General features: G+C 42.7%; 1 protein-coding gene across 3 annotated transcripts; it reads right to left on the bottom strand.

Annotated features, from left to right (window-relative positions):
• Positions 1 to 52,335: 52,335 nt before the first annotated feature.
• KCNJ15 (potassium inwardly rectifying channel subfamily J member 15) lies at positions 52,336 to 106,439 on the bottom strand. Of its 3 annotated transcripts, none has more exons than XM_068547083.1 (5): positions 106,396 to 106,439; positions 106,025 to 106,217; positions 70,322 to 70,454; positions 59,817 to 59,917; positions 52,336 to 57,516 (listed from the first exon to the last, which is right to left on the bottom strand). In XM_068547083.1, the coding sequence occupies exon 5, from the start codon at positions 57,495 to 57,497 to the stop codon at positions 56,370 to 56,372; it is 1,128 nt and encodes a 375-aa protein (XP_068403184.1). In that variant the 5' UTR covers positions 57,498 to 57,516; positions 59,817 to 59,917; positions 70,322 to 70,454; positions 106,025 to 106,217; positions 106,396 to 106,439; the 3' UTR covers positions 52,336 to 56,369. The 3 variants fall into 3 exon arrangements, with proteins under 3 accessions (XP_068403184.1, XP_068403185.1, XP_068403187.1); XM_068547084.1 differs by having other exon boundaries at positions 59,829 to 59,917; XM_068547086.1 differs by lacking the exon at positions 106,396 to 106,439 and having other exon boundaries at positions 106,025 to 106,268.
• Positions 106,440 to 126,047: the final 19,608 nt, after the last annotated feature.

Genomic DNA, 126,047 nt, shown 5'->3' with positions numbered 1-126,047 from the left:
CTAGTACCATTTATATTCCACATAATTTTGGAAGTTCTCACCAGAACACTAAGGCAAGAAAAAAAGAAATAAAAATTATAAGTATTGGAAAGAAAAAAAACCAAATATTTCATTAGTCACAAAAAATATGACTGTTATGTAGAAAATCCAAATTAATCCTTAGGTTAGTTTTTTGAATTTATAAGAGTCTTAGCAAAATTGTTGAAATAAAAATTCAATTGCATTTCTATATAACTAGCACACACTTAGAAAAATAAACTTTAAAATATTATTTACAATAACATGAAATATGTAGTACCTAAGAATAAATCTAATACAGATATGCAATATCTCTATGGGAAAATAATAAAACTTCACTGAGAGACATCAGAGAAGATCTAAATAAATAAAGAGGTGAATCATGTTCATGGAGTTGATGATTCAGTATTATAAAGATGTTTATTATTTGCAAAATCTGGAAATTTACTGCAATCCCTATCAAAAACTCCCAAGTCTTTTTCTTTTTCATTGTACAAGCTGACTTCAGAATTTATACAGAAGACACTCTTGAAGAAGACACAGTCTATATTTTGTGGGTTTTATCCTCCCAGATACTAAATCTTACAAAGTTATAGTAATTAAGAATCACAGTGTTAGATGGCTCAAAAAGAGATAAATGGAATAGAAGAAAAGTCCATAAACAAATCCAACATATCTGAATACCTGATATAATCATAAATGATACTGAAGATCAGTGCAGAAAGAATGGATTTTTTAATAAATAGAGCTAAAACAATTAGAAATCTATATTGGGAAAAAATATGATGGAGTGTTACATAATACCACACAAAAATCAGTTACATGTGGTTAAGGACTAAAATTTAAAATGCAAAAGCACAAAGATTTTCAAAGATCTTCCAGAAAAATATCTTCATGAACTTGAGGTGCAAAAGAATTTTTTAAACATGACAAAAAAAATACAAGAAATATTGATAAAATTTTCTGTGTTTAAATTAAGAACTTCTTTTCATTAATAGATATCATTCAAGAGAGCAAAAAGACAAGTTACACTCTGGGAGAAGGTATTTGTAACTCATATAACCTGCAAATTACTAGTATCCAGAATGTATAACTATTATAAATCAGTAAGAAAAAAGCAATAGAAAAATATGTAAAAGGGTTGAATGGCTCACTTCTCAAGAGTGGAAATGTGATAGACAATAAATGTACGGACAGTCATCAAGCTTATGGTAATCAAGGACATGTAAATTAAAACCAAAATGATATCCATTTTATACCCACCATATTGGCAAACATTAAAAAGTCCAATTAAGAATGGTGATGGTGGTGATGTAAAACAAAGGGAGATCTCATGAATTACTGGTAGGAGCAGAGATTGGTACAGTCTCTTTGGAAAACAGTTTGGCATTCATTGTAGAACAGACAAAGTGTATTCCCAAAATCCTGTTAGGGAAATTCCAAAGGAAACCAGGAACCTTCCATAAGTCCACTAGGATACATGAACCACAGTGTCCCTATAAGCATGCTTGTAATAATAACAACTGGAAACAACCCAAGAATCCATCTACATTAGACTAGATAAGCCAGTTTTAGCATATCCACATAATGGAAATATAGACAACGGTGAATGAAACTCACAAATTTAATATTGAGCCAAAGAAATAAATATCAGGAAAACATATACAATATGGTTTCATTTATTTAGATTTCAAAAGCAGGCAAAGACAAATAATATATTGTTCGGAGATTATGCAAAAGTGTTCCAAAATAGGAATAAAAGCAAGGGACTGATGATTTCAAAGCCAAGATAGTGATTACTTCTCAGGGGGAAGAAGAGAGATGGGGTCAAGGAGGGATGCTCAGGTGTTTAAAAAATCTGGCCATGTTCTTTTTTCCATCATGAAAGCTATTTCTTTATTTGCTATGTATATTCATTTTTAAACACTCTCTGTACCTATGGTGTGTCTTCCAATTCAAATGTTTTTTAAATGCTATGACACAAAGAGGATAAACACATATGAAGCCACAGTTTCCCACCCTCCAGCAGTGTGCTGTTGGAGCAATGTTTAGCAGCACTGAGAAACATGCTGCCCTCTGACTCCTCCTTGCAAAGGATGCTTCGTTTCCTCTTGTGAGGTGACTGAGAGTTCACTTTCGGTACAGTGGGTTTCGGTATTCCCCAGGGTTTTCTTCCTGTGCCAAATGCTCTCTGTTGGTTAGTTATTATTGATGAATATCTGTACATCATTCTGTCTCTCTCTAAGATGAGTCTCCTGTGAGTCTTCTCCCTTCAAGAGATAGAGTTTAAGATTCCACCCTTTCAGTGTAGGCTGGACTCAATGACCTGCTAATAAACAGAAAGTTGTAGAGGTGACAGTGTGTGACTTCTGAGATTACATGGTAAAAGGCATGGTGACCTTCTCCTTGCCTTCTCCCTTGGATAACTCATTCTGGGGAAAGCCAGCTGCCATGTCAGGAGGACACTCAAGCAGCCCAGCGGTAGGGCCATGAGGGACTGAGACCTCCTGCTGGTAGCCAATCCTCCAGCCCCAGTCAAGCCTTCAGATGACCTCATTCCTGGTCAACATTTTGACTGAAATCTCATGAGCGACCCTGAGCCAGAACCCCCCAACTAAGCTGCTTCTGAATTCCAGACCCACAGAAACTGTGAGATAATAAATGTTTGTTGTTCTAAGCCACTACGTTTTGGGCAAATTGATTACACTGCAATAGGTAAAGAATACAACTTGCTTTCTCAACCTTGCTGCCTGTGAGCTCTTCCCGACCTACCATATTGCTTTAGACTTTAAGAATGGCTAAGCTGACATAGCCTGGGTTGACCTCAGATCTGGATATCCCTCTGATTCTGAAATATCTTGGGCTGATTCTTCTGTCATTCCGTTAACAAATTATGTGTCAACTCTCAGGTTTTCTGAGGCTGAAGGATATTGCTTAAAGAAATATTTTTCCCACAGATGTAAAAGGGGTATTATAAGCACCTAGGACCCTAAAATTCTGGATTTTGCAGATTGTAGTTGAAATAGTGTGGGTTTCCAAACCCCATGGGCATGCAATGAGTCCTACCATTTGCTGGCTGTTTGAACTTGGTTATAGCATTTCGCTTCTCCGAAGTTCTCTTTCCTTCTCTGTTGGTCAAATAATAGTTACTTAAAATTAAGTTTGGCTATGGAAGAAGAAAAACAATGGTTTTATCAAGGTAGAAGTTTGCTTCTCTTCCATGTCAAAATCCAAAGGTAGATAGATGGTCTAGGGCTGATGTGGCATCCGTGATGTCAGGACATCCAGGATCTTTGTCTCTTGTTGTTCCACTATGTGTGGTTATTCTGATCAAGGGTTGATGCTCTAACTCCAAAATATTCACGGCAAAGCAAAAGTTGGACTTGGGCTATGTATCAGCTAGGGTTCTACCAGAAAAACAGAACTGGTAGAGTATGAATGTCTGTATGCTTGTATGTGTGTAGTAATGTATGTATGTATGTACAAATGTGTGTATGTATTTGTTTCAAGGAATTGGCTTCTGCCATTGTGGCATCTGGCTGGTGAGGCTGAAATCTGGTGGGTGAATCAGCTGGATGGAAACTCTCAGGCCAGAGTGGAACTCTGCAGTCCACAGGCAGAATTTTTTTCTTCCCTAATTTTGCTCCTAAAATCTTTTAACTGGTTGGATGAGACCCACCCAGATTATTAAAAGATAATCTCCTTTACTTAAAGTGAACAGATTATGGATGTTGACCACATCTACAAAACACTTTAGAGTAACACCTAGATTAATGTTTCAATAACTGCCAAGAGCACATGAAACTGCCCATCTCAGGCTACAAGTCCAGTCTAAGACTGATTTCCCACCAGTCGGTCTCCTGCAAAGCTCCATGAAAAACAGCTACAGCTGAATGCTGGAGGTGGCAAATCAGGTCCCTTCTGCCACATCATAGAAACTGCATCTCCAAGGCTTGGACTTTGAGCCCTGGTTCTCCAGAAAAGGAACAGTGCTCCCCAGGCATGAATCTGAAGCTGCTGGGACAGGGCTCGAGAGAAAGTCTGGCCACCCCTACTGCTGTTGGATCCCGGCTCCTCGTCTTGCTGGAAGAGGCAAGCTTAGACCCCTCTAAGGGTAGGGCCCTCTTCTGCAGCCTGATGTCAGGCCCTGCTAGCCCTGTGTGCCCTATCAGCCACAGAATCAACGTGTCCACAGGTGACCCATACGCCCACTTCTGATTCTGACTCCTTGAGTTTTCTCTAATTAATGCTTCCCAGTAGGTCCTGTGTGTGTGTGTGTGTGTGTGTGTGTGTGTGTGTGTGTGTGATCAGGCCATGCCTCTTTGGCTGAGTGCAATCCAGCTCACGCCAGTGAGGGAAGGATAAAGAAGAGGGACAAAAAGCATGTGACGAAGTGTGCTTACTTCCCACTGATAGCACGTAGCAGAAGGGCATCTGAAGAATGCACGCGCTGCTCACTCACATGGAGACTGAGTGAGAGAGGAGATTGGGTAACTATTAGCTTTTCCCAGCAGGGCCGCCACCAGCACACAGGAAAGGTGCATGCTCTGGACCGACAAGCCATGTGGGTGAACGATTCACAGCAATGTGGCCCGGTCTCTAGGCAACACATCCCTGAGCCAGGGCACAGGTCTTGGTGATGGGAGCATGGGCTCCGTGTCAGCCTCCACCTGCCCCTCAGCCGTGTACCTTTCTGCTCAGAACAGTCTGTTCTTTCTGCTGACCTGAGTGGTTTTTTGTTGAATGTAAATGCGTCAAGGTCCTTTCAGAAACTGGGACAGGACAGACATGGGGGTAAGTGCTGGCGATCCTTTGTAACAAGTGTATGCCCTGTGCTCCCAGCTGGGGATAGAATGCCATTTGAAGGCAGAATCCTGCATCTCTTTTTGGAGGTCAGAAGCACTCTGTCCGGTACAGGTGCCTACAATAGCAGTCCTCGAGGGGCTCTGAACTTGAGACCTCGTGAAGATGCTGAGAGGGTCCGATGACCGTGACCGCAGCCACGCTTTATAAGGAGAGCCGAACACTGCGTACTTTATCCTTTACATTTTCCTATCTAGTTGGCCTGTAAGGGATACAAACTGAGATTGTTCAGTTTCCAGTTCCTTCTCACAAGGGAGCTGCAGGGGACTTTCGATTGTGGAAGCTTCCTATCATGCTGAGAATAAAACTAAACTCCTCACCAGATCTGCAGACTCTGCAGGCTTTGCCCCTGCCGCCTTCTCTAGTTTCATGGCTCAGTTCTCCCCTTGCTCTCCTTCTCTCTCAAACCCATGGCCTTTTCCGAGTTCAGGCCTTTGCACTAGCAGCTCCCACCGCATGGGGCGCTCTTTCTCCAGATCTTCACGCGGCAGTCTTCTTGTCCTGTGGGTCTCAGCAAGGCCGTCTCTGACCACATTTAACTCAGCCTTCCGCACAATCCCACATCCCCAGGGCTACTTCCGTCAAGGCCCTTTGCACTGGCCTTCTCCTCTTTTACATATTTGTTTTTCATCATCATTGTTGTCGAAACCTCCATGAAGGAGTGTCCTGGCACCTGGCAGGTTGACGCAGTAAGGATGTTTTTATTTGTTTGGAAAGTTCAGAGCTAGACTTCAAGCAGAGATGCCTCCAGGGGCTTCATGACTTGGTTTTCCTCCATCTCTCAGCTTTATTTTCTCTCTGTAGGCTTTGGTTTTGGGTGGGCTTGTTTTGTGTCATATCAACATAGTCGCCACAACAAAACTCCAGGTAAAGGCTTACAAAAGATCTCTCGACATCAGTACCATTGACATTTGGGGCCAAATGATTGTTGTGAGGCTGCTGTCCTGTGCCTTGTAGGATGTTCAGCAGTATCCTGGGCCTTTACCCACCATTTTGCCAGCATCCTGGACATAACAATATGAAAGGTGTCCAGATATTCCCAAATATCCCATGAGGAGTAAAATCACCACTGGTTGAGAATCACCAGCTACACCATGGCCTTTCAACCACTCCAACAGAAAAGCATTTGTTTTTCCCCAGTAGTTCAAAGAGGAGACCTGGAATTAAGTGTCACTCCTGGACTTTGGTCACATGCCCTTCCCTGAACCCATCACTATAGCCAAAGAAATAAAATGCACTGATTGACCAGCCTGAGTCATGTACTCTAGAGCCAGGGTTGGTTCAATCACAGCCAAACCTTTGATGGTTAAGGAGGAGTTGTCACCCAAAGGGAAATGAGGGAATTGTGATCAAAAGGGAAAGATTTTCCCACTAGTCTGAAGGAAGTCTCTTTGGAAGAGTCCACATTGTTCTTTTCATACATTCAGGGGTCTGTGCGGGGCCCACTTCACGCCAATGTCATGGTAGTCTTCATGCTCTAAGAAAGTGCAGATGATTTCAGTATTTTAACCCATAAAGCAGAGATCCTTAACTGGGGCTGGTAATGCTCTAAATTGCATAGCAAAATTTTTTGCATTGGGGAATTCTTCTGGTGAGATGGCCCATTGCTTTCATCAAATCCCCAAAGTTTACTATCACCCTAAAATATTAAAAACAACTGCTCTAGAGATCGACCTTGTTTCAAGCCTTTTAATGGTGAATCAAGTACAAACCTAGGAAGAGTCATTTGTGCTTTGTTGAATGACCCTAAACACATACCCAAATCTGTTGGTTTGGGCCCAAATAACACTCCTTTTACGTTAAACTGACTATGCATTTGCAGATAATGGAAATACTAGTTTAGATAAATCCAAATGTTCTCTGTGAGTTTATTAATCAAGGTTCCTAAATTTCTCTAATGAAGCCAAGAAATTAAAACTAGATGATATTAACCTTAATGTTTATGACTGTCCTCATCCGGAGAGCCTAAAGATGTGATTTCATGCGGAGAGCACTGGTTAGGAAGGTAATGAGCATTCGGGGTCCTGCTTCTGTTCTGAAAGGCTAGAGAAATCCAGGTAGTGAGTGGTCCCAGCAGTCGCAAGCATCAAGTCAACAAAACTTCCTTTTGAGAAACAGCCTTGTAGCACCTTCCATGAAATGAAGATCATGGTGGGGTCAGATGCCATCATGCTACTGGTTTGCATTATGATTTTGAACTCATGTGGCCACTTGGTCCTGCTCTATGACGTCTTTGATACCATATGGCGAGTGTTTTACACATGGACCTGGTTGGATTCATAGGGTTCCCGGGATACACTGTGAGTGGATTGGGGTAAAATCAATGTCTGCCCTTTGTATGGTCACTAGAAGGACCAGTTCTGTGCCTCCTTCTGTGAGGAAGACCTCTGGCATCTCTTTACTGGTGCTATAATTATCACCATAATCTCTGTGTATATCTGAAGGCTTGAATCAAAGTGAGTTTAAGTAATTTTCCCAAGACAACCATGCCAAAGTCCCTGCCACTGGGTCATATGGCTTTGCTTCTTCTTCCCCAACCTCCCAAGGTATTCCTTTGTCTTCTCTCTCCCCTCTTTCTTTAATCCCCCACTCCATCCATTTCCTTGTTCCTCTCCTATTCCAGAAAAAGTGTCAGGGATAGAGTAAAGATATGTGAACATACAGAGTTCATTTTCTACCCAATAACTCCAAGAATAAGACACACTTTTCCTAATATTTCCTGAACATTCCAGGCATCTTAGCAGGGATGGGACTGTCAAGGGACTTGAGGTCCCAGTGATGATGAGAGCAGCTGTGATGGAGTTACCTGGTGGAGATGCAGAAGGGAAGGAAGTGAAGGGCAACCTTCTCATCTTAGGAGGATTGCTCTGATGGTTTGGCGGAGAAAGGTCAGGGTGGGAGGAGAAACTGGCTGCAGGGTGACTGGAGCAGCTCGTGGTTCTGCAGGCTGATTAACTCTCTTGGAGTGTGGGACAGAAGTGGAGCCAACCGTCCTTAGGGCAGGACCTGCTGATGGGTGCTCTGGCCAGATTGTTGGGAGATAATGATAAACTTGAGGGCAGGGAACGTTGACCCAGAAGAGGAGTCTTGAACAAATTGCATGCCTTTCATGGCAAGAAAAAACCTCTCTGGTGACAAAAGCAATCTAGAGATAGAAGCTGGGTCAAGGCTGGGCCACATTGCCAAATTGTAGCTGGGTGAGATGAAGCCCCGTTTAGGTTGGAATAAGGAAGGAAGACCAGGGCTTGAGCCAGGACAGGGAAAGGCTATTTGTCATTGGTGGTAGAGACTTAAATCTTGGGGTCCATGAACTAGTCCACCATGAGTGAACTCAGTGAAATACTTTCAAGTAGAGGACGGTGACTGGGGATGTGAGTGATGGGAGGGTAAGCCTTTTAGATAAGGAAGGGCAGGGTCCTGGAGTTGAGCCCAGGCAGGCTGGTGAACCGTAGGCTGCCCACCTCCCCAGTGGGCTGTCTCACCCTCCTGGTCTTTACACACATGCTCCCTCTCCCTGATGTGCTTCCCCCACATCACCACCTGCTCGGTGCTCACTCGTTCTTCAAGGACCATCTCAGATCTCCATCTTTCACATTTTTGAGCACCCCAGGTCCAGTCCTCAGAACTCTTCTTTGGTTGATCCCACACAGTCTCATGTCTTTGAGGACTATCTCTGTGTTCTTAGGCTGTAAATGCAAAAAGATGACTCCCAAGTTGTAATTAGTTGACATCTTCCATGGGCTCCAATCTCTACTTGGCCGCCTAATGATCTCAAACTTAACATGTCCCCAAACAAAATCAAACTCTGTCTTGCATGCCATATGTCAAATTGAAATCTGATTGGCTCAACTTCACAGAACATGTACAAAAATCAGCTCACTTCACATTACTTCCACCAATACCTCTGCAATGTCATACCTTAACAAGCCCTGTATCAGTCAGCTCTGCTGATTGACAAACATCCCCAAACCTCAGAAGCTTTTGACAACAATCTATTTCTCATTCCTGCTTCATGTCAGTGCCTGTGTTCAGTTCTTGCAGCTTTGCTCTGTGTTTTCTAGTTCAAGGACCTGGGCTGAAGGACAGTCCCCTATTTCTTCCTATTTGGGATGTCTGTTCTTTTAGAAGAGGGAAAAAAGTAAGAGCCAGTCAGGCAATGGCCCCTTAAACTTCTACTCAGATGTGATTTCTGCCCAAGGCCCCTTGAGCCAAAACAAGTCACACAGTCAAGTGTACAGTCAACAGGGCGGGGGAGTTTATTCTGCCAGGGGGAGGCAGGTAAGCCCAGGATGCAAACTCCTGGGAGAGTAAAGGGACAGTAAGACAATCTACCATCTCTCCTAACTTGTCTCCCTATTTCTATTCTCCCCACCTACTCTGCAATTCCATTCTTAATTTGGCAGTTAGAAAATTCCTTTTAAAACCTTAATCCAATCATATCGCTCTTCTGTTCAAATCTTCCAATGGTGCCTGGCCCACTGGGAGTAAAAGTAAAAACCAGCATCCTCATAGTGACCAACAATGCCCTGTAGAATCTGACTGCCAGTCTCTGACCACCTATGAGACTTCATCACCCACTACCCCCTTCATTCACTCCACTCCAGTGATACTGACCACCTTGCTGGTCCTCAAAACCCATCCTGGCCTCAGGGCCTCTGCACTTGCTGTTCTCTCTGCCGGAATATCTTCAAGGCTCACATCCCTCACTTCCTTCAGGGCCCTGCTCAAATACCACCGCCTTCAGGTCCACCCTGCTGAAACCTGGACCCCCCCCACCCCCCGGGGGGGCACCTCTCCTCATATCCTGCTTCATTATGTCCTCCATTGCACCTGTCACCTCCACTACATTTACTTGTTTGCATGTTTACTGTGTCTTCCTCACCAGAAGGGAAGCTGTCTAAGGAAGGGACTTGGTCTTGCTTTCAATTCACACCTGATGGGATAGTCAGAGCAAGTTTTAGACACGCCCCCTCCCTTGATTTATTCTTGTGTTTAATTCATTTTATCTTAACTTTTGCATAAGTAACATGATCTCATGACTCAAATGTTTGAAAATATAAAATAGCACACAGTGAAAAGCCTTATTTCTCACCCTATCCTCCCCCCTCCCAGGCTCCCCTCAACATATAACAACTGTTGTTCAATTGTGTATCTTTTATAGTTTTTAAAATGCATATGCAAGACAACATGAATATAAATTCCTGCCTGGGACTTCCCTAGTGGTCCAGTGGTTAAGACTCCGTGCTTCCGACGCAGGGAGTGCAGGTTCGATGCCTGGTCGGGGAACTAGGATCCCACATGCCTCGTGGCCAAAAAACCAACAAAAAAAAACAACAAATAAACCTCCTGCCTTCTTCACTTTCTATTTGAAAGATGGCAGGATAGGTACCTGCTGGGTATCTTGCTTTTTCCACTTAAAAATGTACCCCGGAGACTTTCCCCATCCATTCAGAGAAAGCTTCCTGGTTCATTTTTCATAGCTGCCTGGTTTTCTGTTGCTTAGAGGTGCCATTTTTATTTGACTTGTCCCCTGTCGAAGGGATTTGGGGTTGTTTTCAACCCACTGGTTATGCAAATAACACTGAAGGGAGTGATCACGGACACACGGAGGAGAATTGACAGAAGCCAGAGGTGGTCAACTGATTCATTTGAAAGGAACAGTTTTAAAAATATTAAGAACAGCGATTTCTGCCCTAGATGCAAATAAAATCACCCCAGAGCATCTAAAAATTACTGATGTCAAGACCTAACTTCCAAAAATTCAGATTTCATTCATCCGCAGTGGGGCCCAGGGGTTGGCCCTTTAAAAAGGTTTTCCTTTTGAATTTTATTGAACTATAGTTGATTTACAATGTTGTGTTACTTTCTGCTGTACAGCAAAATGACTCAGTTATACATATATATTAGAATATATATATTTATCCTATATGAATAAGAATTTTAAAAATGCAGCCAGGGCTGAGAACCATGAGTGTGGGGTGGGAGAATGCTTGGAAAGGGTGATAATATTTTCAGGGGAGAGAGAGGAGAGGTTTGGGACAGCTGCCCGCTGCCAGGGACTTCGGCGAGGTAAGTTGGTAAAACTTGGTTGGTGGGTTTGTTTCAGTAAATTTAGCTTCTGTGTATTCTGTGGCTCTGCCTCCCCACCTACTTTCAAATGACAATCAGTAAAGGCCCACATTACTTTTCAAAGAGTACGGATTCAACTCCAGGTCTTTTGGACAGATTACAATGTAGGGTGGCCCTAAAAGAAGCCACTTTTATTCAGATAAACACATATTGTTGACTCATCTGGTCTCCATCATGAGGCACACGCTATCCAAATCTTCATTTTGTGGATGAGGCAGCTGCGGCTCAGAGAAGTTAATGGCCTGCCCAAGGTCACACAGCTCAGAAGTAGGATATTCACACCCACGTCGGAGAGCCGAGGTTTCCTGCCAGAAGGGAGCCGATTTCTTTTCCTGCAGCTGTCAGGACTTGCAGACTTTTGTCACTTTCTGTTTGTTTGTTCGTTTTCCTTCATCTTTTCTAAATCCTCTTTCCCTGGCCGCTTGTAACTTATTTCACATCGGCTCCAGCAGGGTAAACCTTGCGTCTTGTGAAGCGCAGATCATCACTCACTTTCTTTTTTCTTTCTGGGGAAGAGGCCGTGAGCCTCTAAGTCACGTTATCAGCCCCCGATTCACCAACCCTCACCAGGAAGGTCTCCACAGCCTGGTGGGCTAGCAGTCCCTGATAGAGGGCAGGGGGTGGTGGTGTGTGACCCAACCCCCGGACCTTCCGTCGCCCCGAGGAGGGCCAGCCTGTGAGTGTAAACCATTGGCCATCTCTCCCCCACCGGAAGATTCCCAGCTTGTTCCATTGTTCCCTCTCCTGGGACGCCCAGACCTGCATCCTTATCTGGGGTTGGCAGAAAAGGAGACTTAAAAAAAAAACAAAAACAAACAAAACAGGGGCAGGACCTTGATAAGGCAGCTTTGGCCACCAGGGGTCACGGGTTTAATATTTCTTCCCCACTCTGGAATCTGGCAAGATCTGGGGAAGCCAGTCTGCTGAGGCTGCCCCCATGAGCCGGGCAGGGCCTGGAGGGAGATTGTGGCATTGAAGCTGTGGGCATACACTTCTTTTGAATGTCCATGTCTGTGTGTGTGTCCCTGTATGTGTGTGTCTGTGTGTGTCCCTGTGGGTGTATCTGTGGGTGTGCCCCTGTGTCTGTGTGTTCCTGTATGTGTGTGACTATGTGTGTGTCTGTGTGTATGTCTGTGTGTCTGCATGTATCCCTGTGTGCATCTTTGTGTGTGTATCTGTGTGTGTGTCTCTGTGTGTGTCCCTGTGTGTACATGTCTGTGCGTCTGCATGTGTCTCTGTGTGTGTATCTGTGTCTGTGTGTGTATCTGTTCTGTGTGTATGTGTGTGTGTTTTGCGAGCTGCCGTCTCAGAGCTTTAATTCCTTTGAAACATCTTTTCAGTTCATAGCAATGGGGAGAAGATTGCAGTTGTTCCCCTCTTTACTGGAGGAGCCCCCCAAAGAAGACCCAAGGTTAGAAGTACTTCTAGAACACACTGTGCTGTCACCAAGCGTAGGGACCTCTGGGCCAGGCAGGAGGTGGCGGCATGTCTTGGTAGATTGATGTGAAAGCGCGGGGACGACTCCCATCCATCCACTAGGTGGCGCTGGAGCTGCACGCATGGCCACTGCGGTCGGGGACCCGAGACCCAGTTCCTACTTCACCATTTGCCTTTTTAACTTTGATCATTTTCTTTTTCAGGCATCACTCATCTCTCCAGAATAAGTTAGAGATCAGTTGCGAGGTTACCTCCAGCGTGCTGCGGGCTGGCTCCCCCGTGAGCCTGGGCAGGGCTTGGAGAGAGATCTTGGGACTGAATCTGTGGGCACACACTTCTCTTTTTAAAACTCTGTGTGTGTGTGTGTGTGTGTGTGTGTGTGTGTCTAGATTTTGTGAGCTGCAACCTCAGAGCTCTTCAAATGTCCTTTCAGTTCATCAGTTCATACTGATGGGGAGAACATTTAAGTAGGTCCCGCAGAGAAGAGCCAGCGTTGGAAGATTTGGGTCAGCAGAGCTACTGATGGCCCTTGGGGTGTGAGGACATTCCAGTCAATGAACCCCGGAGCCTCCTGCAGATTCTTCCCTGGCCGTGACTTTCAGGACCCAGGCGTGGTCCTCTTGGGCGCATCTGAATCCCTTCAGGCACGAGGGCTGTGCGTCCCACGGCATCACAGGGCGGTGTCAGCTGCCAAAAACAGGGCCAGCATGGCCAGGGGTGACCGCTGAGGGCTGCGGCCATGTTTCTGAATAAAAACAGAGAAAACTTCTCTGGCTCTTTGGTAAGAGCACAGAACTTGATCCCCGTTCCCCATTGTAACTGCTTGCGAGTCCTTCACAAAAGGCGGTGCGTTTGTAACTCAGCAACACACATCTGGGAGGGATGGTTTTGCTTTTTTCTTCTCTCCATCCGATGTCCTTAAGTTTAAAGATGTGTTTGGTGGTTGACGCACCAGGGAAACGGCATCCCTTTATAGTAAAACATCATTAAATTCAGAGCCAGAATCCCTGCCATTTTCACCAATAACCTGTTTCTGTATATTTGTGTCATGAGAGACTCATTTATTATTTCATCTCCTTTTCGGATAACGTTCATAAAAACGGCTCAGATCTAACAGGGAAAGTGTGTTCATGTGTATCCTTCATGGAGAAAACAACCGGCAGGACTCAGACTCTAAGTTGCCCTGAGATGTCCTGTTATTTTAACTTAATATCCAGTCAGTCTGTCATTTGTTCATTCAAAAACCCTGTAGCAGAAGAGATGGAGAAGGAAACCAACATGAGCAGAGCAGTTCCGAGGGGCCAGGTGCTCACTCTACACAGGTAGGGGGCAGACGATGGGGGGCAGCCACTGCCCGGGGTGGGGCTCACAGGTGAGTGTGCACCTGAATCCCTGTGCCTGCGTGTTAACGATGTCCGTTCCCGATTGTGGCCCAGACCTATTCTGCTTATACCGCACACACTGCAGAAAACACTTGCCTGGTGGGTGAAATCAGAGCCGGTTAGGTAAGTGCTGCGAGGTGGGAGAATCGCCCTGAAACCAAGGATGGCAAACACCTAGCTCCCGATCCGTCATGGACCTGTCCTAAGTGCTTTAGGTATTAACTCATCTAATTCTACACCAGGCATTCTAGGTGGTTTCTGCAGTCAGCCTCGTCTTCCAGATGAGGGACTGAGCCACAGAGAGGTTAAGTAAGTTGCCCAAGGTCACACGACGGACGTCTGAGGGGAGGTGCGACCCTAACGCCAGCAGCAGAGTCCAGGATCTTAGCTGCTATGCCCACTGCCTCTGCTAAGATGTAAGAAGGAAGGCCTTTTGTGTTAAGAGGATAAACATAATCCTCTTAGAGAATTAGAAGGTTTGGACTGATTTATAAATTTAGGAACTAGGGTGGCAGCTTGGAAGAGTCTGGTCAAAGAGCCAGTGAAACGAGAGAAATAGAAATGTTTAGATGGAAGAGAGGAAAAAACCAGAAATATGCAAGATTCTTAAAAAGAAATAATGAAGAACGTGTCTCAGGGAAGAAACCCTGCGGTTCTAATTAGAAAGTACAGTTGAGGGAATGAAAAGACCCGCGAAACCCACGACGGACTCGAGTCAATACCGCTCTCGGCCAGCAGATGGCGCTCGAGCTTCCCAAAAGAGACCCAGCGCAACTCGTCCCTGCTTCTCACAGCAAGGCTCCCCCTCAAGTCTCCAGGCTCTTATTTTGTTTGCGCTGTTGCTTCAAAACAGAGGAAACCTTGACTGGGATTCCCCAGAGTGGGAAACATCCGGCTCTGCTGGTGTTAGCGAGACCACAGTCGGCTGGCCATAATCAAGGCCTTCTCAGCTTTGTGCAGGTCTGTGAGACCTTGGGGCCAGCTTAGGGCTCCCCTTTGAGTTGGACAAGGGCAATTTGATACAGGAATTAAGACAGAGAACTTGATCCTGGGGGGATTAGGAGATGTGAAGAATAGACATTCACTTTTAAATTATTGACAATATGTGCCATGTTCTATATAACAGCAAATATTAGTTGGGGTAATTTTCATGATTTCGTGGTTCAGCTTTAATTTGAACTGCGGCTTATTTTACACATGTTGTTGACGTACATTGTTTCTAATTATATTTTTTTTAAAAAGGAGAATTTATTCCTATTGAGAAGCTATCAGGTGAGCAGTTCCACAAAGTCCTAATCCTCTCCACAGTGACTCTTCTGAATAGGTTATTGGTTTTCTTAGTCCCCAATGCACAGGCCACGAAATCAAGCCTCGGGGAGGTGAGATAACTTGCCAACCTGTGCCCGGTGGCTCTGGGATGGAAGCCCTGCTGCCACTGCCAGCTCCCTTTCCACCGCGCCACCCTGCCTCGGAGGATGGCGGGGGGTGCCTGCCCGTGCACGGAGCCACTGGCTCTGAGTAGATAAATGCCAGGTGCTACTTTGTTTTCTTAGTATTTGCTTTTCTCTTAAAGGTGGAAGCTAATCCGATTAATTGAGGGTTTCAATTAGATGCGTGCAGACTAACTCCAGGGTTTAAGGTACTTCCTGCTCCAAGTGGCTGTGTGACCAATCAGCCGTAATCTAGGTGGCTTAATATCTCTTACAGGAACGGGGACCAAGGCCTCCCCTTTTAGGAAGTGGGAAGCAAACATAAGAGGTCTTTGATTTCGGGGTTCTTAAATTCCCCACCCTTTGGTCCTACTTGACATCAACAAAGCTTACATGTGAAAAAAAGAAAAAAAAAAAAAAAAAGAAAAGATGTGTCCTGTGTCTGGACTGACCTTAAGAGGCCAGCTCTAGCTATTCTCAATCTCTCTCTCCCTTCCTTCCTTCCCCTCTTCCTCCCTCCCTCCTCCCTCTCTTCCCTCCCTCCTTCCTTCTTTCCTTCCTTCCTTCCTTCCCTCCTTCCCTCCCTCCTTCCCTTCCCTCCCTCCTTCCTTCCTTCCCTCCCTCTCTTCCCTCCATCCCTCCCTCTCTTCCCTCCCTCCCTCCTTCCTTTCCTTCCTTCCCTCCTTCCCTGCCCTCCCTCCCTCCCACTCTTCCCTCCCTCCTTCTTTCCTTCCTTCCTTCCATCCCTCCCTCTCTTCCCTCCTTCCCTCCTTCCTTTCCTTCCTTCCTTCCTTCCTTCCTTCTTTCCTTCCTTCCTTCCTTCCTCCCTCCCTCCCTTCCTTCCTTCCCTCCTCCCCTCTTCTCCCTCCCCTCCCCTCCCATTTTCTTCTTTCCTTACCTTGGTGGGGGGGGGGGGGTGCTGGGGGAGAACAATGTACAGAAGGCAGAGGAGGCAGAAACCAGAGCTTCTCAAATTCTAATGTGCACACAACACAAATCACTTCAGGATCTTGTAAAACTCCAGATAGTGGGTCTCGGGTGAGCCTGAGATTCTGCATTTCCAATAAGCTTCCAGAAGCCGCTGCTGGGTGATGGTCTGCACAGCAAGGCATGAAGAGGTGCCAAGGGATAAAGTGAGTGTGCCGGCCGAGCCTCCTCGCTCTGACGACTGATGGTGATGAGGCCTGGCCAGCGCAGAGCAGCTGGCAGCACAGGGACAGCCCCGGGGCCACCTCAAGCTGCTCTGAAATCCGCAGCCGTGTGTCTCGGCTCTTGGGGATCTTCTGAGCTCAGCAAGCTCTCCTTGTGTCCTGGCGAGATGGACCAGGTGGAAAGGGAGAGCCAGCCGTAGAAGTGGCAGCATCTTGGTGGGGGGGTCCCCTGGCTAGATGGTGAGGGAGGCGGGAGGTGCCCCTTTCGGGCTGGGCACCAACTGAGCCGCCCCTGGGCTTCAAATTCCTCCAGTCTGAGAGAGTCGGACAACACTCCAGTTGTGAGATTAGCGTTTCACAAAATGTTGTGCAGTGGGAAAGGCAACCTCAGACTACATCTGAATTTTCAGGGGTGGGTCCTGGGCTGACCGGCCTCTTGACACACCGTCCAGGTGATTCTGACCTGCACTAAAGTTTGGGAACCAGCATCACCAAGGTCGCCTCCGGCTCTGAAAGTTTCTCTTTTCCCAACCAGTCAAGCTCTCCTCCCTATGATGTCTCCAGAGGCTCACAGGAGGGGCTGCTGTACAGGAGGCTGGGCCAGCCTCTTGCCTTCACTTTGGAGGAACTGAAGTCTGGAAGCATTAACTCTTGGTGGCCCAGCTGCCGAGCGTAGAGCCAGGACTAAGCCCAGGGCTGAGGGTCCCTAGTCTAAAGCTCCTCCCTCAGCCACCCCCTCTTTCCCTTCCCTCCGCAATGCCCCACTTAGCTCCTCACTCCTTCTCTCTTGGGCTCTTGCTCTGGCCTGTCTCTTGTCCCTGCATTTCTCATCCAACTCTTTAATCCATTCTTCACGCTGACAGCAGTCTACGCTTTCTCCCCAGATCCTTTATTTTTTCTGCTCCTACTCACACATTTTCTGTGCTTCCAGCCGCTCCCAAAGAAAAAAAAAAAAAGGCCCAAACTCCTATCTTCTGAAGATGCTCTATGTTTTGCCATCCACTTGTTGCCGTCATAGCCACCTGACACTCCATCCTGCATCTTCCAGGTGTGGAAGAAGAATGTCACCGTCCATATCAGTAAACAAAGGATGTTGCAACCATCACGCTACCACCGCCACCCCATCGGTGAGCCCTGAGGGAACTCAGGATGAGACAAAAGGGCTGCCCCCTGTCAAGACCTCAGCCACTGCAGCCGCCCCCAACTGTACACTGTGAACGGATTCAGGGTGGAGAAAAGCAGGATACCGGCCCTAGATAGTTAAGGTGCATATCAAAGGAGTGATTTCAATGAGCCCAGACTCTTGCATCTCCCCACACATAGAAAAGCGCTAAAGTCATTAACTTGAGATGTCTGGTTTTCTTTAATTAACAGTGATCTTTTGATGTTCTCACTACCTGGTTTTTGTTGCAAAAACTCCTGTATATCCTGGATCCTTCCTGACCTCTTCAGAGCAGTCCTTCAGAGCCATCTGAGAGGCTGTTTCCCGGGCTTAAGTCCTTAGCAAGTCTGCTGAATAAAACATAATTCTCAACTTTTAGGTTGTACCTTTTTTTTCAGTCGACACAGGCAACCGCCATTTTAATCACTCAATTTTTCTCATTTCTTGCTTCCTCGGTTTGCTCAGACTTGGAAAATCATCTACCTACATCCTCTTAAAAGCCCTTTATTTCTTCCTGTCAAAGTCCTTCCCATCCTTGTAGGCCAACAGCAATATTCTCCCTCTCTGGGGACATCCCTGAAAAGTAACCACGCCCTCCCCTGACCTCCCATGGTGTTACAGATGTTGCTGTGTCCCTGGAAAGCTCTTTGCATTCAGGGTGGGGTCAGACTTCTGCAGGTATGGACCACATGTTGATAGGCTGAGGGAATGAACGAATTCTTGAACAAATGACCACGTATAAATAACTGATCTGATATGTGAGTTTCATGATCTAGAAATTTAAGATTTTACACTGATTACTGAAGGTAGTTAGGTAGAATTTTTGAGTCCTTAACCCAAAATGCAAAATCAAGTGTAACACAACTTCAGTTTATCCTTCCCCAAATAGATAGAGGGTAACAGACACACGATACTGCAAAGGGTAACCACAAAGATACACCGGAGAGAAAGAACTAATTCTGATGGTCAAACAACGAAAATTATCTGCTTTTTAGAATTGTTATTATTATTTATTGGGTTGATTCAGAGCTATGGAAACTGTTCATGTAAACAGACAGGGTAGGGGGTCCCCAAAGAAAGAGAATCAGGCATGGCTTTCTTGACAGAAGAGAACCCATTTTTGGCCTAAGCCATTTTGTGATCTAAGCCTGGCCACAATGCTTGCCCTTGAACAGGTTTCAGTAATCAGTGATCTTAAGGGAATAAAGGAATGCAGGAACAGAGAAAAGGCAGTCAAACAATAGTACAATGACAAAACAGGGTCCTATTCCCCTCAAGGGATATACATAATAATACGTCTTTGAGTTCTGCAGGAACTAAGGCCCCCATCCAGGTAGAGAATGGAAGGATGTTGACCCTCCTGATTTCAATCAACTAAAGCTTGGACTCTATCAACTTTTGCTCCAAGTCAACTTGAATTCTCCTCTGCTCAAGCCCGTTCATGAATATGCATGTACCCTTAGCTTAAAACTTCCCCAATTTTGCTGTTTGGGCAGACACCGCTTTGGAGAAGATCCCTGATGGCTCCTTATTTGCTGCAAGTAATAATAAATCCTTCTCCCGATCTTTGGCTTGGTTGTGTCTATTGGCTTGATACCCACCAAAATAACCCCACTTTTGAGTTACATTTATGCAGTTATACTATGGGCTGTAACTGTCTAAAATCATCTTCAAAGTCAAGTCAAAGAGTTTAGACTTCGGCTAACATGTAATAGACTTACATTAAAAGGGCATGAAGATTGGTCCTTTGAGGTTCACAATGGGTAGATGTCAGAGACCTGAGCTACATTTTCTCTGGGGAGTGTGGAACACAAATCAGGTGAAGTAGATTCTCTTATTCCATTCCAAAGTCTAGCCAGGGTCCAGATATCAGAACCTTCCCTCCTTCCACTTCAGTAACTAAACGCATGCTCCAGCTATGGAATTTCCCTGATAGCTGACACAGAAGATGTTTTCCCGCCTTCCACCTTCTCAATCAGTTGTACATCCTGCCCACATCCCCAGGTAATTTGTAAACACTGCTCCACTTTGCTTCCTGTAACTACAGCCAGCGACGTGCAGGACAGTGGAGAGAGTCATAATTTCTGAAACTGTCCATTAGCAATCTTCTTACTTAAACCATGTCTCTCTGACTCTCCTCTCAGAAAACCACCCAAACTGAGATGTGTGTTCTTAACAAACCTCAGTCAAATATCTTGGCTGGTTTGCCATTTTCTTTCAGCAGTTTCCAGGAAACAGGGATGCAGGGGTGCCTTGCGAAGCCCCAGTTTGTGAGATTCCAGACGCAATCCTCCCATCCTGAAAAAGGGTACCTGGGGGTCAGGTGCCTTTTGTTGTTGTTGTTTCCTCTTCCTAGTACACACAAAAGTATGAGTTTACTTTTTTGTGTGTTTGTTTTTCTCTTTTCTCTTAAGAAAACTATTGTTTTTTTTAAAAAAACGTGCTAAAAAAAACAAAAAAAAAACGTGCTAACTTGAGTTTTTCTTCTCTCAGTGCAGATGGTGATAATTACTGGGAAGATTAGCTACTTATTTCTAATGCAAACAGTAATAGAATCTCAAGGCATCTTAGCAAAGACACCGCATTATTCCCTGTGGGTTGCTGGTGCCATGGGCTGCAGAGAAGGGGGTGAGACCTGTCTGTAAAAGTCTCCCTCCCCCATGAAGTCCTGCCCCTAAATCAGGCATGATTGTGCCCCACAAAGATTCATAAGCAGAGAACTTTCCCTCCCAGGATCTGGGGTATCTAGGAATCCTCTTACCTCCAAACCATCAGACTGTGAAATCAGAGTCTAAGGGATTCAACCGCCCCATTTCCTGTCCTACCCTTGGGGTGAGAGGTCGCCAGTGTCCTGAGTGGCTATAAAGTGTATGACTCAGTTGCCTGCTTTGTAATCACCCCATGAGGGGCCACAGCACATGGGACCCACTGCCTTCCAAGACAGATTGTATTTTGGGAGGACTCAGTGAAGAAAGCTCCTAAGTGGAGACGAGACACCACTCCTGCCTCCATCTCAAGAAAAGACTCCTCCAGGGTCACAGGAAGTGATGACATTTTTTCCTTGGAACCAACCTTGAGGAAAGAGAAGGATTCATTACAAAGAGTATTGCTCCATCCATTATTCACATTAAAAAACTATCTTTCAGTTTCCAAGACTGTCTTCAGATAAACTCCTTTCCCTCTGCCCTCCCCACTTGCTCTCACTAAGCAAACTTCATATGTGGGACTTCCTTTTCATGCAAGGAAGCAAATGGCTGAACAGGGACAAAACATTTTTGAGATGATGAGGATCCCTGTCTGAGAAGACATCTCAGCACTGTCTGCATGGCTCATGACCACTATCCTTGCAAGACAGGGCACAGGATGAAAAGACTAAAGACAGGAGGCAATTGGAGGGGATTCCTATGGTTCTAGGGATTCAAGCTCTGAAACGAGCAACAATTCGAGGGTTCATCTACTACGATCACCACCAGAGATAATAATTGCTACCATTGCTCGGCCACTGCATGTCAGGCTCTGGGTGCTCTACATCTTACATATATATTATCTCATTGCATTCTCCCAGTAACCATATTTCACAGATAGAAAAACTGAGCTTTAGAAAGATTAATGAATTGTGCAAAGGCATAATCTCAACACTCACAAATGATAGGGCTTGGAATATATGCTGAAGCCCTAACCCAGCAATGTGACTGTCTGCAGAGATATGGCCTTTGAGAAGGTAATTAAGGTTAAATGAGGTCTAAGTGTAGAGCCATAATCTGATAGGACTTGTGTCCTCACAAGAAGAGGAAAAGACAACAGAGATCTTTTTCTTTCCTTGATGCACACAGAGAATAGTCCACATGAAGACACATGGAGAAGGCAGCCATCTACAAGCCAGAAAGAGAGACCTCACCAGAAACCAAACCATCAAGGCACCTTGATCTTGGCTTTTGGCCTCCAGCACTGTAAGAAAATAAATATTTATTTTTTAAGCCATCCGGTCTTTGGTGTTTTGTCTTGGCTGGCTGAGCAGACTAATACAGCATCTGACTTAAAAATCTATGCTCTTAACCATCCCCCATACTCACCTGTCCTCATGGTAGATGCTTTCATGCTTGATAGGATGATTTGGTGCTAATTTCCAGGGTTGAGGAGGGATGGGGGACTTGCTGGCCTCTGCAAAGAGACTTTAAGGGAGGTAGTGGCCCTCTCCCCTGTGTGTGTAGTAGGTAAACCATGTTAACAAATGAGTGTGCCAGATGGATCAGAACCAAGCAGAAGGAGCTGCAGTCCTGTGGGAGGATAGAACCATTTCTCCTTCCAAGAATTCAATACAACCAAATATGTCACCAAGGTGCCTCAGTGCTCTGTAGGTCCAAGTGGACTCATGCTGTTCTCAGCCTCTTGCCCCAGCCCTGAAACACCACGACCCTGGTTCTCTTCCAGTGCCCCACATCTCAGTGACTGGTACCCCCTTTCTCACTTCCACCCCAGCACTATCCCTGAGACTGTCTCCCTCACGTCCTTATGACCAATTTACAACTGAATTCTGTCTTGCCTTTTAATCTCCCACACTTCTGCAAAATGCATCCACTTCTCCCCAGCTTCATTGCTACCACCTAACTTAGATTACTGAAATAACCGTCCATCTGGTCTACCTCTCGTATAGTATTGTGTCATTTTTAAGTGTGTGGCTTTGCAGCTAGACAGCATGGTTGGAATCCTGGTTATTTATTCTGTCTGTGTTTTCATTCCTTCATGGTTAAAACGAGGATCACAAGAGTACCTGTTTTATTGGGTGCCTGTACTTCATTTAAACTTACAAGTGTGCCAGGCACATAGTAAATTAATCAGTGCAAGCTGTCATTAATATTATCCACTCTGTCCTCCCTCCTACCTGTCCTTCCCTCTGCAGCCAGAATAATCATCTGACTGCTCTACTTAGAGCCCATCCATGGCTCCTCATTGCACTTAAGATAAAGATGATGGCCTTTAACTGATCTGCCAGGAATTGATCGCCGTGGCCCTCACCCACCTCTGCAGACCTGTCTCACCCCTCACTCCCCAGACTCTCCAGGCTTCACCCTCATGCTTCCAGGCCTTGTGCTCACTGATCTCCTTACAACGGGGGCTAGTTTGCACTTGCACTTTCTCAGATTTAGGAATCACCTTCCCTTCCTTTATATTGACATAACTCCTACCCATCATATATTTCTCAGTTCAAGCATCACTTCCTTGGGGAGGCTTTCGCTGACTGTTCTTACTTGACTTATATCCTGTGGGAGGTTTTATTTGTTTGTGGGATGTTTTTAGTTAATGTTCACGACCCCCCATGTGAGTACCTTGAAGACAGGGACTAATGTGGTGCTTGGTATATAACAGGTACTCAATTACCTGCTGCACGAAGGTTTACTGAGACATGTTCCCCCCTCCCATCACTTCTGGCCCCTAACTCTTCCCTGCAATCTCTCCACCAGCTGGGGGATTGAAGAGCAGAGTAGAAACTCTTCCTTTCAGGCTGTTGTTTTCAAGCTGCCACTGGCTTTCCAAGTTTTGGTTGGAGGGAAGAGAAGTGGTCACCAGCTGATGGAGTTTTATGGTTCCCCATACATGTTCACATTCATTACCTTAATAGACGCTCACGATGAATCAACTCTCATGTAGGATCATTAGTCTCCCCATTTGCCAGTGTGCAAACAGGGTCTCTGTGAAATTGATTTATCCAAGATCACACAGCTAGTGACTGACAGAGCTCAGATGAGAATGTGGCCCTAGGAAGCTAACTCCTGTATCCTTTCCACTGTGCCCCAGAGTCTGACTGCTGCAGAAACCCAGACAAGGAAAGGTGATGACAGTACAAAAGAAAGCAGATTTGTCTTTTGCCCTTTCATTCTCCTCTTTGTCTTGGGGAATTTCATCTGTTCTATTTCCTAGTTGTCACAAGTTGGGTTCCCTGGGAACAGACTCTGAAATGGAGTTTAAAGTACAGGATGTTTATTAAAGAATGCCCTTGAGATTGACACCCGTGGAAGGGAGGAGAAGGAAAGCATGAGTGGGATGAGGAGAGACGGTCTCAGCGGACCCTATGGGGACCTTGGGGGTTAAAATGGCCAAAATGCTAGGCCTTTATACTCTCTCCTTGATCTGTCATTCGGCCACCTTGGTCAAGCAACTCTCCGCAACTGGGGCCATCCAAGTAGGAGCTGATAGCCCTCCTGGCAGCTGGGGCAGGATGTCCTTCACTGGGGGAGTATGGGCAAGCATCCCACACTCTACTAAGCTTGTCTAAGGTTCCTGCTTTCTATGCCTAACTTATGGCTCCTCCCTTGCTCCTACTCCTACTCCTCCTGAATCACTGAGCAGTCTGGAAAGAATTTTCCCAAATGAGTCTCTAGAGGTATATGACCAAATGATCTGGGGGTGGCTGTGTGTCTGAATGTGTGGGATTCTTCATCTGTGATATCTGATACTAGAGTGATCGTGGGGCCTAAGTAATCAAAAATAAAAAGTAAAGGTCAAAGGAACTTACTTGGCCTTTTCCACTAGAGTTCTTTTCCAACCTACAGTTCCTATTCCAGTAAGTTTAATTTCTACAAAACTGAATGATTACATAATGCATATCCTTGCAAAAGGCCCAGCAGTGATAGGATCTACATCCCACGGACCTTGCTTCTGTTCTGCACTTTGCCCTACTCAGAGGGCTTCCCCACCTGCTTGAGTTCTATCAGGGCAGGCACAGCAGGTAGCAACACTGTCCTGGACCTGAGAGGACACACAGAGGTCAGTACCATGCTCAAAGCCATGGTTCCAATTCACTGCAGAGCCAGGAGGAAGACACGGGTCTCTCAACACACAGATCTTTTCACTCTTCTGGTTTTTAATAAGATCAGTCACAAGGAGAATATCCTTTTGTATGATGGTTTAATTTTGTTGCAAATATCTAGATTCTCTTTATTTTTCAATTAGATTATTCAGGCTGTAAAACTTGAGATAATTTGCTTTCCTTTTGGGGTCAGAAGGGCAAGAGTCTATTTTTTGCCACATTGCTCCTGTGAACCTCAAGGTAGCCTGAAAGCGTCAACACCAGCAGAAGTTAGCAAACAGCTCAGTGGATGTTTATGTAATGTACTATCATTATAATAATATAAATAATTATAATAATAATTACCTTTATCATCAGTATTTGCCCCTCTGGAAAGATGGGCTCTAGTCTCAACTGAGTGAAATTTTAAGTTGGCTCTGGTTTTTATTCCACTCCTCTCTGCTCTCCTGGGCTCCCAATCTGAAATGCTGCCTATAAATCCATGCCACGATCCATGGTTTTCAGACAGTTGGAAGATTATGTTGACTAGACTCGAGACTGATTTTCATTTTCCGCAAGTAGACACAAGTTCCCATCAGCTCAGCAACCTGGCAGCCTCTGTGACTTGGGGCTGTTCTCTGTGTCCTTTCCTTTCATGTCAGCAGTTTCCTAATCTCTCCTGGAATCAGGGCTCAGTCTGTTGCTGTGGGACCCGCACCAGTGGACACCATTCAACCAAAGTGACCCTGAGGCGGACTCAGCATAAACACTGTCCCTCTTGAGTCAAGCGTCCAGGATTAGGGAGCCAACGCTGGGCTGAAAACCGCAAGTAGGTATTGTTTAAGTGGTATCACCTGCTCCTCAGCTCTTTCTGTAGCCTGGGGCTGGCAGGGCTGTGGAGTGCATGCCTGGTCCAGAACCACACAGAGGCCAACATCTTATCAACACTCAGCAGCCAAGTAAACACTTGATTCACTTACTTTTTCCTGGCTTTGCTCTACTTGATAACAGAGGAAGTGTTCTGGGGAGAGAGGTATACAGCAGTGTCAGCAGAAATAACTGCACCAGTGTCAGTTGTGGTAGGTTTCTTGCTCCCTCCCGGGCTGTTTTCATGGATAGGAAAGGGCATTTCCCACTCAAGTCAATGGTGGCCTTTTGCATTGTGTGAAGCTGTTGCATTTGGCTTCATTGAGGTTGAGGACTATTTGATTGTTATGAAGTGGGAAAGACTGAACAAAACGATTGTCTCACATTCCAAGTTATTGAGACTGGCAGAAGAAAGGGGCTGGTTCTTTAATCTTCACACAATCCCTGCCATTCTCAGAAGACCTACTTCACTCTAGTCTGCTGTAATGCTTTTGGGGCATTTGAGGTCAGCATCTCTGGAGCAAATGCAAGACCAAAACTCTGTAGTTGTAAATATGATTATAAATATGTTGATGACAATGTATTATAGTAGACAGCCTGGGTGCTTCAGAGACCTTTTAATCCTAAATTGTGGTTCTATTTTATGACTGTTTTGGGGAAGTGAGGAGGTTGAGGTGCAGAAGATGAAGAGGAATTTGCGAAGATGGTTGTGGAGGGGATGTTCCCTCCCTGCCAGCTTAGGAATTCCTGGGCTGAACCTTTCCCTATATTCCTGATCACAATTGGAGATCAACTGCCGAAGTAAGATAATAGAAGAGCTCCAATCCATGTCCTACAAGTGGGTGAGAGAGAGTGAGGCAGTTAATGAATAACATACTTAGAGACAGAACCTTGGTAATAAGGAGCTGAAGTTTTCTCCCTGGGCAAAGACCTGACAACATTTGCTCTTGGAGATATTCCGAGGCTGGCCTATCAAAAAGTGGGGGGCAAGACAGGGAGAAAAAATTCAGATGAGTACAACTTCATCCTTTCATGAACCTAGTAGAAATGGGCTCACCTAGTAGAGTGTGGGATTTTCTAATCCTAGTCTACCTCACTATGATTAGAAAAGGGCCTTCATTTAGAAGCACTGGAGAGCATGAGTGCCTGGGATGAAAAGTAGTACAGGTGAGCTGGATAAAGCTGACCCCTTATCCTGTTGGGGTGGTGATGAAGTCCTGCAAAGAAATCTTTACAAACTCAGAAAAGTTAGAGCAAAAGGGGTCATCATCAATGACTTCCTGTGTTTGACGGAGTAAAAATCTTGATAAATGCCCTTTCCAATCAGAGTGAGTGTTCATTCCATCAATATTTGTTTAGCACTTACTAGGTGTCAGCACTATGATCTGTGCATCACAGATAAAATGAATAAGACAGGGTTGTCCCTGCCCTCACTGAGCTAAAGTGTCATTCCCTGGAACAGAAGTTAATTGAAGACACGGCTACCACAGACGATGGTGCACATTTTTCTGGATCTACAGGCTTTATACCTTTTGGTGGAGAACATATGAGATCTGAGTGTGAGACTTTTCATGCTTAATTATTTGTATAACCTCAAGGATCAAGATACAGGAGTGAAGGCTCAACATAGAAAATATCCATTTAAGCCTCCTGACCTCTCCAAGGCTGAGACACTTGACTTTGCTATATCAAGGAAATGAGGACTCTTGGTCACCCCAGGGACACCTCAGCCTCTACCAGAGTTATGTTTGGAGCCTCAGCAGTCACTGGAGATGACTTCACATCTGTTTTCACCTGGGGTTTGTTGCCTTTGGCCCTTGGTCTAAGCTCTGCCCACATGTGTCCTCTGGCTGAAATTCTGATGATCACACTAAGGATGTCTTCTTGGAGGGAAAAACAGCGTTGTTGGTTAGCTAACAGAGTGAGCTGGCGGCCCACTGGCAAAGATGCTGGCTGTGACTCAGAGGCACCAGGAGTGGGCAAGGAAAACCCTCCTTTATGAAAACCGATAGGGTCCTTGGGGAAAAGGAATGGAGACTTGTGGTGGGGAGTCTGCAACTTTGGGCACAAATAGACCTGGAAGGAAAGCGAAGGCATAACTGCCAGGAACCAGGTCTGCTGGGAACTGCTGGGGAAAGGGCCAGCCAGGAGCACCTGGCCAGGAAGCCAAGGACACTGCAGCCTCTGTGCTTCAAGGCTCTGTAGGTTGGGCAAGGTGTGTAGTCACAGGGACTATGTGTTCCATATTCCTCCCTCAAAGAAGACAAGCTGTCTGACAGCCCTACATGCTCTCCAAGGAAAACAGATCAAAGTATTGGAGTCTGGGGTCTACCCCGAAAATCTAAATTATGTGGCTGTTATTTCTGGGGGGAGGTAATGCTTCTTCCCTACCCCATGTGGAGGGATACCCATTACGTACTTTGGCCTCCTATTTGTCTTACTCGTTTCTTTATTTACTGAATTCTTGAGAATATGGGAATGTATGAGTGGTACCCTTTTCTTCTGGTGATAGTTACACTTTATATTGTTCACACACATCTTAAGAGAAGGTTGAAAAATCTATCTACCCCTGTGTGTATTTATAAGTTAGTATCTAAATGTTTTCATCATAAACTTGAAAAAGTCTACTTCTTGGTAATAAATAAGACAAACATACAATACTCTATAAGATGAAATAAGAAGATGATGATGGATGGTGATTAGAATAAATATGATGTGACTTGATAAAATAGCGTTAACTATTTTGTTGAATAAAACACACCAACTTTAGAAGGAATCTCATAAAATTTTTATCTGCACATTTTATATAATGTATCATGAAGAATTCGATAAGCTCACATTCTGTTTACATTTATAAGAACAAGTGACAATGACCTAAACTGCTTTGACTGTTCTATATTCAAAATATCACAATATAGGTCCAAATACACTATTCCTAATACCAAGCTTCACCAATTAACAGACATATCTTTCAGGCAGGGAAAGACAGGAAGCCATATGGTTCGATGGCCTTTATTTAATCAAAGAAATAAATACCTTTTTGTATGGTGCCATGGAGGTATTTCAGTTGAGGACAAAGAGCCACAGTATATTAGAAGTGGGTGAGACACATGTTTTCTAAGGTGGGAAAAGGGCTATTCTGAATGCAGGCTCACTCTCAGACTGATCAGTTTTAGGAAAGGGTACTGTCATAGGTACCTTGAAAATAGACTCAGAGAGCTGGATGGCAAAGTTCATCGGGGAGTGCTCTTGGGATATGCACATCTAAGGAGGTGAGGGAGGCAGAGTGAGCAGAGCGAGGAGCTGGCCTACAGCACAGCCACAGGTGGAGCCTCAGTTGATCTCTAGGAGCTCTGCAGCTGGGATGATCCTTCATAGTTGTCCCAAACTGAGGAAGAGAGGTTGAGTGTATGTGTCCCTGCAGAAGCCAGTCATTGATGACAGTTGTCCCCTGGGAGGAGGTATAAGATTAGGCAACGCAGGTCCCTGTGGCTGATGGAAGTTCCCATCAATGGATGCAGCTGTGAGCCATCAGCAGCCAAACCATCTCCTGGGAGATGAGTAAATCTGCTCCACCCAGGGTCTGGATGAAACCCTATAGTATCTGCTATGGACTTAGTGTGTGTGTCTCCTCGAAACTCTTATTTTGAAAATCCTACCTCCCAAATCCGGTAGACTCACAGATTTAGAGAACGAACTTAAGTTACCAGGGGGAAAGGGTAGGGGGAAGGGATAGTTAGGGAGTTTGGGTTTGACATGTACACACTACTATATTTAAAATGGATAACCAACAAGGACCTACTGTCTAGCACAGGGAACTCTGCTCAATCTTATGTAACAACCTAAATGGGAAAAAAATTTGACAAAGAATAGATACATGTATATGTATAATTGAATCACTTTGCTGTACACCTGAAACTAACACAACATTTTTAATCAACTATACCCCAATATAAAATAAAAAGTTTAAAAAAATCCTACCCCCCCAAGTTGACAGTATTAGGAGGTGGGGCCTTTAGGAGGTAATTAGGTCATGAGGGTGGAGCCCTTATAAGGCTTTGTGCCCTTATAACAGCAACCTCAGATTTCTCTCTAGCCCGTTTTCCACCATGTGGAAGCACAGCAAGAAGTCGTTGGCCGTCTGCAACCTGGAAGAGGTTCCTTATCAGAACCTGACCATCTGGCACACGGATCTTGTACTTTCAACTTCCATAATGTGAGAAATTAATGTCTATTGTTTATAGACCACTTAGTCTGTGGTCTTCTGTTACAGCAGCTGAAACGGACTAAGACCGTCATTACCCCTTGCACTGTCCAGATCTACTTGCTTCTTACAGTAGGTTTGCCCTGTGTGGAAAGAACTTCTGTAGGATTTTGTTTGGTCTCATTTCCCTGACAATTGTATGAGAAGCACTATTAGAACAACTGCCACTTCCACTGCTTCAGTGGGTCTTAAACTGGTACTTACCATCCCCCTTATCAACTGTCCAGCCTCGATTCTCTCGGTTACATCTCTGCAGGTGTAGGCAGACTGCCTGATGGGATGATCCAAACTCTCACCTCTGAGGAATCTGAGTCCCTGTCTCCCATGTCCTTTTTAAGCCATGGCTACTTTCATTGTTTAATTTGGGCATGAGGGCATAAAGAGATGTCCTAGTCTTTTCCCCAAGGGCCAAACATACTTTATTCTATGCTGTTTATGTAACAGCAGCAGGACCACCTTCTGAAGATCAGGTCCCTCACCACTGACAGCATGGCAACGCCCTTCCTCACCCATAGGTCCCTTGGGCATAAGGAGCCTGAAGTTACTGGAAGGCAGCCATTGCTTAAATTTCAATGAGACTCTTGATGTGCCCCCTCTGGGGGAAGCATTTCCCCACTCTGGGAACTAGGACCTCTAGACCCAGAAATCCTAAAACTGTAGGGACATGAAACACAAATTCCGTAAGTCATTAGTAGTGATGATCAGCAAGACAAATTCTACTCTCAACCTTTGGTTCCTAGACCCTCATCAATTATCTATTTTGGACACAGAACCATATGATGATCATTCTTTAGAGTGTGTCACATTCTGTATGATGGCACCCTATCCCCACAGAATGTCATCCCTAACCCCAAGCCTCAGGTGTATCTTTAGGAGACCGTTCCACTGTCTTTCAGACCAGTGGCTCCTGGGAGGAGGCTGTATAGCACTGGGTTTGGGGGTAGCACTGCCTTTTCTTGAGAGTCCCTGTTGATGGATCAAACCTTCAGAAATACTCAGACAGTGAGTCTGGTTTGGGCACTGTGGGCAGGAGAGACCAACCCATATTTTCAATATATGTCTTTTCCTGAAAAAGACGCATATTGCCTCTCCCTGATGGAAATGGGCCAATGTAATCAGTTGCCAACAAGTGGCTTGTTGGTCACTTCTTGGACCAATATGTCAGGTTGAACATTCAGTAGAAGTAGGAGTTAGATCAGCCTTGGTGAGTAGGAAGCCCTGCTGTTGGGTCTATGGGTACCCTCCTTCCCTGCCACCATGGCTACTCTGCCCATGAGCCCATTGTGTCAGAACTGAAGTGGTTGATGATCTGCTGGGTGAGTCACTCTATTTGTGCCTTAGTACTTGTTATGGATTGAATTGTTCCTTCCATAAATTCATATGTTGAAGCTGTAAACCTCGTTGTGACTGTATTTGAAGATACAGTCTTTAAGGAGGTAATTAAGGTTAAATGAGGTCATAAGGGTGGGGCCGAATCCAATAGGACTGGTGTCCTTATAAGAAGAGGAAAAGACACCAGAGACGCATGTGCACAGAGAAAAGACCACCCAAGGGCACAGTGAGAAGGTGGCAGTCTGCAAGGCAAGAGGAGAGGCCACAAGAAAAACCAAACCTGACACTTTGACCTTGGACTTCCAGCCTCCAGAACTGTGAGAAAATAAAATTCTGTCATTTAGGCTCCCCAGTCTGTTATGGCAGTGCAAGCAGACGAATACATTGTATCTTCCGTGGTGAGTGCTTTCTGGAGAACGCTGACACGCCATACAAATATCCTCACATTGTACCCACATGTGTCAGCCCACACATACCCAGGCCGCCTCATCTCCTGATCTTTCAGTCTTATTTTTCTCCTTGACCAGCAACTAGGCCATTCCTCACTGCCCATGACTCTGTATATATTCAAACCACTTCTACATGAAGTGGATGACCAGGGCACCACCCAAAGCTCCATGCGGTGGAATTTTCCCTCACCGTAGTCTTCCAGGGCCACCCTAAGTGGGGCTGCAGTGCAGTAACAGTTGCCCCAGGGAACGGGCAGCTTCTGTGATGGAGAAAGATCAGATGCAGTAGAGGAGGGGACGGGAAAGCCCCAGCTACAGGGGCAGCTGATCCTTATCATCAAGGAGCCGCAAGGAACCCCAAGGCTGTCAGGCCCTAATCTCCAGACATTAATGTGAACTTTCTCAATTTTTAAATGTCGGCCTAAAACATTTTAAGAAAACCCATGCCTACCACAACTGGAATAGGACAAAGTGATTCAGTGAGATCCTTGTATTCTTAGGGACCCACGGACGGCTTCAGGTTTCTGGAAATCTCCAGAGGACACACGGACCTGAGAAACTGTGTGTCTTTTCTGGGGAGGGTTTCCATAGCTACAGCAGTGTTCAGACACCCCAAAATGTTAGGGGTCACTGCCTCACAGTGAGGTGCTGTTTTTTAATTTTGGCAGCACGGGGTGGGGATGAGGAGTTCCCTAGAAGGTCTCCTGGACCTATGTGCAAATATCTCCTGGAAATTTTGCCTTCTAGTTGATTTCACCTTACGTGCATGTTTCTTAAGTTCAAGCCTCTGGAGGCCTGTGGGTTCCTAAATGTGAACCAGAGAAGGTTCTAGAATAGTTAGTAAGGTAAATGACTTACATCTGTGCTCTCAAACGGGGGCATTTTTTAACCCCCAAGGCACAGTGCCCTGCACCCAAGATGACTTGAAGCCGCAGGCGAACTGTGGACACAGCTTCCTGGGACATCAATATTTTTTTTGAGTTTTCAGGCAATCACTAATTTTATATTTAATTTAAAATAGATATGGCATATTTTGGAGCAGAATGTAAAATTCTCATGAATTATTAGGATAAATTCAAGACTTCAAAGACACTCCATGTTGACATGGGGCTGTTCCAGGCTATCCTCCAGATCTTGGGTACATATCCACCCCCTTGGCAGCTGGAGGTTCTCGGTAGAAAATTCTGTGAAATGTTGCCCTATATACACCACAAGCCTTGCTAAACTTTGACTATTCTTAGTGGTCATAGAGAGCTGGACTTATGGTAAGACAAGCATTCGGGACCCTGTGGGAATTTAGTTCTAAGTGGGTCACAGAGCTTCACAAATTCCAGGACTCCTGGAAGGAAGTGGAGCCTCCTGGCAGGACTTTGGACTCAGAACAACCTCTATTATGTGGGAGACCACACCAAGAGTACCCCTGGTATGGACTTGCCCCTGAGGCTGAGCTGGGGCATGGGCTTGGCCTCTCTGTCTGCCTGGCATCTGCCCAGCAGCCTTCAGCTCAGGACAGGCACATGAACTGGACCCTCACATTCAGCACTTGTTGTTATCTTAGCCAAGTCCTGAGCTAAAGTATATTCTATATTAAACACATCATCTAAAATACATTCTTAATTGCATACTGAATATGCAGCCTTAGGAGTCTCTACTGCATAAGATGTGCATACGTAGGTATCTCTAAGTATTGTAAACCATACGACTGGGTTGCCTGCTAAGTATATTTAAAATTCCAGGACCAGGACTCTTGCAGCACAAACCCACAGTTTGGTGGAGGAAGGGTAGGGGGAGACCAAGCTCAGAGTCTCAGTTACCCACTGTTTTAACCAGACAGAGGCTGGTATTTGAAGGGAGTGGAGCTCTCAATGGGCACTGGTTTCTCCGTGGGTGGGAGGGATGGGTATGGGGTGGCTGGCACAGGCAGGTGACAGATGTGCAGTCAGGCTGGTGAATGGGGTCAGGGCAGGCTTTGAGCAGGTGGCAGGGCTAGGGCACAGTGCTGGAACAAAGGGACTGATTGATTCTGGTCCATGGACCATCCTGGGATCGAGGTCCTGCTGGGAGGTCCCCAACTTGCTCCAGGAATCCTGGAGTGTGTGAAATCCTCTACTCTACATTGAACTCAATCTCCATAGAGCCCCACATTGCCTCCAAATTCCTGTCTTATTATAAATCAAGCTCCCTGTGACTTGACTAAACCATGAAACATTGAGGGTGACATTGGGATTGTGGCAATCCCTAGACCTGGGGAAGCAGGTGCGAATCATGGATTTGGTGCAGGAGTTGAGGTTTGATGGGGTTGCTGCTAGGATGTCAGGACAGTCTGACCCCAGGATTTACAGGAGTATAGTGAGAAGGTCTGGGTGTGATGTTAGAGCAGACCCACCAGCTGGAAGGATGGACAGGCAGGGAACACACCCAGAGTTTAAGAGCTCCTCAAAGTGCAGTCTGTGTACCAGCTGTATCATGGGGATCCCCTGGGAGCTTTCAGAAATGCAGAGTCTCAGGCCATGTTGCTCTGTCAGCATTTCTGGGGGTTCCCCTCCTGGTTGAAAGACACCTTCTCTGGTTTCAAGCTTCATGTTCTCCCGGGCCATTACAGGAGCCAGGGAGCAGGGAATGGTATATTCATCCTCTGGTTGCCATGACAAAGGACCACAGACTAGGGCCTTAAACACAGAAACTTATTGTCTCACAGTTACGGAGGCTGGAAGTCCAAGATCAAGGTGTCAGCAGGGTTGGTTTCTTCTGAGATTTCTCCTCTTGTCTTGTAGATGACCATCTTTTCCCTGTGTAGTCTTCTGCCTGTGCGTGTCTGTGTCCTAATCTCCTCTTATAAGGACACCAGTCATATTAGACTACGGCTCACCCTAATGATCTCATTTTAACTTAATTACATCTTTAAAGGCTGCATCTCCAACTACAGTCACTTTCCAAGGTACTGGGGGGTTAAGACTTCAACATATTGGGGGACACAATTCAGCCCATAACAGGTGGCTAGGGAAACAATAGAGCTCTCTTTGCATGTCTCTTGCCTTCTATCAGGCAGGAAAATTCTCTCCCAGATTCCCTCCAGCAGATTCCTTCATGGCACAACATCTGGAAATGGGTCAGAGTGTCACCTTAACTACGAAGACCTTTATAAAGGAAGGGGTGCAAGGGAGGAGGGAGTTGGTAAAGGGTTTAAGGAAGGGACCCAAGCAGGATCTGCCTTAACTAGGCTTGTGACCTTGGGGATGCCACTTAACTTTAGTTTCTTTAACTGTGAAGTGAGGAGGTTGGATTGGATGAGATATAAGGTCTCTTTCAGTGCAAAGGAATTTATTGTAGAACTCCAAGCCCCACTGGCATGCCCAACATGCTTATCCAGGAGGGTGCCTAATTCGGGGTCATCCTGGGCTTGGGATTTTGAAGCACCTGGGAGCTACGTGATCTGCTTGGTTGGGTTCTTTTCTGTGGGCTGTGTAATCAGAAGTATGTCTGGAGCAGCTGGGCTTGTAGGCATTTCAGGAGCCACTGATTAAAATACAAGGTTGGACATCAGAGTCAGAGCCTGGCTGCTAGCGGTAGGTGGGGCTGTGTTATTAACCCAGTTGCCTTGGGGGAAGTTTGTATGGGACTCAGAAAGTCAAATGGTAAACAGCAAAAGTGACCGTGTTTGTTTAATTGCGCTTTCTGTCTATGGGGTGAGGTGTATTTGCTGATATCCTTAATATCTTTCTCTTCCCCTCTGCTAATCCACTTCTAAGGTGGTCTATTGCATCTACCCTGGGAGAAATGGTTTATGGGGTAAACAAACCCAGACGACAATCTACTAGCCTTTTCAGCCTTGAATCCACCATGTGTAGAATGGTGTGATAATATTTCATGAGTGTTTTGATGATGAAGTGTTTTGATGTTAGGCCTAAAATTAAGGCTCAATATTATGTGTTTCCTTGACATCTGTTCAAATCAGGAGGGCCTCAAATGACCTGAATTTTGAATCCAGTTCCCTCCAAATGCTGCTCCTGCACATGAAGTCCTCCTAAACAAGCAACCCTCCTTATCAAATGGACCAAGTACTGTTCTTGCTAATCCTTGAGTAGTAGGTTTTATTCAGTTCCCTGCCAGCCTACAGAATTATTCAAGTAAACCACCACATCCTGGTGTCTGTGGGAACCAGGGCCCCCCTACCCTCTTGTTACTACCAAGCCTGCCCCACAATCCCAGCTTGTTCCCTCTGTGCCCAAGTGCAACCCTTGTATGGTTTGCAGTGTCTTCCTTCCATGGGCTGTGAGTGTATGTGTCTGATAAACTACTATTGATCTCATTTCTCCATTTTTGGGTGTTGTGTGTCTGACCATCCCCATAACCTTAGGGTGGCAATCTCTCCCTTACCATCTGGGTGAATAAGAGGCAAATAAACCCATTTGTAACATTCTCAGAAACTGTGAGACACATTTAGAGCCCAGCAAGTGGTAGCTATTGCTGTTGCTATTATTGTGAAGGAAGATGATAGTTTGGTTTTCTTTCAATGAAGTTTGGTTGGTGAGTGTGTTCTCTTGTTGCATTAGTCTTAGGTTCTTTCAGGAAATTTTTCTGGATCTTTCTATCCCACCTCAGCTAATATTTAGACACATTAATGTGCCTGTGGGGCAAGTGACAGCTGCATGTTTGAGGGCCACACTGAAAATCAAAGAAGAATTAATGCCAATTCTTCTCAAACTCTTCCCAAAAATAGAATAGGAGGGAACTCTTTTTATGAGGCCAGCATTACCATGACAAAGCCAGACAAGGATGCCACAAGAAAAGAAAATTATAGGCCAATATCCCTGATGAACATAGATGAAAAGTCCTCAACAAAATATTAGCAAACTGAATTTAACAATACATTAAAAGGGTCATACCCCATGATCAAGTGGGATTTATTCCAAGGATGCAAGCATGGTTCAACATCCACAGATCAGTCAGTGTGATACACCACAATAAAAAAAATGAAGGATAAAAATCATATGATCATTTCAATAGATGCAGAAAAAAATTTGACAAAATTTAGCATCCATTTATAATAAAAACTCTTAACAAGGTGAGTTTAGAGGGAATATATCTCAACATGATAAAGGTCATATGTGACAAGCCCACATCTAACATCATACTCAATGGTGAAAAGTTTGAAAGCCTTTCCTCTAAGATCAGCAACAGGACAAATATGCCCATTCTCACCACTTCTTCTCAACATAATATTGAAAAATTCTAGCCAGAGCAATTATGAAAGAAAAAGAAATAAAAGGCATACAAATTGGAAAGGAAGAAATAAAACTGTCACTATTTACAGATGACATGATATTGTACATAGAAAACCCTAAAGATTACACCAAAAAACTGTTAGAACTAATAAACAAATTCAGTAAAGTTGCAGGATACAAAATAAATATTAAAAAATCTATTGAATATGTATATATTAATAAACTATCAGAAAGAGAAATAAAGAAAACAATTCCATTTAAAATCACATAGAAAAGAATAAGATACCTAGGAATAAGTTTAGCTAAGGAGGTGAAAAACCTTTATATTGAAAACTATAAGACATTAATGAAAGAAATTGAAGAAGACACAAATAAATGGAAAGATATTCTGTGCTTATGGATTGGAAGAATCAATATTGTTAAAACGTCCATACTACCCAACACGATCTAAAGATTCTATGCCATCCCTATCAAAATTCCAAGGACATTTTTCAAAGAAATAAAATAAATAATCCTAAAATTTGTATAGAATCACAGAAAATCCTGAATAGCCAAAGCAATTTTGAGAAAGAAGGTCAAAGTTGGAGGTAACATGCTTCCTGATTTCAAACTATCTTACAAAGGTATAGTAATTAAAACAGTATGGTATTGGCATAAAAACAGACACATAGATCAATGGACCAGAAAAGAAAGCACAGAAATAAACCCTCACGTATATGCTCAGTTAATTTACTACAAAGGAGCTGAGAATACACAATGGGGAATGGACAGTCTCTTCAATAAGTGGTGTTGGGAAAACTGGACAGCCACATGCAAAAGAATGAAACGCGAACACCATCTTACACCATACCTGAAAATTGACTCAAAATGGATTAAAGATTTGAACATAAGACCTGAAACCATAAACCTCCTAGAAGAAAACATAGACAGTAAACTCCTTGACATAGGTCTTAGTGATGATTTTTTGATTCTGACTGACACCAAAAGCAAAGCAACAAAATAAAAAATGAATAAATGGGACTACTTCATGCTAAAAAGCTTCTGCACAGCAAAGGAAACCATCAACAAAATGAAAAGGCAAGCTACTGAATGGGAGAAAATATTTCCAAATCATATATATGATCATCTAAATTATATCTAAAGTACATAAAGAGCTCAAACAACTCAATAACAAAACAAAAACAAGCAATCCAATTAAAAAATAGGCAGAAGATCTGAATAGAAAATTTTCCAAAGCAAGCAAGCAAGTAATCAATAGGTATATGAAAAGATGCTCAACATCATTAATCATCAGGGAAATGCAAATCAAGACCATGATGAGATATCACCTCACACCTGTTAGAATAGCTATTATCAAAAAGGTAACAAATAACAAGTGCTGGCGAGGATATGGAGAAAAGGGAACCTTCATGCACTGTTGGTGGGAATGTAAATTGGTGCAACCACTATGGAGGTTCCTCAAAAAATTGAAAATAAAGCTATCATATGATCTAGCAATTCCACTTTGGGGTATTTATTCGAAGAAAACTAAAACATTATCTTGAAAAGGTATATGTACCTCCATGTTCATTGCAACATCATTTACAATAGCCAAGATATGAAAACTATTTGTATCCCTTGATAGATGAATGGATGAAGAAGATGTGGTATATATATATATATATATATATATATATATATATATACAATAAAATATTATTTAGCCATAAAAGGAATGAAATATTGCTATTTTTGACAACATGGATGGACCTCAAGTGTATCATGCTAACTGAAATAAGTCAGACAGAGAGAGACAAATATTGTATGATCTCTATTATATGTGGGAATCTAAAAAATACAACAAACAAACAAAAAAAGAAGCCCATAGATACAGAGAACAGATTGGTGGTGGCCGGAGGAGGGGATAAAGAGGTGAGAGAAATGGGTGAAAGGCATCAAAAGGTAAAAAGAAAACAAAAATGAAGTTGATGTAAAACAGACACAGAAAATTTGAATCATATTCAAAACATTTACTTTATATATATGTTTATATAGTAAAAAGTGGAATTTATGAATGAATGAAGCGAAACCCTCCCTCAAAAACCTATTTAATCTCTAGTTACTCAACTCCCTCTCTGGTCTTCTTTATAGAAGAACTTCTTGAGAGTGTTGTCTATAATCATTGGTTCCATTTCCTAACCTTAATTTTCTACTCAACCCACACCACCCATCAATTTCTTCATCAAAACTGTTCTCTTGTGATCATCAGTGATTTCCATGACAGTGAATTCAAAGGAAACTTTTTAGTCCTCGTTTTCTCGGCTTTTCAGCTGCATTTGAGACTGCTGACAGTGACCTTGGCTTCTGTGACATAATACTCTATTTTTTCTCCTCTTGATATTCAAACAAATAAAAATAAAAATAATAAAAGTCCATTATAAGTTAAAATAAAGCTGTAACTCAAACAGGGATGCCCTACTTCAACAGTCTGCTGTCATGCCCAGATGAGAAAGAATTTTACTCCTCCCCTGGCTCCTTATCTGTCTATTTCTAGAATGAGGAGAGCAAACTCAGCTGTGCTCCCTGAGGCTGGAGCACTTCACAGCCCAGCTACTGCAGCTCAGAGCAAGTGCTGTTGCACTGCCTGAGGTTGCCACCCAAATATGGGTGGTGGTGGGGGACCTAAATAGATACCTCTTCTCACTGCTGCTAATAGCTCCTAGGGCCTGACAGGCTACTGTGACATGTTCAGCTTGACCACACTCTACAGCTGTCTGCAGTGGCTGCTCTCAATGGCTGCTGAAGCAAGAAGTATGTTGTCTGGTTACTGAAACATCATCAGCCTAAGACTGTGTGGCTTGACTGAGTCTTCATCTCTGGCTCTTGCCCTGCCTCTTGGTGTAGATCCTACCATGGGATCAGCCAAGTGTGGGCCACACCAGAATTGGCTTGGACCCCAATATGTTACATTTATAGGCATTTACACAGCCATTTCCTCAAGCTGCAAGCCTATCACCAGCACAGCCCCAGGATGGAAGTTTCTGGCATCAGTAACCTAAAATCTAAATTTTAGATCTAAAATTCCCACCATCCTCTAGTCCCACTACTTTCTTTTCTATGGTGAGTGCTATCTCATCCAATAAATTAAAGAAAAATATTCAGCAAGGTGCTTATTGTATAGGGCACATTTTCATAGACATTATGGATACAGGAGAAAAGAAGGAAAATCCCAACCCTCATGGAACCAATATTTCCATTTCCAGTGTTATTGTCATTTTCTACCATTTGGGCTTAAATCAAGACCACCTTCATCTGTCCACTATGTTTTATACGAAGGGAAGAGTTTCTCTTTTTATTCTATCTTTCCTAGTCTATCCTATTTTATCCTAATCTTCTATGCAAACTCCCTGAGTGTGTAACAGCAATCAGCGTGCTATACCACACTGGGCAAACTGAGAGGTCAGCAAGAGGCGGTTACATCAGAGGAGGATGTTGAATCTTCACCTGCCTACACAACCAGGGCCTCTATTTCATGAGAATTAATTTCCTCTGCATCATGTATAATGCAGTGTGTAATTTACAGCAGTAAATGACCAGGAAGGCTTTTATGCTCACCTTGACATCTCAGTATGCAGCTCCATGTCAGCGGCCTGGCCCACTTCATTTGAATAGAATGGGTTGTGCTCCCTTCATTTGCTCATGAGACCAGGGAACATTGTAAGAAAGGAGCAGTTACATAATTACACTCCAACAGCCTGATCTATGATGGATCATTGAAGCCCCTCTTCCCGACCTTAGGTGCAACCCATCATTCTATTTCCCCTCAGCTACCAATAAACTTGTTCTGGGTGATGGGGTGTGTGTACTTTGAAATATGTCCACAAATTCTTTGACACTCTCTTGAAAAGCTGGAGCCTATTCTCCTCCTCTTGAGTAAGGGCTGGATTTAGTGACTTATTGCTAAAGAATAGGTGAAAAAAGCAAAAGTGACAGAGTGCAACGTCAGAGGCTAAGTCATAGAAGACATAGTGGATTCCTGTTTGTTTTCTCTCTTGGATCAATCTGTCTGGAAGATGCTGGCTTCCATGTCATGAGAATGACCATGGAGAGGCCCATGTGGTGAAGACTGAAAACTCCAGCCAATAGCCAGTGAGAAATTGAGTCCTCCTATCAACAGTGGATCCTCCAGCCCCGATCAAGCCTTCAGATGACTGCAGCTCCTGGCGACACCTTGCTTGCACATCATAAAGACTTGGAGTCAGAATCACCTAACGAAGCTACTCCCACATTCCTGACCATCAAAAGCACTGAGATAAGAAGTGCTTGTTATACACCACCACCTTTCAAGGTAATTTGTTATTCAACAATAAGAAGGCTAATACAAGGTACCATTACATTCTCAAAAACTTCTAAGAATCTAGCCTAAAATCACCAGTTTTATTGCTATCAGAGGATTACAATGACACGTTTTAAATCAGTAACTCAAAGTTTACAGCACGTGTTAGTCAGGATGGTTACCACTAGCTACTGTAACAAACAAGCTTCCCTCCACCCACAAATCCCAATGGCTTAACAGATAGAGGTTTAGTTCTTCTTTGTACTCTGTTGGCCAGAACCAATCACATGTCCCCAGCCTAGCTACAAAGGAAACTGGCTATCTTTGGGAGTCCAAGGAATATTGATCACTGCTGCTCTCACTGCCACGTGGCCCTGTTTGAGTCTTCTAGTTTCAAAACCAGAATAAGTATAGTTTTAAAGAGATGTGTAATCTATGTTTGCTCTTTGTACAGCAGCCTGGGGATTAACATGGGAGATATATTGACCATAATAAACCTTATTCTGTTATTGCTTCCTGCATAAAGTCCCCACCACAAATTGTTTTTCTGGGAATCCCCAGGGTATGTCTCCCAGGCACCTGAGACAAACTTTATCAGACACCCGCCATTTCCTTCTTTTTTCCTGCTGGACAGCATTCATTGCTCCACTAACTGCCCATTCCACTATGAACAGAAGTGGGTCCATTAAGGTTTGACGAGTTCTGTGCTTCCTAGACAATGTTCCGTGAGGGGTGGGGGGACAACAGCCTCTTTCCCTTTTGGGTCTTACTTTGTCCCCTGGAACCTCAAGATGACCTTTAAGTGAAAACAGCTCTTTAACAATAGCTCTTTGTTTCCATATCTCTGAAACAAAGATGGCGCTGGAGGTTCCCCCTGCCCCACCCGTGCCCACCTCCTGTGACACATTTCTTCCACCCTCTCTGGTCATCCATACACTCTTAAGCATTCCACAGTAACTCCTTTATCACATGTCTTATGACATGTGATACATGGAGAATGGTGGGGATCCAGGCTGGCGTGTGATGCCAAGATGCTGCAATTCTGCTGCACCCTACAATGGCTACTAGGGGTACTCTGCCTGAGTATTAGAGATGAGAAAATCTGGACCATTTCTTTAAAACTGTATTGTATTTTCCAGACTTCCCCTGAACCTATACTTATTGAACTTACCCATCTTTTCCTCACTTTCGAAGAGATTTTCAAATACATTCCTTTAGCATATTATGACTGCACACCTCATGTGTGTGTAATTCTGGGCCCTAGAACTGCCTAAAAGTGTAAACTTTCACCCAAACCCACATTTTCTGGCATATGAATTTTCCAACCTTCCTCATTGTTTCCTTTCCCTAAATAAAAAAAAGATTGATAAAAAAGTTATAAAATATTTCTCAGACTTCCAGGAAATTGCATTAAACATCTTGATAAGTGAAGTGTAAAGAAGTTGAAATATGCAGATCAAATTCCCGTTAAAAAATGTGAATACTCATACAAATGAGGGGGAATGTGCTTTGTAGAACCATCGTTTTGGATTTTCTGAACCAAAAGCATTTGAAAAAAATAGTTGGAGACGTTCAGGAATTCCAAACTGTGGCTGGGCTCACCCGTCCCTAATTTCAAGGGAAATTAAGCCCATGTGTTTCTCATTCATTTACACTCAGTTCACCAAAATACTATTTGGTAAGAGTGATGGGCCGACCAGGAAGCTGCCCAGCCTATTTTTCACTGTTGTCCTCAACTGGGAAGTGGGCTTGGCCAATGGCCATCAGCTTTGCTGGCGGTTGATCTTCTACATGGAATCCACAAAGTCCTAATGGACTTGAAACTCGCTGAGGTAGACTCATAGACATGTGAGGGCTTGGAGAGGTCAATGGTCCAGCTCCCTGCCTCAGGGCAGATCTACATTTAGAGCCCTTGCTACTCCAGTTTAGTTCTGTCTTCTTTGCTAATCCATCCTTTTCATCAACAAACTTGCCCTTCAGGAAGTGCCTCCTTCTAGCCTCCCTGAAAGGCTTGTATACTGTACTGGACACTGTTAATGCATCACTCATAGATCCTTGGACATCTTTTTCTGTAATTGAAATACAGTTCATTTACAGTACAATGTTGTGTTAGTTTCAGGTATACAGCAAACTGATTCATATATATATGTGTATATATATGTACTGTAGGTCCTTGTTATTTATCTATTTTATATATAGTAGTATGTATCTGTTAATTCCAAACTCCTAATTTACCCCTCCCCCCTTTCCCCTTTGGTAACCATAAGTTTGTTTTCTATGTCTGTGAGTCTATTTCTGTTTTGTAAATAAGTTCATTTGTATCATTTTTTTAAAGATTCCACATGGAAGTGATATCATATGATATTCATCTTTCTTTGTCTGACTTATTTTACTTAGTATGATAATCTCTAGCTCCATTCACATTGCTGCAAATGGCATTATTTCATTCTTTTTATGTCTGAGTAATATTCCATTGTATATATATATAGCACATCTTCTTTATCCATTCATCCGTTGAGGGACATTTAGTTTGTTTCCATGTCTTGGCTATTGTAAATAGTGCTGCTGTGAACATTAGGGTTCATGTAACTTTTCAAATTAGAGTTTTTGTCTTTTCCAAATATATGCCCAGGAGAAGAATTGCCGGGTCATATGGTAACTCTATTTTTAGTGTTTTAAGGAAACTTCCATACTGTTTTCCATAGTGGCTACACCAATTTACATTCCTACCAACAGTGTAGGAGGGTTCCCTTTTCTCCATACCCTCTCCAACATTTATTATTTGTAGACTTTTTATGATGGCCATTCTGACCAGTGTGAGATGATACCCCATTGTACTTTTGATTTGCATTTCTCTAATAATTTGTGATGCTGAGCATCTTTTCATGTGCCTGTTAATGGGACACCTTTTTCCAGCTTTCTGTCCCCACCTCCCAACTTGTGCAAGCTTTTCTGCCAGAAGCTCCCCCAGGGGTCCTGAAGCTTTCTTACCCTCAGCTTAGGGGAGGAATCATGTATTGTAAGGAATAATTATGTGACTTAAAAAATTTTTTTTGATGCTCAGTCTGATATGGACATAGAATAACACCAGAGAGAAACATATGAAAACAGAAGAGGTTTATTATACTTGCAGGTCCTAGAGGAGGGAGGCACAGCTTGGCATGCAGCAGCCACTGGGGCAGAGCATACAGGGAGTGGGCTCAACCAGGCAGGTGGGAGAGAGTGAGGACCCCTGGGCCAGTGCCTTTATGGGGGTCACGTGGACTATGCAAGCAAAAGGCAGGAGTGGGTTTCACTGGTGTGTTTGAAGGTCAACAGGTCACTGTCAGGGGAGGGCAAGAAGGGAAACTTGTGTCAGGGGATAGATAGCCTTATCACCCTGGTGCACCTGGTCACCTGGGTGGTATGTTCACAGCCTGTTCGTGGGGATGTTGAGGCAACTGGAAAATAGGAAGTTTTAAAACTTTGCACTACCAATCAGAGTCTTCTTGGAGGATGGATGATGAACCCAGGTTATCAGCTGTCTCCCCACAGACCGGCTGGATGGGAATGTTTGATGGGCCAATAGGAGAGAATGTCAGAGTCACCCCTGCCTTCCACTTAGAGTCTCAATGAACTTCTGCAAGTTGCAGGGATATCTGAACAATACTCCTTCTCCTTGGAGCCAGAGATCAAAATGGCAGCCCAAGTCCCCAGAAGCTCATAGCATGACTTTCTCATGGTGTGGACTCTCTGGTATGAGGAGACACTAGGGCAACGTGTGGGTCTGGTTCTGCTGGAACAAAACACCACCACTGCGAGGACAGAGGAGGGTGGTAGGGAGCACCAGTCAGCATTCTTGGTAAACAGCTCAAAGAGCAGACACTGCTTGGATGCTGGGTTGGTTGGCAAAGGATAACACGCTTTCAGGAGAACATAAGAAGAGCTGGCCCATCTTGTGGACAAAGGCTGATACAGGGCAAGTGCTGAATACATATCTGATGTTGAAACAATAAGGTTCTCCATAAAGAACGGCAAAGTGGGAAGATTCTTGGACAGGGATTAGTGGTTCTGATTTTGGGGCCAGAACCTGTGACATTTGGAGCATGATAATTGCTCTGAGGAGAAGCCATAGAGCACAATGGTTAAGTGTGTGATGCTTGGGGTTGAATCTGTCTCCTCTGGGTTTCAACCGTGACCTTGGGCAAGTCCCTTAAATTTTCTGTGCTTTGGTTTTTTGCATTTATTGTTATGGGATAATAAGAGTACCTGCCTTTACACTGAGGATTAAGTGAGTAAATTCATGTGCAGCTGTGAGAACGGTGTCCAACACTCAACGTGTGCTTAATAAATGCCAGATATGATTGTTAGTATCATTAACAGCCTCATGGATGGATAACACTGTAGAGGAAGTTGTGGGACATGACCCAGCTCTATACGAATGAGGGAGGTGATGCTAATCACTCATGGAAAGAGGATTTATAAAAAGCTCTTCAGCTCCATCTCATCTAAATTGGATAGTTTAGTTCAGGCTCCTTTAAGTGCGGACTCAGACCAGCAGCTTGCGTGTCATCTGGGAGCTTGTTACAAATGTGGAATCTCAGGACCCAGTCCAGATCTAATGAATCAGAATCTTCATTTTAACTAGCTCCCTGGTGATTAGAACGTACATCAGTGATGAGAGGCAGACAGAGAGGACAGACGATATGAAGGCCCAGGGAGAAGACCATGGGAAGATGGAGGCAGAGATTAGAGAGATGCGGCCACAAGCCAAGGAGCATCTGGGGCGACCAGAAGATGGAGGAGGCCAGGAAGGATCCTATCCTACAGGTTTCAGAGGGGGAACCGCCCTGCCTACGTTGACTTCAGACTTCTTGCCTCCAGAATTGTGAGACAATAAATTTCCTTTGTTCTAAACCACCAAATTTGTGTAATTTGTTACGGCAGCCCTAGGGAAAGAATACAAATAGCATGGCTTTTCCAGGAATCTGCTTTTATCTCCTAATATAATAAATGTTGTCAAATCGATATTAATGTGGAGACCACAACACTCTAAGGACCTGGCGTGGTAATCGGGCGATTGTTAATGTGTCTAATTTGGCTGGGTAAGAATTAAGTGAAGAAAGCAACCACTTTATCTCATGATGAACCACCCACCTATGGCTGTGAGGATGGGCTTGCTTCCTGCCCTTCAACCTCTGCCTTGGAGAGCACTGAGGCTTGAGCTGTGGTTTCCAGCTCAGATTCCTACTCAGGGGAAATGAAGATGCTCTGGGCCATTGGCTCCTCACCCAATCCACCTTACCCCAGGTCCTGTTCTCCTTGAACCCTTCTTCCCAATATTTTACCCAGTTCCACTCCTGTCATGGTCAGCCTATTTATGCCTGAGTTCCAGCCTTAGTTTTTTGCCCCAGAAATAAGGTTTTGTCTGTCTCACTTCTTCACTGACTTCTCTTAGGAACAGATTCTGCCCCTGATTTGGTTGCATTGGGTTTGGGTCCCAAAACCTCACTCTCTTTTGATCTCCACTCTTTGTGGTGGGTTCATTCACCATGTCTCTCTCCTTGGCCCCTTCCTTTACCCATCTGCCCATGAAATGGGGAGATTTGCAGTCCTGTCTCCCCAAGCATCAGGACCCATCTGTCAGGACCTCCCTCTACAGTCAGCTTCCAGGGACTCCCTTGTGTGTTTGCCCTGTGTTTCTAGCTTTTCTTGGCACCTGGGTCCTGATCTTGCCTGCTTAGCCCTGGTCATTATTATAGCAGTGACTGTGTGTGCTGGGGCCACTCACTTGTCCCCACTAGGCCCCCTACACTCAGGATCAAATTCCAGCATGCTCTGTTGGTTCTGTAGTGTTTGCTCATCTCTATAAAGCTCTCTTTGTCTCTCCATTAGCCAAGATCTTAAAACGATTACCTCTCTTAGAGTTTCTCTGAAGAACCCAGTATAAATTCTTGCAAATCAGGTTTTCAGAGATCAGCAAAACAATCTCTCGGAAACTTACCACTCCATCTGTATTGGCAGCACTCTGGCAAATCCCTTACTATTTGCATCGCTGCTCTTCAGTATTAATTCAGTACCCAGGGGTCAGGTCTATGGCAACATAGCAACTCAACCGTGGTTTGTTTTCACTCGACAAAAACACACGAGAGCTGAACAACAGCTGCTTTGTTCCAAGAACATCAACCACCAAATCCACTAGGCTACTTTGGATGCTCTGTGGAATGGCCCATCCAGGAGCCAGGAGAGAGCTTGCGTGGGGAGATGGGCTTTCACTTTGGTCAGTCCTGGGTTTTACTCCTGGTTCTGTCAGTTCCTACCTATGCGACTTTGGACAAGTTACTTAACTTTTCTGAGCCTCAGTTTTATCGTCTATAAAATAGGGATCCTGACAATGCTTACCTGTTTCAAGGAGATACAACTTGATCATAATGGACGTAAGGAACTTCAAACTAAACTGGGTACGTACACTTAGCCACTGAGACTTTCCTTTGGGATTGCTTAATTTTGGGTCACCCTTATGTCTACTTTTCGGCCAAATGTTCATCCCTACATAGATAAACAGCAGGGTTGCAGATTTTGTTTAAATCTTAGTGAGCAGCATTCATATTCCTCTGCTCTTTTCTTTCAGCTGATGGATTCATATCATTTCTACCTTCTGAATACCTATCCTGTGTGCTCAGCCCCTGAATAACAGACCCCTGGCAGCATGCAAGGCCTCTGTGTAATTCTTCCAAGCTCCCAGACTCATCTTTTCCCTGGGTGATCTACTCTGTCATCACTTAGCTCTGATTTTGACCCATCACACGTAGAAATCAGTTCCATGGTGAGATTCCCATGCTGTAAATTTAGGAGATGGAACATTAGACCAGAAGGGAGAGACCTGAATCACTGTACTTGCTTGCTGGGTCACACTGAGTGAGACACTGAACCTCAGTGAGCAGTAGGGTCTTCTGTAAAGTATAGGAATTAAATATATCCTACTTCCTTTGTTGGGTATAAAATAGGCCATTAAATGTTTTGAAGTTGCTTAAAGCATTAAGAACCTTACAAGTGTGTGTATTGTTTGTTCTCTGCAAATCCAAGGTGTGACCAGAAGTCCTGGGACTTGCTTGCATGCACGCACGTGTGTGTGTGTGTTGCTTGTATGAGGAGAAAAGGCATGTTGCAACAGGACACGCTACAACATACTCCCCATGTAGCAGGTCAGCCAGATTCATGGTGGGGGTGTGGGTTAGGAAAAGCACACGTTGTTCTGTGTTGGTGTAGAACTGTGTGTCTGTTGTTTATAGCAGACTTACGGCAGATCTTTAAATCACATGCAGATCTTTAAACCATATGTAAACAGAGTTTTTGACAGACTCAGTAGAGGCCAACCAAGAAAGATACAAAACAAATGGCCCTAGGGACTGGTGAAACACATTTGGGACATTCAAATATACTACACACTCAGCACTATAGTGGAAGTGTTAAATTCAAGTAAAGGGATAGAAAATTTTAGGAAAAAACCTCAAACAAGCTAATAGTTTCTGGAGAGAATATGGACTTTTGCATGAAAAATTAAACCATAAAACTTGTTTATCTGACTTTTTTTTTAAACATCTTTATTGGAGTGTAACTGCTTTAAAACAGTATGTTAAGTTTCTGCTGTATAACAAAGTGAATCAGCTATACATATACATACATCCCCATATCTCCTCCCTCTTGCAACTCCCTCCCACCCTCCCTAACCCACCCTTCTAGGTGGTTACAAAGCACCGAGCTGATCTCCCTGTGCTATGCAGCTGCTTCCCACTAGCTATCTATTTTACATTTGGTAGTACATCTAAGTCCATGCCACTCTCTCACTTCGTCCCAGCTTACCCTTACCCCCCACGGTGTCCTCAAGTCCATTCTCTACATCTGCGTCTTTATTCCTGTCCTGCCCCTAGGTTCTTCAGAACCTTTTTTTTTTTTTAAGATTCCATATATATGTGTTAGCATATGGTATTTGTTTTTCTCTTTCTGACTTACTTCACTCTGTAATGACAGACTCTAGGTCCATCCACCTCACTACAAATAACTCAATTTCATTTCTTTTTATGGCTGAGTAATATTCCATTGTATATATGTGCCACATCTTCTTTATCCATTCATCTGTTGATGGACACTTAGGTTGCTTCCATGTCCTGGCTATTGTAAATAGAGCTGCAGTGAACATTGTGATACATGACTCTTTACCCTGAGAAAACCGTAATATCTGACTTTTTGAAGCCAGGTGAATGAAATCAAGGATTTCTGAGAAATTATGGCTGCCAGGATGCTCTGTTTCCTGCCCAAAACCAAAGCTTCCCATGCTGCTGTGACAAAGTCCCATATATTCACTGCCCCAAAGACATGGTGTGGTAGAGTCAAAGCTCTTTCATGTCTTGGACGTGGACAGCTCAGTTCTCAGCCAAGGTCACCCCACGAGGGCAAGCAGATGCTGGGAGATAATGGAGTAGAAAATAATATGTGTCTGAGACATTTCATGCAAATTAAAATTAATAAAATATATCCCAACTGACGAGCCTCATTACTGGGTTTCAGATTACTGTGCACTTTCTGGAAAACATTTTGGCTTTTTTGCCGAAACAGCATCCTCCATTTTGACTTCCTACCATATGCACCAGCCTTTTATATTTCCACCTGTCACATTCTCAAAGAACCTAGTCTTGCCACCACTGAGAATACCGCAATGAATGTACCAAGATTCCAAAAGAGCAGGTTCCAAAAGAGACACCTGTAGAGGGTTTGGAGCTTTGGTGGCTACTTTGTTGTATGCCTGTATGTGGTATTCCTGCAGGAGGACGATGACTATTTCTTGGGTGTATATCTCTGCAGTGTGGATCTTAAATAGCTGTGTTGCTTTGCAGTCACACCCATACTGATACCTTTAAGGCTTATATAATTATGTGTTTTATTTCTTTTCATCCATCAAAGTAAAAGAGCAATGGAATGCAAGGGACTTTGGTAAGGAATAAGGTGCTGAAAGGATGTTGTTAAACTGTTAACTTGATCTTTAATCATTGACTAAAATAAAATGAGCAAGTAGAGCATCATGGCACAAGAAAGAGAAGAAGCAGGAATTTCATTTTCTTTTCTTTGATTAGAAAAGAAACAAAATACATCCTTTTAGACATTGGTAGAAAATACCATCTCAACAAGGACCTAGTCATCCCCGAATTATTGTAGTTACCATCATTGGAAAAGGCTGTGTCAAATGAGTTTATCTCTGAGGTCTCTAAGAAAATATTAAAGTCCTGTCCATCAGAGCACCAGCTGTAACATCATTACCCTTCCAGTGAAATGAGAAGAAACTCAAGACTGTAAAAGTAGCTTTATTGTATTTGCTACTGTTTCACAGATTAGAGTGATTCCATATATATAAGAAAAGAAAGGTGATGGAGATACATATGAAACAAGAAATGGTTTGACAAATAGCAGAATGAATTCATAGAACATAAAAGGACCTATTTAAAGCTGATTGGTCATAGCATGATTGGGTTCAGTAGTGACCAAGTACACACACCTCAGTTAGTTTGAGATTTCTAACATGCACCAAGTAGTAGCTCAACCTTGAGAAACAGGAGTCACTACTATGCTAAGGTAAATTTAAGCCTAAGACTAGTTTAAAAATCAGAGGAGAACGAGGACACGCATCTTGCGGCATGGTGTAGTGATCAGATGGAGTGCTATATATAGCAAGAGAGCAAGGCATGTTGGAGATTTTGGTAAATGCACACTGCCAGTATTTACGAAAAGTAGAACTGTTTGCTTGTAAAATCTCATGTCATTTGGGATTTCCATCTTCATACCATTCCCGTGAATTTCATTAAGTGGTATTTTGGAGTGGGTCCTTTTGGAATGGAGATGACTGTTTACCAAAGCATTCTTTTTCATAACTGACAATGCTATGATACCCTACAGAAATAATTCTTCAAAAATAGATCCAAGTTGGCTGTCATCCTGCCTTCCCCTCCTGACTGCTGTTGAATACTTTGTGTCAGCACACAAACACAGCTTCCTCTCGTGATCTGGAAGTTTGTTTTTGTAAAAAGTCCCTGATACAGTCATACTTCCTGTAATGATCTGATTTAATGCAACATCCTTAGTCTTAAGATTGATTGCAGATGAAAGAATATGGTTATATTATAGTAAATGAAAAAAAATCATTCCTTTGAATTTCTCGCCAATCACGTTCTTGGAAGTTCTTTACTTTTTCAGCAATATTAAGGGCATTTGCAACAATAACAATCATAGGAATAATAAGCTAAGGGGTCATATTTCTTAGCTCAGAATCAACAACTTCTGATTTTTTTTTTGGGAATGGGTAACTATGTAATCAATTGTAGTAGCTCCCTTGGAGTCTAATTTTGAGTAGGTTCTACCTCTAACTTTAATATTTTTGAGGGGTGAAATTGGATATCTTAAGTTGTTGGGAAGGCATGGATACTAGATAAGATTTGGCCTTGAGTAAAGATAAGATCACAGTTAAGTACCTCATAAGGCTGGAGCTGCTAAACCAAAAACTTGGTGATGGGCTTTTAGGTTGATGCCTTCATCTTTGGTTTTGCCCATCCCGTGCTGGTTAGGAATACAAAGCCATCAGCCTGATTCTCCAACAGAGGTTGGGAGTCAGGGCTCCTGTACATCATGTGGAGGAAGAGTTAGAGCCCATTGTTGCTGGCCCTTCTGTGATAGGCTCAAAGAATGTGCATGGAATCTACCAAAGTCCCCTGTGTTTGGCTGAAATTTACTTTTATTAGTTATATGTCCTTTATCTACATGTATGACATCTTTGGCATTTATACTCATATGCCAATTATGTCCTTCAATTTCCATAAGCAATTCTTGTAATTTTATTAGGAATTAACTATTCACTCAAATCAACAGGTTTTTCTTGGTCTTCTATTTTTACACACTAGCAACGTACTAACTGAAAGATAAAAGTTCCTATCCTCAGTTTTTAGGCATCTAAGTGTCCACAAATTACTAATTTGGATTGATTGATTATTTTTAACCCACAGGCTTATTTGACTTGCTAGAATGGATGGCAAAGATGAAGAATAATCAGCCAAGGACATGTCAACTTGAAAAGAAAATTGAGTCTAACAGGAGAACTGACAGAAGATCAAGATGAAGTGACATGACTGGAGCTTTATTTCTGCCTCATGTTTTTTTTTCATTAAATATCTAGTAGAAAAACTTTGGGAAAAAGTGGGGCTTAATACATCAGTGTTTCTTAAAGGCTAGGAAAATTGCTACCCCTGGGAAGCCAGAAGGATATGATGACACAGTCTGTTGTAATGTGAGACTGAATGACCCATAGTTCCCCTGCAATGAAGTTCTTTTCCACTGGTAGAAGTCTTTTTATGTGGAAGTCTAATTGATCAACTATTAGCTTTTATTTTTACACGTTTCTCACTGCCTTTCTTACTTTGAAGACAAAGACTTTGTTTCAGATTTCTTTAAAAAAAATTCAAAACAACACAACGACAATAAAAACAAAGTCTACCAACAAATAGTAATTCCTCAAGAAATTAAGCAGCTCCTTTATTCTTTAAAATTCCAGTTGAATTTTGATTATACCATTTCATTGCAAATTTATACTCTGGAGACTCAAACTCTGCTCATAAGTTACCTCATTCTGAGAGCAGAAACTGCTCATTGCTACCCAGAGACCCAAGGACTGGTTGGCAGCTCATCCTGATTACAGATAAGCTGAAATTCACAAAAGGCAAAACGTGTGTAGTTAGTCAATTAGGAGTGAAATGTTAAATTTAGACCTTCAGGGGTAAGTCTTCCCAGGGGAAGAAAATTAAGGACACCTTGGACCTATGCAGAGCCCAATGCTGGAATTCGAGTGTACACTACAGAACTTGGAAATCAAGACTTGAAATGCTAATACCTTTCATTTGAAAAAAAATCCCATCCCAGAAAACGATTATAAAATAACCTGCATTCAAAACTAGTTATTTCTAACATTTAACAGTAAAAGTCTAGCAAGAATGAAAGCCAAGATTGAGAGGCTGGAAGGCTTTGTTATGCCACATGGTTGGATGTCTGACCCTTTGACCACAGGGACCAAATACAGAACCAAGCCCGAGGATGAGGTGGTCCTTTACTCAGCTACCAATGCAAAGGCCTCGTGACTTCCTTGCTTTTCTTTTCTCTTTTCTTCTTTCTCCAGATGATGTCTGAGTACTGAGGATCCAAGCAAGGGAGAAAGAATCATATTGCAGTAGAAGTGTCCCTTTTTTCTTTTTTAATCTGTCAATTTACATTTCGGTGGGATTGAAATCAGTCAGTTAAAACTGAAAATTTAATTCAAAGAAAAATCACACAAAATAGTTGTTTAAATGCATCTAAATACCTGACCCACTCATTCATGGCATTTTTTACTTTTAACCTCTAATTTTAGGTTTCTGGAATCTCATCTCTGGGCTGTAATTTCCTGTTAAGTGGGAAAGAGAAACAAAGATGGCTTGCTGTGAGGATCAATGAGTGAATCTTTGCTATGCTGTCTGGAGCCATTGGCTACCGGGTGCCATGTCAGTACAATGTATTTTATCACTTAAATAAGACATGGCTTGCAGATTACACTGATTTGCTGCTCGTTACGTTGTGGTTTCTCAAATGGAACATGACATTTTTGAATGGCTGCACTGAGAAGGTCTCATGCATTGGAAATATTTCAAAATGCAAAAAACATTTTTGGGTCAAAATCCTCCATTAGCTTAACAACTGTTAGTTGGGTGTTGAGCATGAATCTGTTTCAGTCAGATTCATGCCCAGATGTAATCAAATAATTTTGCCTGGATCCTTTTGTTAGCATGTTAACACGAGAGCATTTTGTACAGAGTAATAATAAGTGTGCTTAGAAAATGCTAAGTTTCAAACCAGAAGCAACTTTAGAGCTATTTATGGAATATTTTGTTATAATATGATTTATTGACTTGTACAAGTATTGGATTTTAAGACACTACATATTTATTTTGTGTGTAGTGCAATAGATCAGATGATCGAGTCTTCCAAATTTGGCTGAAATAGGTATGCGAAATGAACATACAGTAAGATTTCTCAATCTTATGCTACATCATTGTACCATATACAATAGAAGTATGCAAGATTCTTAATTTTGATCACATTCAAATTAGCACTGATGTAAATACTGTGGAAAAATGTAATAGTGCAAGAGAAAAACTGTAAACATGCCAGGGCATTATTTTCCTGTCAATTTTACCACATTATACAATAAAAAAAAGGTTTAATAACTAAAATGACTAATATCTAACTACATTAATGTGATTTTTAAAAATTAATTAATTAATTAATTTTTGGCTGTGTTGCGTCTTCGTTGCTGCGTGTGGGCTTTCTCTAGTTGCGGTGAGCAGGGGCTACTCTTCTCTGCAGTGCGTGGGCTTCTCATTGCGGTGGCTTCACTTTGTTGTGGAGCATGGGCTCTAGGCGTGCAGGCTCTAGAGCGCAGGCTCAGTAGTTGTGGCTTAGTTGCTCCGCAGCGTGTGTGATCTTCCCGGACTAGGGCTCGAACCTGTGTGCCCTGCATTGGCAGGTGGGTTCTTAACCACTGCGCCACCAAGGAAGTCCTAATGTGATTTTTTAAAAAGAGAATGAAGATCTAAAACAACCTGCCATAAAATGATCAACAGAAAAAGAAAAAGAAAAAACTTCCTGAATAATAGAAGACAATAAATTCCTGTGCACGGAGATTGTATTTTAAACTTTTACAGCTTCAACCGCATGATTTTTACAGCTGCATTAAAGGTTCAGTTCTGGGTCAGAGGTTTTAGACACATTTTCTGTTTAACGGAAGGAGACTTGAAATGTGGGAACATCATGATATGACACCATTTCACAGATAATCTGAATCCAGATTACTTGCCCCAGTGTTCCCATTCTTATGGAACAAAATATACATGAGCACACTTGTCCAGGACTTGCTCTTTTAATTGCAAATGTCTTCATGGGTAATTTCCACAATTGTGATGGGAGAGCCAGGACGAGCACGCCTCTGTGTGTGTGCGTGCATGCGGTGTGCACGCTCACAGGTCAGGTCAGTGTATCCATATATGTGGGCTCATGTGTACGTCCATGCCGTGTCTACACACTCAAAGTCACATTCTTCTTGAGTGAATGTACAAATCTGTCCTGGTTTGAATGAAATGAGAATTCACCTTTTTCACATTTAGCCAATCCTAGCCCATTTATTCTCTGCCCCAAATAAACGCTCTAAATTCTGCCAAAATCCAAACGTTACCTGTGTCACACTGAGTTGTATGAGATTTACTTCATTACTGAGGGCATCCTTTACATGTTATCAGAGTAACAAATTTTGTTCATGCTTCAAGGAATCGTCTGTGTTTGAATTCCTTATCCGCAGCTCCACTAGCTCCTAGGAGTCCCATCCAACCTCACGGACTGGACTTCAATATAGGAGCACATTTCCGATTGTTATGGAGCTGAATGTTTCTTTTGTGTTCACTGTAATCAACAAGCATGGACTTAGCTTGAGAGAGACAACCATTACTCTCAACAGTGTTATTCTGTTCTTGAAATACCTGTGGCAGTTCCTTTGCGGACAAGGTATTTTAATAAGGAATGAAATCACTGAAAGGAATATTTGTCCATAATAAAGAAGTGGGGACCTGGGACCCACAGAGTCCCCTGGCTTCAGAAAGTTACTTTGAAAACATTGTCCAGAGTGAAGTTTTAAAACTTTCATTTTTACATGAATGACTTGTGGGGGTCCTGTTAAGATACAGCCTCTGATTCTCTAAGTCCAGGTGGGGCTAAATTACTAATAAGCTCCTGGATGCTGTTGATACTGCTGGCCTGTGAACCCATTTTGAATAGAAAGGGGCTAGTACATTCCAACAAAAACAAATTAGTGTGAACAATTACATCAGCTCCATCTGTACATGTATTCACAATGATGCATTCCTGATTTGATCAGTGTCACTCTGTACAATTACATTCACCGAAAAAGGTAAAAACAGAATTATTATATTTTGTGAGTACAGAGTCCCTTTGCCCCTTTTTATGTATTACCAGATAGCCTTCATTATAAATACCTTTTTCTCTGCTTGAAAAAATGAGTGTGTTTTAGAGCAATGATATAAGTGGATACTGAACCACGTTTCAGCTCTCGGCCATCTCGTCTTTGATACTTGGATTGAATAAATACATTTTGTTATAGCTGACATCCTTGTATGGAAACGCATTTCCTTTCAATATCAGCATTGCGAAATATCTGTCCATCCAGATTGTTTCAAGTAGCCTCCACCAAGTTCTTGGAAATGCAGCCCCCTTTTAGAAAATTTGAATTTGGGGAGTTTGTTTCACACAAAGCATTTAAAAAAGGAACCCTACCAGAGGTGGAATGCTTGTTTAGACACCAGATCAAAGGAACAGGTCTGTACATCTGTGCGGTTTTTCAGAGTGCGTCCACACATTTTTGTTTTCCCGGTGGCCTCTGGGTTTGAAGGGAGCTCAGATGTGGAAGCAGCTCAGAGTTAAGTCGAGGCGACACCACTGCCGTCAGACGTTGCTCTGTTGCAACAAAAGCGTTCTCAGCTCTCTTTCCCTCTGATCTTCCTGCCTGTACTTCTCCTCAAGTTTCTGCTTCTCAGAATCCGTGCAGTAAAAGGTGCAATCTGGGCTCTTCCGGATCTGTTCGAACTGACTGAAATCAGCCACGTACTTGCCAGTTTTTGAGAGAGAAACCACAGGCACAAACTCAAAACCCCAGTAGATCTCCTCTGGGATGTAAGACGTGCGGCTCTGGCAGACAGCGCTGGTGGACTCCACCGTGGCATTGAGGAGAACCACCAGCTCAAACTCCTTCTCCTTAAGGTTTTGGGGGGTGAGATCTCTCAGGGGGCTCGTCTCATCCAGCACGTGGTAGAATGTCATGGGCAAGATGAGGAAGGGGCTCTCGGAAGAGGAGTCCACGTGGAATTTGACGGTGGCCTGGTTGAGGAGGATTCGCTCCCCCTCCTTGGTGACGTGGGTCTGGAGGAGCTTTCCCGAGAGCTGGCACTGAATCAGGAGACTCTTCCTCATGTTGGCCACCTGGATCACCAAGCACAGTTTCCCGTTCTGCTTGGTGATGACGGCACAGTGGCTGAACTTGATGGTCTCCGCCCGCTTTTTGGGTCTTGCGATTTTGGCCAGGAAGGTGCCCGTGATGAAGATCTCAATCAAGGTGGTGATGACCAGCTGAGCCACCAAGAGGAAGATGGCATGAGGGCATTCCTCCGTGATGGAACGGACTCCGTAGCCGATGGTTGTCTGGGATTCCAGGGAAAAGAGAAATGCCCCCGTGAGGGAGTCTACTTTCATGATGCAGGGGGTGTGATTTGAAGTGTGCTCACTGGGTTCTAAGTCCCCATGAATGAAGGCAATGGCATAGTAGATCACACCAAAAAGGAACCAGGTCATCACGAACGTGGCAGCAAACAGGGTGAGCTTGTATCTCCACTTCATGTCGATGACGGTGGTCCACAAGTCTTGGAGGTAGAGCAGGTATATGCCATCCACTTTGTCGATTCTCACGTTGCTGTGTCCACTCTTGGACATGACTCGGGGTCTGCTGGTCTTGAGGCCAGCTCCAGCAGTGTGCTTCACCAGGGGAGCACTGGCCATGCTGATGTTAATCGGGTCCATGGTCAGGCTTTGGGACCACCTAAGGAAATGACAAAGAAAGCCGTTCCATTGTTGTCACATGAGGTAGAATGCCCAGAAAACAGAAACAGGATAATCATGTGAGATAAATACGAATGTACATGGACGTTTACAAGAAAGGATAATTCTGAGGGCAAGATTAATCAATGTGTACTTGAGGATGGCTGTAGGATGGAGTGAGGAGCACAGACTGGAGACAAGGAAACCTGGGTTAAATGTTGACTCTCCAACTTATTTGCTGTGAGACCTGGGGTAAGCTATTTAACCTTTCTGGACCTCAAATCTCTAATATGTAAAATAGGGAAATAAAGTCTACTTCTCAGGGTTCTTGTGATAGTTGAATGAGATAATGGCTATAAAGTGCCAAAACAGAGTTTCACACTCAAAAATATGATGCTAATCTTCTCTTTGTGATATCACACTCACAAGAATCCACTCCATGGAGTATTATGAATATTGATGTATATTCAGCTCTTATGGATTTCCAAGTATAGAAAATTTAAAAATAAGTTGACTGAGCATAGGGCCAGTACTGATATAATTAAAATGCACCATCCATAAGATACTTCTTGATACAGTGATGGGAAATGTTAATACAAATTTTAAAACCTTGTGTAGTATGCATAAACGTTTTTAAAAAGCTACCATTTGCATGACATTCCCTGTAGTAGCAATTCATTTTCCCCCTAGTCCAATGAATAATTGGGAATCCATGACCTGTCCTAGTTCTTGATTACAATGGAAAAGAGCAAGTTATCAAACAACCAAACACAAACACAGAGTGAATAATTAAGCTTTATTAACGGCTTGATCAATATGTTGGTTATTCTTAGAAAAGTGTTATCAATATAGAATATTAGGTGTGACAGTTAGGTATGGCGCAAAAATTCGGCCTTACATATTTTGAGCTAAGTAGAACCAGCACACGAATCTCTTTTAAAGAGCTAATGAACAAGTAAATAAGTACAGGCATCCAACATTGTAGCAGAACAGACTTACCTGGAAGAAGCTCTAGGCTCCCACACTGAGCCCTGGGCAATGCTCTGCCCTCCGTTTACAGATCGGGACAAGCTGGGTGAAAGGCCACACAGCATCTTATAGTACCTGCCTGGTGACTGAGATAAATTACCCCTACATTCCTTGAAAAACATAATGTGAGTGATTATAGGGCAATTCTACCTGGTTGGTATGTTTTTTCCACCTCATCGGCATTTTAAGAATAATAATAAAAAAATTTCTCCCCTTCAAAAGGAACTGGTATGTGGTGGTCTGTGATTCATGCAATAATCTTTGCTGTTGGAGCAGTGTTATTTCAATAGAAGTTTCTAAAGTAATCCTTTGGGCAAATCCCTTCAAGGAATCTGAAACTGTATCCATTATAGGATAACACCTGTTGAGGATGCAGTAAATCTGTTGGGCTTTTTAATTTTCCTGTTATGTTATTAAGAGTGTGTCATTTACTGACTGCCCCTTGAAATGATTTTTTTTTTTTTTTCTCAGAAAGGAGAGTCACTGTTTCATTTTCTTTGCAAAGAAGGGCCCTAAGTTATTCAGAGTTTATTTTACTTGTTGAAGCCTATTCCATTTATTTGGGGATCAATTTAGATGAAAAGTACAGGATATAATTTAACGTGGGCCTTATCAGACACTTTATGCAGCACTTCTCAGTAACCAAGAGGAAAGCGACCACAATGAAAGTTTGAAAACGTCAATGCCATGCTGGCATGCCCAAATGCGTAGTCAAGCTCAGAACCCTTTGCCAAGACAAATGTAGCTTATGGACAAGTAATTGCATGCACTCAAAAAAAAAAAAAAAAAGAAACTGGTAGGGGAAAGTGCATGCCATTCAACCCACTGAAATAAAAACAGAAGCTTAAGTTTTCTTGTGTGAATGATGAAGAAGTGTCCTGCAGCACAAGCTAAGCTCCCAGCTCAGCCTTCCACCAGATTCTGGGAAACTTGGCCCTGTTTCTATGAAGGCAGTGCCATGAAGCTTCTGTTTTAACCTCTGTTTCAAAGGGGCAATGGGCCAGGCTTGTGATGAGCTGAATCTTTCCCCTCTTTCTGCTGAAAGCTCTTGTGCTGCATTTTTGCACAACTATTGTTGGAATCAGTGACACCAATGGCTATCAGAGGATGGGGGGCATATATGAGGGAACAAAACTTAGAGTCTCTGGGTGGGGTGGGGGTCTTGGGATTAGCATCTCTCTGTGGAAAAGAGCGGCTGGTGGACAGCACTCAAAGGTTAAACACACACTCCCTCCCTCTCAACATTCCTGTGCCCTCAGAACTGGGTGCTACCTGGTCACTCACTCGGCAGGTCAAATGGCGGCTTCTTCAAAGCAGGTGTATCGTCCTCGCTCCCCTTCGCCCACCTGGCTACCATGGGATTCTTCTACTTCCTGAAAGAAAGAGGGACACATGGAGTTCACAGCTGTTTACTAAGAAACTGACCCAGTGAAACTGACCCTTACTGATTCCCCCAAGTGCTAGGGCCCCAGCATTCACCTTCCAACCCCTGGTGATCTGGCATGGTGCCCAGAATAGATCCAAGCTCAAGGAATGTTTTAAGAATGAAATTGAAGCCCCAATCACAGCCCTCACTGTAGAATTCCCACCCTCTGGAGGGAGCTCGATAGTAAAACACCCTGGGAAGAGTGGGTTAACTCACCCCCACTGAAGCCCACTATCAACTGACCAGCAAACCGGGAGGCAGGAAGGGGAAGTGCAGAGGAAGTAAACAGTGCGAATTGGAAGGGAAGAGTCTAGAATATTTTTACCGCCTGTGGAAATGCATTATTGCTGTTGAGTCATAGAAGATTAGATTCAAAAAGAATGTCAAAACCAAGGTATTTGACACACGTTTTTCAAACGAGGAGACGTGGGAGGTTGCAGGGACTTGTCTTCATCACACAGATGGCCCATAGCAGAAAGAACGAGGTCCAAAGTCTTTGGAAGCTAGACTGGAGTTCTTGTCAGTACACAAATCCCTCTTAAACCTCCAAAGTTTAATGCAATCTGTTCTAACTCCACTAGATTCTTTTGCATGCTACTTTTCTGAAATACTTCTTCCTAAAATATACATATATATCTCCCCACATTTTTATCTGTCTTATACACAGAAGCTTATGTACACTTCACACTTCTTTTCTGATCTACTAATTATTGTAAATAATTACAATAATGACTCTTTTATCATTTAGGTAGTCCCAATTATCAGTCTGTATAGCCTTTTATATACTGGATTCTCCCAGTGTGTTCACAGTATGTTTGGCAAACGACATCTACATCATTGCTCTATTAAGATCCAGCATCTCCTTCTTTGCACCCATTTCTTTTTACCTATATGCTTAATCTTTTACACTTTATTATATGCTCTTAATTTATAGTATTTCATTCCTCAGCAGACTTCTTTAATGCAATTTACTTCATTACACACTCTTCTTTCATATAATTTTATGTTATTGCTTTAGATTTTTTCCCCTTAGATTCTGCAATCTACCTGGTTTCACTTCTAAAATATTAAGGGACCATAACCATTTCCCAAAAGGAAAGGATGGAAAGAAAAATAAAAGATATTCTCTTCTAATTTTCCCTCTCCTAATCCCACAAAGAAACAATATTCCGTATGAACCATTAGTTGTTTTCTATAGTCTCTGGAAATTGTATTTATTTCTCCAGTTTTCATCATATGATTCCAACATGTGGGTTGGGATTGTAATTCTTAGAATGGTGATATCTTTACTGAAGTGAAGTCCTTGAAACTACTGAATGGAGAGGTCAATATTACACTCTCCTATTTCAGGCCAGTAACATATACACGGAATGAAGTCACTTAGTGCTTAGGCTGTGTAGCATTTGTTTTCTGGAGATAAAGCGGGGAAAAAAAACACATTTTGGAAACAGAACTAAACAGTAGCCACATTGAAAAAGATACTTATCTATATGAAGAACCACACTTCTAGTGCTGGGAACAAAACAATGAGAATGGAGGAAATGGAAAGGAAGTTCCCATCACCATCGTCAGTGGAAGGGGAAGAATTCTATCCAAGAAAGGGGATCTGGTAAGAATGGAAGACCAAAGAAATTAACTACTGTGAGCTGGAGCACACTGTCCTGTCAGAGAGAAATCAACCTGTAAATGGACAGAAAGTCCCTGACCAGTTAGGAGAAATACATATGCAAATACTAAGCAAGAACAGAGTCAGGATAGAGCCAGAAATGGTCCAAAGTGGGAAAGATCCAGATAATAAAATGACAATAATAAAATAAAGATTCAGATAAGTGGCAATAATACTAAAGCTTCAGATCACTAATAACAATCATCATCATCATAAATAGATAACGCTAGAGCCATGTACCAGCCACTATTCTAGGTGCTTTCCATGTGTGAATGTAATTAACCCTCACACCATCCCCATGAGGAAGAAATGGAGCCACAGAGAGGTCGTGTGACTCACCCAAGTTCTCAACAGCTGGCACCTAGCAGTGTGTGAAGCTGTTGTATCTACACTGTCAACCTCTCTGACAAGGGTGCTCAGACTTTAGCTGCATCAGAACCATCTGGAAGGCTTGGAGTTTCTGACTCGGTAGGTCTAGGGTGGAGTCCAAGAATTAGCATGTCTAAAAATTCCCAGGTGACGCTGTTGTTGCAGGAACACACATTGAGAACCACCACACTGGGATATAGATGTTGAATCATATCAGAAGCTTAACGGCTTCCCCCCCACCCTGATAAATCTCCGATTCCCCACTTGCCCTTAGCATTTCTAAAATAACGCTATTGCACACAGACATGCAGAACATCCGTTTATTACTTTTCAGAATCTTCACCATCCTTACAGATAAATGAACGCCAATGACCCAGTGGCCCAAGGCTAAGTATTAATTTTTTAAAGCAGCAATATATGGAGAATCTGATCAAAACTGTAACACATTATTTATATTTAGCATATAAATATCATATAAGTATTATGTGTTATAGGATATGTACAAATTATATATTATTTAACTTATATAACATTTACGGTAAACACATAGATATTATGATATATTATTCATATTATATTAAATATATAATATAAATAATGCTAGTAGATATATTAGCCAAAATTAAGCACAGATAAGTCTCTCATTTCCACAACAGACTTTCACCCACCATTCTTCTAGCCAACCTGTATTTACAGGATATCTAGTTCTCAACAATGTGATAATACAGCTAACTTTCATGTGATGCTTGGCTGGGAAAAAAATAAATATGCTTTAAGAATGATTTTTTTTCCCCTCCTAGTTAGTACAAAACTGAGACCTTCTAAAAACGGATAGCTCTGTTGAGTCAAATTTTGGAAGTTTTCAGTTCACCCATGCTGGGAAAAACTTCTGTGTTCCATGGTGGGCTAACAAAGTATATGCACCTGTGGAAAAATAATTTAAAAATGGGGAGGCAGTGGCTCCCTAAACCTGGAATTTCTCAACCAGGCCTCAAGTGATGTCATTCTACATACCTTCAAATGGGCAGTGAGACATGGAAGAATGAAATCCAAATCCAACCATAACTCTGGACTTCCAGACTAAAATTAGAATTTGAGGGACTTTGACTTGAAAACTCTGGCAAAACAGCTCCCTGTTTGTAAGAAAAGTTGTTTCTAAAGCTTTGTTGGATGTCAAATATTTTTGACAAAACAATCTTTTAATGATCTCTCTTTTTGCTATGAATCTGAAATACCTGGCTGAAATTCCACTTTAAGGGTACATGGGATTAAATATTAAGTAGAAAAAAAGTGCTTGACAAGAATCTAGTTGGGGTTCACTGAACTCAGAAGGTTTAAAAATAATGGAAAATAAACTCAGTGAGGCTTAGCTATCCTTTCTTTGGGTCCTGTGACTGCGGCCGCACATACACATGCACTGGGGCCTTTGGCACTGGCCTCGTGCCATCTTCTGCCTGCTCTTCAAAGCAGCCTAGGACTCGCTTCAATGGCTGGGCTCCCTGTTATGAATCCACTTCTTGACTTCATCAGTGTCAGCTGAGGACACAGATGGCTTTGCCCAGGTGGCCTCAGAACTGGACATGTTCATTAAAGAGAACAAGGTGGCCAAAGTTGACTCTCAGCAGATTCCAAAGGGTGGCCCTTTGGTTTTATCTGCTGGGGAAATTACTCTTTCCTTCTGCAAACCCATTTTTTCTCTCGGACCATTGAGGACTGAGGTGGGCTGGAAGGAGTGGCAACTTTTGGGAGGCTGTGGAGTTGGACATTCTTCTTTGTGCGGAACAAGAGGCTCTGAGGGGAAGCACCAGTCAAGGTTATGGCAAATTCACCATCTAGTTTCCTCTATCCTAATGACCTGTATTTTGAAGACATGAACTTGGAACCTCATTGGTAGAACCATGGTCAGTTTTGGTTGTCGTGGCTGATTGTTGCTAACTGCCCCTCTCTGTGGGGTCCATCCATGAGATTCCTTCCCTGGGTTTGTCCCTGCAGGGAAGTATGTTCTCACCCTTTTGTGTCAGATGTGGTCATGTGACTGCTTTGGCCAATGGCCTGTGAGCTGCAGTGACTCAAGCCTCACCTGAACAGAGGCATAAGAATGACACGGTTCTGTCACTGCTCTCCAGTGAGGCTCAGATTGGGCTGCTCCTTCCTCTGGATGGCAGTGGGGGGTAGGGGGGAGGTGGGGGACACTTGGAGCTGAGCTACAGCTGAACCAAAGGTGACTTGCAACCCAAGTGAGAAAAACACTCTTGTTGCCTGGTTGAATTCTTGGACTTGTTACTAAGGCAAAACCTAGTGAAAGTCTGACTGCAGTGATGCTCTTACTACACATTTTTGTATTTTAGGATTAAATATCTGACCTAAAAGGTACTGTATTTAAAGAAAACCTGTAAAGTCTTGAAATATCCCTCAAGGTAAACTTCAAATGTTAGTTTATGGCTAAACGCTGAATAGAAAAATAAATACAAATCTCACAGGATTTCAGTGGGAAGAAAGACTTGCCTGATCCCTAAGGACAGCATAGAAAAAGTGAATAATTCTTCTCATTCAATTACTTCTAAATCACTACTTAAATTTATCATGGCAAGACAACTTTTCAGGGCAAGATATAAGGGTCTCAGATTCTGTCACTCTTATTTCTGTGGAGCAAGAAGCCCTTGCTTCTTGCAAGGTTCTGCTCATTACATGCTAGTAGCCCTTATAGAATAAACAGCTTTGATTTATTGCTTATCCTGTTCCAGATCTTACATAAGGTGCCATATATTAATTTAACTCTCACTTAGATTCTGAGAGAGTTAATATGATTATTCCTGTCTTCCAGGTAAGGAAACTGATATAGCACAAGGTCTGTTTGAGTCTGTAATCCTCGCTTCTCGTCTCTATAACATGAATTCACCAACTTCAGCGAGTGTCAGAATCACGTGGAGGTCTTGACATACAGATGGCTGGGCTCCAGAGTCTCTGATTCAGTAGGTCTAGAGCAGAGCCTGGGAACCTGCATTTCTAATGAGTTCCCAGGTGATGCTGAGGTTACCGGTCTTGAGACCACACCTTGAGATCATGATCTATACTCTTCACCGCTTAGAGTTGTATAGAATCTGTGGGAAATTCACAAGCAGGTAAACTGGGTTGCCTAAAAGTTCAGCCTCATTACTTTCAAGCCAAGGAGTGGGCCCTTCGGTGTGAGAAGGAAGAGAAAATCAGTGGGGCTGAATGTACAAATATGGTAGCTGTCGGGTGGAGTTTTCAGTTAGCCAGGAAAGGTGTCCCAGGGGATAAAAGTTCAGGTGAATTGTCTTGAAGGGAAAAATGAGAGTTTGGGAGAAAAGGAAAGCAATTGGTTTAAAATTGCTCTAAGTTTTCTTCCTTGGATGATGGATATCATCCTACAGTTGCTTTCGGGGTTCGCTGGCTAAGAACATCAGAGGCCGGAAGAAAGATCCTGGATTTCAGGGCTGAGGGAGCTGAAGCTAACAGAAGAACCTTAGCAGTTCTCTTGCTCAGGCTTCCCCTAAGTGTGTGGTATAGGTATTCCACAAATAAAGCAATTTGTGGTCAGGTAATTTGGGGAAGCTTTGCCTACAGAACCTCCAAGCACCCCATTGTCCCCACCCACTGGAGACTCACACAGCACACTTGTATATTACAGGGTCTGAGAAGTTCTACAGCAAAGAAACATGCTTAACTCTGTAAATCTGGCCTTTATCTGACATGTGGGAACACTCCAAGGAGTGCTGATCTGGTTTAAACTTTGCACTTTATATCTGGGGAAAAAGAGGATCACAAAGGTTGAGTGATTTATTCAAAGTCACTGAGCCAGTGGCAGGAGTAGGGATGGAAACAAGGCTTTATGAGTCCATTTGATGGGCAGATATCTTTCTCTGTGGTCATGAAATACCTTAAGATGAACTATCCATCTCCCTGGACCCTGAAAACAGGACAGCATATAATAAAAGGCTTGCAGCTCCAGCATCACTTAATAATGTTAATCAGAAAGCGAGAGAGTGGCATGGACATATATACACTACCAAACGTAAAACAGATAGCTAGTGGGAAGCAGCCACATAGCACAGGGAGATCAGCTCGGTGCTTTGTGACCACCTAGAGGGGTGGGATAGGGAGGGTGGGAGGGAGGGAGACGCAAGAGGGAAGAGATATGGGAACATATGTATATGTATAACTGATTCACTTTGTTATAAAGCAGAAACTAACACACCATTGTAAAGCAATTATACTCCAATAAAGATGTTTAAAAAAAAAAAAAAAAAAAGAAATCCCAGCTCTTGGGTCCCACACTCGAGCCACTGAATCAGAACCAGTGTCTTAAAAACACCCAACTTCCTAAAGGATTATGTGGCTGGAGGTTGTAAGTGATGGCTTGGAGAACTGGCAAAGTCTTTCTTTTGCCTTATTATACATTGGAAAAGCAACAAGTACTGCTTTAAAGACAAATCCCACATTTTACATTGCATGTGAGCATCTAATGATCCAATTTGCCTCTGTGGTCAAATATTTAGCCTTTTTCCTATGTTTCCATTTCACTATTATGGTTTCAAATTCCATAAGTAACTAAAAAAAATCCTTTGGTTTGCATAGTTATACCCTTTACTCCTCAATGTAGATTCATTAAAAAATTTTTTCATTCCATAGAACATCAAGTTTTCTCTGGGCAAAGACAAGTTTAAACAGATACTGGGTTCACTAGGAGACTCATTTCCCATTTTCCATGGCAAAGAATTCGAGCACTGGAATAAGGTATCATTTGCTGAATATTTTTGTAAAGACAGTTCAATTTCAGGCCCTTTATTTGGGAGAGAGTCGGCTAACCCAAATAAAACATTTTACATCTGTCTGTTGTTACGAGTGACCAACTTCAGCTGAACATCATTACTTAATAACAGCTAACTTTCCTATAGAGTAAGAATGCGCAGCAGCTAAAAAGCAAATGGAAATTTCCTTTGGTTTACCACCCTTGGTCTCTCCGTGCTCCAACATGTGAAGAACTTGGGTAATAAGCATATACTCCCCTCTAATCACAGCATGGCTTGGACATGCATTGTTGTAAGATGACTGGTAAAACAGGAAAATTTATGTCTGAGTGGAGAAAAAAAACAGGGCGGATTGGACTGCGTTAGCCTCACTAATGCACTGCCCCCAATTTTCCCTTTAGGGAAGAGATTTAACTAGCTCATGGAATCTTACTTACTATTCTAGTCTGGATTAGTTCAGATGTAACACAGAGAAGATGGCTCCACATTGTTGCCTTTAGATAAGGAGATGAAAATGTAGAGCATTTGGGTTTGTCTGATCATAACCCGGAAGCTGGAAATAATTCAGAACGGAAGGGATCTATTTTTGCAGATGGTACTTGTAGAGAAACAAGTATTTTATTTAGTATATCCTATTTAATGAAACTTCAAACTGGGCATAGTCAGAGCACTAAAAGACAAAGAAAAAAACGGAAAGCAAGCAAGCAAGTTTGTGTTCTCAAACCCGCATCTCTGTCCTTCAAAAGTTGCTTGAGGCTAGATCACTGCATTTTTACATTGCATCATTATATAATTTGCAACACTCAGATTGATTTTTCCCTAAATAAGTCTCTCATTCACTAAGACATTGAACCCACTGCCTTTAACCACTCACATCTATCTTTCTTTGTCTCACATTTATAATATTTTTTACTATGATGAAGGCATAGAAACACAGAAAGTATATCACATTATAAATATACATACCGACTTCAGGCCGGTTTGTTTTCTGGCTTCATGCTGACTACTTTTTCTTCTGTTAAAAATAAATTTGGAATTGTTGGCCTCGATCAATTGATGATTAATGGGCTTTGGTGTGATTCACCTGGATGCGAGGGTGAAATTCTCCTCCTTGGTGATTTCTATGTTCCTTATTTTCATGATTGGAATCTCATCCCAGACAAAGGAAATTATGACTTTTGCTTGATTTGGAACCAAAATATTTAACAACGGGATGGGTGTCAAAAGGTTTGGAAATTCAGTTTCACTGTCAGTCTAAACTTTGACCACATTTCTCTGATACAGAAACTGGATTATCACAGGATCTCAGGGGACACAGTTAACACCAAAATTCTTGGATGGTGGTAAATGTACTTTAAGGACTGGTAATATTTCTGAGTTGTCTGCTTGTCCCAAAGTTGAAAACACAGATGTTTGTGATCACTGGGTGATAATAAGAAAATTTCAACTTCAAAATACCTTCACATTTAATCAAAGTCTGAGACCTTTGGCAGCTAACTAATCTCCATCAGTAAACAGTGTAAGAAAACACTTTCTAACAATCTGTGGTTAATTCGTTGGGGGATACTGGCCCAATTTTGGTGTTTTTAGGGTTGCCAGGTAAAATACAAGATGTTGAGTTAAAACTGAATTTCAGGTGGACAACAAATAATTTTTAGTTGAAGTATGTCTCATGCAATACTTGATCTATACTTATTCTCAAAATCAGTCACTGTTTATTTGAAATCCATATATATGTACCATATAGATATAGTACAAAGGAGTCCCATATTTTTATTTGCTAAATCTGGCATCCCTAGGCAAGAGCAGATCGATGCTCAACAGTAGCTCAGAAGGTCAAAAAACTCAAAGACAAGGTTCAATATACAGACAACTTTCTTAGAAGAACAACAACCCAGATTTTCCCAGTACTAGGACTCCTGGAAACAATTCTAACCATTATGGGATGAAAGCTTTTTCACGCATGGTACATCAGAGGGTGTCGGGAAGTCTAGTAAGTCTAGTAAGCTGGTCTCATTTTTACTATTTTAGCTCAGGGATTCTTTTTTTAAATTTATTTTATTAAAGTATAGTTGATTTACAATGTTATGGTAATTTCTGCTGTTCAGCAAAGTGATTCACACACGCGTATATATATATATACATTGTATACGTATATATATATATATATATATATATGTGTGTATATATATATATATATATATATATATATTCTTTTTCATATTCTTTTCCATTATGGTTTATCACAGGATACTGAATACAGTTTACTGCGTTATACAGTAGGACCTCACTGTTTATATATTCTATATATAATAGTTTGCATCTGCTAATCCCAAACTCCCACTCCATCCCTCCCCCACCCCCTTCCCACTTGGCAACCACAAGTCTGTTCTCTGTGTAGCTCAGGGATTTTTCACCATCTTTGTGTTACAGCTCTTTATGGCAGACAGGTAAGACCTAAGATTGCTTTCTCAGAATGTGTTTAACTAGATAAAAATAAAATAAATATGACTACAAAAGACACCAATAATATTAAAAAGCACTCATTAAAATATTTTAAAAACAAAATTGTGCTCTGTTTTCAAGTATTAATTAAGAAGAGCTAGCATCTTGAAAGGGTGGTGAGCAGAAATGTTATTTCAAGATTTCTGAAGCAACTACATGTTGAAATACTGTGACTTCTACTATGACTAAGTCACAGTTGGGGCTAAAATGATGGTGGTGTGTTACACATTCATAGTAAAAAAGAAAAAGTCCAAGAGGTGATTGAGAATAAACAATTCCTCTTCCCCCACCCCTGCCCACCATCCTAGGACATGGACACTCCTGAATCTACCCCGAATCTCTCCAGGCTCCGTGCACCTGGGTCTAAACCCTGCTGTGAGTGAGGCTTCTACATACAGTAATTCTGATAACGTCACAGAAATTGGGCCAACCTACTGAATCCTTCTTGATTGATTTCCCTACAAACACTCCCTTGCCATTGATAACAAAGATGCTGTTACTTCTGGAAGAATAGTTGAGATATTTCACAGAATTGCAGTTAACTCCCTTTCCACTAGGACATCACTGGGGGCACTAGTGTTGGCAGTGACCATTCCGTTGGTGTTCACGTCATTGAAGCAACGATACCCATGGGGAGACAGTCCAACACGCCCTCCTCTGGACATGATGGTACAGTTTCTTACATGGAAACAAAGGAGGAAAGAGCAGCTCAGGTACACACGTAATCCTCTGTCTTCACAGCCACAAGGGCTGCATTTCTCAGAACTGTGAAGCTGGATTTTTACAGTTAATACACTATTCGGTTGCATGCAACTTTGTATTACCATGATTTCATCATATCTCTTACCAGGAAAAAAGGAAGCATACTCATCTACAGAGTAATGCAGACAATAGTTCCCTTTATAAGTCCTCCAGCAGCCTCTACTGCTGACAGGACAAATCCTCATCCCCTTTGCAAAGCAAAAGGCCCTTCTAAGCCCTGGCTCTCGTACCCTCTTCAGCTTTGTTGCCTCCAGGATTTAGCCTGGTGTGTACTTACCTTTTCCCAACTGCTCAATGTGTTCATGGCTCCATGACCAGCAGCTGCTCCTTCCTGAGGGTGCTCGTCCTGCTCTTTCCTTCTCCGTCAAATTCCACCTGTTCTTCAAAGGGCAGGTTGAATATTACCTCCTCTGTACTTAAAAAAAAAAAAAAAATTAAACACTTCTTCAGAGGCAGCGTAGTGTAAAGGTTAAGAGTACAGTGTTCTGCTTCTGTTACTAGTTGCTGTGTGACTTTCAACAACTTACTTAACCCCTCTGAGATTCAGTTTCATCCTCTGCAAACTAGTGCTAATAATCATGCCCATTCATAGGGTGGTGTGAGGTTAAAACATATAAAGCACCATAAAACTCTGCCTGTTCACACTAATAATTATATAAGAGTTAGCTGTTATCGTTATGTGTTTACAATAAACAAAACACACAAAATATGACTTACCCAAAGGAAATTTACCACAGATGACAGAAAGTTCTTAGAAGTCAATAAATTACTCTTTTCCCCCCAAACAGTAACATTTATAAGTAAACAATTCAAAAAGAAATTAAAAGGTAAAAAAACTTGAAGATATTTCAATAATTATTCATTCATTTGTACACCAAGAGTTTACTGAGCACCTACTATGCGCTGCAGTGTGCAGGGGCCTGCAGATCCAGCAGGGAGAAAGACTGGCTTGGTCCTCACTTTCATGTAGTTTACAGTAGAGCAGGGAAGAGAGGTATTTAATAAATCATTAGAATAGAACATGGGGTGTACAACATGTCCTAGCCTGGGGTTCCAGGAAGACTTCTTTGGGGAGGTGGCCTTAAGGTGGAGACATAAAGAAGGACGAGCACTTGGCAGGTAAGGAGGCAGCCTGGGAGAGGGATGGGTGTTCTGGGCACAGGGCTACATGGCATTTGCAAAGGCCTGGAGCTTGCCTTCCAGGAAGTGAGGAAGGGTGTTGAGTTGGGGAGCGTGGAGGGGGTGGAACAGGAGCTTAGGGCCGAGCCACACCATGCAGGGCTCTGTGGGGCCCTTGAGGACCATCAGCACCATCTTAGCTGAACGAGCAGCATCTTGGGGTTTCAATCAAGGAAGAGGTAGGATCAGACTTGCCTTTTAAAGTCATCTTCTGTGACATGACACGGGGAATGGATTGGAAAGAGGCAAACGTAGATGCTGGAAGTCGGGTTATCAGGTGCTTTCAGTAATCCAAGCTAAAATTAGGGACGCGCGGACAAGGACTGAGGCTGAGGCTGGAGGTGGCTACACTTTGGATTGCAATCAGAGGAGAGGAGCCAGGGACTCTGAGTTTCACGTTCCAGATGGAGTCAGTAGGAGGCTCTGACAGGTGGGTGGGGCGTGGGTGGAGAGGCAGACGGGGTCTCAGAGATGACTCCTGACTTTCTGGCATGAAAAAGAGATGGATTGGAGGTGGGTATGTTACTGATTCCAAGGACACTGGAACTTCCTCTGTAGCTAAAAACCACTCATCCGTTATCAGACACCCATGTCGTTAGAATGTCTTAATGTTATATCAGTGTGGAGCTCGCTCTGGTACATAATCCCAATACTGAAACAGGATCCAGCTTTGGGGGTGAGATTCGAGGGAATGCACTAGGGCTGCCTCAGATGTGATCTGGGGTCTGTCCTGATGGGTCTGATGTTCAAAAGAGAGGGCTGGGCAGGAGGGATGCCTTTACTGTTCAAGTCTACAAATAGAAAGTGAAATACGTAAGTGAATGAGATTCTCCTAGACGTAGGGTGTGGGAGAAGCGGTCCCAGACTGAGTCGTGGGCAGCCCCAGGGCCAGGCAGAGCAGGAGACACTGGCAAATGAGAACAAGAAGGAGCCAGGGGTCCAAGAAACACAGCTTTTCACTGATCAGATAATCAGAGGTTTTAAAAGACACGTCAACATTCTGTATCCACAAGCATGCAGAGACGAATGGCTTCATACATGGCCTCAGATAGAGTAATTTGGCCGAGCTGTTTAGGAGGCAATTTGACAATGTATAACCAAAGTTTAAAACTATTTATTATTCATAATCTTTGACCCAGCAAATGCATGTCTAAGAACTAATAAGAAATATGCATCAGGATTATGTGTAAGAGTGTTCTCTGCGTTAGTTATAATATTAAAACCTCCAAACCAACCTGGATCATCAATAATATAGAAATGATTTAAAATGTACAAAATATTTATAAGCTGAAATATTATGTGGTCTTTAAGTCATGGCAAAGTGCTAAAACGTTAAATTTTAAAAAGGCATTATGGGGGGCTTCCCTGGCGGTCCAGTGTTTAAGACTCCGCGCTTCCACTGCAGGGGGCACGGGTTCGATCCCTGGTCGGGGAACTAAGATCCCACATGCTGCGTGGCATGGCCAACCCCCCAAAAAAAGGCATTATGTAAAGCTGAAAAGACAGGATAAGTGCTCTGCTTTTCTCTTACTAGATAAGATTAAAATGAAATGTCCCTAAAATGTTAACAGCAGTTATCTCTTCAAAGGAAAACAAAATTAGTAAGGTTTTTTTAAACCAGACTTTCCATTTTTATGCAGTTAATCTGAAAATTCAATTTCTCTAGCACAGACCTTTCCCAAACATTCCAGATTTTACTGTAAATGAGAAGTACTTACTGTGCTCTGCTGAGAAACTTTCCACACACTGTCGTGGCCAAACCATATGAAATAACTTACTCTCAGAGTCGTTTCGATTGTACAAACCCAAGAGCCTACTGTTCAGTAAGTGTTCAGGGTTATTATTTCATGTCAATTTAAATTATTTCATTTAACTGACTGAGTTAGAAGAGTTTGCACTTCACCCAAGAGGAACGCTGATAAAGCAGGTTTCCTGCCCAATGCTTTTGCTCAGGGAGGTCCCTTTACCCCAAATTCCTTCTCTGTGCCCTGTGCCTGGCAAACTCCTATTCATCCCTTAAGGCCCAACACAAATGTCACCTCCTTCAGCTTCCAGAGGAATCTCCTCTTACTCCTCTCTTCTGCCTTTTGCAAGTTGTCCACACTGCAAGATAAGACTTATGTATTGCTGTAATGATTTGTTGTGAAGCTTCTTTTTCTCCTTAAACCAGGCTCTGTGGGGTGATCAATTTGTCTTTTAACCCCAATGCCAACACAAGGCCTGCTACATGGTAAGAAAGAAACAGGGCGGTCAGAGATGCTGTTCACATGAACTCAGAGCCATCCAGATTTAGTAACTAATGTAACTCATTTAAACGATGTTCTAGGTCAGAGGGGATGCTAGTCCAAAGCTAGGTGCGTCAGAGAGGATACCAAATACGTTACTGACTTGAATGACTAAACTAAAAAACAAAGATTTAGACTTCCTATTTTGATTCATAGCCCAAAGAACATCCTATAACATCTTACTTTGAAGAGAAAAATGGGTTTTACATTTCTCAACCTGATGAAATCGATAAACACTAAATATAAATGCATATGCTGGGGATATGGCTTTACCTATGGGTGGCATACATATATTCAATTTAGCCCAACAAATTACTTTCTATGTGTGTTTTGTGTTCCCTGAGGCCTTAAGAACCCTGACCATCATATATAAAGTGTTCTAAGATTCCTTTCAGCTCTCTATTTGCTTCCTTAGAGCAGGGGTCTCCAAAGTATTGTACCCCAATGACCTAAGAGGGTACAATAAGAAAGTAATAGAATTATTCACATTTAGCTTCTGCTTCATCCTTTTAAATGTTTGTATTTTGTGCATATTTTTAAATGTACATCATATATTAGTAAAGGATAAAAAATTTATATATAATGCACTTATGTCCCAAAGTGTTCGTGTGTGTGTGTGTGTGTGTGTGTGTGTGTGTGTTTGTGCACGCACAGAGAGGGACTGTACATTTTTTAATCCACTGCTCTAGACCAGTGTTTATTAAACTTTTATGTGCAGACAGGTTCCCTGGGGATTGTGTTAAAATGCAGATTCTGATTTAGAAGGTCTGGACTGAGGTCTGAGAATCTGCATTTCTAGCAAACTCCCAGGTGATGGGATGCTGAGGCCGGAGGTGGCTACACTTTGGATTGCAGTCAGCCTTTTGCAGCCCTGGTTCTTCATCTGAACCACACAGCATGGAACACAGAAGGTGGTTCCAATAACTGTTTATTGGTGACTCCCACAGATAGCCGTAACTAGCACTGCTCGAGAGCAGAGGAGAGAAGGTAACTCATTCCAAACAAAGGAAGCTGTGGGGACACGAAGCCTGACTTCTCTCACAGAGAAAGGGGCCTCCAAGGAGCATGCTGGCACATGGCTTTACCTGTGCAAGAAAGTTCAAGGGCACTAGACGACTTCATTAAAAAAAAAAAAAAAAAAAGCTAAAAAACCCCCACTGTTTATAAATCACCGTACAGTCTTACAAAACAGTCCTGGAGTCAGCAATTCTTTTCCAGTGTTTGGCTTCTATCTGGGAACTTCCTTTACAAGAAGCATAGCTGGAAACCAAGGTCTTGACCACTTCTAATGGTCAAAGATCCTGGGGTGCTAACGTTAAGTGGCAGAGCGCTAAGTCAGGAGTTTCTGACTAATAATGGCAAAATCCATACACCCTCACCCTAATGGACACTGATGTTGGGAGTCAGTGGGTTACAAATGCTCTCTGTCCAAAAGAAGAGAAGAAAAAAAACACATACATATAGCCCCCAATGAATATTTGTGAGTGAATATACACACTCACACACACACACACATTTTTGACAAATAAAATGATTCTCTTAATTTGCAAAGTCTACCCAACAATTCATGTTTGTGTGTCCCATAGAACTTCCGAAGGACAACTTTGGTCTAATTTGAACCATATGCCTTAGCTTAATTTCTGAGCTGGTTTACTATGCAATAGTGGTTACAAATGCATTTTTGAATATCTAACAGCTTTTCCACTGTGTAACTGGTGTCAACTAAAAGTGACGTATAGTTGAATTAGAAAGACGCTTCTTCTGACTCTAGGTCCACTCTCCACACAAACGTAACGCAGCCCAACAGGACTCAGCCTCTAACCATCTCAACACCTAAGGACACATGTTCAAGATTAACAAAGAAAATGGAGACAAGAGGACGGAAGAGGAAATTCCAAGAGGCCTTTAAGGTGTCCGCTTGAGATGAGCTGGCCCCTGAATTTAGATTTCTTGGCCAATTCTTAATGTTTTATCCTGGATCTATCTTCAGCGCTATTTTCAGGTGAGAGATCCAATTTTTGGGGGGTGAAATTGGGAACGGGACCATGGTTGGAAGACCTGGGCACGACCCTCTTATTTGTTCTGTGCGCCATCTTTTGTTTCCTCTTGATCATTGGTGATAAAGGTCATGAAATGAAAAAGGCCAAAACACCCCTCTTTGGGTTGTGGGGAGAGACAAGGTGTATATCTTGTATCACAAAGCCAGACTTCGGGGAACAGAATGGATGGCTATGGAGAAGAGCTTTAAGAAGGAAGGAAATGATGCTTTGCCTCCATGCCTTTGGTGGCTGTGTGATGACTCTTCAACCCAGGGGGATAGTCCTCGGCCACCACTCTGCTCCATCAGCGCAGCCGGTGGGCAGGTGGGCACATTCTTCACCTACTTGACACTTCTGTAGCATTTCAGACAGTTGCTACAGTCTTCTCCCAACTTCTCCCCACTTTTCTGGCCCTTTTTCAGTTTTATTTTAGACTCTTCCTCTCCCATCAGCTCCTTAAAATGGTATTTTTCCTGTGGCCCCATACTCCGAATCATTTTCTTCTCACTAAACACACTCCCGTACCCACTCCCATGGCTTGAGATGCCACCTTTATTGTTCAGGAAGCCCAGACCTTGCAACTCCATCCCAGGCCTCCCTCTCCTCTGCAAGAACGCCACTGCAAGTCAAGGAATGATTCTGTTGTCCCATTTGATTGACCACAGCTTAGCTTCATTATCCACTGTCTAGGTCAGCTCCCCTCCTCCTGTAGACCCTCAGGCACTGAAAGATACTGAATTACCCCTGGTTTATCTCGATATCCCTTGAAGCTGTCGCCTCTCCCTTCCCACTTCTACTCCCTTGGTTCAGATGCACATCCTTCCTTCAGTGACTCCAGCAAGTTGTCCTCCCTCTATAGCATCCCCCATAGGGCAGCCTCTGTGATCTCCCTAAATACTCCCCAGCTGCCAGCCCAGTGACGCCCCCATTACCTACAAACCAAAGCCTCAGCTCCTGACCTTGTGAACATGGTATGTGAGACCTTCAGGAACTGGCCCCGCCTACATTTTAGCCTTGACACCAGCCATTCTGCAGCCTGCTCCGTGATGAATGACTTTCAGTGGCCCAAATGGGTTGGTCCTCTATTGATTGATTCAATGCATTGAAATATACCAAGCCATCTGCTGGAAGCCCTCTTCCTTTCTTTCCCTGCTTTCTCATATCTATTTTTTTGAGACATGGCCCATTCTAGGTAGGTGCTTTCTCTGCTTGTTCTCACGGGTTCGGTGCTTTCCCTGTGGTTCTATCTCCCAGAATATTTATCTCAGTCTAGTGGAAGTGTTTACTTGTATATATCTAATTGCAATAATAATTATCAAACTAACAGCTACCAGTAGTGGAGAACATAGGTGATCAGCATCGTGTTGGTAGTTCATATACTTGAACTCCAAACTTCAGAGGAACACTGGTCAAAACGAGTACATGGAGGCTCAGATAAGTTAGAGAGTGTGCCTAAGGTCACACACCTAGTCAGCAGCGGTGACAACATTTAGATCCTAGTATGTCTGACTCAAAAGCCAGCTCTCTATCCATCATACCCCACTGCCTCTCATTGGAATGTGAGCTACCATATATTATCTGGTTTATGCTGGTGCCTAGGTTCTAGCAGGGGCTTCATGTTTGTGAATGTATGAATAAGTGAATGCATGAATGGAAGCAAAGGGAGCTTGGACTCTTCCAGTTTTGGAAAAGCAGTCTGGGGTCTCCAAAGAAAATCTCCTACATACTGGTTGTGCTGATGAGCTAAGTTGAGGGAAAATCACTTTGACTCAGTCTCCTGTAGCACACGCAGCTGCTCACCAATGGAAGACATGGATGGTATCGTGCCTACAAAGTCAGTGTCCCCTGGCGGTACATTGTGCTGCGCTGCCTACAACCCTCACTCCAAACTGCTCCTGGTCCTATATCATTTATTTCTGTGAGTGTCTCCACTGTCACTCAACCCAGATGCTGGAGTCTGCTTCCCCTCCCCCTTCCTTCATGACCACAGCCACATGTCATCCAGATTTATCTCCCGAATAACTTTTGTTTCCACCCCCTGCTCCCCTGCCCTTTTATGGCTTCACCCTGCTCACTGCATCCCTGGCCCCTCCTTACCCCTCTCCACTCTGACCCCTTTTCAGAGCCAACCTCTCTAACCGCAAATATAACCTTTCAAAAATTAGAACTTGTCCGTGTCGGTTCCCTGTGCCAACCCTCAAATCGTTCTTCAGTTCTCACATGATAAAGTCTATACACTGTTTACCCAACGTCCAAGACTTCTGGCTACCATGTTGGTCACATCTCTGGATGTTCTCTCCACCATTCACGCTTCAACAATGCCAAGCAGCTTCCACTTCTCCACACACTGCACGCTGCCCCACACTTTTCTACCTGCTTTTGCCCCCAATGTCTCCCCTGCCTGAAAACCCCATCCTAGAACCAGATCCCTCAATTGTCCCCGTGGTTCTTCCCCTGGCTCACTCCTCCCCTGCATCTTCATTTAAGATCCTGCCTCTCCTTTACCATTATAAACGGTAATATCAATACACTCACCACAGTATGATTTTCTCTTCATGTTTCTTCTTCCCTTACAGATGGCTAGTTCTCTGAGGGCAGGGATTAGGCCATGTTCATCTTTGTACCCACAGTAACACAGCCCCTGGCATATAGTAGATGCTCAAACAAAAAAATAATAACTCATACTCATGACTCTATAAATGAGTCATCGAATAAATGAATAAATGGATTAATATTCAATCCATAAATTAAAGAATGAATAAATGTCAAAGACATGGCCAAAAACATGTGAGCAGTTTCAACGCATTTATCATGACATGTGAAGTTTTCTAAACGGCTTTTTTGGAAATGATTTATATTTGCACATTGTTGTATTTCTGTGGGAAATGAGTTTCCATGGTGTTGAAATCCTCTGGATTAGGAAACACTTCCTTTTATCTCTCCTGACTCAGACTCTCCCGGAAGCTGGGCTAACCCTTTCAGCTCACTCAGCTGATGACTCTTACGCTATGGTTCACCAGTGTCCTCAAAGTACGTGGATGTTCAGAGATGGCTTTCTCCCCGAGAACGGTTTACTTCTTAGGGTATGATTAATTGCTTCAAGGATTAGAGGTTTCCACTGGAGAAGCACAATTACTTTCACATGTGCATTTGTTCTTCACTTGTTAGCCCCACCCCAATCAGCCTGGAAATTATTGCAGGGCCCTATTCGTCTTCATTTATTTGGTGGCCATTTTAGCAGCTTTCTCAGCAATATCTTTAAGAGGCCCAAAGACAACTTGAAGACCATGGCAAGTTCAAGAGGGAAGGAGGAAGTCTCATGGATCTGTAGGGTGGGCAGGTGTTTCTTCTAATCCCCCCACCCCCAGTTCTTCCCATCAGCCATCAAACCATCCCATCTGATCTCTAGGATTTGCTTATTAAAATCAAAGGTGCTAAGTATTATTTTGGACAGACCATTACCACCTTCTAGTCATGAGAGAATGGACCTAGTTTCTAATAAGATCTTGTTATGACCATTTAGAATAAACTATGGAATGGATGGTTGAGGGAAATTGCAGAACTCACACACAGCTCCGGACTGAAAATGATGACATGAGTCTTTGAACTCCAGTGGGACACCGTCCACCGTGGGCAGGCACTGAACTATGGCATTACTCCCTTGAAGCTGACACTATTTCCCAATGACTCCTAATCACCAACATATTACTCATTCACTCACTCACTCATTCATTGATTCAGCAAACATTTAACACTATTGTAAGAGAAATGTGGTCTTTGCAATACATAAAGGTGAATGATGCATGGTCCTTGCCCTCAAACATACACCGATGACATATACATACATTGTTATTGCACCAGGAAGAATAGAGCCTTTTATGCCTAAACACTATCTCATGGACACTTCCATATTGCTATCATAAAACTTATGATATTTGTTGGTTCATGTGTTTCTCTTATTCCGCAAGATGGGCAGCTATGTAAAGACAGGGACCTTATCTTATTCTAACACTCTGTATTGTCCTTATCTAACACAGAGTCTTCCCTGCTGATATGAATGAATGTAATACATGAAAATGTACTAACAATTTCCAGGAAAAGGATTGATTCTTTCCAGTGGGAAGAATCACAGAAGTCTTCTTGCATTTTCTGTAGGAAGAAGAATAGAGCAAAGAGAACTGCTGTCAGGGGGAATTGCTCAGGCAAAAGTATGGGGTGGTGGTAAAGTACTTTGCTAAGTACACTCATTTGATTGGATCAAAGGGCATATCACTGATTCTCAACTATGGCTGCATGTAAGAAGCACCTGGGGAAATTTTAAAATGTCCTAATACCTTGGCTCCACTATAGGTCAGTTGAATCAGAATCTCTCAAGGAGGTGGCTGAGGGGGAGACATATGAGTATGAGACTGAGTTTGGGTACTTTTTCCAAGCTCCCCATTTGCTTCTAATGTGTATCCATGGTTGACCATCACTGTAGTACCTGTAGAAAGGTAGTACGAGGCCAGATTGGAAGCTATACTGGCAAGAGATTTGAAAAGGCCATGGAGAGATAGCTTCAAGATGGCGGAGGAGTAAGACGTGGAGATCACCTTCCTCCCCACAAATACATCAAAAATACATCTACATGAGGAACACCTCCTACAGAACACCTACTGAACGCTGGCAGAAGACCTCAGACTTCAGAAAAGGAAAGAAACTCCCTACATACCTGGGTAGGGCAAAAGAAAAAAGAAAAAACAGAGACAAAAGAATAGGGAAGGGACCTGCACCTCGGGGAGGGAGCTGTGAAGGCGGAAAGGTTTCCACACACTAGGAAGCCCCTTCACTGCTGGAGACAGGGGAGGGTGGGGAGGAAGCTTCAGAGCCACGGAGGAGAGCGCAACCACAGGGGTGCGGAGGGCAAAGCGGAGAGATTCCCGCACGGAGGAGCGGTGCCGACCAGCACTCACCAGCCCGAGAGGCTTGTCTGCTCAGCCGCTGGGGCGGGTGGGGCTGGGAGCTGAGGCTCGGGCTTCGGTCGGATCGCAGGGAGAGGACTGGGGTTGGCGGCGTGGACACAGCCTGAAGGGGCTAGTGCGCTACAGCTAGCCGGGAGGGAGTCCGGGAAAAGGTCTGCAGCTGCCGAACAGGCAAGAGACTTGTTCTTGCCTCTCTGTTTCCTGGTGCGCGAGGAGAGGGGATTCAGAGCGCCGCCTAAACGAGCTCCAGAGACCGGTGCGAGCCGCGGCCATCAGCGCAGACCCCAGAGACGGGCAGGAGACGCTAAGGCTGCTGCTGCCGCCACCAAGAAGCCTGTGTGCGAGCACAGGTCACTCTCCACACCGCCCCTCCCGGGAGCCAGTGCAGCCCGCCACCGCCAGGGTCCCGTGACCCAGGAACAACTTCCCCGGGAGAACGCGCGGCGCGCCTCAGGCTGCTGCAACGTCACGCCGGCCTCTGACGCCGCAGGCTCGCCCTGCCTCCTCCGTACCCCTCCCTCCCCCCGGCCTGAGTGAGCCAGAGCCCCCGAAGCAGCTGCTCCTTTAACCCCGTCCTGTGTGAGCAAAGAACAGACGCCCTCAGGCGACCTACACGCAGAGGTGGGGCCAGATCCAAAGCTGAACCCCAGGAGCCGTGCAAACAAAGAAGAGAAAGGGAAATCTCTCCCAGCAGCCTCAGGAGCAGTGGATTAAATCTCCACAGTCAACTTGATGTACCCTGCAGCTGTGGAATACCTGAATAGACAACGAATCAGCCCAAAATTGAGGCAGTGGACTTTGGGAGCAACTGTAGACTTGGGGTTTGCTTTCTGCATCTAATTTGTTTCTGGTTTTATGTTTATCTTAGTTTACTATTGACAGCTTATTATCATTGGTAGATTTGTTTACTGATTTGGTTGCTCTCTTCCTTATATATATATATTTTGTTTTTCCTTTTTCTCCTTTGTGACTATGTATGTTCATGCTCCTTTGTGTGATTTTGTCTGTATACGTTTGCTTTTACCATTTGTTCTAGGGTTCTGTCTGTCCGTTTTTTTTTTTTAAATATAGTTTTTACTGCTTGTTATCATTGGTGGATTTCTTTTTTGGTTTCGTTGCTCTCTTCTTTCTTTTTTTAATTACTTTTTTATTTTTAAAAATTTTAATAGCATATTTTTTATTTTAATAACTTTATTTTATATTATTTTATTTTTCTTTCTTTCTTTCTTTTTTTCCCTCCTTTTCTTCTGAGCCATGTGGCTGACAGGGTCTTGGTGCTCCGGCTGGGGGGCAGCCCTGAGCCTCTGAGGTGGGAGAGCCAAGTTCAGGACATTGGTCCACCAGAGACCTCCCAGCTCCATGTAATATCAAATGGCAAACTGTCTCAGAGATCTCCATCACAACGTGAAGACCAAGCTCCACTCAACGACCAGCAAGGTACAGTGCTGGACACCCTACGCCAAACAACTAGCAAGACAGGAACACAACCCCACCCATTAGCAGAGAGGCTGCCTAAAATCATAATAAAGTCACGGACACCCCAAAACACACCACCAGATGCAGTCCTGCCCACCAGAAAGACAAGATCCAGCCTCATCCACCAGAACACAGGCACCAGTCCCCTCCATCAGGAACCCTACAGAAACCACTGAACCAACCTTACCAATGGGGGCAGACACCGAAAACAATGGGAACTACGAAACTGCAGCCTGTGAAAAGGAGACCCCAAGCACAGTAAGGTAAGCAAAGTGAGAAGACAGAGAAATACACAGCAGATGAAGGAGCAAGGTAAAAACCCACCAGACCAAACAAATGAGGAGGAAATAGGCAGTCTACTTGAAAAAGAGTTCAGAGTAGTGATAGTAAAGATGATCCAAAATCTTGCAAATAGAATGGAAAAAATACAAGAAACGTTTAACAAGCACCTAGAAGAACTAAAGAGCAAACAAACAATGATGAACAACACAATAAATGAACTTAAAAATTGTCTAGAAGGAATCAATAACAGAATAACTGAGGCAGAAGAACTGGTAAATGACCTGGAAGATAAAATAGTGGAAAAAACTACCACAGAGCAGAATAAAGAAAAAAGAATGAAAAGAATTGAGGACAGTCTCAGAGACCTCTGGGACAACATTATATGCACCAACATTCGAATTATGGGGGTCCCAGAAGAAGAAGGGGAAAAAAAAGGGACTGAGAAAATATTTGAAGAGTTATAGTTGAAAACTTCCCTAATATGGGAAAGGAAAGAGTCAATCAAGTCCAGGAAGCACAGACAGAGAGTCCCATACAGGATAAATCCAAGGAGAAACATGCCAAGACACATATTAATCAAACTATCAAAAATTAAATACAAAGAAACAATATTAAAAGCAGCAAGGGAAAAGCAACAAATAACATACAAGGGAATCCCCATAAGGTTGACAGCTGATCTTTCAGCAGAAACTCTGCAAGCCAGAAGGGAGTGGCAGGACATATTTAAAGTGATGAAAGGGAAAAAACTACAACCAAGATTACTCTACCCAGAAAGGATCGCATTCAGATTTGATGGAGAAATTAAAACCTTTACACTCAAGCAAAAGCTAAGAGAATTCAGCACCACTAAACCGGCTTTACAACAAATGCTAAAGGAACTTCTCTAGGCAGGAAACACAAGAGAAGGAAAACACCTACAATAACAAACCCAAAACAATTAAGAAAATGGTAATAGGAACACATATATTGATAACTACCTTAAATGTAAATGGATTAAATGCTCCAACCAAAGGACATAGACTGGCTGAATGGATACAAAAACAAGACGCATATATATGCTGTCTACAAGAGAACCACTTCAGACCTAGGGACACATACAGACTGAAAGTGAGGGGATAGAAAAATATATTCCATGCAAATGGAAATCAAAAGAAAGCTGGAGTAGCAATTCTCATATCAGACAAAATAGACTTTAAAATAAAGACTATTACAAGAGACAGAGAAGGACACTACATAGTGATCAAGGGATCAATCCAAGAAGAATATATAACAATTGAAAATATTTATGCACCCAACATAGGAGCACCTCAATACATAAGGCAAATGCTAACAGCCATAAAAGGGGAAATCAACAGTAACACAATCATAGTAAGGGACTTTAATACCCCACTATCACCAATGGACAGATCATCCAGAATGAAAATAAATAAGGAAAGACAAGCTTTAAATGATACATTGAACAAGATGGACTTAATTGATATTTATCGGACATTCCATCCAAAAACAACAGAATTCAATTTCTTCTCAAGTGCTCATGGAACGTTCTCCAGGATAGATCATATCTTGGGTCACAAATCAAGACTTGGTAAATTTAAGAAAATTGAAATCATACCAAATATCTTTCCAACCACAATGCTATGAGACTAGATATCAATTACAGGAGAAAAAATCTGTGAAAAATACAAACACCTGGAGGTTAAACAATATACTACTAAATAACCAAGAGATCACTGAAGAAATCAGAGAGGAAATCAAAAAATACCTAGAAACAAATGATAATGAAAACACGACGACCCAAAACCTATGGGATGCAGCAAAAGCAATTCTAAGAGGGAAGTTTATAGCAATACAATCTTACCTCAAGAAACAAGAAACATCTCAAATAAACAATGTAACCTTACACCTAAAGCCATTAGAGAAAGAAGAACAAAGAAACCCCCAAAGTTAGCAGAAGGAAAGAAATCATAAAGATTGGATCAGAAATAAATGAAGAAGAAATGAAGGAAACAGTAGCAAAGATCAATAAAACTAAAAGCTGGTTCTTTGAGAAGATAACCAAAATTGATAAACCACTAGCCAGACTCACCAAGAAAAAAAAGGGAGAAGACTCAAATCAATAGAATTAGAAATGAAAAGGAAGTAACAGCTGACACTGCAGAAATACAAAGGATCATGAGACATTACTACAAGCAACTATATGCCAATAAAATGGACAACTTGGAAGAACTGGACAAATTCTTAGAAAAGCACACCTCCTAAGACTAAATGAGGAAGAAACACAAAATATAAACAGACCAATCACATGCACTGAAATTGAAACTGTGATTAAAAATCTTCCAACAAACAAAAGCCCAGGACCAGATGGCTCCACACACAAATTCTATCAAACATTTAGAGAAGAGCTAACAGTTATCCTTCTCAAACTCTTCCAAAATATAGCAGAGGGAGTAATACTCCCAAACTCATTCTATGAGGCCACCATTACCCTGATACCAAAACCAGACAAAGATGTCACAAAGAAAGAAAACTACAGACCAATATCACTGATGAATATAGATGCAAAAATTCTCAACAAAATACTAGCAAACAGAATCCAACAGCACATTAAAAGGATCATACACCATGATCAAGTGGGGTTTATCCCAGGAATGAAAGGATTCTTCAGTATATGCAAATCAATCAATGTTACACACCATAGTAACAAATTGAAGGGTAAAAACCATATGATACTCTCAATAGATGCAGAAAAAGCTTTTGACAAAATTCAACACCCATGTATGATGAAAACTCTCCAGAAAGTAGGCATAGAGGGAACTTACCTCCACATAATAAAGGCTATATATGACAAACCCACAGCCAACATTGTTTTCAATGGTGAAAAACTGAAACCATTTCCTCTAAGATCAGGAACAAGACAAGGTTGCCCACTCTCACCACTATTATTCAACATAGTTTTGGAAGTTTTAGCCACAGCAATCAGAGACAAAAAAGAAATAAAAGGAATCCAAATCAGAAAAGAAGAAGTAAAACTGTTACTGTTTGCAGATGACATGATACTATACATAGAGAATCCTAAAGATGCTACCAGAAAACTACTAGATCTAATCAATGGATTTGGTAAAGTAGCAGGATACAAAATTAATGCACAGAAATCTCTTGCATTCCTATATGCTAATGAGGAAATATCTGAAAGGGAAATTAAGAAAACACTCCCGTTTACCATTGCAACAAAAAGAATAAAATACCTAGGAATAAACCTACCTAAAGAGACAAAAGACCTGTATGCAGAAAACTATAAGACGCTGATGAAAGAAATTAAAGATGATACAAACATATGGAGAGATATACCATATCTCTTGGATTGGAAGAATCAACATTGTGAAAATGACTCTACTACCTAAAGCAATCTCAGATTCAATGCAATCCGTATCAAACTACCAATGGCATTTTTCACAGAACTAGAACAAAATATTTCACAATTTGTATGGAAACACAAAAGACCCCGAATAGCCAAAACAATCTTGAGAAAGAAAAACGGAGCTGGAGGAATCAGGCTCCCTGATTTCAGAGTATACTACAAAGCTACAGTAATCAAGACAGTATGGTACTGGCACAAAAACAGAAATATAGATCAATGGAACAGGATAGAAAGCTCAGAGATAAACCCACACACAGATTGTCATTTTATCTTTGATAAATGAGGCAAGAATATACAATGGAGAAAAGACAGCCTCATCAATAAGTGGTGCTGGGAAAAATGAACAGCTACATGTAAAAGAATGAAATTAGAACACTCCCTAACACCATACACAAAAATAAACTCAAAATTGGTTAAAGACCTAAATGTAAGGCCAGACACTATAAAACTCTCAGAGGAAAACATAGGCAGAACACTCTATGACATACATCACAGCAAGATCCTTTTTGACCCACCTCCTAGAGAAATGGAAATAAAAACAAAAATAAACAAATGGAACCTAATAAAACTTAAAACTTTTGCACAACAAAGGAAACCATAAACAAGATGAAAAGACAATCCTCAGAATGGGAGAAAATATTTGCAAACAAAGCAACTGACAAAGGATTAATCTCCAAAATATACAGGCAGCTCATGCAGCTCAATGTCAAAAAAACAAAAAACCTAATCCAGAAATGGGCAGAAGACCTAAACAGACATTTCTCCAAAGAAGATATACAGATTGCCAACAAACACATTAAAGGATGCTCAACATCAGTGATCATTAGAGAAATGCAAATCAAAACTACAGTGAGGTATCACCTCACACCAGTCAGAATGGCCATCATCAAAAAATCTACAAACAATAAATGCTGGAGAGGGTGTGCACTGTTGGTGGGAATGTAAATTGATACAGCCACTATGGATAACAGTATGGAGGTTCCTTAAAAAACTAAAAATAGAACTACCATATGACCCAGCAATCCCATTACTGCACATGTACTCTGAGAAAACCATAATTCAAAAAGAGTCATGTACCACAATGTTCATTGCAGCACTATTTACAATAGCCAGGACATGGAAGCAACCTAAGTGTCCATCGACAGATGAATGGATAAAGAAGATGTGGCACATATATACAATGGAATATTACTTAGCCATAAAAGGAAACAAAATTGAGTTATTTGGAGTGAGGTGGATGGACCTAGAGTCTGTCATACAGAGTGAAGTAAGTCAGAAAGAGAAAAACAAATACTGTATGCTAACACGTATATATGGAATCTAAAAAGAAAATGGTTCTGAAGAACCTAGGGGCAGGATGCAGACGTAGATATGCAGACATAGAGAATGGACTTGAGGACACAGGGAAGGGGAAAGGTAAGCTGGGATGAAGTGAGAGAGTGGCATGGACACATATACACTACCAAATGTAAAATAGATAGCTAGTGGGAAGCAGCCACATAGCACAGGGAGATCAGCTCAGTGCTTTGTGTCCACCTAGAGGGGTGGGATTGGGAGGGTGGGAGGGAGACGCAAGAGGGTGGAGATAGGGGGATATATGCTTATGGATAGCTGATTCACTTTGTTATACATCAGAAACTAACACACCATTGTAAAGCAATTATACTCCAATAAAAATGTTTAAAAAATAAGATAAAATAAAAGGCCATGGAGATCAAACTGGAAAGTTTGGTCTTTCAACAGGCCAAAAGAAGCCAGGCTCATCTGGCTAGATAGATTGAGAAGGAGGGAACAGCTGTAAAGAGATTATTTAGGAGGCTGCTGTATTCATTAAGCAACACACGAACTTAAGGGCACCAACACCTACGTTCACCAACAGGTAAACCTCACACACCTCTTAGATGTGAAGTGGGGGGTGGAGAGCAAGAGCTGAAACGACTCTGGGCTTTGGTGCCTGGATGAAGAGGATGCCTTGCCTGAAGAGCAGAGGGTATTGACCATAGCATGATGAGGTTGGCTCTGGCTCTGATGGTAGGAGTCCATCTCTAGGAAATAAATTGGGGGCTGGCAATGGAGATTTGGGGATCACTGCCCAAGAAGTAGAAGTTGACCACCTATGAGTCAATGAGATTTGCAAAAAAGAAAAAACACAGAGAGAAGAAGGCAGCTGAGGGCAGAATCTTGGGGACTGCCTGTACTGAAGAGAGAGAGAACTTTCTAGCAAAGCAGCTTGAGGAGGAGCAACCAGTAGAAGGCACAGCTCTGTAGACTCACCAGAGTGGACAACTAAGGAGGCACGATTTCGAGAGTGAGGACATGATCCAGAGGTCAGAGATTTGAGGGTGAACAAGGGGACACTGTTGCTCCCAGGGGCATGAGTCTTAGACTGGAGGGAGACAAATGATTCCCTAAGAGAGCAAAGGTTACATTCATCACACATGTATGTGTCAAGCACCTACTATTTTCCAGCCTCTTCTAGACACTGGGATTCAACAGTACAGGCAAGATGCTTGTTCCATGAAGCTTCTGCTCCAGTTGTGGGGCAGAGGAAAAAAGATAAGTTATAAAAAATTTTTGAGCAGTTGAGGATGAAACTTGAGGAACTCTGTGCTTGGTCTGGGGACTGATGTCTCGGTCCTTTGGTGTAAGAGGAACAAGGCTGAAAAATGTCGAACAAACCTATGCTGGCTCCTGAGGAGCACAGAGGCGAAGTGATAAGAGTTGAAGAAAGAAGTTCAACCACTCGTTGAGGAGGGAAGAGGTGGGCTGTTCTGAGTTAGGTATTGGCAAGACTGCCTATGGTAAAAGGTGCCCGGGACTCGGGATGACAAATACCACATTAGAAACGTAAACATTTGAAAACCACAGAATGGAAATGCTCAAGGTCACAGCAGCCTCATCAGCTTATGGAATCCGGATAGTAACTGAGCACATTAAGAAGCCTACTGACTCTGCTATCTTGTTTCAGGAGAGCTGTAATTTGGTATAACTAGCTATCAATTAGTCCTGTTTTCCTCATCTGTAAAATGAGAGGGTTGGACAAAATGACCTCACAGTTCTCTCCCAGCATGGTCAGTGCTGAACCTGAGGGCACACGTGAAATTCTGAGTTAATTTGCTTCCTTCACATCTACATCTAATGTTTAACTCTTAGCGTTCCGAAATGCAGCTGCAGAACAAACAGGACTCTGTGCACGAAAAACCCTCAGTTTTATGGATCATGTTGATTTTAAAATAAATTGCCCTGTGAAAATGTACAACTTAACACTGGTGGGAGAAATCTCAAGTGTCGTGGGTTACTGAGCAGAGTAATTGGTAGGTCATTGACATGGCATTGATAAGACAGACTAGAAAATGATTAGAGATGAATGGGTTCTAATATTTGCAAGGCTGGGAAATTGCTTTGTGAATGATGGGAGAAAAGGGAGAGATATTGGTCAAAGGGTTTCAGGGGATGGGGGGAAGGGAAGGAGCTTTTCAAATATTAGGATAAGAGTAGGTAGGGATATTAGATACAGTTATGCAAACGTGACTTCTCTCACAGAGCTAAGATTAATTTAGAGTAATATCTGTAGGACCTTTTAAAAAATTTTTTATTTTATTGACGTATAGTTGATTTACAATGTTGTGTTAATTTCTGCTGTACAGCAAAGTGATTCGGTTATACATATATATATATACATATATACATTCTTTTTCATAGTCTTTTCCATTATGGTTTATCACAGGATAATAAATAGAGTTCCTTGTGCTATATGTAAGACCTTTTTCTTATCCCTCTCAAAATATGTGAATAAGAGTTAACCAGGCCTTGGGTAGATTCTGAAAACCTAAGATAAAATGTGATCACTGGGGTGCTAGCGAGCTACCATCATTTAATATTTGAAAAATCGTATCACTTTCCAGAGGCACTGTGACTTGTGAATAATAATATACATGATCTTGAAAGAAATGAGCCTAAGTATATGTGCTTTTTCAAAAAGCTGCGTTTTTATACATCTCGTCATTGAAATCAAGGCCTTTAAGGGTCAAAACTCAGCGCTAACTCTGCAAGATATTTGCTTGTAAATTTCATCTGGATTAATAGCTAATTGCTATTTACAGAAGCATGTTCAATATATTACTATTGAAAGGAGGTTTTGGCCTAACGAACTGCATTTTAGTTTTTTTTTTAAAAATTATTTATTTATTTATTTATTTATTTATTTTGGCTGTGTTGGGTCTTCGTTTCTGTGCGAGGGCTTTCTCTAGTTGCGGCAAGCGGGGGCCACTCTTCATCGTGGTGCGCGGGCCTCTCACTATCGCGGCCTCTCTTGTTGTGGAGCACAGGCTCCAGACGCGCAGGCTCAGTAGTTGTGGCTCACGGGCCTAGTTGCTCCGCGGCATGTGGGATCCTCCCAGACCGGGGCTCGAACCCGTGTCCCCTGCATTAGCAGGCAGATTCTCCACCACTGCGCCACTAGGGAAGCCCCTGCATTTTAGTTTTATACCAAGCCCTTTGTTTATGCAAATAAATTCGGGTTTCAGTCTTACAGTATAAGATACAAGTCTTAAATGCTTGCTTTTCTGACCAAGTGAATATTCTGTTTTATTTACAATGTCATTGAGCAGTGCTTAGTCGTTTTTAAGCACTGGAGTTTTCTTCAAATCAATAAGATATATAGGAGTTGAAATTGAAAAGAGTGGAGAGTAGAGAAGAAAATCATGCCTGAGGTCAAGATGAATCACTTTGGTTGGACCTTCCAGAAATTCCCTGGGCCTTTGAGGTTTGGGTGTTTTGTTTTCCCCCCTCCTTCTCTACCACCCAGGGTGAACAGCAGGAAACGCTCTGGGGGTCTTACCTGGAGTCCAGGGGCCGGGGCCCAGCTCAGCTGAAGATCCCAGCCATCTGGGGAAGTGACGAAGGAGGCTGGCTCTGCAGGGAAGAGGCTCGAGGTGCTGGGAGACTGGTTTGCAACCCGCACCTGTAGGCTCTGTGCTCACGTGACAGCCGAGAGAGTGGGCCAGATGCGCCCTCCACCCGGAGGTGGAAACTGGGCATCGAGCAGGAGCCTCTGTCCCTACCCCAGCAGCCCTCACACACCTCCAAGGATAGAGCCCTTGGGCCACGAGTGCTTTCTAGCACAAGACTTGGTTTTTATGCATGAAAGACTGTCCCCTTGCATCATAAGATAATTATATCTGATATAGCTCCAGATTTTTCTTAAAGCTATTGGACAAAAAAAAAACTGCCAAGCAGAATTACCACAGAAGCCTGGGAGGCAGCACAGTGTTTTCTTCTTCTTCAGAGGTCCTAGGGGACACTGGAAGGTCTTTCTCTCTCCTGAATTCTATCCAAAGGGCACTGGGACCTTGGGAAATTATCTGGGGAAGCCTCACATTTTAGAAGCTCTCAATGCCATCCTGGGGCTTCACACTTTCCCTCGTGGGTCTGATCGTGGCACCAAGTCACAGGTTTTGTGGTTTGTTTTTAAAATGTCAGGTAATTAAGCAGCCCCTTGTGGTGGATATTTATCACAAACAAATGGGAACCCACTAGAAACTTCCCGTGACGTTGGCTGGATCTCGTGCACTTTCGTTTGCGATGACCTCTCCATTCGTTTCTGCAGACGTTCCTTCCCTGCACAACCTGTTCCCATAATGACCTCAGGACAAGATGTGGACAATCTGCACGTCGTAACAAGGACCAGGTCCGGCAGCCAGGGCCTGGGTGATTCTATAGTGTAAGCAGCCTAGTAGATGGGCTCACCACATTCTGATTAGAAAAATACTAACATGCCACTCAGCCCAGTTCCCAGAGATTTTCCTTATAGGACCGACCTTAGGAATGAGAGTTCGGAGAAGGAACTATTGACAAATGTCAATGGTTTAGGAAAAGTAGGAGTCTGCTATTTTTCTTTTCTTTTTTTTTTTTGGCCACACTGCATGGCATGCAGGATCCTAGTTCCCCGACCAGGGATTGAACCCTTGGCCCCTGCAATGGTAGCACAGAGACTTAGCCACTGGACCGCCAGGGAAGTCCCAGGAATCCTCTATCTTTTTAAAACATGCAAATGTTTAACTGATTTTCTATTTCTTTCCATTCACTCCTCTCATCAGTTTCCAAACTATAAGACGGTTCAGTTATTTGGCATCCCCCTGAGTTGGGGTTCATCTTTTCCTCTTGGCTTCCTCCTGGGATAAGAGGAGCGCTGGTGAGGGGTCTCAAGCACCGTCAGAAGAACCAGCTTCTCTATGTGCTGCAAAACCCCAGGCAAGTCATATGACCCCCGGGCTTCAGTGTCCTCATCTGTAATGGGAGAGAGGGTCACACTCACTTCTCTGAAACCCCTTTAAGCTTTAACTTTCTATGAAGTGTAATTTCAAGAAAAAGCACAGAGCCCAGACTCCAAATTTCAGCTTATTTAAGCAGGTATGGCAGTTTTAAAAGAACATCTGTCTTGGAAGACGCCCTGTCCAGTTTTGTCACTGAGAAGATTTAGAAAGATGGAAGTTCCTGCAGCTAAGACTCCTGTTGCTTTTGGTGATTTCTGGTACCTCGGGGGACTTGGCTCCATGAGATGAGTGATGCTGTCACTCGGAAATATCTTTGGCTCTTCAAGAAATTGTGCTAGAGACCTACCTGCTACATTTAAAATTCTTTATAAGACATGCGGCATGTATGGAAGTACTTGTGACCCAGGTGATAAAATAGTTACACACTCCCTTTAACATTAACTTGCTTATAAATCTTTTTACCCTGTTACTATAAAGCAAAGAACAAGGAGTCAAGTGTTGTCTTGGTCTTCTCATAAATATACAGGGAGAATGAGCTATCAAGTCATGAAAAGACACTAAGGAAACTTCAGTGTATATTACTAGGTGAAAGAAGCCAATCTGAAAAGGCTACTTACTGCATGATTCCAACTACATGTCGTTCTGGAAAAAGCAAAACTGGTGGCAGATAAAGATCAGTGGTCACCGGGGATCAAGAAGGAAGGGAAGGATGAATAGGGAAACACTGAGGGTTTTTTGGGCAGTGAAACTACTCCGTATGGAATTATAATGATGGATACATGTCATTACATATTTGTCCAAACCCGTAGAATGTTCGACACCAAGAGTGAGTCCATACGGTAAACTATGGACTTTTGATGTCAGTGTAGGTTCACTCTTGGTAAGAAAACTCTACCATCTGGTGAGTGATGTGGATAATGGGGGAGTCTGTGCATGTGTGGTGGCAGACGGTGTATGAGAAACCTCTGTACCTTCCTCTCAATTTTGTCGTAAACCTAAAACTGCTCTAAAAAAAGTATTGAAAAATAATACATATATACACTTTGAATATTTATATTATTTTTGACTTTATTTTTATATATTTCATATATTTATATATATTTTTATACACATATATACATATACACTCTACATACACATATACCCTCTCTATATATAGAGAGAGAGAATACTACTGCTCTGGTCAAATTTGCAGGTTTTTGTCATATTCCCTTGGTTTTGACAAAATGAGATGAATCACGTATTTATTTAATATTATTCCAGGCTCAACTTTGTCTTGAGCATTTTGGTGATAGGGAAGCAACGTGATAGAGTGTAAAAGTATAGGGTTGGAGCCACACACAGACTTGGGTTCAAATCTCAGATCTTTTGGTTATGACACTGGGGGGGCAAGTTACTTAATGTTTGAAGGCTGGTGCCAGGGCCAACCTAATGGGGTCACCCTGCTGATGAAGTAAGATGCCTTGTGAAAGGTAACTGGGCTGGTGACTTTGAACAAGAGGTTTAGTCTCCTTGATTTTCAGCTTCCTTCTTTTGAAAAAGAGAGATAATAAAGCTCGCCTGGCATTAGACTGGGATTGCAAACAGTGAGCTGAATGCACCCAGTTCAAGGTGCAAAGTGGGACTCTGCAGAGGGTAGCTAGCTGGTTTTCACTTGGTCAAGTGTGATGTGCGCTCCACCATCCAGGAGCTGGTAATATGATGGGGGAAATAGGCAACACCTGTACCTAACGAAGGTCCAAATCGGGACACAATATATGATTAGTTCCTAGGGTCACAGACACATTCTAGGTTTAACTCAGCCTCGAGAAAATGAAATTCAGAAAGCACAGAAGTGGTAAGGGAAGAGAAAACCCAAGCCTAACAGGCCTTGAAGGGTCTCAAAGGATGGATAATGAGACTCTGATAGGAAAAGGAAAGAAATGAGGGCTTTTAGGGAAGAGAGCTTGCAGGCAAAGGCAACAAGGTGGGATGAATCCAGAAGCAACAGAGCAGGGGGCCTGAGTGGGCAGGGACAGAGCATGGGTAACTGAGGTCAGGTGATGGAGAAACTTGACGATAAGCAGGTCCTGGTACGGGTAACTGCAGGACACCACAGTAGATGCTTACGACTACTGAGTTCCATGGAACTAGTTAAGACTGCTACTAATTGCAAACATCCCCAGCTCCCAAGGGCACCTGGTGTTCTCTTGGTGCCAAATTGATTCTGTCTCCTCTTCTCTGAATTTGGGAGACTTGTGGTTTCTTTCCACACCAGCCTGTTCAGTATGTAGTCAATTTATAGTTTACAGGGATTTCTCCCACACCCATATATGCTTTCCACTGAAGTACTTTTTCCTAGACCCACCCAAATTCCAGAGCATGGTTCAATGGTATGCCAAGTTCATAGTCTTTCTCTCTGTCACTCTTCTCTCCTTATAAGACCTAGGAGAAAGTTACCTTTTAATGCTTCTATGTATTTTTAACAGAAAAGAATGAAGGACTAAAAAAAAAAAAAAAAAAAAAATTACAAGGGTAATTTCTGATTCAATTTGCATTGAGAACTACAGTCATTTCTAGAGGGAAACCCAGTAAGCTAGTCCTGCCAAAACTAAACTCTCCTTCATCAAAGTTTGAGTAGCTACAGGGGTATAATCCCTTTGAAAAATTAAAAATATTTAAAAAGCTGCTTGCAGATTTTGTAAGGGTGGTAACCTAGACTCTGGAATTGTGAGTTTCTTTATAAAGTAATTTCTAAAAAGCAGAATTGTATAAAAAGGGAATTAGGTACCTACCTCAGGGAAGAAAGGAGGGTTGCTTTGGGTCATATTGAGAATGTTTGTTCCCTGCTGATTCATAGAACTAGGAGGGACTTCCCCACACTTTTACAAAAATCTGCTCATCGAGCACTCCTGTTTTATTCTTGCGGGTAGGAACTTCTTCAAGCTTTCAGATGAGAATCTAAGAAGTTAGATAACTTTCGGAGGATCACACAGCACAGAAGTGAAGACTCCAATCCAGGGATTCCACTCCCAAGTTTAACTTTTTTCTTTCACCAGCTGCCTTAAAGAAAAGCCTTGCATTGCCCTTGGGAGTGGGGGTGATGGTGAGGAATCAGTGGGGGAGGGTGGCGACCAGGAGTGGGGAGAGAAAGAACCAACCTCTGTTGATTGCTTCCCATACACTCTACAGTACACACTGAGGCTCTGATGGTCAGTGCATCTCACCCAAGGGAGTCTGAACACCTGAAATTCACATCCAGGAATGTCAGCTCCCAAGTCCAAAGTCTTTTCCTGAGACCAACCTGCCCCTCTTCACAGATGGCCCTCTGTTTGTCAAGTTTCCACCGTTATCTACCTTGAGGCTTTTCTCATTCCTCTCCCAACTTTTTTTCTCTAGGGCTTCAGGAACTCTTACCAAACATATTCTGGAAAAAAAGAAATTGACATTTTCTTACTCCCCTTCCCCACATTGTATGATTTTTATGTCCTCTTTTACATCTTCGTGTTTATCCTTTTGCTGTTCATTGTAATTATCAACTATACTTCAATAATAAGCTGAAAAAAAGAACTCATCAGATATTCATATTCTCTTATACAGAAGTTTCCAAAAGACTACTCATTTGACTTTTGCTAAGAAATTAAGACTGTGACTTTTTTTAAAATCCACCTACATATTTTTCAAAACTACTATAGTATAGCATTTTAGGTTTTGCTGAAGTTTTGCTTAATCCCATTACAACAGCGAAAAAGTAGAAGATAGTCCCAGCAAAACAAACTTGAAACTGTAGATTCAAAGCCAACAATGAATTGTTCTGAAGGAACTGGCCCAGCCTGCTCTCTCTCTCCATCGTTAAGACTATCTGTCAGATCCTGTCTGTGTTCAAAAGGTCTCCGATCTTATAAAAGAATAAACTTGAAAAGTCTTGCTTTAATCATGTCAGTAACTAGCAAATTTGGACGCTGCATTATCTTTCCCTTTTTATTGGAAACACATTCAAGAATGGGCTTGTGGACTTCCCTGGTGGTGCATTGGTTAAGAATCCGCCTGCCAATGCAGGGGACATGGGTATGAGCCCTGGTCCGGGAAGATCCCACATACTGCGGAGCAACTAAGCCCGTGCGCCACAACTACTGAGCCTGCGCTCTAGAGTCCATGAGCCATAACTACTGAGCCTGTGTGCCACAGTTACTGCAGCTCGTGCGTCTAAAGTCCATCCATGCTCCGCAACAAGAGAAGCCACCGCATTGAGAAGCCTGTGCACTGCAATGAAGAGTAGCCCTCGCTCGCCGCAACTAGAGAAAGCCCGCATGCAGCAACAAAGACCAAACGCAGCCAAAAATAAATAAATAAATTTATTAAAAAAAAAAAAAAAAAGAATGGGCTTGTAGTTTATCTAGAGTGTCTCAGAAAACTAAAGCACATAACTTGCAAAGACCAGATATTCATCCAGTTCCCAGGGGCCTGAGTTGCTGGAATCTTCCTTTGGGAATACATGTAACCACCCTCCAAGCTAAGCACAGACTATTAAAATCATGATAGTTGTTAATCTATGGAATAACTTGACTGACTTTAAAGAGGAAAGGGAGCAGATTAACCATACTTAAAACAGGGAGTAGAGGAAAAGAAACTCATGCCACTAACACGATTAGAAGTAGCCATCCTCCCGGCCTCTGAGACTCTGCTTGGCCAGCCAAACGATAATCTCTCAATTCCTCTGACTTTTTACCTGGAGAGTAAATTGGGACGGGGCTACCAAGCCCTCCTCCAACATCTTTTCTTGCTGGCACCTTTAGACTCTCTGCTGCTTCTCTTCTTCAGCTTCCAAACATGCTTCTCAGTTCTCTGATGTGTGAGTCAGGGCAGGTATTAGTAGCAGTGTCTTCAGAAAGTTCCTTCTGCTTTTTGCTACCGGGTCAGAAGACTTTTTGGTTATCCATCTGTTTCCCTGATTATCCATTCTCTTTCTGCTTGGTGGACTTTCCCTCTTCCTTCTCCCACCCCCAGTTATATCCCCCAGGGTCTTTTAGTCATCCTCTTTTATTTCTCTTTATTCTCTCTCAGCATCCTCTACCTTACTCCCTCGACCAGTCCTGGCCCCATTTCTTTACCTGTGGCCCCTCTTAGATTCAATCTGTGTTTCCAGTGTCCCCTGGTTCACCTCCCATAGAGAACTGCTCAGAACTGACTCGTCCAAAACACAACTCACATTGTTCTCCCTACATCCAGCTACTTCTCCTGATGTTTGGTTCCAAACAATGGTGCCCTCATTCTCCCACCTGTGTGTCTTGACACTCCCTCACTCCTGCCTAATTAGAGCGAGCCCAGAGGTCGTACCTTCTTAGTGCATCTCGTGTGTGTGTCTCTCTTTCCCTCTCTGCTGCCCTGCTCTGCTCCAACTCCCCAGTCCCTTTGCCCAGCCTCTCGAAATACCCTTCTGACAAGTCACATGATCTTCACTACTGGGCTGATATTCAAAAGTGCAGCTCAGGCAAAACCTTCAGGGACTCCTCATTGCTTATCAAACCCCAAACAGCCCTTCCCAACGAGCCTACCCTTAAGGCTCATCTCCCAGGGAGCAAAACTTCAGGGTGTGGCCTCTAGAGACCAATGGCCTCACTTCAAAGCCCAGGATCACACCGTCTGAAACCTGTGACTGTAAGCAAGTTACTGAACCTCTGCTCTCTGCTTTCCTCATCTCTAAAACAAGGCTAATAAGAAAGTCTCCCAGATAGGCAGTGGTTGTGAGGATTAAGACACAGCTGGAATGATCTGGCCTTTGGAGGGCACTCAGCAGTATCCACCATCATCAGCATCATCTAGATTCTCGTCATCACTCCCCGACTCCTTCTCTGCAGCACACTTAACCTTCTGCCCACTACAAGCCTCCCTGCCCTTTCCTTCCGGTGTACCTTTGTGCCTGCCATTCTCCTGACCTCTGATGGCTTCTCCTCCCCATCCTGATTTTCGAAGTCTTATTCATTCTCCAAGGTTCTCTCCAAGACCTTTCCCAACTGTCCCAAACAGATCTGATCTTTCCCTCTTTGACTCTCCTCAGACTTTTGTTAAGGTCTCATGTAATGCTCATCATATTCTGCCAGGCACCACAGCCGTTCATGTGTTTTGAGTATTTCTTACTATTTTTCCACCTGCATCCCCATCCACACCTCCTCCCAACGGTGGGATGGAGGTTCCTTGAGGTTAAAGACTAAGTCGTCTCCTCCTGCATCTTCTGAAACACAGCCTTCCAGCCTCTTGCAGAGCAAGCTGCCGGCACATGTGTACCAGGTAGAGAGAACTGAGGGTCAGAGCCTAACCAGCCAAATTCCTGACAGGAGTTGATTAAGAAACTCATTAAATATACATTTTGACCAATATAGCACTAGGAAGTCACAAACCGTTTCTTTGGATATTGAATACAAAACAAAGTGCTATGCAAAAAAGGCTAGTTAAGAGGCCATTCCCAGGATATTGGACTAGACAAGTTAAAATCCATAATTGTAAAATGTCTGTTTAACTATACAACCCTAGTGCAGCCTCAGACTCCGAAACACCACGTACTGGCATCCACTACTCCTAGTCGGCATGAAATGCATTTGATTGTAATCACAGAAAAGTGGCTCTTATAAATTTTAGTCCTATAATATTTCATCTTTAAAATGGGCAAATCTTAGAAAATTCTCTTCATCTTAAAATTTAAAACACATTGTGAGCCAAATACCCTCATTGCCGCAGGTATGCTAACACAGACTGTATCTAAACATAGCATTTGAGGGAGACTGAAATGATGTGAATTCCCTTGTCTCCTGGATGGGTCACGCCATGGATCAAATCACTCTTTCCTCCTCAAGACTGCAGTGAATTCTTTCATTCCTTTATTTTCTTCTCCAGGATCAAACATTCAGGCCACACCAAACCCTGCTGGCTCTGCATTCACTTTTTCTGTTTTATTTCCATTTCCCTCTTTCCAAAATACTCTGCATGTTTCCTATTTTCCCTCCGTGGGGTTCACACAACTACTACATTGTAGGTAATTGGTGGCCTGTTTCTTCTCACTCATACAAATATGTCTCCCTCCTTAAGAGCCCCCTTTAAGTGATTCTAACAGCCAATCTATCACTTTGTAATGGTCATCAAGGGAGAAAATGCACTAGTCAGGAGTTTTCAGATACATGTATTTTCAAAACACTTCACATACAAAGTCCTATGCTCTATGTTTGCAGGATGGGATGGATGTAGGTCACGGTTCAACTGAAGATGTAATTACAGCAGAAATTTTGCCTCGGTGTCAATGCATGTTGATTCAACAAGCATTGCCTAAGGAATTATTTGGGCCAAGCTCTGGGAGCACAGAGGAAGAATCAGGTAAAATCTCCATTGACATTGAGCTTACAACCCAGTAGGGGAGAGAGACAAGTAGACAGGTGATTGCAAAGTAGGACCAAGTGGGATGAACCAGCTACATCCTGATGGAGAAAGTTTATAACCTCACTTACAGACAATTAAATTATAGAAATAGTGAGAAAAAGAAAAAAAGAAAAAGATCTCGAGAGGCAGAATTAACATTGTCTTTTAAAAGAATTATAAAATATGGTGCACATAAAACTAGATTCAAGGAGTGCCTAATTGATTTCCAGGGTCAAATATGAAGCATATTTTAAAACATACATTGAATTCTAAAGTCACAAACAAGATTCCACTGCTGTGGGTCAGGGTACATTAATTTGTGGTTTTAAAAAATAGATTAAAACTCATATAAGTAAATGATTTCATCAAATTACTTCTTTGAGGCTTACTCTTACTTTTCTTTTCCATCTACTTTTAATTAGTATTGTATTTGTGTGAGGGTATGTGGATGGGTCTTTGTAAATTCACTTGAATCCTTTTGGGAATAAGATGTACATAAAGAAACAAAGAGGCAAAAAGGAAATAAATTATTTGCAGCTGACTGTGGGTGGCCACTTTTGCAATACCAAAGGCTGGCCAGTCACCTATAGGTCCCAAAAGTACAACTCACAGCCAAGTGGAGTATAAAACTCGTAACATGTTCTTTTCTTGGAGTATGTGAAAACTTTCCAATCAGAGCCTGCAAAAGTGTCCTCCATGGGGTTGCATGAAGTATTAGTCAGAGGAGTGAATAATAGTTACAAGGAGGCGGCAGGAGGCGGCAGACAGTTTTGTAGTCCAGCATGGTTTAAACAACTTGGGATTCAAAGTTAAAGGATATCTTTGCTGCTGGATTTCTTAGACTTTTTAATATGGTAATGATAACTGGGACATTCCAAGAGGGAGTTCTAGACTATGACAGATTTCCCAAACCTATCAGAGTATAGACCTTCTTATTTCCTGTAGGGCAAGAATTACACAGAACTCTCCTCAGGACCACTTGCTGGCCAGCAGAGCTTCCCAGGAGAGATGCTGCTTTACTGTCAAACTTGATTGTGTTTTGGGATGCTCCCTTCAGCCTTCTGGCTAGGGGATTGCTCCTGCCCCTGGACCCCTAAGACAAGAAGTAGAGGGCCAGCTTCCAAGGGGTCTTCCCCCAGTTCCCAAGAGATTGAGTCATGAAGGCACTGGAGTGGAGCCCTCAGTCCCCTCACCTCCCCATGCCAGTAGGGATCAGGTGGGTTGTGGTGCTAAGAGGTGAAACCCTGAGTGTTCCTTGATCAGATTATCATGACATCCGTGTGGACAATAATTGAGTCACGTGAATATGATACCCACCTCCTTTGTTAAAGGGTGATGCTAAGATCATTGTCACCATGGCAACACTGTTTAGAGGGCAATTTTTTGTACACTTAATCTTTACTATGGACCTTAAGTGTAAATTACAGATTTGAAATTTACTAAGCAAGACAAGATGTTGAAGATAACGCAGCATTGTATTGTGACATTGTTGGCGTTGGAATATTTCCTCTATACCTACACAGTTAGTGTCATTATTAACGTTATGGCTAAATACACATCCACGCTGCCTTTGTTAGTTGCATATATATGTCTGCATGTGATGTAGCTCACTATTGGTTTATACATAAATTCTTTCCATGGACTTTTGAAAATAGGATGAGGACAGGGCAGGTTCTCGTTCCTTAGTATTTACAGAATTCTTGATAAAGGAGCCAGGCGCTCCTGGGCTCATATGTAATATTTTTAACTTGTAGCAGGTATGTGGGGATAGGATTGGTAGGAAAAGTAGAGATGATGTCAAATTTCATGATATTTCAAAGCAAATGATAAGCTTCTCAAATGTATTCTTGGAAGGTAGGGCTAGACAAAGGGGTAACTCAGGAAGTAAGAAAGCCAGATTCATTCGGGGAGCCAACCTTGCATTCTTTGGCAGGAGACTAGGATGAGCAAGATACCAATCTGCAATATTTGAAGACATAAATATCACTGAGTGAGAGCATTATTTGGCCTGGTAGGCATGAGTTTAGCCAGCATTCATACTGAGAAATGACACTGATAACTGCGATTGGAACTGGAAACAGCACTCATAGAAATAGAAGAGGCTGTCCCTTGCCAGACACATAGCTATTTCGCTGGGCAAGGCCTCAAGCCTATTAAAAGAGAAGTGTGCTCTTGATGCCTTTAATATCTTTCTAGGTTCTAGGCCCACGACTAGCGCGAAGTTCTTCGCTTTTTAACTTGAGGACTTTTCAAATCGAAAAAGTGTACCATGAATTTCAGTTCCCACATACTCTGCTGTAGGAGTTCTGATAGCATCTTACCATTAGCATCTTGCCACTGGGTAGTTATGACCTAACGTTTTGACCACAGTACAAGGATCTACATTTCACAGCGTTGTGCCAGTGAAATGAGAAATGTTCTAAGTATCACCCACATCAGTCTTCCATATATCACCAATCATTAGATGTGTATAAGCACAATTATTTGATATTTTCACTTATCAGTTTTCAGAGTTACTTAGAGGGCAGCCAACAGCTAAAATTTACATAAATTAATTCAACCATTCCTTCAGGAAACAAGTATTGGGCCTTTATTACGTAGGACACAGAGTGGATTTGTCATGAAGTTAATGAAATGCAAGCTTCAGGGCTCCTCCCTTGCACCAACCTTCTCCAAAGCTTTGTACCTAATTTTATAGTCATAATTTTGCATTCCTTTTCCTTAAAGAGGGCTCTTAAAATTGCATAATCTTCAAGCGCCATAAAATCTTGATCGGCCTCTGGTCCCGGCACTGGAGAAAACTCACAAGAAGTTATCAGTCCCACAGCAGGGCAACTTCGGCTGAAACAAGATGTGGATTGAAACCCAAACCCAAACCTGGGCCCTGAGAACTGGATCCTTTTCTGCAGTGTTCCTCCTCTGAGCCACTTCTTTTGTATTCATTCCGATGGCCCTGACAGTGACTGAGGGTTAGTGTGATTTGTAATCCCAGGGTCACAGTCAGGCCATGGATGTCATTTCCCTGAACTCGTAACCCTGAATGGGAACCTAAGTAGCCAATGCAGCCATGTGGCCACAGATCAGCCCACCATGGAAGGAACTGCTTGCTTTGTTTAATGTGGATCAATACACTTCTAGATTGCTCTGAATCTGAGCTGTAGGGTCATGCGGAAGAACAAAACAAAACTGTGCTTATTCTATTGCTAATTCCTTTCAACTGCCCCTCTGGGTCCTCAGCCCCCAGGTAACACAAGCATGCTCTTCTACTTCACTGTTTCCTATGGACAGGTTCCTACGGACAAGTGTGTTTTGGTACCACAAATCAACACCTTGTCCTTCTCGTGTACCTTCTGATTCCGTGAGCCTGGTCAGGCAACCCTAGTTCATCTTCAGATCATGACTGAAATATCTGGAATTCTGTGTTATAGAATTTTAGGTGTGGGAGCGCAGACTATTCTGGAATTAGGCCAGGTGTGAATTTCTAAAGTCCAGTTGGATTGCAGTGACTGTTGGCTTATGAATCCTTTCACCAGGTAAGTCACGGTACCAAATGAAGGGAAGGCAGGTATACAGACCCCCTCACAAGCTCTGACTTTTGTTTATGAGAAAAGCAGAAATGTTTTTGGTTAAAAAGCCCTGGGAATACAGTGGGAATTTCTACGTGGACTCAGCTGCACTGTGAGCAGAGGTGCCCACATCACTGTCTGCATTGGCCCAAGGAGCATTTTGCAGGGAGGGCAGATTTTCAGATTCCTCTTTCTTGCTTTGTCTTTTACCAGGAACGTCTATGTGCTCTTTTTTTTTTCCCCCCCTTTTATCTTAACAAAGTAATGCTTAGCAAATAAAACTTCTTTCCCAGAACCTTTGCTTTTAGACTTTAAGTTATTTTCTCTTCTCTCAATTCTCCATTTCAAGGTGGGGAAGTGGGCTGCCCTTAGTTCCTTTAGCTGTGGGAAGGTTCGGCACTTCTGGAGCTGCTCCTTCTGGCTGCACAGTGCTTTCTCTGTCTGTAAAACTGGCAGCAGGTGGCCACCTGAGCGGCAGCAAAGAGCCAGGTGTTTGGGGTCAGATCTGCCCCCTTCCATGGCACTGCATCCTGGAGGGGCACAGAGCAAGCCCCCCACACACCCGCCTTGGATCGCTTTGCTCCTCTGCTCTCCCTGTACCCAGCCCGGCCACTCCAGTTGCACCCAAGCCCCACTCCCAAGGTGCGTCTACAAGATGAAGGTGAAGGGCAGGAGAGAGGAGAATGAAGAATCACCCGTCTGACATGCATCTTTCACTTACCCATTAATAAGCAATACACGCTTCTTTGCAAGCATGGAAGCTAAGATTAACTCTGGCCATAGCTTTCTGACTATTTTTGGAGCAGAATTCTTTTTACTTGAAAGAAGAATTGAAACAGCACAATTGGAGACACCTGATTTACTCTGGTGTGACGTGCTTGAATGGTTGCAGGGGAGAAGACGGTAGCTGAATTCCTTACAGAGTAAAGGCTGAAGGGCATGACTAAGGAGCTTTATATGCCTTAAACAAGCCTTCCCTGGGGCTGGTCATCAGCAGCTCTAGCATGCTTACGGTTCCTTCTGCGGACTCCTGTGCTGGTCCCAAGATTCTGATGCGTCCACCAGGCAAATACTCTCCACAAACATCTCTGGACTCTGAAGCAGAGTCAGGAAGGAAGTCAGCGGGCTGCCCCGTGTCTCTGACAGATGAGAGGGGGTGTGGCAGGAAAGGAGATTTCAAATGCTTGACATTTAGTGATTAAGTCCGAAAATGTTTGTCTTTGATGCCTAAAGCCACACATTGGTGGCTCTTCTCGTACAAAGCACGTTGTCATTCAGGTACATAATTACACACACACACACACACACACACACACCCAAACGAGAAAGTTCAGCCCTTTTAAGATTTCCTTCACACAAGGGCAGAGCGAGAGTAGAAAGATCCAGCAGACCTGCTTCTGTCAGCTCTCCAGGACCGCGGGCGTGGGAAGCCTGGGGTCTCGCTCTGTCTCTTTCCCCCCAAACACGGGCTGTCTGCACCGGTTCTAAGTGTCAGGAGAGGAAATTGGGGAAATAGCACTTTCCGTAAAATGACCACAACGGTTGATGGGAAGAAGGAGTGATGAGAGGGTGGGAGGAGTTTTTAAAAATGTGTTTTCCTTAAGCAACCAGAATCACCAAATTCAGCTAAGTCTATTTCTAGAAAACCCCCAAACTACTTAGGCACTTATTTAATTCAGTGAGGACCTGTCAGCCCCGTTATTTGATTAGCGTTTCTGAGATATGACTGGTGATTTGGTGAAACTCTTCTACTTTCCAGACGTTTGCAAAGACTTGTCATACGACTTCTGGGTTGCTCCCTGCCTGGCCATTTACTGTATTTATCACTAGGGAAGGAAGAAAACTGCTAAAAAAAAAAAAAAAAAAAAAAACCTGTGGAAAACAGTGCTGAGGGGAGATGTGTGTAAGGTAAGCGCTTGGTTGTCATAAAATGATGGCATTTAAAAATGCATGATAGTTGTATTTGACTCTTCTCTTTTGATTTTTAGGACAATTTTAAATTGAAAGAATTTATCACCTAAGGCTATTGTAGATCATTACATATTTGTTTTAACATTTATGAGAGAGGACAGAATGGAATAGGATCTAGGATTAGCAGCTGTGTGTGTGTGAGTGTGATTTTGAGGTTTCAAAAAAAGAACTTCAAGAATCACTTGTAATTTTTTTTTCAAAATCCTTCCTTTAGATAAACAAACAAACAAAAAGATTAAGATATTTTCTGATAAGACGAAATAAATCTAAAGATTTGAATTGAGTAGGACTAATTTTGGTCTTTAATTTTGCCAAGTTGAACATCGCATTTGTTGTAAGTTTCCTAACCTGTGACTTAAAGAAATCATGAGGTCAAGAGACTTCTGTTGAACAGCACATTCTTATTTCCTTCAGGCAACTAAATGCGGAAGTGCAGAGAGGAGATAAAAAACTAGCTTCACAGGAACAATGTGGAAATTTCACCCAGAATAACATTGATTAACTGAGAACCTTCTAGACCCCCATGAATTATACACAGGTTATAAAACGCATTAGCCATGGGTTGTGAACCAGGTTCCTAATGTTTCCAAAGTCAGAATTGTTTACATTCCTTATACCTACCACGGAAAACTTACATTACTTTTTTCTTATAAGGATAGGTAACAGATTTTAAAATATTCCGGCGAGGTTTCGCCTTACGCCAACCTAAACTGATTTCTCCACCGACTAAGGAAAATAACTGCTGAAGAACAACGCAAAAAAACCATGTAATCACTAAAAATCAATAACAAACTTGCTCTCACAGACACTAGGAGAAAGAAACACTTGCAAACAGAGTAATTCTTCTCCCTCCATCTAGATCACTTACACCCACAGCAAACAAGACAACATCTGGATGTTGTTTTACAGGCATGAATAAAGCTTTTTTTTTTTTTTTTTTTTGCCCCATCATTAAGTAAAAACCCGTTTTCCACCGGCAAACAGCACTTGTAAATTCCCCCAGATAAGCCTGGAAGTCTTGAAGGATTTAAGTCAGTTTCAAAAGAATCACAACATTTTCATTACCTTTCGAAGTAAAGTTTTTCAGAAATCCCTCCAGCGAGCAGCATGGTCCAGAATTGACCTAAGCCTGTGCCTCTTACCTGCGAGGACTGGTGAATGCAGGCGCCTGGCTAGATGTGAGGTTACGAAAAGGCGAGGAGATGAGCCTTCCACGCAGGTCGCCTTGGGAAGCCTAGGTCTTCAGGTTCTCTCAGAATGAAGAAAACGCTCTCGCTGTGCACAGTCAGTCAAAAACAAGTTGGTACAAGTCGGAGTAGGATTTACCTGAAGGAACTGAAGAGAGAAAGAAAGAGATTGGGAGAGATTGGGCGGAGGGAGGGAGGAACGGGAAAGGAGGGAGGGAGGGAGGGAGGGAGGGAGGGAGGGAAGGAGAGAAAGTGAGAGAGAGAGAGAGAGGAATCTGAGAAAGGAGACCATGATGTCAGCAGTGTGTCTTAGGGAATCTACAGACCAGCAAAATATTCTGATGGACACCCAGTTCTGAGTTCTCCAAACACCTGCATAAAAAAAAAAACAAAACTAATGCCCTTTTAAAGAATGCCAGTTAATCTTTAAGAAACTTTGGCCACTCTTATCACAGCCTTTTTAAAGGTCCCTTTGCGGAAATAAACTATAAATAAATAACCAGATTATACTTTCTAACAAGCTCTGCTTCACCTCCTGTTCTCTCCTCCTCTTCCCTCTCCCCACTCCAGGTGAATATTAACAAAAATCCTTCCTCCTGGGAAAATCAGGATGAACCCATATAGATAATACATATATCAAATATATGTATAAGCAAACATCGCAGAGGGACACTATGTTTTTAATTCAATCTCCTTCTGGCTGTACTGATTTGTTTCTATAGCCTTTGTTTTCCCTGATCAAAAAACGTAACAAGGTGGATAGATATGGGTAAAATCGAGTTCTTCCACAGCATGGAAATTGGGAATGAGATTCCGTGTTAGAATCATCCCAGCGTTGGTCCACAGAGTCTAGCACTTTTATGAGAAATGGTCCGAACTCTGGAATACATTTGTGTGTCCTTCCTACACCAAGCAGTTTCTTGCAGCCATCATGCCAAGGGACGCCAGTCCACAGCCCTTGCCAGTCACCAGCTGTCCTGTGGCCAGAGTAGACCCTGGTAAACCCTAAGGGAGAAGATGCCCACAGGCACTTTCCCTAATGAGATCCCCTGCACTGGTCCAGAGGCAACACCTTGGTGGGAAGCAAAGACTCTCTGTCACCATGGAGATGATGAGACATTCACACAGTCCCTTACACAGACACCTGGGCAGGGCCAGGGTGCTGCAGCTGCTTCACGTTGGAGGGAACAGGGAGTGAGTTGATTTGTTGGAAGAAAATGTTATGTCTGCTTTCCTGAGTTTTGGGTTCCACGCTCCTGTGCATCCCTTCTCCTTGACCCTGGGTTCAGCTGCAGCTGTTCTGGGGCCTTGAACTAATTGAAGGCAGGAAAGCCTGAGGAGTTATTCTGCTTTTGGGGGGGAAGGTCTGAGACCTCCCCATTTTCTCCTACTTCCTCCCCTGATCCCAAGCCCAGGTATAAATCATTCCCTGCCCCTGATTCCCCAGTGAGAACATGCACCAGTCCCCATCCTTTTGTCTTTTTCTTTCCCATGAAGCAATGGTTTCCTCTTCTGCTGGGAAGAGTGCAGTGGCCCCTGAGAGAAGACCCTGGGCTCCCAGAGGCTCAGGACTTGAAGAAGCCACATAAGTCCACACCTCTTCAAGCTGGTGGTCTTCCTCCAGATCCATAGAATCAGATAGATCTCATGCGAGGGAAGGTATTATAAAAGTCCCATATAAAATAGGTAAACACAGAGATAGAGAAAAAAAAAAAGGGGAAATGCAGCATTCAAGATCTGACCATATCCCACCCCAGATGATTTGCACAAGCTGTTCCCTCTGCCTGGAATGTTTTTCTTCAGTTCTTCATTCACCTGCTCAACCCCTCATCACCATTCAGGTTTAGCCCAAGTGGTACCTCTTCATCTCCTGTGGTTCCAATCCAACTCTGTACCTCAACTTTCCCTCTCACTTTGTATGTCACTTAGCACTGTCTAAATTGTCCTCTTTATCATTTACTGTCTGTGCTCCTTTTCAGAGCTTTACCACGCCTGTCTGGTTTGCTACATGTTCCTGGAGGGACACCTGACACATAATAGACCCTTAAAAAATTGTCAAGAAGATCGATGAACGATTATAAATGGATGGTATGGCTTGTTACAAGTGAACTTTAATTCTTATTTTTAATGCATATTTCCCGTTTCAGCTTTTATTAGTAAACTAACATTTGAATGTTCTTTCTCAATTTATAAAGCTCTTTCAGAAATGTGATTAATTGGATGCTCAGACCCAAAGGCATAATTAGTTGCATTTTAAGGGTGAGGAAGTGGAAGCCAGAGAGGCTGAGTGATTTCCTCAAAGTCACAGAGCTCGAAAGAGGTGGGCTGAGGCTCAAAACAGCTCTTCTCACACTCAGTCCATGCATTTTTCATTAGGCTCCATTTTTCTCAAATTGTTCTATTGTGGGCATACATGTGCATGTGTAGATTCCTTTGAGTATCAAGCAACACACTGCATGAATTATAATCGCAGACTAACCGCCTGGCAAGCTGCAGTTCTTGCAGGGCCATACACAGCAGAGCTTGGGTTCATTCATCACACAGTCTTTACAAATGATGAAAGAAGAAAGTGAGTCCAAAGTAGTATGAACACACGAAATAATTTAAATGTTAAGACAATACTCTCAGAGAAGACCATAATTCAAAAGGGCACATGCACCCCAATGTTCACTGCAGCACTATTTACAATAGCCAGGTCATGGAAGCAACCTAAATGCCTGTCGGCAGACGAATAGATAAAGACGTTGTGGTACATATATACAATGGAATATTACTCAGCCATAAAAAGGAACAAAACTGGGTCCTTTGTAGAGTCGTGGATGGACGTAGAGACTGTCATACAGAGTGAAGTAAGTCAGAAAGAGGAAAACAAATGTCGAATATTAATGCATATATGTGGAATCTAGAAAAATGGTAGAGATGAACCGGTGTGCAAGGCAGAAATAGAGACATAGATGTAGAGAACAAACATATGGACACCAAGGGGAGACGAGGGGGCAGGGTGGTGGTGGGATGAATTGGGAGATTGGGATTGACATGTATACACTAATATGTATAAAATAGATTAATAAGAACCTGCTGTATAAAAATAAATAAATTAAATTAAAAAAAACAATAAAGGAGGCAACTTTCACACACACACACACACACAAAGACAATACTCTTCTCACTTTGGTAATGTTAACCTGTTTTTGTTCTTTTTCATTTGAGGATATATCGATAATCAGACGGTGTTGTAGATCTGATAGAATTCACAAAAGAAGGTAAGGCATTATAAACACATGATTAAAGAGTTGAGAGGTGAGTGGGAGAATTCTAGAATCAGCATCCATGAGATTTCTGCCACAGGGGACAGATTTTATGCTGCATGTTTTAATAACTGGATGATCCATGTAAGTATTTCTGGAAATTTCTGAGGGTAAATGAGGGGAATAAGGCAAACTATTAATCTTGACAAAACATTTTTTGTCACCCCATCTCCCTCCCATCCAGTGAGCAAAAGTTTTTTCACAATCTGGTTCTAAGGAGTAGATTCTGCAATCTACCATATAAAATTTCTTCAAAGAACACGGCTAATCATTTTGTAATGGAAGATGGTCAGTGTTATTGATCTTTTAGCCTAATATAAAAAAATAACATGAATCACTGCTCAGTAAATCATCTTTCTCTCTTTCTTCCCACTTAACTGAAAGCAAGACTCTTGTAAATGTCAAATTTGAAAAGAATATACATCTAAAGTCTGGATTTTTAATCAAAGTTCTAAAAAGATGTTTGAAAACTGGGCAGAAGAGATCACAAGAACCAGCTTTTTTGAAAGAATCATTTCCTGAGAATAATTTCCTACAAAGAAAAAAAAAAAAAAAAAAACAGGCTGTTTTGCTTCTAATTTTCATCTTGGCTTGAATCGAGACATTAAAAACCTTGAAGTGTGATGAGAGGAAAAAATACACATTTTTACCTTTGACTACATCTATTTAAGTTGGGTTAGATATGGAACTATTTATGGAGGGTTATGTCAGTTTTTAAAGCTTCTCGAAACCTCCGATGGCCCCAGCCGCTTAAAGCATCCTCTACGGGCTCGCCAGGATTTGGGCAGTTGCCTCCAGTTTGCCTCCGCAATCCCCATCAGAGGTTTGTAAAATGTCCTCTTGGAAGGTAAGTGAGCCGTGGAGGATGAGGGATGTCCATTTCAATCATTTCAAGACTCTGCAGGCCAGAGGCGGGGACCTGCTTGCCTTTGGCCTTTCCAGCGAGAAGCTTGTCTTAGAAAACCATCAAGTTGGAATCCTGTCTTGAAGTAGGCACTCTAGAAGCAGATGTTGAGACAAGGTTGCACATGCAATTTATTAAAGAAGGATTCCTCTGAGTGGGGGAAGCCAGTTGGGGGTAGGGAAGAAGTCAAGTGAGGGTGAGATTTCAGGCCAAGGCCAGTTCCCTGCCTGATTCTGGAGGGAGTTCTGGAGTAAAAGTAGTAAGGGTGCTGGGTACTGGGTGATTAGGTAATGGGGGTTTCATGCTCTTGCCCCAGTCAGCCTTTGCTAGGAGTAGGAGTGGCAGGGCATGCAGTCTCCCAAGTGCTCTGGCTTTTCTGAATCTGCAAAGAAAAGGCTCCCACGGTCCAAGGGCAGGCTTACGCAGATGGCAGTAGGAGCTCCATGCCATCAGAAGTAATACACACAGAAGTGTAGGAACGGGCACCCATGAGCAGTGAAGGAGATCCAAGAGGATCTGGGCAGACAACCAACCACATTGGCTAAAATCGCTAATCCTGTGAATGCTGGAATGATTCTCTTCCACTGGTACAGCTTCTCCCCCTTACCATGGCCCCCTCACTCCCTCACCATCTCCCGCCCTCCTCCACCACTACAGCAAGTTCCCAACCAAAATAAAATTGGGGATCTCAGCACTAACTCTGGAATTTGATTTAAGAGGCACATAGCCTTACTGTGCCCAAGGTCAGTTACTCAAAGTGCCAGGAGGACCCCAGCAGGGCCTTCTATTACTAATAGAAGCCTTTATTATGGATATCACGTTGGTTTAATTTGATTCGCAACTACATTGGGTGCCTTCTCTTTGCCACAATCTCTGCACTGGAGTAAATTACAGTTCAGCAGATAGATGGGCATAGCTGACTGCAATGCAGTGTCATAAGTGCTATATGATCAAAATACTCTAGAAGCCCATAGGAAGGGCAGTGAACTCTGCCTGGGAGTTCAAAGGTCGGCTTCCAGAAGAGGGAACAGTTAAGTTCAACTGGCAAGATTTCCATAGGTGGAGCCAAAGAAGAGTTGTGCACATTCCAGGAAAAAGAAACAGAACAAATAATGGTGAAGAGTAAAAAAGCCAAGAGAGCTGAAGCTTAACAATGGCGGAGCCTGACAGCGCAGCTCTACACTTAGACTCCCAGAGTTTAGACGGCATGAACCAAGAAAAATACTTCAGGGCTTCCCTGGTGGCGCAGTGGTTGGGAGTCTGCCTGCCAATGCAGGGGACACGGGTTCGGGCCCTGGTCTGGGAAGATCCCACATGCCGCGGAGCAACTGGGCCCGTGCGCCACAATTACTGAGCCTGCGCGTCTGGAGCCTGTGCTCCGCAACAAGAGAGGCCGCGATAGTGAGAGGCCCGCGCACAGCGATGAAGAGTGGCCCCCGCTTGCTGCAACTGGAGAAAGCCCTCGCACAGAAACGAAGACCCAACACAGCCATAAATAAATAAATAAATAAATAAATAAATAAATAAATAAATAAACTACATTCCTTAAAAAAAAAAAGAAAAATACTTCGGTTACATTACCATTAAGGGGGTTTCATTAAGTAGGAAAGAATATAGGTCAAATTTGCCTTAGTATGGCCGCATGGGATAGGAAGTTACACTACTTTGAAGAACATCAGAACACTAAAAGCCACATTTTGTTTGCTAACATTAACATTTTTTGAATATCATTCATTTTTAAACTGAGAAATCAGAACCCAAATGTGTTCTTTCTCATGTCTGCCTTCCATTCAGACTTTTAAGTCACCAAGCAGAAATTAGCTTGCCTGCAAATTTCATTTCATCAAGGCAACTCACCAGCTCTCCACGCCTCCCCCATATGTATAAGTGGCTCCTCTCTCCCCTCGGCAACCTCGCCTCTCCCACCCGACAGCTTTCTCCCACTCAGCATCTCCTCGGCATGGCTGGGCTCTGAGGGAGAAGGAAACTTTCATGAATGGCTATGTTCCAGAAAGTGAGCAATAAGAAGAATCACAAAGGCTTAGTTAGAGCTTGAAGGAGCCTAGAAATCACCCTGTTCAGTTTCGTAATGTTTCTATTTAAGACACTGAAAACCAGAGAGTGACTTTCACAGCGTCTACAGAGCCTGGAACCCAAAAATCTGTGTCGACATCTCATGAAAGGTTCTCGTACACTTTACTGTGCTCTGCTAAGCTAGTCCCTACGTTGACATATGTGTGTACCCATATCGTTTTCAAGTGCCCAAAACCTATGTAAAAGTTTGTATTGATGTAAAAAGAGCTGTGAGTGTCAGGGTGGGGCTTTCAGGATGTGACAGCAAGCTACCTGACTGTCTCACTCTCTCCCCCAGATTTGGCTGATGGACTTCAGCCAATGAAGTTTTAGTAGAACAGTAAAAATAATTACTCCAAAGCCTCAGGCATGAGAAGCCCTCTTAGTGGATACTACGCCAGATTAGGTGAGAAAGAGAACAGTATCCCCAGGCATTTAACCCAAAGTAGAAGCACAGCCATCCTTTGCTTTTGGTGCTTGAGTGGCTGATCATTGAAGGTACTTGGAACATCTCTGAAGACTTTGAGGGCTCACTCCCAGGACATTTTCATTTTGCCTGGTGAAGATGCTGATGGGTTCTAGCCTTCCCTCCCTCTTCGCTCACCCTTCCCATAGCAGGTCATGTGGTCAAAACATCGTCCCTGCTGTGTTAACTTCTTCCCGCTGTCAGTTTGCCTCAACCCAGAACTCAAAGGCCACTTAATGTTTTTCCTGACTGAAGGTTCAGATGCGTAAGTGTGTGCCCCTCTCCTGTTAGACAGAATCATGTCCACAGATGCCTAGTTTTAGGGCATTATTTAGGGTGAGGAATGTGGCTGTTCTGTGAAAGATCTGAGAGATTTTAAAATTATCAGCAACAAATTCTGACCGGGAGCTTAAGAAGCCAACTATTTAAGTCACAGGGGCCACCACTGAACACATAAGGCCAGGTAACTATCTTCCCAGGATCCTAATAGAAAAGCTGGCCTTATGGGTGAGCTGGCTTTTAAAAGTTTCCCAGCCCTGGGGCTTCCCTGGTGGTGCAGTGGTTGAGAATCCGCCTGCCAGTGCAGGGGACACGGGTTCGAGCCCTGGTCTGGGAAGATCCCACATGCCGCAGAGCAACTAGGCCCGTGAGCCACAATTACTGAGCCTGTGCGTCTGGAGCTTGTGCTCCGCAACAAGAGAGGCCGCGACAGTGAGAGGCCCGCGCACCACGATGAAGAATGGCCCCCGCTCGCCGCAACTAGAGAAAGCCCTCGCACAGAAACGAAGACCCAACACAGCCAAAAATAAATAAATAAATAAATAAAAATAAAAAAAAAAAAGAAGTAGGGATGGTCACGGCTGGGCCACCCAGCCTCACGTTCTAAAAAAAAAAAAAAAGTTTCCCAGCCCTTGTGGCAAGGCCAGTTATTCCTGTTGGGCTGAAGGAAGATGTCTTGCAAAGAACAGGTGAGTGTCCCTCCCTGAATTAGTTAAAAGTGCATATGCTCTTGAACTTGTTTCCACCTATTGGTTTCTAAACCGGGTCCTATAGGACAAAGCCCTCAGGCTCCAGCTGGCAGGTCATCTGCCTGTGGACTCTTCCAGCAGGTCCCCAAGTACCTGTCTCCTCTTGCCCCTCGTGGTTCCCAGGGCATCTCCTGCTGGAGGTTTCTCCATCTTTCCACCACTATTCCCAACTAAAAAGAATTCCTCCTCTGGAAAACATTGAGGCTGTTTTAGGGCTTTCTCACATTCTTCTTCAATGGGATGGCACAAAAATTATCCCCAAATGGAAGAGTAACTTAATAGAAGTGTTACCTCCAAGTGATTCCTCTGTAGGGTGATGAGCCGGCCTGGTTTTCCCGTGACTGCCCCAGTATTAGCTCTGAAAGTCTTGTGTCATGGGACATCACTTGGTCCTAGACAAACTGTGATGGTTGGTCACCCTACTTCTCTGTCTCCAGCTCTTTTGTAGGCAACTGTCACATTTTAACACTTAAAACATTTTTGTTTAATTTTTAAGTGTGAATATAGGCATGATTTCCTAATTTGTTAGCACCAACTGGACATTTGTTAGGGCATATGTAAAATCCGATTTTGTCAAATGGGAAGATGTATACTTAAAAAGTTAGACACAGGAAATGCTCAACACTCTGTACAGAGGCTGGTCACCTTCCTTTAAACCTCCCCTAAAGTTTGTTGGCAATTTCAGGTCCCCACCCACAGCGTGGCTTGGGAGTCGGTGGGTTGCAAAGCACCACTGACATTAATCCAATGGTGATCCAGCTTCCTCTTGCCTCATTCAAATTGGACATTGTTGCTTTAGCTGTTGTTGGTGCAACCTTACGCTGAATGTTAAATACACACCTTTTGTTCCTGGTTCACTTCAGACCCACCTTACTAAGTGACCTGTTCTGTGGCAATTTCCATCAATGAAATGTATATGATAATGACTGTTTTTCGCTGTTGACAACATGGCTGGTAAATAAGAACACAACACCTACAGGGTAGTTTCCATTTCCAGGCTACTGCATCCAGAATCATCCCTCCTTCCTTACAAAACCTAACCGTGTCATTCATCTGGCCACATGTTACCTGCTGGCTTGAATTGAGTCACCTCTTCTATTTCTGTCTTATTGTTGTTGGTGATCTTCTAGGCCAGACAGTGAGATGTCTGTGGCCATGGACCCCATCTCCATCAGGTGGCCAAGTACAGTATTTTACACACGGTAGATTGAGTCTGAGTTCAAAACTCAGAGTCACATTTAGACTATTTAAAATACAATAGAGTGGATATATGTATATGTATAACTGACTCACTTTGCTGTACACCTGAAACTAACACAGCATTGTAAATCAACTATACTCCAATAAAAATTTAAAATAAAATAAAATACAATAGGACAGAAAATGCTATTATCACCCCAAATAATTTCTGTGAATAATTGAGGAACACAAAAGTAGTGAAATATTCTACCTTTTCTCTTGGTTTTCATATTTTAGCGCTTTGTCTTTGGTTAGAGATAAGCTACATACTTCAGCTTTAAAAAATCATCCAGTTGATGGAATAGTTTTCTTCTTGGGTTGGAGATATCAAAGTATAGGCAACATGTTTGATTTTATCTGCTGGACACAGGCATTATCCTTCATCACCAAGTTCCATCAAACTGTCTCCTCCTTACAGGTTTCATTGTTCTGACATTTCTTGCCATAACATTTTGGACCCTGAGCACACATAAAGCCTCTTTCCCACTTTTCCCAAGTTCAGTCCCTGGTCTCTGGCATAGCCCATTGGATGCACCTTGTATGTCTTCTGGCTCTTTGTTTGGTTTAGCATTTAGTGATATTATTATACCCTAAATCTTTCATTTATAACTTCCTGAATCACTTCTCTATGAATCCATAGTTTCTATCTCTGATAACCACAAAGAAGAAAGTAATTAAAACCCTGATTCTCCATCAGTACCTCTATTCCTACATGGTGTAAATGCAGGAGAGCCCAGGAGAATTCTCAGGACTTATTTTAGGTATTTATTATTAGCAGAACCGGGTAAGCAACTAGAATTTTACTTTGGGATCCTTCCCACTGCAAAATTGTACCTTTTTGCCAAACCTTCTAGTTATTGTGGGAAAACTGAGCAATGCAAATTGGCTAAATTCATACAATGAAGATCCCAGCTGAGTTGTCATAAACTCTAAAGGACTTCATCCTGAAGAAGTAGTCTGGGTATGGAAAGACGGTGATGGGCACTCAAAATCTCAGCTCCAAACCCCATTGAATCCTGAGCTCCCTCAGCCAAGTGCAGATGCTAATTGAGCAAACACTGCCTGGAGAAGTTGTAGCTTTACCCAAGGCTACACAAATTGGTTAAAGAAAAAAATGGCCTCAAAGGGAAAGCTGTCCACAGTCATTCTTGTTCTAGCATCGTGCTTCAACTTCTCAAGTGCGCTTGTAGAGACTGCTGAGTCACCAGCAGAACAAAGAGATGATAAAGAATGCCAATAAAAGGATACTTTTTTCCTTATTGTTCTCCTTGATGGTCCAACCTGAAGAATAGAAGCTGGAGATGTAGGAGGCCAGGTTGGGCTCCTGAAACCGAAGTGATACGAATTCGACTTCCTTGATGTTTGACACCTACGCAGACTGGAAAAGGAGTGACTGGATTTTCTTTACTCTTCCTTTAAGAAATATTCTTAAGGTTTTTGTACCTTCTTGCATTTATTTTTTATCACATGCTGAAGAATAGTTTCTGTACCTGTCATTTGCTCTGTCCCACCAGCTTGGGTTTTCCATTGTGGTCACCCAAACCCAGAGTGAGTATTGACTTATGATTCGCTCTTCTTCAAACGACTTTCATTGGTGAACTTCTCCTAATCCCTGCAAATTTGCCTTCGCTCACTTCTCTTCTGAAATCTGTGTGTACTTAACAAGCAGCAGTAATTGCAAAAGCACAGCGTTATGGTTTATCAGTCAGTAACTACCGCTTATCACCCAGTGAAGCATGCACAACAACAAGAGTGCTTGGATTATCAGCTTAGACTCATGGCAATCTCTTGGCAAACATTGTTATGTTTTGTTTTTCAAATTGCTTAATGGTATATCTTATCTTACTAGTCAACTCTCACTTTATCCTTGACTCAGAACACAGAATTGTTATACTATCTCTTTCTGACAAGCAGTACAGTATAATGGGGGTAAAAGTATAGGTTTAGTCTCAGATAGGCATGGATTTAATTCTAGAATGGCTACCTACTAACACAAATGCATGACCTGGGGCAAGTTCATTGATGAACTGGCTTTTGCACTAGGGAACTTAGGAAAACAGGTATACCTTCCAGGGTTCTAATGCAGCATAGATGAAGGTGAGTGTAGAAAGTGTCTGGCCCCATGAGGGGTTCTATCAGAGGGCTTTAGGGAGTGGAGTTCCACAGTGAAGGTGGCCAGTGTCTAGACACTCTTCCTGCCCACTGTGGTCTGCCACTGTGACAGGATGCTCGCTTGTCTTGTCTCAACTCTCGTCCAAGAATGGTCATATGAAAATTTCTGTTCTAACACTGAGATTCTCCTCTCTTCTTCTGGGTTTGAATTGTAAGACAGGTAAACCGGGTATTCCTGTTCCTTTAAGATCTGCTGTTTTCACTAGTCCTTCTGCAGAGGCCCTGAGCTGGCTTAAAATACCTTAAATGATTTGCATTCCCTAGAAGCCCTGCTGCTTCTTCCAAGGAGAGCCTGTAGGTAGGAGAGCTTTCTGAGTCCTACTCTATTTCTTTTATCACAAACCACTTAAGTAGTCAAATAGTTTAGATTACTTGAATAAACAGAACTTAATTAGATTGTTCCTAGGAAATGGAGTTTTCTCATGCCAATTTTCCTGAAGTGCATTGCATTGCAGTGATAAGCTATAAGTTTTATGCCACTTAGTTAAGCATTGTGTCTTGACTTTTACAGGACCTTAGTATTCCCAGCAATGGAGAATGAAAATCTATCTCCTATCTTGGTTATAGAACCTAAAATAATATTTGATATTGCTCAGACACCCCTTTTGTTTCTCATTTGCTGTTGAAGTGCTTACAGCACCCAACCCCGAATCAAGTGCAGATATAACTAATTTGCTGATGTGTGCAAGTCTGAAGGGGCAAAGTTAAGGGGGTGGGGAGTATTATGTATGGCCTTGGCTGTTCCTTGTGATGTAATGTGCTCTTACTGGCAATAAGTATACAATGCAAACTTCCACCCGAATTGTAGGAATCTGTAGGAATCGCAAGGGCAGGTGACGGAAAGCTTCTTTCCAGTTGTACATGCTAAACTATGTGTGTGTTTATGAGGAAACCGGGAAAACATGGAACGCAGGCACAAGATGAAATCAACATGACAACATTAACACCACCCTTCCACCAGAAGGCTCACTGTACAAGTGGCCTTGGAATTTACCCAGCCAGCCAGCCAGCCAGCCATCTGCCCTTCGTTTTCTGGTTTTATGATGTAAACTTTGCCTTTTTCTTGAAACTGAAGCTCAGGATAACTTTCAGCTTTAAAGGTCTCCTGTCAGAAAGGCTATGTTCAAGTTTGGTTCTCAGACATGCGTTTATATTATTGTGAATGGCAAATCCCGAATGTTAAAATCTGTGGAGTAGGACTGGTACTACCAATCTGATAGATATGTAGGTAAATACATGACCCTTTAATTAACACACACAGACACACACACACACACACGCACACACCCCATACAGGCCAGGTAGCAAGTATTATGGTCATAATGTAGGGCACAGGAAACATAATTTAACTCCTAAAGATTATGTTGAAATTCTGCTTGCTTTGTAATATACTTATTCTTTATTTTTTTAAGTAGAAATCAAGCATTGGAGAGATTCATACTTTGCCTATATGCTTAACACTAGTTTTAACCAAGATTTTAAAAACACTCCCTTCAGGTCACTGTAACTCATCTCTTGACCTCCAGCAGATAGTAGGGAATATGGAAATATCTTCACTCCTCACATGAGCTGTTGTGACTTTAAAGGAAATCAAAGGCAGCCCCGGAATTTTTATTTTTGGTCTGCATCTTGCAGACCAAAACTTCCTCCAAAAGTTTCTCTTCCTTGAATGCCGACAGCAACCAATACTCCTGGATCTCACTGAACTTGACAATACAAGGAAACTCTAGTGAGATCATTGCTTCAAGAAAAATCAAGACTTCATTATTAGTGGGTTTTATTCTTATTCCATATGACAAGGAATTGAGACTCTGACACACAATTCATTTTACTTTTAATAATAACAACTGCCATTTGTTGAAGAAATGCCAAGGGTCAAGAATTTGATTTAGGTGTTTTATATCCACCACCCTGTTTAACTATTATTGAATATCAAGTTATTTTTTATAATTTCACATTTGCTATCATATTAACAGATCTATCTGTGAGACAGGGATTATTCTTCCCACTTTGTAGGTGAGAAAATTAAGTCTTAAATTAAGTCACTTGCCCAAGATCAAATAGTTAGCAATTTGAGTTGCAGAGATTCAAATCTCGGTCTCCCTTCCAAGTACACATTCTGAATCACTGTTTTACAGTCACTCATGTATTCACAACTAGTGTGGGTCATCTCAGGCTTAACTGAGCTGCAGTAATGGATTACACCATGAAGGAGTAAAAAAAATGAGCACATGATGTTTGACCCAAGTTCTATTTGATTTCCAGCTGTAGACACCTTTCACCTTTTCAAAAAATGTTTATGAAAGGAATTATTCATAAGGTGACCTCAAAGCCTACTTTCAGATGCAGCCTTATCTGAAACTTATCTGAAAGCCTCATCTGAGGAGGTTCTCAGATGAAGGGATTGTGGGGTGGTTGGCAGCCTTCCTCATTTCCTTCCTGTAGTATTTAAGCATCAAGGTGATAATGAAGCAGAACAGTGGTCCCCGATACTGACTGTCCAATAAATCACCCAGAGAGACTTTTTAAATGGCCAAGAGATTCTAATTTATTTGGTCTAGGGTGAGGTCTTGACATCAATATTGTGTTTAAGAGACTGAGATGGTTTAAATGAAACCAAGTTTGAGAATAGGGGGGTGGACACAGAGAGGGAACAGTGGGAACAGAACCAGGAGGAGGTAAACTCAGCTTTCAATCCAGGTCTCCAGTCCTCCATCTCTCCCCACTGAGCCTCACTCTCTGACCTCATCCTGTTGTCAGACCGTGTGATGACGGTGCCTGTAGAAATCTCCTGTGGTCAGGAGGGGACTGGGCCTGTTCTTGCATGTCATGGATGAGTCACCAACCCTCAAAAGAGCATCTTAGACCCACAGTGTCCATGTGGTCATCGATCTCAGGATGTGTCCAATTCCCTTAGCTGGCCCTTTGGTCTGCTGCCAGTCGACAACTCTGGTGACTTTGATTACCTCGTCTCAGGAAGAAAAGAGGCTGTTCTTAGTCCAGAGTACCTACTGGTTCCCATTAGTTCTGCAGAATAAATACCTTATAAGTAACAAGACAATCCCCCACTGTCTCATTAGCTGCTAGTGCTATTGCCCTGAGGGCCTGGGGCGAGACATAGCTTTCCAGGGGTCAGTGACTTTAAGTCATTTGGAACTCAGGGGTGTGCAGGGACTGGGGTGGAACCAGAGATCAAGATCTTACTGCTGGGGACTTAGTTCTGCCTAGAAGGAGCCGTTGGAGTCCAGGGATCTCTGGGTGTCCCCTCCTGCTAGGAGAGTGGACAGTTCTAGAGACAATCTCTGACCCACCCCAGATCTGATGGAGGCAGCGTTGGGTGAAGGAGAGGCACACCTATGAGGAAGTTGGTTTGGTCGCCACCGGATGAGGAAAGACAATAGCTCTACATGCAGGCCCTAGACCTAGGTTAGGTTGGGTTTCTGTGCCAAGCATGGAATGTGGACTCATCTCTGCTTCCTGGTATTTTTAAAGTCTCAACTAAAGGACCAAAGCCTACCCCTCTTTCCCCACTTGTATGCAACTCGTATACAAGGATTGCTTGTTATTGGGCCTGAGGAGAACAAAGGAGGTACAATCTGGTTTATATTACATATTGATCCCTCCTCAAAACACGTCTAATCTGGTGTTTCTTTCCCTCTTCCAGAGTCTGGTGGGTGAGAAACCAGTTTAACCACAAAGAGCTTAGCAAACCCTGACTTCAGACTATACTACAAAGCTACAGTAATCAAGAGAGTATGGTACTGGCACAAAAATAGAAATATAGATCAATGGAACAGGATAGAAAGCCCAGAGAAAAACCCTTGCACATGTGGTCATCTTATCTTTAATTAAGGAGGCAAGAATATACAATGGAGAAAAGACAGCCTCTTCAATAAGTGGTGCTGGGAAAACTGGACAGCTACATGTAGAAGAATGAAATTAGAACACTCCTTAACACCATACACAAAAATAAACTCCAAATGGATTAAAGACCTAAATGTAAGGCCAGACGCTATAAAACTCTTAGAGGAAAACATAGGCAGAACTCTCTATGCCATAAATCACAGCAAGATCCTTTTTGACCCAGCTCCTAGAAAAATGGAAATAAAAACAAAAATAAACAAATGAGACCTAATGAAACTGAAAATCTTTTGCACAGCAAAGGAAACCATAAACAAGACGAAAAGACAACCCTCAGAATGGGAGAAAATATTTGCAAATGAAGCAACTGACAAAGGATTAATCTCCAAAATTTACAAGCAGCTCATGCAGCTCAATACCAAAAAACAAAAAACCCAGTCCAAAAATGGGCAGAAGACCTAAACAGACATTTCTCCAAAGAAGATATACAGATGGCCAACAAACACATGAAAGGATGCTCAACATCACTAATCACTAGAGAAATGCAAATCAAAACTACAATGAGGTATCACCTCACACCAGTCAGAATGGCCATCATCAAAAAATCTACAAACAATAAATGCTGGAGAGGGTGTGGAGAAAAGGGAACCCTCTTGCACTGTTGGTGGGAATGTAAATTGATACAGCCACTATGGAGAACAGTATAGAGGTTCCTTAAAAAACTAAAAATAGAACTACAGTATGACCCAGCAATCCCACTACTGGGCATATACCCTGAGAAAACCATAATTCAAAAAGAGTCATGTACCAAAATGTTCATTGCAACTCTATTTACAATAGCCAGGACATGGAAGCAACCGAAGTGTCCATCAACAGATGAATGGATAAAGAAGATGTGGCACATATATACAATGGAATATTACTCAGCCATTAAAAGGAACACAACTGAGTTATTTGTAGTGAGGTGGATGGACCTAGAGACTGTTATACAGAGTGAAGTAAGTCAGAAAGAGAAAAACAAATACCATATGCTAACACATATATATGGAATCTAAAAAAAAACGAAAAATGGTTCTGATGAACCTAGGGGCAAGACAGGAACAAAGGTGCAGACGTAAAGAATGGACTTGAGGACACGGGGAAGGGGAAGGGTAAGCTGGGACGGAGTGAGAGAGTGGCATGGACATATATACACTACCAAACGTAAAATAGGTAGCTAGTGGGAAGCAGCCACATAGCACAGGGAGATCAGCTAAGTGCTTTGTGACCCCCTAGGGGGGTGGGATAGGGAGTGTGGGAGGGAGACGCAAGAGGGAGGAGATATGGGGATATATGTATACGTATAGCTGATTCACTTTGTTATACAGCAGAAATTAACACACAATTGTAAAGCAATTATACTCCAATAAAGATTTTAAAAATAAATAAATTAATTAAATATTTTAAAAAAAAGGAAGAAAAAAGAGAAAGCAGTGCCCTGCTATATTTCCTAATTTGGTCAAGCTTTGTATAATCTAAAAATTAAATAAATAAGGACTCAAGCTTGGGATTCACTTAGCAAGTCTTTATTCAATTAACAAATAGGCAGCAATATAAATGGAACTAAAATTATCTCAGGCAGCTTATGTCCAATTCAGAAACACAATGGAACCAAACAGTTTGTTCTTAGGAATAGTTATTTTATGGCAAAAACAGTCTAGCACAGGGACCAGCAAACTACAACCCGCAGGTCAAATACAGCCCACCACTTGTTTTTGTAAATAAAGTTTTACTGCAACATAGCCACGTCCATTTGTTTACAAATTGTTTATGTCTGCTTTCAGGCCAAAAAGGCAGAATTGCAGAGTGGTGACAAAAAAAAAGTGTGAGAAGTATAGTCCACAAAACTGAAAATATTTACTGTTTGGTCTTTTTCAGAGGAAGTTTGCCAACCTGTGATCCAGCAGATGAAGCAATATAAAATGTATCATCTAAAACCACCTCCCTAGTCACAGTAAGTAGAAGTCTCCAGAAAAAAAAGAGGTTCTTTCCAACACGTAATTATTGAGCACCAGTTAAGTGCAAGGTCTGTCTTGTGAATATCAGAGAATAAAAGGATGTGCATTTTATAAACCTGCCCTTAAGAAAACTATAGTCCAGTAGGAAAAGTCAGAAAGGAGAATTTATTTCTTTACCAAGAAAATATTTCTAAAATGTTATAGCTTGAAAAACCATACAAATTCTGAACCTTTTCAAAAGTCCTCATCTCAATAATTGTACAGACAAGAGCCAGAGATGTTCAATGTTTCTGAATTAGACAAGCTACGTGAGATGATTTTAGTTGCATTCCTATTGTTGGCCATTTGTTATTTGAACAAACACTTGCTAAGTGACTCTCAAGCTTGAGTCCTTATTTATTTCATTTTTAAACTGGGCTGAGGTCACACAGCCGGGTGGAGAGGCAGGGAAGTGAATCTCTACTGTTTGTTTCCTCCTCGTATTACTGCACCATTTGGCTTGATAATTTTGATTACCACCTTTAATGAAGCATCTCAACTATGGGCCAGGCACTCTTCTATTGGTGTGGAGACAGCAGTAAATAAAACAGACCTCTACCCTGTCCAGTTTTTCTTTGCCTTGAATTTATAAGTAAGCATATACACACACAGTTCGTCAGGTGAGGATGGAGAAAAAGAAAGCAGGTGTGGGTGATGGGAAATAAGGAGGGGTCAGGAGGCCAAGAAGTTGCCACTGATGAGGCTACTTTGGGACAGAGCCCCGTAGAAACAGAGAAGTTGGGCAAACAGATAGACAGAAAGAGTCTTAGAGGGGACGGCCCGGAGGAGGACGGTCTGGGTGCACACCAGGAGAAGAGCCAAGATGCCTGGGTGGTAGGAGAGGTGTGGCGATGAGGGATGGGGAGGAAATCTTGTAGAACCTTGCAGACCTTTGTACGAATTGGAAATGAAGCCACTCGGGCATTTTATTTATTTATGTATTTTAAGTTTTATACAATTTTTAAAGGTTACTTTCCATTTAGTTATTACAAAATATTGGCTCTATTCCCCGTGTTGTACAATACGTTCTTGAGCCTATCTTATACCCCATAGTTTGTACCTGCCACTCCCCCACCCCTATCTTGCCCCTCTCCCCTTCCCTCTCCCCACTGGTAATCACTAGTTTGTTCTCTGTATCTGTCAGTCTACTTCTTTTATGTTATATTCACTAGCTTGTTGTATTTTTTAGGTTCTACATATAAGTGATATCATTCAGTATTTATCTTTCTGTCCGACTTATTTCACTTAGAGTAATGCCCTCCAAGTCCATCCTTGTTGCTGCAAATGGGAAAATTTCATTCTTTTTTTATGGCTGAGTAGTATTCCATTGTATATATGTACCATATCTTCTTTATCCATGCCTCTGTTGATGGACTCGTAGGTTGTTTCCATGTTTTGGCTATTGTAAATAGTGCTGCTATGAACATAGGGGTGCATGTATCTTTTCGAATTAGTGTTTGTGTTTTTTTCAGATATACGCCCAGGAGTGGAATTGCTGGATCATAGAGCGACTCTATTTTTAGCCTTTTGAGATACCCCATACAGTCTTCCATAGTGGCTGCACCAATTTGCATTCCCACCAACAGTGCACAGGGTTTCCCTTTTCTCTACTTGGGCTTTTGAAATGATCTAAATGTTGGATGAGGCCTTCTCTCTTTAAACCCCTAGCTCTGGGTTTTTGTTTGGTTTGGCTTCAAAGGGTGTACACATGGGTGTGTGCGAAGGAGAAGGGGTCTTTTCCACACGCAGCCCCATGTGAAATCCTGGCGCTCAGGTAACCCCAGATCACTGTCAGTGTGGCAGAAACAAGCATCAGAGAAGCAGCAGTGAGAACAGCACGTATATAGGAACAGCTCTGAGTCCATCTGGGAGTCACATAACCACCATCTTGCTCGCTCTCTGATTACATTTTCTGTTTGGGTAAATAACCAAGGCAGAGTGTGGAAAATGCACCATCCATGTCTTGGCTGCACAAAACAAAATGACCAGTGGACGCAGTGTGGGGCAGAGGTGACGAGAGCCCCAAAGGGCAGCTGTGGCTTCAGGTACCCCTGTGCCTGTTAAGGATAATTAATCCCTCCCTGGACAGAAGAAAGCTGCTTACACACACCAACACTGGGCCTTTGTAGACAAAGGAAAAGAGGGAGCAAGTCATCCTTGAAAAGTTTAGACTAAAAAGTGGAATAATCCATGGAGGGTGGAAATCCCATATTGCTCCAAGAGTATGTTTTGCCCAAATGTGTTTAGGTAGTGACCTCAACTCTACACGCTGTCACAAATTTGCTGTTCAGAGTGGAGAGCTTGGATCTGGACAGCGAGCTTATTTGCGCAAGATGAAAATTCACTGAGCTGCCTCGGGCCTCTGCCATCCACCCAGGGCTGGCCTTTTCATGGAGACCATGGGCGCCTGCACCCAATGGTGCTGTGAACACCAATACCCCAACCTTCAGGGAGACATCTGGAACAAAAGCGATACCCCGCTGCATTGGAAGGTGACCTGGCTGCCTTGCACTTGGGGAAATTGCAAACCTGAAAATTCTCAGCAAGAAAAGCATATCTCACCAAAGCACAAACCAGACACTTGGCACCTACGCTCTGTGACGCAGGGCTCCCCGACTGGCAGGAAAACCACAGTAAAGAACTGATTATGCTGCTAGAACAGATTTCACGGGCTGTCCTAGGCTATTTTTATTTTATTTATTTATTTTATTTTATTTTATAAAAAGGTACAATATGTTCCGTGATGCTCCTACCCTGGACAGTTTTTAAAAATCGTATTTGCCTACTCATTAATCCCAGTATATCACCAACTATCCAAAATTTGAACAAATTAACTAGATTTGGGCGTGTCTATTAAATTCAACAGCAGTAGTAATACACATGTGTAATTT

The sequence above is a fragment of the Eschrichtius robustus genome, chromosome 6 (assembly GCF_028021215.1).
Source record: "Eschrichtius robustus isolate mEscRob2 chromosome 6, mEscRob2.pri, whole genome shotgun sequence".
In the NCBI taxonomy this organism is placed as follows: Eukaryota; Metazoa; Chordata; class Mammalia; order Artiodactyla; family Eschrichtiidae; genus Eschrichtius; species Eschrichtius robustus.
The sequence above is the reverse complement of the archived record's forward strand: the minus strand, read 5'-3'. Positions and strand labels throughout refer to the sequence as shown.

Bases quoted from the DNA above. Each gene is read 5' to 3' on its own strand.
- KCNJ15 (XM_068547083.1), bottom strand. From the start codon at position 57,497: ATGGACCCGATTAACATCAGCATGGCCAGTGCTCCCCTGGTGAAGCAC.